Source organism: Mercenaria mercenaria, chromosome 8 (genome assembly GCF_021730395.1).
Source record: "Mercenaria mercenaria strain notata chromosome 8, MADL_Memer_1, whole genome shotgun sequence".
NCBI classification, from domain to species: Eukaryota; Metazoa; Mollusca; class Bivalvia; order Venerida; family Veneridae; genus Mercenaria; species Mercenaria mercenaria.
Genome location: NC_069368.1, coordinates 81,128,995 through 81,250,890, shown reverse-complemented (window position 1 = coordinate 81,250,890; position 121,896 = coordinate 81,128,995). Strand labels below are relative to the sequence as shown.

General features: G+C 35.0%; 2 protein-coding genes across 7 annotated transcripts; one reads left to right on the top strand and one right to left on the bottom strand.

The window, feature by feature from the left end:
- The first annotated feature begins 242 nt into the window (after positions 1-242).
- LOC123523252 (uncharacterized) lies at positions 243-98,484 on the top strand. 6 transcript variants are annotated; one of them, XM_053550269.1, is made up of 44 exons: positions 257-314; positions 1,714-1,789; positions 10,753-10,913; positions 12,907-12,960; positions 24,756-24,847; positions 25,222-28,668; positions 33,537-33,593; positions 39,292-39,366; positions 43,717-43,813; positions 44,718-44,905; positions 45,863-45,979; positions 46,835-47,005; positions 47,442-47,564; positions 48,042-48,245; positions 51,130-51,321; positions 56,716-56,822; positions 57,411-57,571; positions 57,996-58,135; positions 58,648-58,743; positions 59,138-59,293; positions 60,997-61,146; positions 63,723-63,869; positions 64,308-64,508; positions 65,016-65,162; positions 66,190-66,363; positions 67,199-67,278; positions 67,758-67,869; positions 68,425-68,580; positions 69,518-69,748; positions 70,421-70,561; positions 71,528-71,678; positions 72,423-72,588; positions 72,941-73,036; positions 73,800-74,088; positions 75,496-75,699; positions 77,036-77,215; positions 77,882-77,976; positions 80,013-80,124; positions 81,303-81,418; positions 81,870-81,890; positions 82,678-82,698; positions 85,892-85,981; positions 87,018-87,284; positions 95,327-98,484. In XM_053550269.1, the coding sequence occupies exons 4-44, from the start codon at positions 12,930-12,932 to the stop codon at positions 95,580-95,582; spliced, it is 9,057 nt and encodes a 3,018-aa protein (XP_053406244.1). In that variant the 5' UTR covers positions 257-314; positions 1,714-1,789; positions 10,753-10,913; positions 12,907-12,929; the 3' UTR covers positions 95,583-98,484. The 6 variants fall into 6 exon arrangements, with proteins under 6 accessions (XP_053406243.1, XP_053406244.1, XP_053406240.1 ...); XM_053550268.1 differs by lacking the exon at positions 1,714-1,789 and having other exon boundaries at positions 243-314; XM_053550265.1 differs by lacking the exons at positions 257-314; positions 1,714-1,789 and adding an exon at positions 4,982-5,809 and having other exon boundaries at positions 10,753-10,904.
- Positions 98,485-103,481: 4,997 nt separating this feature from the next.
- Positions 103,482-120,597, bottom strand: LOC123523253 (uncharacterized). Its single transcript, XM_053550263.1, has 2 exons — positions 120,496-120,597; positions 103,482-107,272 (listed from the first exon to the last, which is right to left on the bottom strand). Exon 2 carries the CDS (start codon positions 107,267-107,269, stop codon positions 105,077-105,079), a length of 2,193 nt encoding a protein of 730 aa, XP_053406238.1. The 5' UTR covers positions 107,270-107,272; positions 120,496-120,597; the 3' UTR covers positions 103,482-105,076.
- Between the last annotated feature and the right edge of the window lie 1,299 nt (positions 120,598-121,896).

Here is a 121,896-nt window from a genome sequence, read left to right as displayed (position 1 = left end):
CTGTGCTCACTAAGTGCTATTATTTACAAGTGCACATTACGTGTATATATACAAACGTCTGACAGGTGCAGACTTGTTGAAAAGACAAATATTCAGATACAGGGGAATCCGCGTACCAGACCCGAGCTCTTTTTAAATAGACCCCTTGGTTCTTTAACGTGCCCTGTGTTGCAGATTACGATCGTGGACTAAATGCCGGTAAAGGAACGTTCACCAGGTTGTATCCATGCTTGGAACGCCACTTTACGGCATTTGTTTACAAATGGCTGCCGGTTGACAAATTGGAATATTCCATTGTATTATAATTTCAACAGGTATACGCATGTTTTAATTGCACTAATCATTTCATGCATTTATGTAGCGTACCATTCCAGCAATAATGGTTAGATTTGTCTTTTTAAAAGCCGCAAGGACAGCACTTGTGTTGTGAAGTTCAGTTTGGCATTTTTATATTGACGAAAAGCTGAAATTTAATAGGGTCAGTTTCCCGTTCATCTATTTTATTTGATGTTTTTCTGATGACATGGTGTATTGTGAATCCAGTCTTCTATTCCAAAATAACAAGAAGTTTTGGTCAGTATAGTGCAAATAATAGGACGTTTCGGCACAACGTGATAACATTTGTCTGCATCATCATCATCTTCAGTAATTGCCGCACTATAGCAGAGTATACTTCACTGCGATTTGTTTAAAATACTGTACATGCACAGCCATAAGGGACAACTATTTACATATAAAAGACTAAAAGTCTTTCTTTGTACACATTTTAAAAAACCAATAAAACGAACACTGTCCCGACACGTCCAAACTTATTCTGCATATTTCTGTTAGGAAATCCCCAATGAAATCCATTGGGAATGTTTTCTGGTACATGTACATTGTATTTGTAATGATTACATCTCTGATAATGAATTTATGTTGACATTATAGCATGAAATTGCCTCGCTGATATTTTTTGCATACATGTACATTTTGTGTTTTGTTTCTGCAATTTAATGTCATCGGCAGTCTGCTGTGTATTAAAATTGGTGTCGGGGTAGATATGTCATTGAACCTGTTCACGTTTTAAGTCTGTAACATTACGAAAATTATGAGTTAAATTAGACCCATTTTGTGTTTCTACATGAATATTGATGTTTAATTATTGGATCAAGTAAGTCTGACCAGTATTTCATGAGTTTTTAGGATCATTCTTTAATGTCTCCATTTTCCTAACAGTAAAATGCAGATACAGGTAATGTTTAGAGGAGTGACAACTAAAAAATATCATATCATAAAATAAGTCATCCCGATAAGGCAAATGATTAAGGCTAGGGGCAGTGATAACATTTGGGCAATTTTGGCTTCACAGCACAGAGGGATGGCAACTATAAAATGTCAGATCATACTTAAAACAAGCCAACCTGATAAACAAAACCAGTGAGGCTACCAGTCTTCAAGAGGGGCTTAGTCTTGATAATAGGAGGTTATAATTGTGTTAACTTTTGACTTTCACGTCCAAATACAGTGTACGAAATTTGGATTTGAATTCACTAGCCTGTTCTAGCTACCAGATAGGAAATTTTCCGAGCCTGACACCAATTTCACTAGCCCAAACTTAAACACCATAAAATACCTTAATTTTTGTACCATAAAACCTGCCTGACTTATGTTTCAAACCTGGTTTCGCGGCCATCAAAATACTTCAAGAAATTTGCCATATTGTTTACTTAGGGCATGCTCGATTTGGAATTCCTAGGAGAACAGGAATCAAATGCATCGGAACAGTCTTCCGACAGTCTTCAAACAGGTAATGTGAGCAACATTGGTTTGCATTTGTGAAAGTTTTTTAGATCTACTGCATGATTGTGTTCTGACTAACTCTTAATCACTTGTTTGGAAGAATTTTATGGAACAGTTTGAATTCGATTCTCTCCTGATTCCTACCACCCAATAGAGCACGCTCATACAGTTCCAATAATTCAATAAGCATTATTCAATCTGGACGATTTGTCAATAATTCAATATGGACAATGCATGATGCATTCTTGAATAACAGGCGTTTATTAACGGAGACTGTATGAAATCACGATGCTATACGTGTTTAATTAGCACGTTTTTTTAAATCACATTAGGAAAACCGGTAGCCTGGTCGGGCTAAGCTTGTATCTGCAGAAAATTGGTAGTCTGAGCTGAAATTCGGTAGCCATGGGCTATCAGACTACCGCTAATTTAGAACACTACAAATATGTTCAAAATATTTCTATTAGGAAAAGCCCTATCCAAATTGATTGGTTGATACTTAGAGTTTTTCATGTAGATATTTTTGGCTGGAAAGAAGCAGGTGTGTTTTATGCACATGGACTAAGATTTTACAAGGATTGATCAACATTTTAGCTAAAATTGAAACTTATTTTTTCTTTTTCTATGTCAATTGACTGGGTCAAGTCCCATAACTCTGACATGTATTTTGGGCAAATAATGCCCCCTTTTGGACTTAGAAAAATCCTGGTTAAAGTTTTGTACTATCTCCAAGCAATTTACTATCTCCAAAACTAATGCAGATATTGAATTGAAACTTCACATATATATATATTGGGGTTATAAAGCTAGGTGATAGCATCAAGTCCCATAACTCCCCCTTTAGGACTTAGAAAATCCTGGTTAAAGTTTTGTCTGCAAGTACATATAGCTATTATTTAAAGGCATGTAGCTTTGAAACCTATTTTTTTCTTTTTCAATAACCAACCTCACTAGGTCAAATCCAATAACTCTTACAGTATTTTGGGTAAATTATGCCCCCTTTTGGACTTAGAAAATCCTGGTTAAAGTTTTGCATGCAAGTTATTACTGTCTCCAAAACTAATGCAGGTATTGAATTGAAACTTCACATGTGTCTTCAGGGTAATAAAACTAGGTGGTAGCATCAAGTCTCATAACTCTGACATTTATTTTGGCCAAATTATGCCCCCTTTTGGTAGATATGACAGTGACTCATCTATTATGAAATAAGGCCAAGATCCATTTCAGTATACCAGTTTTTGGTGGTGCTATGGCATATTTTTGACCTTAAATTTGGTTGTTCAGTAATACTTGAATGGATGGTTGATTGAGTTTATTATATCCCCCATAAACATTTTACACAGTCATATTATTCTAAAACTCTGTTTTACAGCAGTAAAGCCAGGGTTTTATTTTATATAGGAAGGCAGTCTTGTGAGGTTATTAATTATTAATTTTAGTCTGTTAAAAGGCCAGCAGTTTTTACGTTTTTCCTGATTGTTGCAGAAAACTTCACATGTTTAAAAAAAACATATATATTTTTAATTTTGGAATTATATTTCACAAATGGATAAATTTCAGACTGGGAAGCCACCAAATTTCGATGTCTGTAACAAAAAGAAGAAAGGCCCTATTTCAGTAAAGTGCCCTTTTTTCATAAATGGGCAGTTATCAAAGCCTCTTCCCAATGCTGGATGAAAAGTCTTGATTTACTAGTATCTAGCACAAATTGCTGTTTAAGGCTTGAACTAATACAGTTTGATATATGAGTAATTTGATGTATTAATGTATTTAAAGTTGGCTGATCAGTATTGTACAGTCTTTTACATAGTTGCAGAAATTAGTTTTGTCATATTTATGCTTCTTCAAATTAGGTAGAGGGCTAAGAAAGATGTACCTTCTGCTCTAAGTATGTAACAAACATGATATGAGTCGCACCATTAGAAAACCAACATAGTGCGTTTGCGACCAGCATGGATCCAGACCAGCCTGCGTATTTGCGCAGTCTGGTCAGGGTCCATGCTGTCCGCTAACGGTTTCGCAAATTAAAATAGGCTTTGAAAGTGAAAAGCTCTTTGAAGTATTTAACATAGAAATTTTGGTGAAAGTTTAGCATGTAAGCAGGTTTCTAAGAAACTACATGACTAATGCTTTAAAGCTCATCATAAGTCTTTGACATAATGACCTCACATGGCAGGTTTCATAAATTATGCCTTGTAGATTATGTCTCCTGTTTTTTCTTTTTAAGAAATTTTATGAAAGGATGGCATCTCAAAAGCCATTGAACTGAATGCTTTCAGATTGTTAAAAAGTTCTAACATCAGATACTCTGAGCCAGGTTTCATATCTCTGACTTACAGTTTACAAAACAATAACCATTTTTCACTGAGAAGAAATTTTATTGTGTTTTTTTTTTAAAGTATGTATTACCCGGTATGTATAAGGGTTTCAGTTAGTTGTGTGGGCTGTCTTTAGACACCTCTTGTTACTGTATATTGTCCATCTGAAAATATTAATTTACAAGCAGTCACTTTCACAAGAAAATTATGTCGTGGAATCTATTTTAAAGTCTCCCATAGCTTTCAGTCAATCAGAACTTGAGGCATTAATTTTGTCAACTGAAATGCTGGTAAATATATAAATCTTAAGTGTAAGAACAAAATTCATGGTATTTAAAGATTTCTGAATTTTATACCCTGTAATGATTTTAGCCCTTATCCTTCTAAATTTCTATAATGAACTTGTCCTTGATTTGGACAGTACCATTAACACTGTTAAAAGGGATGCTTGCCAAAAAGATACTGACTGTATGGCAAACAGTGCAGATCTTGATCAGCCTGCATGGTCCCAAGTGTCAAGCATGAGAAGGGTTAAAAACCTGATTATTTAATCATTTTGATTGCATAGTTATACATTTAACAATATATATATTTTTTTAAAAGAATACATGTTTGGATTGATCATTTAAAATGATGACAGAACAACTGGGGGGTATTCATCCGTTGGTGTGTATTGGAAGTCTCTGTCTGGAAGACCAGGTATAGATAGACAGTTGTAGATTATCACAGATTAACATAGATTTAAGACAGATTATGCTGTCATGTGTGTATGTGAAGTCATTAAAAAAAAACTAAAGATAAAATACCTGTTGAAGGGTCCATAAATAATGGTAGACTATTTTTAGAATGGAATTGAATATAAATCTACAAAAATGGACGATTAGCTGTAAAGAATAATAGTTTATTATTTTCATAATTTTCATATTTTGGAATATGACCAATTCTTGCTGAATTAGGAAATTTTGTGATATTTTACTCATATAAAGAAAGTAATATATTTTTATGCATAAAATAACACTAAATCAACAGAAAAGAGTTGAAGAAATAACTGGAAAATTACTGGAATTAAGTCTTTGCTGTGGTTACTTAGCTCCTATGGAAATATGAAACTTAATCATTTCCTAACTTGTTTTCTTAGTAAAAGGATTTTCAAGATAGTTAGCAGTTGTAGCAATAGAGGTGTGTGTGTTGACTTTTTGAACACTGGTTAGACACAGTCCCAGTTTGTAGTGGAACCAGTGCTTGATTGTTTCCTGTGTTAAGGTGTATGGACAAGAATCAGTTGTTTGTATCAACAGATCATTTCATTGACTGACATGTTACACACCATTGACAGGACCATCAGTTCCTCAACACAAACCCCGGAAGTGATTGTACTGCAGTCAAAGTATGCCATGATGTCTGTAGTCGGAATTTGCATCAGGACTTCGGGAAAAACAGTTTTCTAGTTTGAAATAGAACCCAAAAGCACAGGAAATAGAAACTAGTAGATGTAAATTGAAAGTTTTAGTAAATATAGACATTCAACCCCAGTGCAACAGTTTTGTACTTTTGGCAGTTTCTAGATGAACTATGTGAAAATTAATTTTTTCATTAAACTTATTTCATGTTATTTGTAGTCGAAATCTTTAACTAAAGAGTGTTGATCATTACATGGACTAAAGTCAGTTAAGAAATAAAATACTTATGGAAGGGAAATCAAAACATAGGTAATCAGTTTCCTTTTGAAATATCAGTTTTCTGGCTGTAATACATTTACAATTTACCATATGGAACATGTGTATATAAAAAGGTGTTTTAACAGCACATGAGCGTGAGAATCTCTGTTAACACACATATGTGACAAAAACAACAGTTTGATGCTAGAATATGGATAGCATCAATGCCAGTAATTTTTGAGGAAAGTTTGTTATTTTCCAAGTCATGATAAAATTAATAGCAGTACATCATCTTTGCAGACATGATTTCTATGAGGAGAGAACAAGATTTTACTGATAATACAATGAAATATACCACTGCTTTATCAAAACTGGATCAAAAATTAAGAATTATTAAGTATATCATAAATTTTGATAACATAGGTAAAAAAATTCTCAAAGCTTAAAATATAAATGTTTATTTCATCGTTTTCATGATCAAATGAAGATTTAAGAACTATGATAACATTCTGTAAATTCTGTACAAATCTATATAATTATGACATAAACAGCTGCTTTTAATTTACATTAAAGCCTCTGAGCATTAGTTACAAAGAATTAAATTCCTAGAAATAGATATAACTAAGAGCAAAATGTTCAGTAAATAACAAAACAAATTAAAATTTTGATGATGTCAACATGAAAAAAAGAACAAAGCAGACATAATTTCATGTGCATTTCATGGAAATTTATTGACATTTGACTCAAATTGAGGGACAATATATTTTTTCATTATTTTTACACATTTTATGCTAGAATATCTTTAGCACATGTTCATTTCTTGTTATAACATTTTCAGAATCCCTCGGGAATCGTTGGTACCCTCTCCTTACCTGGCCTGAGGCATCAACCAAACTAGATGTTGTAACTTATGAATAAACCTACAAATTTATCCCTACACAGATATGTTTTTAACAACTGCACATAGTCATTTAATCAGTTCTGTTTTATTGTATTTTTTTTAATCATTTCAAAACAAAGATCATTTGTCATTTATTCAGAGTATGTTATATTTCCTATTGAATAATCTAAGACTTCATGGTTTTAAAAATGTCCTTGAAACTATGATAAGCAGAGGTTTTAGTGTAAGACATTTCCTTTATATAAAGTTGGTCAGAAAAAAGGTTAATTTTTATTGAAATACATGTTTTTGAATTAGATTTTAATTTGAATTATATTAGAAGCAGTTACTACTTAACAAAAAAATGTTACAATGTAGATTCTAATGAAAAAATGTTCAGAATATACTAGGTAGATTTTAGAACGTTGATTTTAAACTTGAAAAGTTAAAATGTAAAGTTTTAATTGAAACATACAGGATATTGACATTATGGTTGTTTGAAGAAATTTTTTTTATAGGAGCAAGGTAACAAAATCCTATTGAAATAGAAGAAAAACTTGTGGAGTACATTCAATATATCTGTATAATACAATTTTGTGTAAGCCTTAGGGATGTTTCACATCTATTTACCCATCATGAGAAGTCTTGCTCATTCTGAGTTTGCTATTACTTTGCATGGTTTCAAAGGATCTGGTGTATATTTTATTGTAATCCCTTGCTATTTATTGTATTTGTATGTTGTTGTGTTGCATGACCTTCCAACTTTTCCAGGCTTTGTACTGTATTAGCTCATCTATTATTAATCAGGAGACACCTGTCACTGTGTGATACAGGGAGTAGTGATCAATGAAATACAAAAGTATTAATTATCTCTCTACAATACATAATGCATCCCTAATTAGTGAAGGCATCTGCAAATTTCATGGAAAGAAGTTCTTTAGTTTCTTAAGACATTCCTGGATGTGTTTTTTTTCTTTTGATAAATGGATATACGCACTGAGTCTGACTCAGTGATTTTTTGTAAGAATTTGAATTTTCTTTTCATATTGATGTGGTTTTTTTTAAATGGGGCAGTATTTTGTTAATAATCATTTCATTATAAACTGATTTAGTGCTTAAAATTAATATTTACATGTTTAATTACAAATGAAATAGGTAATGTAGGAGGGAAAATTTGGCGAGCATTATTACTTTGAAGTATTTAAAAATTACCAGTTTTTTATTAAAAAACTGAAAAAATGCAGAAGTTTATGGTAGGAAAGTAATAATTATGATATAAACTTCATATGGTGTTACTTCTTTATGTTACATTATTAAAGTGTTTAGACTTAAAACCAAATTACCTTTAACAGAATATTGATATAGGAATTGATAAAATGATAAATTCACAAACCATCTCAATAAATTGGGTAATCTTAAAGCCTTAATAGTGGTATTCATTTCAAATAAGATTTATATTTTGTTCAAAGTAACAGCCTAAACATTTTAGAAGGGAATTACTGCGTCAAATTTCCCAAATATTTTTATTGAAAAGGTCAGAGATAGTATGATGGTTTTACTTAATACAGCATAAGTAAGCAGGCGGGAAAAATATTGACTTAATATACATATTGAGATATTTGTAGTGTTTACAACTTCAAAGTAAGGTAATAACTAATACTTACTTATCAAAATTTATATTGTAGTGATAGCAGTTTACATGGAAAGTTAGTAATATGTAAATAGTGCACTATCTGAAAACAGGAATAATGTTATAGGTAACTTGGTACATTTTGTATATGATATTCTTAGTCTTCCTTTCAGAACCTCACTTAGCAACTTCAGCTTTATTCTGTGATCATTACTGATGTGTTTTTCTGTTTCAATGCAACCTTACATTAAGAATTTTGGATTGATGAAAATATGAGATTTTACTAAAAAGGGCTGGTTTTGATTGATATTGCCTCATTCAGGAGTTCCTTTCGTCATCTAAACTAACCGAACACTTGATTAAAGATTAACTGGATACAGATACATTGTACTTTTATTTCCTTCATAATTTGAAGAGTTTACTTAATATTCGATAGGTCTTTCTTGATATACATATGTCGTAAGAGATATATATCATATATTTAGGTTGAATTGCACCATTTTAAGTTAACTTGCCAAAATATTTCTAGGGATATAGATTTAATATCTGTGGTCCTCACTGGAAACTGCTCCTTTTTAAACTGAGATCATTGATCTGTCCTGAGATCTGACAAGAATTACTTTATGCAGGATAAAAACTGAATAAGATAGTTGCCTTACATGTATTCATATTGATGGAGCTGCATAAAACTAAATATATATTTATTAAATATTATTGTGGACAAACAAACTATAGGAATTTTAAAGCTTAATTTTTTGAAATTTTTCTGATAGTATAGCTGTTTTGCTACCTTTTTATCGGCCTCAGTGTCTGGAAACAAGGTTGCATGTAAGCTGATTCTCAAAACGCAATGTGTATTAGATGTTTGAATTATTTTTGTCCATGGCTTTGAATATTTTAAAATCATCGGGAAATTTTTGGTTTTAAGCTTAATTTTGAAATTTTCTGATAGTATAGCTGTTTTGCTACCTTTTTATCGGCCTCAGTGTCTGGAACACAAGGGTTTTGCATGTAAGCTGATTTCTCAAAAACTGCAATGTGTATTAGTGTTTGAAATTATTTTTTTGTCCAATGGCTTTGAATAATTTTAAAATCATCGGGAAATTTATTTTGGTTTTAAAGCTTAATTTTTGAATTTTCTGATAGTATAGCTGTTGCTACTTTATCGGCCTCAGTGCGACACAGGTTGCATGTAGCTGATTCTCAAACTGCAATGTGTATTAGTGTTTGAAAATTTTTTGTCCATGGCTTTGAATATTTTAAAATCATCGGAAATTATTTTGGAAATCAGCATTTACTTCCAGTCGTTTATTAACCTGGTAAGTCACATACTTATAAGTGAAACGATTAACAAGTGATGTATAGGAGGGGCGTGTTATTGATTTTACTCGCTGTCTATGTAACTCAACCTAATTTTAATCTGATTCCTCATAGGGGCCGTACATAAGTTACAATGTTCCGATGGCCTAATTCAAATATTACGTAGTTTGGGAAAATAGCTAAATCGTAAACTCGAATGTTTAGACAGAAATTAAAACGCTTTCCTAGTTTTGATGAAAAATGGTATCAATTAAAAAAAAAAGGAAACAAACTGAATGTCTACTTATGTGCCAGTAGATCTAGTTAAATTCCAAGAGAATAATCTCAGTCGGACAATTACAAATGAAAAACACTTGCTGTAGTCCAGAATCATGTTTAGTGTTACCTTCACAGCGCAACAGTTACAGAAACTATATAACTTTAAACATTTAACAGGTCAACTAAAATGTCAACTGTTAAAGAGTCTGCAATATTTATACTTCAAAGATCATTTTCTTCTCGTCATTTTTAATAATGACTAGATTCTTTACACAGTTAGAAACATTAATTACTAACGCATCATTCATGTAATTGTTACGTGACATACTTGGCCGATCCATTTCCAGCATCTCAGAGACTTATTCGGACTTTACGACGGGAACTTTATCATTGCCGTCGGCGCGGTTACTGGTAATTCAATTTCAGTTTTTTAATATCCGGCTCCAGAGCACCGCTGATATATCATTCAAAATCAAGCAGATCGTAGCTAACCTCCATGTCTTTCTCGTTTTCATTCATAATTATTGCAGTATTCCCGTTTCCTAGTGATTACATCAGCTGTTCTACATTACATGCATAACTAATTTGAATAAAGCTACCATCGCCTTGGAAGATAGGTGAGCGGGGCTTGTTTTAACTGGACACTTTGACTCTACTAGGTAATCAGGTACACAGCATGTATCTTTAGGTGGAGCTTAAATTTGTAAACAAAAAATAATTTAAAACATTAAACAGGTTTGTGTTTATTAGTAAGCATTTATCAAATTAAATTGGTCACGCGGCTGTGCCATGCCAGACCAATTTAATTTGATAAATGTTTACTAATAAACACTAACCTATACATAACTTCAAACGTCACACATATATTTGGTACCATGAGGACATATATTTATATTTTCATTTCAGAGTGCCAGGTATCCTTGTACAAGCAGATAGACCCACCGTAGGGCATGTTTCTAGCTTTGTAGACCTATTTCGACAAACTTTCGCTAGTGTCAAGTCTGTACCAAACACTGGATCAACATCTCCTCGCAGTCTACAAGTTCTGAATGGTGGAGGTTTGTTAGGTATTTGTTTTATATTAACCTAGGAAGAAATATTTTTTAAAATCTTACCACTAATCACACCATGAAAGTAAAAAAAAAATGACTTTGATGTTAGGGGGCGGGGAAATGAGGGAAACAGAAACTATAACTGTACTATAACTGGCAGCACTAGTTGGGGCAGCAGTTGTATACCTGGTGTTGATAGTGCTCATGTTTTGTGTAAGACTTATCAAATTAAAAGAATGTTTTTTTTTTTAAATCTCAAGATTGATCATAACTGTCCAAATGCGGACAGAAGTTAGATCCCTGAGAGCAAAGTGTATTAGCTGCTATTCAGTTCAATAAAATCTTAATTTGTCAGTTTTGACATACATGTATATATTTAAAATATACCAAAAACATGCATTCACATCACCGATATCCTAATATCATTCCGGCTTGTTTACCAAAAACTTACAAATGGTATCATAATATAAATGACTTAAGTTTTTATCATCAGTAGTGTCGTAAGGTATGACAATATTAGAATTACTTCATGAGTCTGCTGCTGGAAATATTCGATAGCAATGGAATATATTTTGATGAAGGTTCCTTTTAAAAGAAAGTGCTTATATTATGCTAATCAGATGCATTTGTCAAACATATGTCACTGTCTTTCATTTATTTTTTTCAACTGAATTTTGGGACTTTTTGCCTTCAATTTGATGAAAAGACATACTTTTTTCTGCTGGGGTCGACTGACTGAAAATCCTTTAGTCATTTTTTCCCATTTTGTCATCTTTAGTTTTGAAATAATAAAATACCATAATTACAGTATGCACACAAGGCTTATAGCAGATATTGTGATCAATTGAAATATAGTCTTATCATCATGATTTGTGTAATGTTGCTCAGGTTGACAGTATCAGGAATAACTGAAGGTAATGTGATAATTAGATATTACCGCATAGATATCACTGTTCCATGTTTTTCATCCTGGTTCAAAATTTAAAATTCTGCTTTCATTAACATTAAAATATTATATTTTGTAAAAAGTGTAGTAAAAGTGAAGTAATGCAATGACAATATGTGAAGCAGATGTATCGTTCTGAAATTTTGAGTTTTAGCCAGTGGCACTTTTTGTCTTTGTATATTTGTACTTGTGTATGTTTACCAGAAATATTACCACAATATGTTGTTTACACAATACTTGAGGCATTTTCTCAGAGTCTCTTGCTATAAAGATGAAATCAAAGCATACTAATTGAGCCGTGCCATGAGAAAATCAACATAGTGGGTTTGCGACCAGCATGGATCCAGACCAGCCTGCGCATCCGCGCAGTCTGGTCAGGCTCCATGCTGTTCGCTAACAGTTTCTCCAATTCCAATAGGCTTTAAAAGCGAACAGCATGGAGCCTGACCAGACTGCGCGGATGCGCAGGCTGGTCTGGATCCATGCTGGTCGCAAACCCACTATGTTGATTTTCCCATGGCACGGCTCATATATTGAAACATTCACATATAAAACTCACATTTTCTTTTAATCCCGTTACAGTGAAACTCTGTTTTAACTAGAGTCAGCAAAATTGAAATATCTTTTAAGTATTGCTGTTGCCTTGGTCTCACTGATTTCATTCTTTGAAAGAATCCACTTTACTTACCGCCATTTAGCTTTTCTTTTTTGGAAGCATTCAGTAAAGCTTTATAATTGACTATATTTGTCCATACATTCATATGCAAATTGGCTGTCCTCATATTGTACTCACTTATATAGATGAAACTACAGTCCATAAAATAAACAAACATGTTTGTAAACATAGACGGATCCAAACGGAAGGGGAAGAAGCATTTTATAGAAATATTTCGATGGCAAAATACAATACATATTGTAGCCCTGACCAACCTATAAACCGGGCCAGTCTGTTTAATAAGTACAACAACACGGTTGACCCATTTAAACGAGTTGTACTAATTCACTAGATGTCATTTATATGTCTGTTGTGATAAATATTATCATTTTGAATGTTAATTTCAGGTGATGAGATTGTGAACAATAGAATGAGTTCTCCTCCAAAACGACATCTTGCAGGTTTGTGAACAAGTATAATACTTAGATTCTAACAATTAAAGAGTGGAGAAAAAGTCTGTTTTATAGACAAGTTGTAGAAAGAGTAGCTGTTAATGAGAATAATTACGTTATTTCAAGAAGGTGTAAGAGAAATAAAGTAATTATATGAGTCAGCCCTTTCTATTTCCAATCTGTATCTGGCCCACCCAGTGTACACTGCCACTTCTATAAATTATCCCACCTCCCAGTGCTTGGAGAACACCATGATCTCAAGTCTTATATATAGTAAGTACACTCAAGGATTTAATCAAATTACAGGTAAACTGCTGAATTATGACAGTGGCTTGTAAAAAAGTAGACTTAATTAATTTTGATGCTTTGGACAGATAAGATGGATTATATTTTTTAAGTGTCAACATTTTTATGTTAGTGTAGCGTAGCCGCTCCTTAAGTCCACTGGAAAAATAACTCAATACACTGTTTTTGTTTCTATCTAGTTTTAATTTACCGTCAACAATAGTATACCTTCTAACTGACAGAGCTAACAAAATTCCATCTAGCACAAATAAGCCTTTAAGCATTTCATAACTCTCTGTCTCCGTCTTTATTCCTTCTCAGGCTGTGCACAGCACAAGGCCTTAGCCCTGGCCGGCTTCCGAGCCACCACGTGTTTGCTGTGTGAGAGGGTGTCCCTTTCAGTTTAGTCCGACAATACACAATTTGTCTCCATATTTATACAGATTGGTCAAATACATCATTTACATAAGCAAAATAAATGAAGTCAGGTACAAACTGCAAAAGTAATAAACAATAAAAATATTTCTCTTAAAATACACATAAATTGTCACTCAATGTTAAACCCAGTGTCAATCAATTTACCGCATTATAACATACGACCTGACTAATTGTTTAAGGGGCATTATATATGCACTTTGTGAGTAGAAGCGACATGTTTTTCTTTAGGGACGTGCTTATTTATTAACCTGTATTTTTTATGACACATATATGACCTGAACAACTGTTTAGGGGAATTTTATGTGCACTTCATGAGAAAAACATGTTTTTTCTGTAGTGACGAGTTTATTAATTAATCTCGATTTTTTCCTTATTTCGTCTCGCCTTTTTCTTATATATAAAATATACCCTTTCAATAGAAAGAAATTATATTATTTGTAATTACTCAAAATAAAAGACAAAAGCACATGCAGTCTTCACTCTATTTATTAAGCGCCTGAGCGGCGAATAATCAAACATTTAAATCAATCATCTAATACCGTTTACATTAAAATGAATGCTCAAACATTTATTAATATGAGTTGGGTAAAATGGCCGCTCTGAGTTCAGTATGTTAGGCGTTAAAGCTCGCTACCAAACTATTGAAAACTAATATCAAATGCAATAAGGAAGTTAACCGAAAGGAGACCGGACGTGTCATATAAAAGGCAACCAATTTTAAATGAATAAAACGTACTTGCATATATACACTCAGGTCACTGAGATATTAACTGTATCCATACACAGAACCTTTAGCCATAAGAGTCCTACCGACTGTGTAATCGTAAACCCCCAGTTCCCCAATGTAATGTACCCTCAACAGGTACCAGCTTAGGAAACTAAAAATGCACAACCACACATTCGGCGTTAGGGAATGCCATTGGCTAAATACATCTAAAACGGTAACCACATTAACTAGGTCTTACCAATACACAAAGGGCCAGACCTATAGACCCGAAGCAACATTCGAGTCAACAACAACAATAACAAAAGACCCAAAGCGACATTTGAGTCTACAGTCAAAGCTAGCCTAAGGACCCGAAGCGACATTCGAGTCGGCAACAAAATAACCAAGTGACCCAAAGCGACATTTGAGTCTACAGTCAAAGCTAGCATAAGGACCCAAAGTGACATTCGCGTCAACACAGTATAATAACCCGAAGCAACATTCGAGTCAGTAATAGCCCGGAACAACATCAAGGATACCATAACAATTATTTTACCACGTTACTAAGCTTGTGACCTGAGATAACCCAAAACAAAAGTAATTAAACAGTCTACGGACCCGAAACTGTCAACTCAATTAAGTCACAGATGCACAAGTCTCATCTGTAGCGCAAATAATGCCATCGACGAGAGTTGATACACCCGTAACCGGAAGTTTCGAAGGTAAAATTGTGAAGTATATGGTTCAATTTTCTTAGCTTAAACCACAGTGCCCGGTCACCTTCCGGTCAATTAACAATTTTTTCCGCCACAATAAATTTTAATTTATCCCCCAAAAATTATTATTGAACAGAGTTTTCCTGTATTGCAGTCTTCAAATGATCTAGATAAAATTCCAATCCCACATCATTTAAGTGTACACCGTCATCCCTAAAAAAGTTAGTTTCCGTATCAATGTCAGGGCTTATGAAATCTCCCCTGCCAGAACGGCATGTTGCTATACGGCCCAACCTATTGATACGCTTGCGCTTTGTCTCCAATGACTTTACGTTCGTGACCCCCCTCCAAACACGCCTGGGTAAAATGTCAACCCATATCAAAACAGTGTCGGGAAAAGCCTCACGGAGGTATTCGATTTCCCCTTTTAAACTTCTTCTCATTTTGATCAGAGATAATGAGGCAAGATCGTTACCACCTAAATGTATGATGATAATCTTGGGTGGAGGCGATAGCAGCACCTGGGTCTCTATGGAGTTGCGGAAAGAGGTCCAGCCGAGTCCCCTCACTCCCCACCAAGCATTATTGTTAAGTCAGGCAAGTGAAGGTTGACCATTTCCTGTGTCCGTCGCTCGGATGCCGGCCCAGTAAGGGATTGAATCCCCTAAAACCCATACATCTACAAGTATTGAGAAACAGAATTGGTAGTCAGAATTTGCCGCTAAAGCGAAAATGAAATAAGTACAGTGCAACCCTTATAAAGTAACACCGTTTGGGAAATACAAATATTGACTATTATGTAAAGGTTGTTGCCCTGAGGAAGTAATTTTGATGGTATGTTACAGCATGAGGAAGTTTGAATGTTGTTCTAAAGAGGTTTTTGCTTAATAGCAGGATAGCTTTAAAAAGATTGTACTGTATATTTCGTAAGTACACAAAGGCCACGCAAATGCCGTACTTGGGAAACAAGTATATTTATTGAATCAAGAGTGATAGAGTTGTGTGCCCTGACCTATTTCTGATAGCGAATATATAATTTATAACAGTTTGATGTCCATCTACCCATTTTCATAATAACTTCTGGTGGAAAACCTTGAGACGCTAAATCAGTAGCCCGGCCGGTTCTAAAACTATGTGATCGAAAAGTACCAGGAATTTGACACTTTCCAACGCATTTTGACAATACAGCGGAGAATTGTGACCTCGTAACGGGGATGCCGTCTTAAAGACAGTACAATATTCCAACCTGTTTTGGTCTCACTACTAAGAATTCAAGTAGTGATTGTACTGCGCAGACAGAACCTGATTCTCTGGGTATTTTTAATGTAACCACTTTACCTCTTTGATTTGTTTTAGAATGAAGAAGCTTAATTATAGCGTACTGACTTCCTATCCGGGACAAGTCAGATAACTGAAGTGAAACCTTTGATAATTCTTTACACGGAGAAACTAATTCGCTAACCCTAAAAAGGTCCAAAGTAGCCAGGGTAAATAATGAATTAAACAATTTGATTCATAATCACTAAAACAAATGTGAGGAGTTTTCTGCATATATCAATCAAGATTGGTAAAGTCAGAGGAGTTCGATATCTTGTTATCGGTTCCTATGGCAACCCTCCAACAGTTTGCTAATAGCAAAGACCCCAGATATATTATAATATCCGAACAGTTTATGAAATATTTAAACCTGCTTATACTCGTAATAGTTTTTGGGACAACTTCGAAACAGAATGCAGTAAATAACATATGTGTTCTTCAGGTAGAGGCAACACTTTGGAAGATTATAAGACTGCCTGAATTTCTGTCTAGAGTTTACTGCGTTCCTGAAAAAAGGAGCTGTTTAGCTCTAAACTGAAATGTCCAAAGGAAAATTGGTACCGGTGAGACACTGGTCTGCGTCTGGACTAGCTTCGAAACCTGTCCACTGAAAGCGAGACAAAGCATACAAACGTTGTATAGAATGACCTGGGACGTGAACTGCCTAATTACGATGTTAAGGTTAAAACATCTTAACGTTAAGATTCTTACAATGCACCTACTTTTTCCGACTTAGAAGATAATTGATCAAGATCTGAACTATGCCATATTAATCGCTTAAATTGATCTTCTTATTTGTTTAGATTTTTTCCCAAATAAATATGCAACCAAAGGGAACAACTCTAAAACTGTTATATCGGACGTAAGACCACGTGATTGGCCATTCGCATGACACCAGTGACCTTGAAAGTAAATCCCGAAATCCTAACTCCGTCCTGCTCGCGCTATCAGTACAATTGTGCGTCTTCATTTGTGACCCAATACTGATCATGAAAAATGGAAATGCCCGTTGAAATTCTGAAGCAGAGTTAACCACACCCTTACAGAAGCAAGCCTTTGTGGCGTACATGCTGCGTCTTTGCTGTGTATATGCCGCGAACACAGTAGTACGCCAGAGGAGTACATTTTAATACATCGCATGCCGCGTACATGCCGTGTACTATTCGATGAGTACACAGCATGTACGCAGAGGTCACTATACACTTCAAGTACGCAGCACAGACTCTGAAATTTAAGGAGTACACTGCAGTACGCAGGAGGGACTGTACAAGAAAATAGTACACTGCATGTACACCGCAATACTTTGAATTTGTGCAGTACACTTCATTCGCGGAAAGACTTACAGTTTCTTTGGCATTTATACTTAATTTTTTTTTATAAGTTAAAGTCTGAAGTAACTTCATATAGCGGAGGGACATGTTCATTTCTTTGGTTGTTAACTTTGAATTTTTTTAGTAAAGTCTGAAGTACACTTCAGCAGGAAGGATTGTACATTTTTTCTTTGTTGGAAGCAAGAACTTGATTTCCGAGTAACTTTATCTATACATAGAATAGTTCAATTACCATATTTGAACAATAACTTGCCAAACTATTGCAAGTTCTTTGAAGCTTACATCATAAGTGATCTGACTGACTTGCATGCAGTGTAAAAATAATTTCTTTGTCATTTTGAATTAATCCTGGAGCTTTCTAACTTGGATAATTGAAAAGCCTTATTTGAACTCATTGCATTACATTTTGTAAACATGAAATAATTATCAAGATAATGCCTCAACATACTACGCACACATCGTCTATAATTAAATCATAACACTATATTTAGTTGCATTAAAGTTGTTGTCCACTTGATGCAGTTATGCCATTTTCTTCAAAGTTAGACCAATGCTACAAAATTGAGTGATTATTTCTTGAAAAGTGGATGAAGAAAAGCATATAATTTATCTGATAACATCAATCTACATATTTTGGTAAGGTAAATACTTATTGATGCTGTCACTTATCTTTTTCTGTTTTTTTTCTGTCCAAATGACCAGCATTTGCATACAAAGTTGGGGGTAAGGAATTTACATTATCACAGCAGTTTCGCCACTAGAGTACACAGCAGGTATGCAGCAGGAGTCACAGCATGTACCCGCAGGATCGGGCCAGGAGTACACACATGTACGCCGCGAGTACACCGCATGTACGCTGCAGATAGTGCACGCATGACGCCGCAGGGTAGTACACCAGCAGGCTACATTTGCACGTGAAAGTGTATGTGCCACGTACATGCTGCGTACTATTTCCCGCATACTAAATTCCTCCAGCGTACATCCTGTGTACTATGTAGTCCACAGCATGTACGCAGCAAGTAGTACGCGGCAGAGCTCATTTGCATGTCAAAAGTGTACTACAAACATACTGTCGGTGTATGTGCGGTGTATATCCTGCGTATTATTTAAAGCCCTTGATTTCAGTACACATCATGTATGCATCATATACGCTGTACGTACACAGCAAGAGTATGCAGCAGGCCTTTTTCTTCTGTAAGGGCATTTTTAAGTCCAGTCTTATCTCTTCATTTACCCGGATATGATGATAAGGCTTTGTAAGGCCGCAAATAGAGTTTATTAGGCGGCGAATAAATGGCCTGCCAACAACTATTGCCCTGCAACAAAAATTCAGAGACCCTATGAGAGACTGCATTTTCTTAAGCGTTGTTTTTTTCCGTGAAAGTATTTCTTTAATTGTTTGAACAACCTTTTGAATTTTTGGCATTGGGATTCTCACCGTCATATTGATTGAATTGAGTTCTAATCCTAAGAATATTAAGACTTCTGTCGGGCCTTCCGTTTTTTTTTGAGAGCTAGAGGTACACCAAGTTCTGACATTGTGTTTTTGAAAATTTCTAATGCTCGAGTGCATGATTCTAACGACTTGTCTCCCCCCAAAAAATCATCAAGATAGTGAATTAAATTTCCGTTTTTAGCTCGACTATTCGAAGAATAGTCTAGCTATTCTACTCACCCTGGCGTCGGCGTCTGCGTCGGCGTCACACCTTGGTTAAGTTTTTGCATGCAAGTACATACAGCTATCATTTAAAGGCATATAGCTTTGAAACTTTTTTATTCTTTTTCTAGGTCAATTACCAACCTCACTGGGTCAAGTTCCATAACTCTAACATGTATTTTGAGCAAATTATGCCCCCTTTTGGACTTAGAAAATTCTGGTTAAAGTTTTACATGCAAGTTACTATCTCCAAAACTAATGCAGATATTGAATTGAAACTTCACATGTGTCTTCGGGGTTATAAAACTAGTTGATAGCACCAAGTCCCATAACTCTGACCTTCATTTTGGCCAAATTATGCCCCCTTTTGTACTTCTAAGAAAATTTTGGTTAAAGTTTTGCGTGCAAGTACATACAGCTATTACTAAAAGGCATATAGATTTGAAACTTATTTTTTCTTTTTCTAGATCAATTACCTACCTCACTGGGTCAAGTCCCATAACTCTGACATGACGTGTATTTTGGCCAAATTATGCCCCCTTTTGGACTTAGAAAATTCTGGTTAAAGTTTTGCATGCAAGTACATACAGCTATTACTAAAAGGCATATTGATTTGAAACTTATTTTTTCTTTTTCTAGATCAATTACCTACCTCACTGGGTCAAGTCCCATAACTCTGACATGTATTTTGAGCAAATTATGCCCCCTTTTGGACTTAGAAAATCCTGGTTAAAGTTTTTGCATGCAAGTACATACAGCTATTACTAAAAGGCATATTGATTTGAAACTTATTTTTTCTTTTTCTAGATCAATTACCTACCTCACTGGGTCAAGTCCCATAACTCTGACATGTATTTTGAGCAAATTATATCCCCTTTTGGACTTAGAAAATTCTGGTTAAAGTTTTACATGCAAGTTACTATCTCCAAAACTAATACAGATATTAAATTGAAACTTCACATGTGTCTTCGGGGTTATAAAACTAGTTGATAGAATCAAGTCCCATAACTCTGACATGTATTTTGGGCAAATTATGCCCCTTTTTGGACTTAGAAAATCCTGGTTAAAGTTTTGCGTGCAAGTACATACAGCTATTACCAAAAGGCATATAGCTTTGAAACTTATTTATTCTTTTTCTAGGTCAGTTACCAACCTCACTGGGTCAAGTTCCATAACTCTTAACATGTATTTTGAGCAAATTATGCCCCCTTTTGGACTTAGAAAATTCTGGTTAAAGTTTTACATGCAAGTTACTATCTCCAAAACTAATGCAGATATGGAATTGAAACTTAACATGTTTCTTCGGGGTTATTAAACTAGTTGATAGCATCAAGTCCAATAACTCTGATATGCATTTTGGTCAAATTATGTCCCGTTTCGAACTTAAAACTCTTTTGATATTTAACATTTTGGGTAATAATTTCCTGCTTCTGTGACAATATTTCGAATAGTCGAGCTTGGCTGTCTTACGGACAGCTCTTGTTTAACTTAAGCTTGACACAGAACTCCAGAAATATTATATTATATAGAAAACCTTTCCAATGTAATACAACTAATTGATGCTCCGAAAGGAAGGGCCTAATCAAAATAAGATAGCCATTATAGCAAACTCCTAGCAGTTCGAAATCTGATGGCCGGATTGGAATTAAGCGATATGCACTTTTTTGCAGTTTCGTCCTAAATTTTGAACCAGTTTAACCGCTTCATCAAAACTAGTGTATTGGACCGTGCATAAAGCCGGGTCAATATGATCATTGGTTGAACCGCCAGAGGGTACGACAAATGGTGAAACATGCGGAATTCCCCAGGAGCTTTTTTTGGAACAATGCCAATCGGTGACACGATTAGATTTTTAAGCGGGCGGTGAATGAATGGACTTGCAACCCTGCCTGCCTCTATTTCTTTATTAATTTGATTTTTTATGATATCTGGGTTTAATGACGTAGAACATCGATTGTTTGCATCTCATGCTAACCTGGGACCTGTATATTGGATTGGAAATCCTTGAGTAAAACCAGTTATTAAAAACTTTGATTTGTTGGTGTCGTACAGACGAGAATAGTGCCTAATAGCCTCAATTTTGACAGGGGATTTTGCTAAATTTACGACATCCAAGTTATGCGGCTGATCTGATGCATTAATCAAGGGCGTAATGACCTTAGGCCTATTGATTTCTCGGGTTACCTCCTCTTGGTCTTCTAAAGGGTCGGCGGAAGCCTCTGCCACGAAAATTAGGCTGAGATTTTGAGTGTTGACCTTGAACAAAGGATCTTGACTGAAAACAAGCAACCTCTGGGTGTCGTGCATGGCGTTTTGAGCATACATGTGCGTAGTTGCAGTTAGGCCAGTTGCAGTTACCCATATTGAAATCATTACAAGTGTACTTTCCAGGATTTAACCTAGTATTATTTGACGTCTGCTCATCCTTAACTTGTATGCAGCACCACCAGAGTTCATTATTCATTTGTGACCAGGAGCCGGGTGTTAAGGCTTGGCGGATTCGAAACTGCTAATCCTAATCTCTCCACCCATTTCCCCCCTGGCGCATAGCACAATCCCGAATATTGAACATGTAATGAAGTAATTCATGGACTTTGTCACTGTGTGTTTGTAAATAAATGGATGCGTAAATGATGAAAGCTTTCGTCCATTTTTCTATGGTCATTATTTTGTCTTTGCACACTTGCTGTGACACCTCAATATGACCGTCTGACGACAGTTTGAAAATGTTACCTGTGCAATAGTCAGACAATTCAACAGCCCCTTTTAAGAGTAAAGCAAGATTAATATATTCCCCTCGACAGATCTGTTGTTTAAGTGTAGAGGGTACGTGAAACGACAGGTTGTCTTTTGCCAAAGGACGAACGGAAAACTTCGCCTCGAATCTGACACATGCAAAGTTGACTCATTAGGTTGACTAGGAGGCAGGGAAACAAAATTATTGCGAGCGATGCCACACCCCGTACTCGCGTTTTTACTCAAACCTAACGGACTACATGGTTTTCTGCTGTTATCTGAAGGGAGAATACCTGAATCAAGTAAAATGCATTCAGAATCAATAACTGACTCACCTTTTTCTCCTTGCAGGAGCTGGTTGTCCCCTTCATCAAACTCTTCGTCCCCTAACGCCTGTGCCGTCGGACCACGTTGAGGGCTCCTATCCTCCTGACCAAGGTCATCAGCCCTCCTCTTCTGTCCGCGTGTATTCGGGCGGTTCTCCGGCTGATTTGCCACTGGTACCGGGTTGGCGTCATTGTCTTGGGGGTCTTGGCATATCCCTGCCATGCGCTCTACCTTGAGCCCTGCCTCCTCGTTGCCGCAGTCTTCCACGTGGCATCTTACTACCACTTAAATTACATACTATTTACTCTAAAGAATTTATCGGTGTGACTTGTCAAACGAAACAGTGTAAGTGAGACAAATTGCACGTGGTTTTCGGTTTTATACTGTTATTTTAGATGACTGGCTCTCGGTTGAATGGTTTAGTGCTATAAATAAAGGACTACAAAATCCGGAACCAGATTGACAGCTGATTGGATACGTTTCTATGACAACAAACAAAACATTTCTCGAAATAAATAAATCAAATTATTTTAAATTAAAAATGATTTTTATTAATTTCTTTACATCAGCAACAGTTTAATAAACTTACCTAAACAACTGGATTAACGCATTCATCCAGTTATCTTGCAGTTAGTCATTTTTAGGTCGACTATACAAAGTATATGGAGAGCTATCCTACTCACCCTGGTGTCGGTGTCTTTCCGCGTCCACACCTTGGTTAAAGCTTTTACACTTTCTCTTTTTTCTCCTTACCTCTGTAATTACTTGATGGATTTGCTTTAAACTTAGTAAATAGTTATTCCTCATCATTACCCACATCATATGGCACAAGGGCCACACCAATATTTCATGAATTATCCCCCCTTTTTACTTAGAATTTCAGGTTAAAGTTTTGATGCACTTTCACTCTGTCTCAGTTATTCCTAAATGGATTTGATTCAAACTGAGTGTAGTTGTTTCACATCATCTCCCACATCATATGAGACAAGGCCCATAACTCTAGTGCCAATGTTTAATGAATTATCCCCCCTTTTACTTAGAATTTAAGGTTAAAGTTTTGATGCACTTTCACTATATCTCAGTTATTACTAAATGGATTTGATTCAAACTTAAAACAGTTGTTCGACATCATTACATCGGACATAATAAAAGATATGCATAAAAAAGGCCTACAAGTTTTTGTCACATGTAATTCAGAAAGTTGGGCATTGTGCTCACTGCTACAAGTAGACACCATCGTTTATGACTGAAAAATTGTTGAAAAAGACGTTAAACCCGAACACACACACATACAGAGAAAGTACTTGGCCTAGGATTATGAAACATTACAAGAATATTATTAAGCCTGTGAAGTTCTTCACCTGAGATTTTGCTAGAGATTTCATTCAGCCAGACCAGAGTAATGGCCCTTTACTTAGTCATAAATAATGCTTAAAAGAGCATAAAAATTTGTGTTTCCCTTAATTATCTTAAGATGTATTTTACCAAGGGTCATGAAACATAGGAATATTATTCAGCATGTGAAATTGTGTACCTGGGGTTTCGTTTGGGATTTCTGTCAGTCAGACCAGAGTTATTGCCCTTAAGTCAAATATATGCATAAAGGGTATGCAAGTTTGTGTCGTTTGTATCTCAAAATATTCTTGAATTAGAGTCTTAAAACATTAGGGGATTTTAATATGTGAAGTTGTACAAGTGCTGTTCTCTTTGGGCTTCCACAGAGCTAGACCAGAGTTACGGTCCTTGACCTAGTGAAAAATACTCATTAAGTGCCTAAAAGTTTGTTTTGCGTATATCTTAAAAATGTTTCACCCATTGTCATGAAACAATGTTCAGTGACAGGAAGTGGAGGTGCCTTATGGATACACAGATAGTTTCTTTCTGTGTCTTTCTTGTTTTGAGATACAGATCCTTTAATTCTTATTTGAAATTTAAACACAAAAATGTTTTATTCAATTTCCACAATTCCATTCTTTAGACTAATGTTCATTTTTTAGCTGTAAAATAAGATACAGGCAGGTAGAAGTCAACTTTTTCAGAAGCACTAAATAGAAACATAAGGTTCTACAATGTAAGATACACTTGAAATTACAGTGAACTACAAATTATGATTGTGTGTGCCTTAATTGTATGTGCATTGAAGCAAAATATTGGACCATTTTAATTGCAGATTTATAATTACCACAACTGTGTCTGTTTCCCTAACAGTTAAACATTATTTAGTTCAAATCCAAAATTATAAAATTTTGTCCATTTTGAAAATTTTAACAGTATAGTTTATCATTTTTCAGACGTACGTTATTCTTCTCTGTCACCAAAGCAACATGGAAGACATGACAAGCAACACTACGGCTCAGCAGGAGATGTCACCTCTGTCTCCAGGGTAAGCTTTACTTCTCCTTACATCCCTTTTTCAGTAACTCTGGCAGCTTAACAAGAAGTTTCATTTGGCATTCATTTGTTGATCTGCTTTGACCAATTCATTGAATTTATTGTTCATTAATGATTGCAAAAACTATTGAAAAGACTAGCATTACTCCAAATCTTGACAGCTTGTAACATTTCCTCTTAGAGAGAATAGGCATGTCTGTATATTATCACCTTAACATACATATCAGTTCCCCTTATGCTTAAATGCACTTTGTAGTCATTAAGTTCTTTTCAGACATGATTTTGAAACTAAATATTTACACTATAGCCTGGTTTGTCTGTATAAGGTCAAATAGAATTGGTAAATGAACTTATTTTGTTACTAAGATGAATGAGAACAACAATGCTCCAAAGAAACTGAGAAAGGAAACAACCTTACCAGATAGTACATCCAACCTTGCCACTGACACTGTACCTCCCTCACTTGACAAAGTCTCACTTACACCTCCCTTTCCTTCTAACGAACACAGTAGACAATCTGCAGGTGCTGGTATAGAAATAAGCACAACATCAGGAGAGATACATGGAGAGAAAGTCAGTAAACTTAGAACCAAACCAAAAGAAGTAAGGGAAGATACAGCTTTCGCTGCTGGCACTGACCATGTCGAAAGTGATACAAGTAGTGTAAATGAGAATGATATGGTGGACTTGAAACATCTACTGGATGTTAAAACAGTTGTAGAAGCTTTTGAAAGGAAAAGAATTATGAACACAGTTGATTCAGATAACATTAATCTGGATGAATTTGGTGCTGTTGGTGGAGAGTCAGTTGAAGAAGTTCAAGGGATTTTACAAAAAAGCCCTTCTGATTCTCCACAGAAAAAGTCATCTTCAGTACAGTTTAATGATGAAGTGACTGTGGAAATGTTTTCACAAACTGATCCCACAGCTTCAAGCACCACCAAGGCAACATTAGCACAAGGTGATGGTCCTTCACCAATTGCAAGTCTGAGACTTTCTAGAGTCACAGCTCCCAGTGAGTCTGGTTTTGAAAGGGAAATAACCAGAAAACAAAATCAGCAATACTTGAATGAAGCAGAATCTTCTGCAGAGGTAAGTCCAGATTTTACAAAATTATCAGCCATGCAATCTGAAATGAAGAACAAAGAATCAAAGCTTGGCAGGAAAAATAGCGTGCCAAAACTTTTATCACCTGCTGAATTGCTACACAGAAAACAAAAAGCTGCTGCTTCTAATCAGATGCAAAGTGCAAGTATATTACCTTCAACTTCTACAGGAACAGACCAAAACATTCACCCAGTTTTGCAAGGATCTGAAACAACTGAAGACGGCAAAAAATCACAGCCAGTAGATCCTGGCAGTGTTGGAGGCAGATCTAGCCCTCCTAGTGATGACGAATTTCCTTTACCTTTTGATTCAGACATAACAATGCCTGGGAAAAGCAATGCATATGGCAAATCCATGGCACAGTCTGGCGCGAATAGCATTTCTGACGAAAAATGTATTGACAGTAAAATTACTGAGAATACTCATTTATCCATTACAAAATCTAATGAAGATAATTTCACATTGTCTGGGTATGAATTTACTGAGTATATGATTGAAACAGATACACATAAAGACAGAAAAGAATATGAACAAGGAAACGGTATTAGAAATACAAAACATATGCCCTTCCCTACATTACCAGAGCTCCAGCAGAAGATACTAAATGAAAATTTTAATGTTGCGCATACTTACCCTGCTACAGCTAATAGAGGTCATGGTCAATTTTCAGCAGAGAAAAAGTCTGTAGATACAAAAACAGTCAGTTCTGGTTTAAGTTATACACCACCCTCAAAACTACACCAGAAGGTTATGGACATGGTGAGATCAGGTATAATTACACCAGGAATAGGTGCATTTAGCTACATTGCCCAACCAGAATTATGCAAAGTGCAACAAGATATTGATAAAAGTACCATCAAAGCTGATTCAAGTAATGAATTACCTATTTCTGATGAACACTACATTGTACCTTCAAAGTCTAAACCTAAGGATGAAAATCAAGAAAAGCTTAATGTACTAAGCCCTAGACTTGGTGCCTTTAGCTATTTGTCTCCTCCAGAACCACTGAACAAACCTGAAGAATTAAGTAAAAATACTGCAAGAGATTCTGCAAGCAAAGAAGAGGTCAACACCAGTAACGTGGTAGATATAAAATTACCTGAAGAGAAAAGCATCCAAAATTTAAAAGGTCTGCCTTATAAAGCATTGTTGAAGGCAGAATTGAAGGAATTGGAGCAAACAAAAGAAAAGGCAAAACATTGGATGAAAAGAAATAAGAGGAAACAACATTTGGATAGCTTATGGAGATGGACACAAAATAATTCTCAGTCAGATGTCCTGCTTAAGAAGGCTTTGTCAAATGCATCCACTTATGGTTTGATGAGTAGTCAAGAAAGTTTGAACTCTGGTATAGATAGTGAATTCAAATGTGATAATGACCATGATGTTGACCGTGATGTTGACCATAAGTTGAGAGAAAAGGACATGCATTTATATTGGAAAGATTGGAGTGATGAGGAAAAAAAGGATGCTGTACCTAAAAAAATGTTCAAAGGAACTATAAGATACAATCCGCTAGAGCCACGAAAGGAAAATGTTGAACAGTGGCAAAAGAGATGCAAGAGAAAAGAAAGGTTGGACAACATACAGAGATGGACTCAAGATCATTCTCAGTCTGATATCCTGCTGAAGAAAACATTATCAAATGAATCAACAAGTAATGTCATAAGTAGTAAAGAATGTCTGAATTCTGACCTTTATGAGAGTACAAGGAGAGACGATGACGAATATATAAGAGAATCAGATGGAACTTGTCTGCATGAAACTCTTGCATACATCAACCATAGACTGATTAATTTCTTGTTACGTATCCAGGACAAGCATGTTAATGACATTCCAATAAGTGATGATGATTTTAAAGAGCTAATGCTCTTACAGTCATTAATCACTGAAGTATCAAACCAAATTGAAGAAGCAGAAAAGTCAGTAGATGAGGTAAAGTCAAATTTGACTGATGAAGAGGCTACTGTTACACAAGACGAAGAGAGGATCTTGTTGAATAAACTGATGCATCAGCTGGCATGGGCAAGATGCATGCTGTTTACTGCATGCAACAGCATGGCTGGTAAAATATCTGATCTTAGAGGAACATCTGTTGATTCAATTGAGAGTGGGTACTTAGCTGAGACTGATGCAGATGAAAATGAGACTGAATCATCTGTTGATGTTAGGATATTTCCACAAGGAAGTTTTAGTTTGTTCAAGAGTATATCAAGTGACACTGGCTATACTGGTGATGTAGATGATTCTGATAGCAGGACTGTTAATTCCAAAGAATTTGTAGATAAATGGTTGTATTCAAATAAGTTTTCAGATGAAACTGCAAAAACTATGTCAGAGAAGCAAGAAGTAAATGATACAAAGGTAAAAAGTAATACACATGACAAAAATGTTGATAGAAAGATGGAACAGATTCAGACTGAAAGCTGTAATCTGGATAAAGATGAAGCAGATAAAAGTGGAGATATATCTGTCACTGAAGATTCATTAGAAGTACATGTCCCAGAGAGTGAAGGGAGTTCAGTAGAATTTTCACCAAGAACAATCAAGATGATGACATGTTTGGAGTACCCTGAGGATACAAGGGAAGTGGAAGTGGATCTTGGCCCATCTTATGTAAGGCTAGATAGGGAGGGATGGTACAGTGTCGAAGATGAGGCAGAAGGGATAACTGCAGATGATTTACAACACCATTTGTTGCTCATGGTATTATCATGTTTCTAAAATGAATTTTGACTGTTATTGTTCTTTAAGAATTCCATTGTTTTGAATTTGCTGACTAATTTCTGTTTTTGATTTTTTATGATTTTTAGCTCACCAGAGCACAAAGTGCAGAGGGTGAGCTATTGTGATCGCTCACCGTCCGGCGTCCGGCCGTCGTCCATCCATCCGTCCGGCCGTCGTCCATCCGTCCGTCCACACTTTCCTTTAAACAACATCTCCTCCTAAACCAACAGGCCAATTTTGATGAAACTTCACAGGGATGTTCCTTAGATGGTCTTCTCTAAAAATTGTTCAAAGAATTGAATTCCATGCAGAACTCTGGTTGCCATGGCAACCGAAAGGAAAAACTTTAAAAATCTTCTTCTCAAAAACCAGAAGCCCTAGAGCTTAGATATTTGGTGTGAAGCATTGCCTAGTGGACCTCTACCAAATTTGTTCAAATCATGACCCCGGGGTCAAAATTGACCCCGCCCCAGGGGTCACTTGATTTTACATAGAAAAATCTTAAAAAATCTTCTTCTTGAAAACCAGAAGCCCTAGACCTTAGATATTTGACATGTAGCATTGCCTAATGGACCTCTACTAAAGTTGTTCAAATCATGACCCGAGGGTCAAAATTGACCCCGCCCCAGGGGTCACTTGATTTTACATAGGAAAATCTTCAAAAAATTTCTAAAAATAAAGCAGAAGGCCTAGGCCTTAGATATTTCACTTGTAGCATTGCCTAGTGGATCTCTACAAAATTTATTCAAATCAGACCCCCGGGGTCAAAATTGACCCCGTCCCAGGGGTCACTTGATTTTACATAGGAAAACCTTAAAAAATCTTCTTCTCAAAAAGCAGAAGCTCTAGAGCTTAGATATTTGACATGTAGCATTGCCTAGTGGACCTCTACTAAAGTTGTTCAAATCATGACCCCCGGGGTCAAAATTGACCCCGCCCTAGGGGTCGCTTGATTTTACATATGAAAATCTTCAAAAATTTTCTTAAAATAAACCAGAAGGCCTAGAGCTTAGATATTTCACATGTAGCATTGCGTAGTGGACCTCTACAACATTTGTTCAAATCATGACCCCAGGGTCAAAATTGACCCCGCCCCAGGGGTCACTTGATTGTACATAGGAAAATCTTCAAAAAATTTCTAAAAATAAACCAGAAGGCCTAGGTCTTAGATATTTGACATGTAGCATTGCCTAGTAGACCGCTACAAAATTTCTTCAAAACATGACCCCGGGGTCAAATTGGCCCCGCCCCATGGGGTTACTTGATTGTACATAGAAAAATCTTCAATATTTTCTAAAAATAAACCAGAAGGCCTAGAGCTTAGATATTCAACATGTAGCATTGCTTAGTGGACCTCTACAAAATTTGTTCAAATATTGACCCCCTCAGGGTCAAATTGACCCAGCCCCAGGGGTTACTTTATTGTACATAGGGAAATCTTCATAAATTTGCTTAAAATAAACCAGAAGGCCTAGATCTTAGATATTCGACATGTAACATTGCCTAGTCGACTTCTACAAACTTTGTTCAAATCATGACCCCCGGGGTAAAATTGGCCCCGCCCCAGTGGTTACTTGATTGTACATCGGAAAATTTTCCAAAAAATTTCTAAAAATCATCAGTTTGACATTTGAAACATATTACTCTGGTGAGCGATCCAGGGTCATCATGACCCTCTTGTTATTCCAGTTATAGATGCTTTGTGGAATTTACTTATTATTGATCCATAGATTGAATTGTTTTGTTTCTTCTTATGTTTGTTATCACTCTTTGTTTCACACAGAATGATTAGATTGTCAAGTGTGAAAATAACAAAGTTAAGATAAATAGTGTAAACATTTTATAAACAGTTTAACTTTATATTCTGACAAAAGAGGATGTCTGTTTTAATATAAAAGGGTTTTCACAGCTCTGCTTCTGAATCAGTTCTAGGCATAAATACCTTAAAATCTTATAGTGTTAGAAAATTGTTTTAAGTCTTTAAAATTGCGTTATATATACAGATTAAATAAAAAGTTTATTATATTTCTGAATCAAGTTTATTTTGTTGATCGCAGATTTTTCAGGGAAGCTTCTTCGATCATAAGAGTTAAGATCAAATTGACCTGCATTAAATGCATATTAATTAAGGAAACTATTTTCAAGGAGTAAGTTTTCATAACAGTGGATTTCTTAGGTTTCTTATGAAGAGTTCTGAAAAATACTTGGAAACCTAGGAAACTGTACAGCTTGGCATGTTTAATCTAAATGGATGCAGGATACAGCATATGTATTTTTTAAGTAAGAAAGTTTTTGTCAATCTGCACTTGTTGTTTAGTAAACATTCTCACAGGCAATAATGAGACATGCAACCATTGCACTAAGTTAACGAGTTACACACCATTTCTATGCCTGTTAACAAGTGCATTGAGTCAAACATACTGTGAATATATTGAAAAATGTGCTGTCCAAATAGGATATCAGTTGCTATGATACTTGCTGCCTTATTAACCCTTACCCTGCTAAATTTCTATAATGGACTCGTCCATCATTCATTTGGGCAGTACCATGTGTTTACTGAAAATTTACTGACTGAATAGCAAACAGTGCAGACCATGATCAGACTGCACGATCTTGGTCTGCACTGGTCGCAAAAGGCAGAATTACTTGCCGCCAGCAGGCTAAAGGTTAAACCATTATATCCCTTGTTCACTGGAAAAAGGCAACTGCAAAACATGTATGTAACACCTGTTATCTTTATACCTGTCCAGTAATTTTCAATTATTTTTCATTTGTCAGGACTTGTAAACTTAAGAGAGGAACTATATTGATAAGGGTATTATAATCTAGATTTACATTTAATGGTGTTGGGAGGTGAGAAAAGGAATGTGCTTAGAACAATTTGACCTGATCATTTAATTTTGTAGATGTTTTATATATCTTTAGTTAGGTAGACAAGAATTATTGAGAGCGAATGAAAATGTAAAATACCTTTTATTGTTTTAAAAATTTGAACGCTTTAATTCTGAATATGAAACTGGTACATTTTTAACATTTGATGTATTATTTTAATGGTATGTGTAATCAAAATTTCTTTGTCCCCTTGAAACATTTTAGGGGCCTCCGTGGCAGAGTGGTTAAGGTATCTGACTTCAAATCACTCTCCGATGTGGGTTTGAGCCTCACTTCAGGCTTTGAATTCTTCATGTGAGGAAGCCATCTAGCTGGCTTACGGAAGGTCGGTGGTTCTACTCACGTGCCTGTGATGGAATAATGTATGGAGGGCCACCTGGGGTCTTCCTCCACTATCAAAGCTGGAAAGTCACCATATGACCAATAATTGTGTCTGTGCGATGTTAAACGTAACAAAAATTTAAAACATTTTAGCACAATAAGTACCTTTGCAGACCTTATCTGTAAAATGGCTTTATAGGTTCAAGCTTTTGCAGATTAACACTTCTGACATGTAGGTGTAGGTAAATAAATAATTTTTCTGTGGAATCATATTTCTTAGAGATATGACACATTTCTTAATCAATCCGCCGTACAGGCTGTTATTATAAATTCTAACACAACCAGCGAATAACCTACATACATGTAGAGCAAAATCTATCTTGAGTTATTCTGCAACAAACCACTCGCGTGCAATGACGTCATCCGATCCAGGTGCGAAGCATAAAAAGTAGTTACTATTTTTTCTAACACTGTTGATACTATTATGTCCTGTTAGAATCGAAATAACAAGTTCCCAAGTGTGATTTATCATAAAAAAAACCCTAGTTTTTCATTCTTATGCGAAACAATATATCACTCAGGCCTTCAGCCTTCGTGATATATTCTTACACATAAGAACTCAAAACATGGGTTATTCCATGATAAACCAGACTTGGGAACTTGTTATTTCTTAAATGAAGTACTACTGTTTAGTGATAAAATATAAAGTGTCTGAGAAAACAACTTCATGTCAAAATCTGTTTTAAGTCCTATTTCTTTAGAAATAACTGTTTAGAATTAGAATGATCAGGTCATATTGTACAGATAGCAGTTGCTTGCAATCTCTTGACATGCTCATGCTTTGTCTATGTGTGGTTTAAAGCTGCATTTTGCATTTTTAAGCCTAATATATTACCATATTTGTCAGCTATAATTTTTGCACATTTAATATTTCTATATTACCATATTCATCATCTGTAATTTTATTGCAGAAGTCTGACACCAACCTTGTCTTTTATTATTTAGATATCATCATTGAAAACTGTTTTAAACAGATGTAATTTTCAAAATGAACTGGTGTACAAATGCCAATGTAAAATATGCATATTATTACTTTTGATGTTAAGGATAACTGAATATTTATATCATTTTTTTCAAAAAGAATTCAGTGAATTTGTAAATCAATCTAAGTTAACTAGAGAGAAGTTTATAAAATTAAAAAAAAAGCATTTTCTTAGCAGATCATATAGTCCTTAGGCTTTGATAACAAGACATTTTATTTTTAGCAATGTTTAAATATTATGGAATTTCTTTGCTCTTTTTGCAGTAGGCTTGACCAGTTTTCATTTGACAAAATATTGGAATAATTGATGTCAGACATTTGCAAGCTCATGAGGGTATAATTATGGTTATAATGAAACTATGTTTGAAGTCCAGTCTCAAACCACCTGTGTCAGACTGGTTGTTTTGGAGCACAGTTTTTTAAATTGACCAATCACACAGACTGGTTTTGAAACTCAGTGTTCATTCCAAGACTAGTATCCAAACTCTATGTTCATCATGAGACTGGTTTCCAGACTCCGTGTTTTAACCCTTCGAGTGTGTGTTCAATGTATTGCTTTGCAATGCTTTACCTTGTTGCACTTAAACTTCAGGAAGGGTCACCGGACAGGGGTCAAAGGTTGTTTGGGTCATCACAGAATCTTGACAGGGTAAGCGTGTAGAATTATGCATTTTCAATGCAGTTTTACCACATAAATAATCCTTTTTCTAGTTATTGATGGAGTAAACATGAGCAATTATACATTCTATTTGCATTTTTCTCTAAATTATGACTATTTGTAATAGTGCATGTTTTCCTGACAATGTTAAAGAATACTTTCTTGAGAATTCCTCTTGAAAGATTGTTATTGATACTTCAGGAACAATAGAAGATTTATGTACAAAGTGCATATTGCATATCAGTTAGTTTTGCAATTTTTGTCTACCTGAACAAGCAGATTAAATAATGAGAGTATCAGATTTCTAATGAAGTTTCAGGCTTGCTAAATGCATTTTCAGGGAGTGTTTCTGTCTACCAGAATTCTAGTCCAGGTCAATTTAGTATATTGAGAAATTGTTTGTAGTGCAAGTGAAATTGATGACTTAGCTAATTTTTGGTATTGAGGCACTGGCCATAATTATAAGATGTCACTTTTTTATTATACCCCGATGAAAGTTGGAGGGATATAGTTTTGGCGTTGTCCGTCCATCCTTCTGTCCAAGCTCACATTTGCATACTTAGGTGGTTATAGGAACAATAGGTAACTGTACTTTTTGTGCCCCCCATGAGTGGTGGGGGCATACAGATTTGCTCTTGTCCGTGCGTCCGTCCGAAGTTCGTGACACGCCAAGCTCAAAAAGTATTTGATATAGATTAATGAAACCTTGCATGAGTCTTTATCATGATATGAACTTGCGCACCTTCTATTTTTCGTCTGGCTCTGCCCCCTAATTTTAGAGTTATGGCCCCTGAAATAGTCAAAAATGCACATTTTCACCTTGTGACACGCCTAGCTCAAAAAGTATTTGATATAGATTCATGAAACCTTGCATGAGTCTTAATCATGATATGAACTTGGGCACCTCCTATTTTTCATCTTGGTCCGCCCCCTATTTCTAGAGTTATGGCCCCTGAAATATTCAAAAATGCACATTTTCACCTTGTGACACTGCTAGCTCAAAAAGTATTTGATATAAATTGATGAAATCTTGCATGAGTCTTTATCATGGTATGAACTTGCGCACCTCTTATTTTTGGTCTGGCTCCGTCCCCTATTTTTAGAGTTATGGCCCCTGAAATAGTCAAAAATGCACATTTGCACCTTGTGAAAGCCTAGCTCAAAAAGTATTTGTTATAGATTCATGAAACCTTGCATGAGTCTTAATCATGATATGAACTTGGGCACCTCCTATTTTTCATCTTGGTCCGCCCCCTATTTCTAGAGTTATGGCCCCTGAAATATTCAAAAATGCACATTTTCACCTTGTGACACGCCTAGCTCAAAAAGTATATGATATAAATTGATGAAACCTTGCTTGAGTCTTTACCATGGTATGAACTTGTGCACCTCCTATTTTTGGTCTGGCTGTGCCCCTATTTTTAGAGTTATGGCTCCTGAAATAGTCAAAAATGCACATTTTCACCTTGTGACACTGCTAGCTCAAAAAGTATTTGATATAAATTGATGAAATCTTGCATGAGTCTTTATCATGGTATGAACTTGCGCACCTCTTATTTTTGGTCTGGCTCCGTCCCCTATTTTTAGAGTTATGGCCCCTGAAATAGTCAAAAATGCACATTTTCACCTTGTGACACGCCTAGCTCAAAAAGTATTTGATATAGATTCATGAAACCTTGCATGAGTCTTAATCATGATGTGAACTTGGGCACCTTTTATTTTTCATCTTGGTCCGCCCCCTATTTCTAGAGTTATGGCCCCTGAAATATTCAAAAATGCACATTTTCACCTTGTGACACGCCTAGCTCAAAAAGTATTTGATATAAATTGATGAAACCTTGCATGAGTCTTTACCATGGTATGAACTTGTGCACCTCCTATTTTTGGTGTGGCTCTGCCCCTATTTTTAGAGTTATGGCCCCTGAAATAGTCAAAAATGCACATTTGCACCTTGTGACACACCTAGCTCAAAAAATATTTGATATAGATTCATGAAACCTTGTGTGAGTCCTAATCATGATATGAACTTGTGCACCTCCTTTTTTTTTTTTATCTGGGTCCACCCCCTATTTCTAGAGTTATGGCCCCTGAAATAGTCAAAAATGCACATTTTTACCTTGTGACACGCCTAGCTCAAAAAGTGTTTGATATAAATTGATGAAACCTTGCATGAATCTTTATCATGATATGAACTTGCCCACCTCCTATTTTTCATCAGGGACCGCACCCTATTTCCAGAGTTATGGCCCCTGAAATAGTCAAAAAATGCACATTTTCACCCAATTATGTGCTTCACTCAAAAAGTATTAAATGTAAATTCATGAAACCTTGCTTGAGTCTTTATCATAATGTGACCTTGCACACTTGGCATTCTTCTTGAGAATTTTAGCATTTATTACAGAGTTATAGCCCTTGAAATAGCCAAACTAGTGGATTTTTTGTTTGTGATGCTCATAGCTCAAACAGTATATGGTATAGAATAATGAATCCATTTCATCATTTTTTGTTTTGAGGCTACTAGTATACCCCATTAAGACTGCAAACATTTGAATGATTTCCCCTTATTTGTGACAAATATACCAGTGGGGGGCACACCCTGTGTCCTACAGACACATTCTAGTTCTTTGATGTCATTCGTTCAGTAAGGCTTTTATGTGGCTATTTTTCTCTTACGTGGCTAAAACAACAATAGAGAGAACAAAAGAGTAGCCACATAAGTATCCATATGAAGGAACGTCCGTCTTTCCGTCCGTCCTTCCATCCGTCTGTCCATCCAGAGCCATATCTAGGAAATGGTTGGGAATATTTATATAAAACTTCATATACATGTTCACCACTCTGAGTTTTTGTGGCCCGCCAAGTTTCAGTCAGATTGCCCTGGTAACACCAGAGTTATGGCCCTTAGAAGTTTCTAGTGTTAACTATATAGGGTACTGTAAATATGGCAATTGCTGCATCATAACTTTTGATATATTTGACCTAGAACTATGAAACTTAAACAGACTTTAGATCACTATAATGTGGTTGTGTACACACAATTTTGTTCAGATTTATTTTGTAAATTAAGAGTTATTGCCCTTTAATTGTATAAAAATCCACATATTTGTACATAACAAACTTACCATTTGGTAGAATTTCATTAAATTTCTTTCATTCTTTTCCATGAACATTTATTGTAAACATGTGAAGTTTTGATTACACCCCCCCCCCCCCCATAAAAAAATATTCCTTATTTTAGATTTTTTTTCAAACAAACGTCATACACATGTTCACCACTATGAGGTTATTGGGCCCATCAAGTTTCAGTCAGATTTCCCAAGTAACACCAGAGTTATGGCCCTTAGAAGTTTCTAGTGTTAACTATATAGGTAACATATTTGTACAAAACAAACTTACCATTTGGCGGAATTTCATTAAATTTCTTTCATTTCTTTTCCCTTAACATTTATTATTAACATATGAAGTTGTTCACCCACACCTGGTCACCCACTTGCCTTGGTCACACCCCCTCCCCCTCCCAACCCCGCTCCCCCCTAAAAAAAAATTATTTTTTTTCATGCCTTATTTTAGATTTTTTTCAAACCTTCCATGAATATTTATCAACATGCAAGTTGTACCATTCCCCCACCTCGCATTTCAATTAACTGCATTTAATTTTAAAAGCTTATTACAGTAAGCATGTCCCATTCAAAATAAATTCTTTAGTCAGGATCAAAGTATCATACATTTATTATGTACTCTTTAATTAAACATTTGTTTTCTGTTAAATTTATTTTGACTAATGAAATTATTTGCTTCTTATTAACATCCTTAACTTTTGCCAGATATATTTTTTTGCCATTCCTCACTTGAAACCCTTTCGGCGGGGAATACCAATTCATCGAATTTGCTTATTCAAAATGTATTATTAAAGAGGTGGGCAGTCTTAGATCATATATACATGTGTAATGAGATATTTTCATCACTTCTGTTGTCTAAAAACATTAAATTGGCTCACAGTGCTTTTTCATGCCAGTCTTTTCTAACAGAGGTGGTTGAGTTTTCTGCTGTATTTAAAAAATAAGTTTTAAATGAATAGATACAAGCAGTGATGTCGTTATATTTGTGCCTTATTGGTTTTTACGTGAGCACTAGGCGCTTGGGGTGAGCTTTTATGATCACTCACTGTCAGTTGTATGTCCGTCCATCTGTTTGTCCACTTTTCTTCAGATGACATCTTCTCTGAAATTACTTGTCAGAATTGCCCCAAACTTGTTTAGTAGCATTTTGGCATGTTCCTGTATCAAGTATGTACAACTGTTTCAGCTTGGCCTCTCTTGAGGGCAGCCAGAACTAAAAATAGAAAAACCTTTAAATGACTTCTTCCCATAAACTGCTTAATTGATCTTCATCAAACTTAGTCTATAGCATCATTATGAGGTTCTCTCCAAAGTTTGTTCAAACTGGGGACCTTGGCCTTTGTCAGGGGCTGCTAAAGCTTAACATAGAAATACCTGAACAGCTTCTCATGTACCACTGGATGGATCTTCATCAGACTGGATCTATAGCAACACTGTAAGGTCTTCTGTCAGTTTGATCAAACAGTGGCACTTGGCCCCTTTTAGGGGCTGCTAGGGCTAAAATAGGACCTTTAAATGACTTCTTCTCATGAACTGCTTGGTGGATCTTCATCAAACTTCACCTGAAAGGTCCACTCCAAAATGTCTTCAAGTGGGGGAGGTTGGCCTCTTTAGGGGCCACTAGAGCTTAGAATAGAAATACTGTAAATGTCTTTTTCTCATCAACAGCTTAAGGGATCTTCATCAAACTTGGTCTGAAGCATCATTGTAAGGTCCTCTCCCAATTTTGTTCAAATAGGGTTGCCTGGTTCCTTTTAAGGGCCTGTAGAGCACGAAATAGAAACACCTTTTAACAACTTCTCCTCATCAAACTTGGTATGTAGCATCATTGTTAGGTGTGCTCCCAAAATTCAATCAGGGCACCATCAGCCCTCTTGTAGGGGCCACTAGACTTAAATATATAGATACCATTAAACAACTTTTTCTCATGAACCACTGGATGCATCTTCATCAAACTTGGTCTGTAACATCATTATAAGGTTCTTGCCCAATTTCTTGCAAATTAGGGCACTTGGTCCCATATAGGGGCTGCTAAAGATAAAAATAGAAGCATTATAAAGAGACCTTCCAAAACACTCTCAGCCTGCTCCAATTGTCTATGTGTCCACCCAAGACCTAAGAAGCATATTGTGTATAAACTATGTCATCTGTCACACTGATTTATGTAACCAACTACTGCTGCCTCTGGAACTTTCCACACCTGGAGCATATTTATGGTCCACACTCTGTAAGCCTGTTTAAACTGTGAAACCCAGGTGAGCGATCTAGGGCCATCGTGGCCCTCTTGTTTTAAAAAGAAAAACGAAACACTTTTAAAACTAAGAAATGTCAAGTAAACTCCACAAGGAGTAAGGGAATGGTTCACCAGTGTGATGAGTACACATCTGTGCTTTATATTCAATATTTTAACTCTTTTATGGACATTATTTTTATGCCAGAACAGATACCTGTTTCTTTCCTCTTCTGCAGAAGTGGAGGAAAAAAATATTGTTCTTTTGTAACAATAAAACAAGTTGGTTTCATTAAAAAAATATCTGTTATGCTTGATATAGAGACTGTTTGTATTGTAGAGAGATGGTGGTGGGGGAAAGAGGAAACAGGCATCCCGAAGTATGACACCTGACTCGCGTTTCATGCTTGACAAGGTAACATTTACAACTTGATTCTGAAAATAGTGTCTTGTTCTGATAGTTGATTGACATGTATTGTTTACATCGCACACAGACTTTGAAAGTAGTAAAAAACTATATCACACTTGTTCAAGAATGATGCCAAAATAACTCTTTACTTCATTTCTGTCAGAATTAATTTAATTCAAAACTCTCCAGCTATTTATTCACAACTATGGTGAACAATATGGATCTATTCATTTACAAAGAATTTGATTATCAATTATAAATTTATAGTATGTGCTCATCCTAACTCCTATAAAATACAAAGGAACCTAAAACTTTTTTCTCCATATTCATGAGTAAATTTCATAAACATTAATGACGTAACTTGTTGTCAGGATAAAATGATTAATTATATACACTGACGAGATATGAAAACGCAACAAACATATGCCTGAATATATTTTGTACTACAAAAAACATCACCTTGAAATGTTAAACACATACACATTTCGATACTCTATACCCATTGTGTTAATTTTACGGTCTGTTGTGCTGATTATATTTGAACACATACACATCTCGATACTCTATACCCATTGTGTTAATTTTACGGTCTGTTGTGCTGATTATATTTGAACACAATAGGTATAGAGTATCGAGATGTGTATGTGTTCAACATTTCAAGGTGATGCTTTTTGTAGTACAAAATATATTCAGGCATATGATTGTTGCGTTTTCATATCTCGTCAGTGTACATATACATGTACAGGCAAAAGAACAAAATAATGTTTGCTGTAGAACTGTTTTCATATTTCTTGATACAAATCTTATTGTCTATAAATAACTGACGCTGATAAATGCAACTGAAAAAAGAACAGAAAACTGATAGGTATTTGTAAGAACCTGTAGAATATTGATATTTTGATATTGTACATCATTTAAAATCAGATGTCTGATTCCTTTCAGTTGTTTTTGTAAAAAAAATATCTTCTTTTCAGTAATACATAATTATGTCTCCCACCACACAGTGGTGTGGGAGACATATTGATTTACTCCAGTCTGTGTGTCTGTCACAAATCTTGTCCGCACTCTAAGTCGAACATTTCTCATCCAATCTTCACCAAACTTGAATAAAATGTGTTTGACCATAAGACCTCGGCCAAGTTCGATAACTAGCCAAATCCGCCTAGGCACTTTTGAATTATGGCCCGTTAATTACTGATTGGAACCAATCGTCTAGACCATCCAGACAAACCAGACATTCATGATAGGAACCATTCGTCTGAACAATCCAGACAAACAAGGCAGTTGTGGGATACATGCCCTTTTCTCAAAAGCATCTCTAGTTATGTCAATTATTTTATATCATGGGCTACTTTTACCATTTTTGTGTGTATTGATGCTTATAGAACAGAATGTCTATACACAAAGATCTAGGCATATTTTAGTTTAGTTTGAGAGGCCTGTATCTATAGGATCTCTCTCTGTGTTCTGGGGGGGCTCTCTGTCTGTTCTGGGGACTCTCTCTTGCTCTGTCCCTCTGGTCAGAGTGCTCTATGCCAGTACTAGCAGAGGATGAATTTGGCTCTCTAAGTCAATGTTCAGGCTTCTGTTGTATGTAAAGTGCCTTTTAGAAAGAGTGCTATATAAATCAGGTATAATACATACTATCTACAAAAAAAGTTAATACAGAATGCAATGTTCCTGGAATTGGCTATTTATAAAACAAATACAGCATTAATTATTAACTATGTTCACATGTAGCTTCAAAACAAAAGTTTATAATTAAAAATAATTTTTTGATGAAAAACTGTATAAGATATAAAATTTACATGATATGCATTCATACAAATATAATCGTTATTTGCATTGGAGATTGCTCTATCTTTAGTGCCATATTTCTTGCACAAAGACATAGATTTTACAGAAACATCACATGAAAAATTTAATAGCGAGTAATAAAAGTCATTAATTAAATAATATTTTTGGAAAAAATGTAATGAATTGATTTTATTAAAATATATGAACACATTACTTTAATGCAGATCAAACAAACATTACTGTATATTAATATTAATATATATTGGTAAAACATCAAGTTGTAAGGGTGTTAGAAAACTGTTTGTGTTAGCCAAGGTTTCGAGCAATCCAAACATAGATACTGTAAGGAAAACAGCCAGCGACCATTGAATAGCTCATCGTTAGCTCAACTATACAAAGTATATGGAGAGCTGTCCTACTTGACCTGGTGTTGGCATCAGCCTCATGTCAGCATCTGTTCAGTGTTTACACCTTGGTCAAAGTTTAAATGCATTGTCTCTTTATCTCTGTAATTACTTAATGTATTTGCTTCAAACTTATGTAGTTATTCCTCTTCATCACCTACATCGAATGGCACAAGGGACATAACTCTGGCACCAATGTTTCATTAATTATTCCCCTTCGTTACTTAGAATTTCAGGTTAAATTTTTGATGCACTGTAATACACTCTATCTCTGTCATTACTGAATGGATTTTATCTAAGTTTAAATTGTTTGTTTCTCATCATCATCCACATCATATGACACAGAACCATAACTCTGGCATTAATATTTTATGAATTATACTCCCCACCTTTACCTAACATTTTGGTTAAATTTGATGCAATTTCACTGTATCTTTGTTATTTCTGAATGGATTTGATTCAAACTTATAATAGTTATTCTTCTTCATCACTCACATCAAAGAGCACAAGGGTCATAACTCTGGCACCAGTATTTCACGAATAATTTCCCCTTTTTACTTTGAATATCAGGTTGAAGTTTAGATACACTCTCACTATTATTACTAAATGGAATTGATTCAGACTTAAAATAGTTGTTCCACATTACTAGCCAAATGATATGTCATTATTGTTGTAGAAATGATCCCTGAACTAAATCCAGTTTATTCTTAGTTAACGTTTCGATACCACTTCACTTTATTTCTGTTGTTTCTTAGTCTAGAAACATTTGCCTCTTGCTTAAACAATTGTCCAATAACATCATCCACATTGGATTCATTAAACACTTCAGTGATAGCTCAGGCTTCCTCAGATGTGCCATATTTCACTATTCAGTATTGAAATTGTCGAGCACGCTCTCTCCTGCAACAGCTCTTGTTTGCTGTACTTTGTAAAGTACATAGCTGATGGAGCCAATAATTTGTTGTAATTAAGAATTAGGTATGTGCTAAAACAATTATGACTGTACTAACTTGCACCATTGAAGTGTGTCCTATCGTTTACACCTCTCTTCAAAGATTAGAGGTATCAGTTCTATGATAAAATTGTTATATTATCTATAAAGCAAGACAAAAAGTTAGTGCATCAGTGATTATGTACAGTGAATTATATGCAGATGTTGATAATGGTGATGATAATGTCATTTTATTTGCACCAGTTTTTGTTGGCAGTCTTGTTGTTATCTTGCAGACATCAAGTTAAAAAATATGACTACTGAAGATACAGTTATATTCAAGATGGTTTTATTTTTTGCTGATAGTTATGAATGCAGATACACATTGATTCAAAATGCTCAGTATTAGCAGCAGTATAAACAGAAGTTTTAGATACTTGGAATTGCTAATTCCTGTTAATTGCCTGTTATCTAAAGAAAATTGCAAAATAAACATTACATGGAAATTATCCAGTCTAAGGTATGTACTTACATTTTAACAGCATTTATGATTTGATATCTGCAATATGGAGATATTGATCAGTTTTTATTCTACTGGTACTAGTTATCTTACTTAGGGAAAACATATCTCAATTGTTTGGTGATGTTTTGTGTCAAAATGTATTATTTGCATGTGGATATGATTTAGCCTGATCTCAACAAGCAATGCCAAGGCCAGTAATTTAGTTTGTATAGACAATCTTACAGCACCAGTGAATTAAGAATTTCCTGTGGAAGTTTTTATTTACTTCACTCTGTTTCTGCTATAACTGAATGGATTTGATTCAGACTTACTCCAGTGATTAGCTGTAGTTTCATTTCACAATGAAGCATCGAAATGTACAGCGGTGCATGTTGTCTCTGCTAGCAACTCTTGTTTAACATCAGATAGTTTATAGATCAATGATTTTTCACTCCAGCCCCCCCTCCAAGGAGAGCACACAAAAGTCCTCCTTTTGAATTTTCAGTTTTAGTTTGTATTAATTTTGTTTGTTAGTCAGTTTGATTTAAGATGAATTACAGCACAAGTTATCAGATTAGATCATTGAATGGTCAAGGAGATTTTTGTCCACCTATGGATGTAAAAAACGGCCTTTAATTTTAGTTGTTGGTTAAGTTATCATTCCTTTACCAGATATTTTGCAGAAAGACTTTTTCATTGACAGTACTGTGGTTTATTTTCAGGAAGTTACGGAGAGTCAGAATCGCAAGCTTCAGACAGAGATAGCGACGTTACAGACCGAGAATAAACTGCTGAAAGAGAAATACAACCGTGCTCAAGGTCTGGTTATACATTTTCCATGATACTTCAAAGTATCAGTTAAATTTGATAACAGCATAAAATTTTATACTACCAAATAAGGACCCTGACCCTAATACCCCATCCCCCTCTCTGCACACACATTATTTCCCCTAACATAGCACAAAATAAGCCCTTACAACTTTATATGATGACCCAAAATTTTTTCAGAGGTTTTAACTGAATATAACATCATGGGAAAGTGGCAAGGTATGACTGGAGTTTAGCATGCTTTTCCATGATATAGTCGACACACTTCAGGCAAATATTTGTCTTTATTACATCCTGTTGGGAAAAGTCAGCAATTTTGGATCACATCACATATATCACATGCCTACAGATCTCAACAAATATAATACTGTACACTTACTGAATGTCAGCCACTGTTATGGGCCAGATGAAACCTTAAGTGTCATGAGGGCATGACCTAAGGGGTGATTTAGATTTAGAGGTGGTGAAGGCAGACCATTGCTTTTTAATAAGTTGTTTATCATATACCTAAACATAATTCTGGTTACTGGAATGTCACACAGTGTACCATAAACTGGTTATTGTTCATGCTTCCAGTTACTGGTATGGGTTACTAGATTCTGTCCTGTACAATTTGTTACTATTTACCATAAGATATATGAGCCATGCCATGGGAAAACCAACATAGTGGGTGTGCGACCAGCATGGATCCAGACCAGCCTGCGCATCCGCGCAGTCTGGTCAGGATCCATGCTGTTCGCTAATAGTTTCTCCAATTCCAATAGGCTTTAAAAGCGAACAGCATGGAGCCTGACCAGACTGCGCGGATGCGCAGGCTGGTCTGGATCCATGCTGGTCGCAAAGCCACTATGTTGATTTTCTCATGGCGCGGCTCATATAATATTGTATTATACAGGAAGGATCTCAGACCTGGAGACCCAGCTGTCAGAAGCTCAGGAAGATCTCGGTAACCTACAGGAATCTCTGAACCAGGAAGTGTCCGATCTCTCAGCAAGGACTAAACAGGAAATCAGCAGAGACAGGGATGGTCTCGAGACAAAGATCTTGGCTCTGTCAAAAGAAAATGAGGCCTTCAAATCTGAGGTAGATATTGATGGTCTAGCTATAAATGGCCAGACTAGAAAAAATGCTGTTTGGGGGAATATTAACAAAACTTCAAAATTATAATAATCTTTGACCTTACTTATATTAATGTTGTAGATATGACCTTGTTACACAAAAAACTAGTGTTGACATTCCACTTTCTACCTTTTTAATAAAAAAAAAAGGGACTGTTGAAGACATTAGATAGTGAAATACACTCACAGTCTCATGTGAAAGGTTGTATTAACAAGTTTAAAGTCTTTTAAGAACTGTTAGACTAATATTATTATTTTTTTGCTCTTCATATGTAATATTACTCCTTTGAAATTCACACTGATGTTGCTACTTTTATAGCTATAAAAGCTGCATATGGTCTCAGTTACGAAGATAGATATACTGATACATTCAGTATTAACAGATGTTTTTGAGGCATGTTAATGCAATATAATTGAGCCGTGCCATGAGAAAACCAACATAGTGGGTTTGCGACCAGCATGGATCCAGACCAGCCTGCGCATCCGCGCAGTCTGGTCAGGATCCATGCTGTTCGCTAATAGTTTCTCCAATTCCAATAGGCTTTAAAAGCGAACAGCATGGAGCCTGACCAGACTGCGCGGATGCGCAGGCTGGTCTGGATCCATGCTGGTCGCAAACCCACTATGTTGGTTTTCTCATGGCACGGCTCATATATATTTCAGTCATGTGAATAGTTTCAACATTTGTTAGAAACATCTGTTCAGAAGTTAGAAAGAATATATAAAAGTTTAATTATTACATGCTTTAGGGAATTTATGCATAATTATATGCAGTCCTGAGTATTCCCACATTTTTCAAACTGTGATATTCCAGTATTTCAATGACTTTATGCATTCCATCCTTTACCGTAACGTAATTAAACTTTAAATTACGGTACATTAATCCTTGAAGTGTCTATTTTGAAATTGTTACTATTTTTAGATTTCGAGTCTAGAGAAGAAATTAGAGAGCTCACACAGGGCAACAGATATGGCAAGACACAACTCTGAGAAATCTCGCACGTTAGAGGCACAGAGATCAGAAATATCCTCTTTAAAGGTAGACTCTTCTCAATATTTATATACCGGTACTATAGAAGAGAAAGAATGGTCTCCAAGGAAAAATATAGACCAAAATTTTATTGAAAATGTAATTAAAAAAAGGTAAAGTTTTCCTTTCAGAGTTTTCGCACATGGTCATTACTGGATTAAAATTACATTTCAGTTCCTTAGACTTTAAAGGAGAAGCCAAATACAGGTCTGTCCATATTTTTGCATGTTAGTAAACCAAGCATGGACAGAAATTGCTACAATTGGGCTGATTTACTATCAACTATTAAAGTATTTTGTATATTTTGATCTCATGTTTTGTGTTTGTTTTGGCGGGGGTGGGGGGTGGGGATTTGAGAAATAAAGAATATCAAATTGATAGTAAAAGTTGTGTAGAGAAACTACCAGTTAAAAGCTTGAGTTTTAAGACTGGTCTCAATAGCTAAGTTTCATAAAGTAGCAACCAGTTATCATGTAGACATGTTGAAAATTGCTACAACTTTAGTGTTTAATAGGTGGATAACAGTTGATAAAGACATTTAACCAGGTTGTGAGCTTTCTTTGAATGTAGAGAAAATAATTAAAGAGAGGGTCTGTCTGAAGGTAATGACCTACTGTAAAATCATTTAAATTTGTGGGCATGAAATTTCATGGTTTTAGTCAAAACAGAAGTTTCGTGGGGATATGAATTCGTGGATTTCAATTTTTGAGCATAAAATGAATAGGAATTTTATTTGTTCGTTGGGAATAAATTTTAATGGATTGACTCAACCACGAAATCATCGAAAATTAGTCCCCCATGAATATTATTGATTCACAGTATTTTTTCAACATTTGGCAAGAATTTTGCTATGTATTGTAACAGGAAGAGTTGGGTAGAGTGAAGGCACTGCTAGAGCAGAGTGAGAGACATCTACATGATGAGGAGGAAAGACACAGTGCTGCAGGGAAAGAAATAGTCAAACTGACAGAACTGAAAAATGCTTTACAACAACAGTGTGACACTGGGGGAAGTGCTCAATATACTGATAAACAGGTATGTATGATAGTTACAAAACCTTAGATTAGCAATAATTTCCAAAGCTATAACCGCTAGTCAATACACAAGCATACCGGTACATTTTATTACTCACTGAATCTACAACTAAGCTGTTCTTAAAATTCATTAAAACACTGCCAGAATTTTGATTCACTGTCAATCAAAGTGTAAAGTGTACAACTCATTTGCAATTAAATGGGCAAGTAATAGAGTCCTGATAAATATATTTTTCTGTAAAATGGATTTATTTTTAGATAAAATAAGGTCTGATATGAGAATTAGCTAACAGAGTTGCTAATATCTTTTCTGCAGCTGCTGCAAATGTGACTCCTGATAGCAGTGGCACTACAATTATAGAACTTCCAGGAATAACTGTAGTATTGTAATTGGTCCTAACTATGAACTGTACACATTATTTTGGTATTAATAACAGCTAAAATCTCTGGAGAAGAGACTGAAGGTAACAGAGGATAGGTTACACCAGGAACGTGCTGACAGGGCTAACAATCTTTCTGCTGTAGAGGACAAACTGCTCACAGAAAATGCTAAACTCCAGGTATACTAACATAGAGATGTTTATAGTGACATATGATACTGTAGTTAACCTTTCTTTCAGAAATGTATGATATATTTGAAGAATCGCAATAGTAAGTGCATGTTGATTAAAGATCCCGTAATCATCACAGTTAAAGTATTTATGAAGAAACTGATGTTTTGCCTTTGAAACCTGATCCTAAAGGTGAAGTTTGTTTGAGCTACATACTGTGAAATCATTTATATGATTGTGGTGGGCTAATTCATGTTTGTCATGGCTGTCACAATCCATAAAATTGAATCCAACAAACACATAAAATCTCTATCTATTTTGTCTTTAAAATTTGAAATCCATGGATTCATGTCCACAAGAAATGACCTTTCAACCAAGATCACAAGATTTTATTCTATTGGTATCACAGTAATTCACTGTATGGACTAGATTATTTTATGCTAGTAATATAAATGATGTCACTGTTTGGAATATTTTATGCTGTAGGCTTCAGAGAAGGAATTAAGTCGGCAGCTGCATCGCGAGAAGGAAAAGAACCGTAATTTCGAACAACGAGTCAAACAGTTACGTGAAGAAAATGAGAAATTACGATTAGCTATGCCATTTGATGATGCGGCACTTCTATCAAATAAGGGAAATTATGATATACCATACAGTAGTCATAGTAACCAGAGAGCTGAAACTATGAAGGTAATAATGCTGTAGTTTTTCATGTAGTCTGTTCTAAATTTTGGGTTACATGATCGTCTGTTCTGTATCACTGTAAATGTTAAATTTTCACAACAGTGATGTATTTTTGCTTAATTGGCTAACTGGTCTTATTTGAAAAAATAAATACTTTCAAAAGTTTTATATTTGTTACAGATTCTATGTGTCTCACAAGTTCAGCATGTATAATGAGTATTCTAACATGCAAACCAGCTCCAAGTACCAGATTTTACTGTAACACATTTATAAGTATGAAGGCAAAGATGTCTGATGAATGGTTTACAGTTTAAATACCTCTGGAAATAGTCCTGAATCCACTTGAACTAGGCAAGTCTCATTGTAAAATGAGAAAGAATGACAACATAGAATTTTTGTTTAAGGTGATGTAAAATAGAAACAAAGTCTTCAGACATGTTGCATCCTTGACAACTTCCTCAATGATCAGCTGCAAACCATACATTACTTTGCCTTGACCATAAAATATAACCTCATAGTTGAATAAATACAAATCTGTTTTATTGTTTCTTCTAGGAGTAAAATGTAAAGAAACATACTTAAATGTTGACATTTCTCCTCAGTCCTCAACATCATCTGTCCAGTTTAATTTGTGAATGATTGCACTTTTGAATGCACATACAGTGAAACACCGCTCGCTCGAGGTCGCAATGGGATCAACAAAATGCTCGAGTTATCCATGGTTTCGAGCGACCCGAACATTGACAAACATAAGAATAAAATTGAATTTTGTTTTACCAGTTGTCATCGGGACCATTTGCAGAGTAAACGGTTATGCGTAATGATAACATACTTGGGACATTTAAAAAAAACAAGAAGTATTACAAACATTATCTATGATAATGTGGGAATACTCAGGACTGCATATAATTATGCATAAATTCCCTAAAGCATGTAATAATTAAACTTTTATATATTCTTTCTAACTTCTGAACAGATGTTTCTAACAAATGTTGAAACTATTCACATGACTGAAATATATATGAGCCGTGCCATGGGAAAACCAACATAGTGGGTTTGCGACCAGCATGGATCCAGACCAGCCTGTGCATCCGCGCAGTCTGGTCAGGATCCATGCTGTTTGCTAACGGTTTCTCCAATCCCAATAGGCTTTAAAAGCGAACAGCATGGATCCTGACCTGTCTCGGAATTCAATCTTGCCATTGGTCAATTTTAATCAATCAAATGCCATAGCTTTCAACCCAACCCCTGAACTAAAATAAAATTTTACAGGCTGGACTGCACACTACTTAACCCTTAGCCTGCTGCAGGCGAATTTAACAGCCTTTGCAAACAGCTTGGAACCAGATCAGACGCCGATTAAATCGGCATCTGATCAGGTTCCAAGCTGTTTGCTACTCTGACAATATTTCTTCCAATTTTGGAGCAAATTGAATGAACTTTACAATTTTAGCAGACGACATTTCCAGCAGACGACAATTTATCTAGTGTGCTAAAGGTTAAGCATACTTAGTCTAATTTCTTTGTATTATTAGGTGTCCAACAAAATAGTATTCTCTTGAATTCTTTCTTAACAAGAGGACCATGATGGTCCTGAATCGCTCACCTCTTCCCACATGACCCAGTTTTGAGTATGACGTTGTTTTTTCTATTATTTGACATAGTGACCTAGTTTTTGAGCTCATGTGACCCAGTTTTAAACTTGACCTAGATATTATCAAGATAAAAATTCTGACCAATTTTCATGAAGATCCATTAAAAAATATGGTCTCTAGAGAGGTCACAAGGTTTTTCTATTATTTGACCTGTTGACCTAGTTTTCGAAGGTACGTGACCCTGTTTTGAACTTTACCTAGATATCATCAAGGTGAACATTCTCACTAATTTTCATGAAGATCACATGAAAAATATGGCCTCTAGAGAGGTCACAAGGTTTTTCTATTTTTATACCTACTGGCCTAGTTTTTGATCGCACGTGACCCAGTTTTGAAACTGACCTAGATATCATCAAGGTGAACATTCTGACCAATTTTCATGAAGATCCATTGAAAAATATGGCCTCTAGAGAGGTCAAAAGATTTTAATAATTTTAGACCTACTGACCTAGTTTTTGATCGCAGTTGACCCAGTTTCAAACTTGACCTAGATATCATCAAGCCGAACACTCAGACCAACTTTCATACAGATCCCATGAAAAGTATGGCCTCTAGAGAGGTCACAAGGTTTTTTTATTATTTGACCTACTGACCTAGTTTTTTAAGGCACGTGACCCAGTTTCAAACTTGACCTAGCTGTCATCAAGGTGAACACTCTGACCAATTTTTATGGAGATCCATTCACAAGTATTTCAATACATAATTTGTAAATGGCACAGGTGAAGAAAAAGCTAGGACTTTTTACTTTTATTTATCAACAAGTGCATATCAAAATTATCGTCTCAATTTTATGAAAAGTCTGTATCATTTCCTTTGCGTGCAAACAACTGCTGATTAAAATACTAATACTTTTTTATTTAACCGATACATTCTAACCACCGAAGGTGTGAAAAATTTTGACACCTCTGCTCGAGTTTGCCAAAACTAACAAATAGTAAATTAATACACAGGGACAAGGTGTCATGCTCGAGCGATCGAGTTATCGATGCTCGACCCAGCCATGGTAATTTAACATAGAAAATAGAAAGAAATTGGCCGGGACCACATTGATTGCTCGAGCGAGTCCAGGTACTCGAGTTATCGATGCTCAAGGGAGCGGTGTTTCACTGTATTTTGTATGAAAAAAGTGCTATATAAGTACGGTATAATAATAATGTAATGTATAGATCAGAAAAATTTATATTTGTCACGAGCATGTTCACTTGTTATTGATGTTGTAATGTATATCACTTCAGCACATTTCTGATGATATGAATTATATACTGTCACAAATTGAGAAACAAGATGGCCTCCAATCCTGCGTTGATGAGGAAATTATACGTACACTCTGGAACAAACGGGAACTGGCATATAGACAGTTGCGGGAATATGATCTTCAGTTTCAGGAGTTACACATTACTGATAATAACATTGCTGATGGCCTCAAGGTGATTCAAATTTCAATTTTCAGATTTGCAACTTAGTCCATGTTAGTGCCGCTGTGCAAAAACCAACATTAGGGCTGTGCAATCAGCAAAGATCCACACAGTGCTCATCCATACTATTTGTTTATCTCTACATCCATACTGTTTGTTTATCTCCACATCCATACTGTTTGTTTATCTCCACATCCCTATACTGTTTGTTTATCTCCACATCCATACAGTTTGTTTATCTCTACATCCATACTGTTTGTTTATCTCCACATCCATACTGTTTGTTTATCTCCACAGCAATACTGTTTGTTTCTCTCCACATCCATACTGTTTGTTTCTCTCCACATCCATACTGTTTGTTTATCTCCACATCCATACAGATTGTTTCTCTCTTCATCCATACAGTTTGTTTATTTCCACATCCTAACAGTTTGTTTATCTCCACATCCATACTGTTTGTTTATCTCCACAGCCATACTGTATGTTATCTCCACAGCCATACTGTTTGTTTATTTCTACATCCATACTGTTTGTTTATCTCCACTTCCATACTGTTTTTTTATCTCCACACCCATACTGTTTGTTTATCCCCACATCCATACTGTTTTTTTTATCTCCACATCCATACTGTTTGTTTATCCCCACATCCATCTCCACATCCATACTGTTTGTTTATCTCCACAGCCATACTGTTTGTTTATCACCACATCCATAATGTTTGTTTATCTCCACATCCATACTGTTTGTTTATCTCCACAGCCATACTGTTTGTTTATCTCCACAGCCATACTGTTTGTTTATCCCCACAGCCATACTGTTTATCTCCACATCCATACTGTTTGTTTATCTCCACATCCATACTGTCTGTTTATCTCCACAGCCATACTGTTTGTTTATCTCCACATCCATACTGTTTGTTTATCTCCACAGCCATACTGTTTGTTTATCCCCACAGCCATACTGTTTATCTCCACATCCATACTGTTTGTTTATCTCCACATCCATACTGTTTGTTTATCTTCACATCCATACTGTTTGTTTATCTCCACATCCATACTATTTGTTTATCCCCACAGTCATACTGTTTGTTTATCTCCACAGCCATACTGTTTGTTTATCTCCACAGCCATACTGTTTGTTTATCTCCACAGCCAAACTGTTTGTTTATCTCCACATCCATACTGTTTGTTTATCTCCACAGCCATACTGTTTGTTTATCTCCACAGCCAAACTGTTTGTTTATCTCCACATCCATACTGTTTGTTTATCCCCACATCCATACTGTTTGTTTATCTCCACATCCATACTGTTTGTTTATCTCCACATCCATACTGTTCGTTTATCCCCACAGCCATACAGTTTGCTTATCCCCAGATCCATACAGTTTGTTTATCTCCACAGCCAAACTGTTTGTTTATCTCCACATCCATACTGTTTGTTTATCTCCACAGCCATTATGTTTGTTTATCTCCACAGCCATACTGTTCATTTATCTCCACATCAATACTGTTTGTTTGTCCCCACATCCATACAGTTTGTTTATCTCCACAGCCATACTGTTTGTTTCTCTCCACAGCCATACTGTTGGTTTCTCTCCACATCCATACTGTTCGTTTATCTCCACAGCCATACTGTTTGTTTCTCTCCACATCCATACTGTTTGTTTTTCTCCACATCCATACTGTTCGTTTATCTCCACAGCCATACTGTTTGTTTATCTCCACATCCATACAGTTTGTTTATCTCTACATCCATACTGTTTGTTTATCCCCACATCCATACTGTTTGTTTATCTCCACATCCATACAGTTTGTTTATCTCGACATCCATACTGTTTGTTTATCCCCACAGCCATACTGTTTGTTTATCTCCACATCCATACTGTTTGTTTATCTCCACAGCCATACTGTTTGTTTATCCCCACAGCCATACTGTTTGTTTATCCCCACATCTATACTGTTTGTTTATCCCCACATCCATACTGTTTGTTTATCTCCACAGCCATACTGTTTGTTTATCCCCACATCCATACTGTTTGTTTATCGCCACAGCCATACTGTTTGTTTATCTCCACAGCCATACTGTTTGTTTATCTCCACATCCATACTGTTTGTTTATCTCCACATCCATACAGTTTGTTTATCTCCACATCCATACTGTTTGTTTATCCCCACATCCATACTGTTTGTTTATCTCCACATCCATACTGTTTGTTTATCTCCACATCCATACTGTTTGTTTATCCCCACATCCATACTGTTTGTTTATCTCCACAGCCATACTGTTTGTTTATCTCCACAGCCATACTGTTTAAACATCAAGACCTAGCACTTGTTTGCAAGAATGGGCAAACAGTATGGATCCAGATCAGGCTGCATGAATATGCAGGCTTAGGCCACACCAAATTGATAAGTTGTTCATCGGATTTTTTTCTGAAAAATTTGAGGCGGCGAGCGAAAAAATAATTTAAATATTTTTTTAGGTTTTTGGGAAAATCAGGAGCGAGCCAAGAGCGAAGAAATATATTTGGCTTCATTTGGCTCCCGACTGACTAATAAAAACCTTAAAATAGAATGTATAGCCCTTTTAAATTAAAAAGTAAGTCCCCAGGGATTGAGAAAATCTAACCCACAGACGTACAACAAAGCGAACTCGTGAAAAAAGGTAATAACATTGTCATACAGTACACTGTAATCAAATATCGAATCGAATATTTACTGCTGTGAAAATGTAGCATTCTTAGCTGACTTTACAAAGTTTTTGATACATCAAATATCTATGTGAGTGTTGCTAGATCTATTAAAGCTTCTGATTTGAAACTTAGAACAGTTATTTACTGTCAAAGTCTACACCAGGAGAAACAATACTCTTAAGTCTGAATCTAGGCAGAGTTATGCCCCTTTTTAACATAAAATATTTTTAATTAAGTTTTATATAATGACCAATAGCTATGTACTTTGATAGCTTCTGACTATTATGCCCCTTTTACTGGCAAAGCTCTGATTGAGAAAAGTCGAGCATGATGTCTTATGTACAGCTCTTTTTTCTAACTTTAAAACTTTCATAACATATTAAATTTGTTGAAACAAAGTCTCAATTAAAGTCTGAAATGGAGATTAACGTGCATTAACATTAGTCTACTAAATGATTGGAAAATTTGAAAATCAAAACTGTCCTGAAAACAACTCGTAATGTAAATTCCTTACCCCACCAACTTTCGTATGCAAATGCTGATCATTTGGGCAGGAAAAAACAGAAAACAGATAAGTGACATGCATCAATAAGTATTTACCCTTACCAAAATAATGTAGATTGATGTTATCAAACAAATTAGTATGTTTTTCTTCATTCAGTTTTCAATGAAATAAATCGATTTTTGTAGTATGTAATTTGGTAAACATTTGAAGAAAATGGCGTAACTGCATAAAGGGGAAATAACTTTAATGCAACTAAATATAAGTTTTATGATTTATTATAGACGATGTGTGCATAGTATGTATTCATTTTGATTAAAATCCATTTGAGAACAATCTGGGACTGGAAGTATAAGCATTTATACACTTTTACGTCCGTAAAAAGTAGCGCACCAAAACATTTTGGATTGATTTTTTTCAGTGGGGCAAGCGCAAGCCAAAAACAAAACAAAATATTTTTTTGTGTTTCTGAAAATATACGAGCGGCAAATCCGATGAACAACTTTTTAATTTGGTGAGGCCTTATGTAGATGATATATTCATACACCTGTTACATACAAGGCCCATCATTTAATGAATAAACATGCTTCATTTGCATGGGAGAAGGTTTTTAAATTGCCACGAAATCGGACCTCAGTTCAAGGTTTCATGCTACAAATTTGTTTATTAGTTTCTTGTTATAGTTTTTTTTTCAAAGAAATGATTCATTTTGGTTAAAATCCTGAAATGCCTTTGGCTGTTGGTAGCCATGCAAGAATGTTCCATTGAAAAAGGAAATATGCTAATAAAAAAATTTTGTCAACTTATATCAGCCTCAGTTGAGACATTGGTTGGCAAATTGACATGCACTGGAAAAAAGGCAAAACAACACCAGAGAAAAAAAACATGTTTGGATTGCGTTAATGCAGTTGTCAATCAACTGCTTCATTTAAAATAATCATAGAAGTATACAGACTAATTGAAGAGAAGCTGGCATTTTTGTGCTCGAAATGGTCCAGCAAATTGATCAAAATTTTAGTTCTTGGCAGTAAACTGAAAATATCTCCCTTTTACAGACAGTATCAGAGGTAGTATGTTCTGTTGTAGCATTCCTGAGTGCCAGTTATGATATTGTGTTATATTATTCTCCTGTCTAGGATGAAATTGCTGATTTAAAGATCATTTTCAGATCTTTCTAATATACAATCCACCATATACTTACAGAATTACCTTATAAAGAACTCTCACTGAGCCCTTATCTTGATCAACTTTACTTTCTTCATTTCTTGAGGAATGCAAAATGTTTTAATTGAAATATTAAAGACAAGACTTTCCTTTGTAACTCTTTTGCTTGCCACATAAACATAAAATGTGAACTAAAATGAAACTATCAGGGACAGTTTATTTAATTGTTAATTGTAAAACAAAGAATGCCAAAAGTTATAAACGGAGCATTTTAATTTGAATTATCCTTAATCTGTGTATTTGGCATCAAAACTAAAAAGAAAGTTGGCATCACATAAATTATTTTAATTACACCATATAATTAATAGTTATTGCATGTTTTCTGATATGGTGCTAAGTGTATCGAATCATGAGGATTTTTAATGATATTTAATTACTGCCTTAAGTTATATTTGGATCTAAAATTTATCAACTTGAAAGTTATATAGATAAAAAGTATTTTAATCAGATTGTGGTTAGATCTTAAACTAGCAGAGCATCATAGAAAAGATGTTTTGAATCATAAAACTTTATTAGGCATATTAAAAGGTAAGAAATGGTGTGAAATGATGCAAAATATGTATGCACTCAGTACCACAAAAACAAGCTGCTTCAATAAGAATTCCAAATGATGTTTTGCCTGTTCAGGTTACCAAGTAGAAACTCTAATTTACATACAGTTAAACGTTAAAGATGATGTTTGCCATTATTTCAGCTTGTAAGCTTAATGAACAACACAACATTACCTCTGTTGAAAATGTTTCTTTTCTAAAGTTTGATTTGTTGAATATCTTCTTATCTTTGGGTTAGAAATTTTGTCTTGTCAGCAAATTTTAACTTCCAAACTTGTTTTGTTTCTGAACTTTTTAAATAAAAAAACACAGAATTTCCGTCATTACCTGTTGTTGCTTTTATTGTACTTGTTATAAATGACATAAACTATGAGTGTTTTACCACTGCTGTCAAAGATTTCCAAACCCTCATTACCATTCTAATTCTGACTTTATAGAACTTGAGAGATACGTACGGTCAAGCAGAGTCAAAGTTACGAGAGATGGAGGAGCAAGTAGAGGATGCTAAGGCTCATGTGTCAACCTTAGATGCTACATATCAACAGTAAGTTGGTGTTACTTTGTCAGTCTGTCTTGCAGCTAATATTCTGTGGTGACTGCAGTATTAATTGTAGATGAATACCCCATACACAGGTTGGCATCTTGGTAGAACTGTATGCTTAATGTAAAAAATGCAGTGTTGGAAAACATAACCAAGTCAACAAAATTAATTTTTTAATACTTGTACTGATACCTAATTTACAAAGCCATAAGAAACTGGAATTGTTTTTAAGTCAGCCTGAGCCAGTTTTAGGGTCTGCATGGCAAAGTGGTTGAGTTTGCTGACTTGTTTTTCTTGTATACCCCCTCCTGTCTTCCCCTATCTCTGGTTTCAAGTCTTCATCTGGTCATGTAAGGAAGCCATACTCTACCCAGTTACCTGATTTTGCCTAAAGTAATTCTCTGAAGGCCACCTTAGGCCTTCCTCTATCATTTGAAGCTGGAAAGTTGCCGTATTAACTGGTTTAGTGTAACTTAAAATGTAACAAAACAAATTGAACCCAGTATCAATTTTGTTGTAAAGTTTAAAGTCTGTTCAATGTTCTGAGAGAAATGCCTTTAATTTCTAAAAAATATTATTATTTTTTCTTAGGCAACTCACTGTGTTAGTTAATGAAAGACATGAAGCATTTGCAAGATTGAAAACAGCAGAAGATCTGCTGGAGGCAGTAAGGGCCGAGAACGAAATGTTACATTGTAATTTGTCAGTTGGTCAGTCAAGTCTGGGACACAGGCAACCAGGTGGACATACTGGTATGTATAGAAACACTAAATGGTGAATTCTTGACAGTGGTAATCTGTTGATTTAGATACTCATTTTTGAGACCAGTCTCAAAATTTTAGAACCTGATTTGTTAAACCTGAGCAGTTTTAAAATTAACCAGTGGTTAGGTGAAATTATTATGTTTCAGTCTTGAAGCTTTGAAATGCATTAAGTACAACACAGACAGACAGAATGATAGACAGATGGGTTTGAAGACGACAAGTCACATATCTGCAAAGTCTGATTGGTTGTTTCTTAGCACAATGTTTAATGGACCAGTCAAGAGACTGGTCTCCAAATTCAGTTTTATAACGGGTTACCATAGATCTAGTCTCCATATGAGATAGAAGAAACGCTAAATTATAAATGTATATTATTTTATTTACATTATATAATTTTGTGTGTTTGTTTCAGGAAAGAATGCTGAGGCTTTACAAGCTGAGGTTACAAACCTGGAAAGTAAGGTATCACAACTGACAAGAGCCAGTCAGCTGATGGAGGCGGAGCAAAAAACTATACATGTTCAACTTGATGCAAGAGATCAAGCATTAAAGGTAAGATATAACTTGACAATCTTGTATGGAGGTAGCTAGCACATTTCTTGATTTCAGTTGAGACTGTCATGTAAATTAATGTCTATAATTCCCTCCATTCTTTGTTTTTAATGTTGCAGTAGGATGTCTATTAAGTGTTTTCAAGACCATTTTTATTGACTCTGGTCTAATTTTCTCTCATATTTTGTATAAAAAGTCCCCTGTGTTCCTTGGAATAATGTCTTTGGAACAAGAGCATCAGTACATATTTCAGGATGTATAGACAGTTAGCCTTGGAGAATGTGTGATTTGAGTGTTATATATTTCAAGATGTAAGAGTTAGGTCTGGCCTATATTAGACTAAATAGAGATATGTATGATTGATAGGTATGTATTTCAGGATGTACTTCTATATTAGACTAATTGGAGACTATGTATGATTGAGTGTTATGTATTTCAAGATTTACAGAGTTAAATCTGACCCATAATAGACTCAAGGAAGACTATGTAGGATTAATTGTTATGTATTTCAGGATGTACAGACAGAGTTAGATCTGGCCTATAGTAGGCTCAAGGGAGATGACACAGAGGACAGGAAACAAGAGAAAATAGACAAACTCTCTGCTCAGGTAAAACTAAAAATGTGTTTTGGGTTGTTGTGTTTTTAATAAAAAGAAAGAAACATCTGGCAGTGCTGTTTCAATGAGAAATTTGTTTAAAAGTACATTTACTTTTACAGAATTTACTTCAGTTTCATGGAAGTTGAATTCTTAAGTACATACCCAGATCCTTGCTGTTTTAAATACAAAGGAGAAAGATTAAGAATCTACAAAAAAAGTAGAATTAAGGACAATTAAACCAGGTATCCCAGATCAAGTACAGAGTCCTAACATAAACTGCATTGATTTTTTTGTTAGATAAGTCAAAAAGTACTGTTAAATTCATGTAGAACACTTTAACCTTCATGCAGGAAGAATAATAAACAGACAAACACTCTGACTTATCTTTATCTTAACATTGTAGGTGAACAGTCTTCAGGTTGAACTGAGACTTATAACAGACAAATGTAACAGTATATCCTCGGAAAATACAAAACTAGAGTCTGATATCACCAGTCTGAGGAAACAAGCTGGTTCACACAAAACCCAGCAACATAAATCAGAACAAAGTGACAGCAAGGTCAGTAAACATTTATTTATGTTTGGTTATTGTTTATTTTACATTGATATACAGTCTAACCTGTCTTAAGCAGCCAGCCAGGGGAAGCAGACAGGTGACCGCTGATCGGAGGTGCAGCCAGTACATGTATTTTTCAGACTTTCAACCAGTTTAGCCTTTAGGCCCATTTTTTTTTCGGTTTTCTATTATTATTTTACCAGTATACAATGACGTGCATTTGCCTTTGCAATACGAATGGTCTTCTTAGCAATCTAAAACTTCAGTGGGTTTTATTTACAACAAAAATTGTTACAGACAATTTTCCAACTTCAAAACAAGTTTGTTTACAATTTTTGCCATTTTGGTAAGGGAAGCTACTCTCCGCGCTTATTGTCTACGCTAAAATCTAAGATTGCCGTTACGTTCCATAAAAGATAGAGTGGTTTATATCTTTTTCAAACACAATTAATTTCATATAAATTTAATAGTATTTTGATGACAGAAATATAAAAAAAAATCACAAATATTATGCTACTAATTAGTTATCGAGTATTATCTTTAACCGAAATCAAACTGTGAACAACAAAATTGACAGGAGGTGACACGCTAATTGCCGATAATTACTGGCCATTTGATCATAACAAAAGGGGATTACACCTTTGGTTATCAGTTTTAATTGAGAAGCTCATGTCATTTTGTCGTTCTTGTGATGAAGAAACTTAGCAATCACGTGCTTCTCAAAAATCAGGTATCTTCGGCGATTATCGCCTAAAAATAATTGGTTTTGGAAGAAAAATGGCCACTGAACGGGGTCAAATAGGGTGGTCGGGAGACAATTTCGGTGGCTGCTGGCCTAGGACAGCAGGTGGCCGCTGAATAAAGTGATAAAATAGAGGAAAATCCGTCGGGGGCGTCATAAAATGACCGCTGAACGGAGGTGACCGCTGATCAGAGGTGACCGTTAGTACAGGTTAGACTGTAATGTAGATTTCGGCACAAAATGATAAAACAATGTTGAGAGTCTCAGAACTTCATCATCTGATATATTGTTTCTGGGCACAATTTTGATATTGACTGATGGCAAGATTGCATTCTTTGATTTGTCTTTAGTAAGTTTACGCTGTTTATGTAATATAGCACACATTCCACTGACAGAACCCCTCTAAACCTAAAACCTGTTCAGAAAGATTTTAAGATATATCTACTTTTGACAAGAATAAAAGTATATAGTGATCTTAATAAATAGACCATAAATTTCAGAACATTTGGGCAGGCTGTTGGTAGGGTAGTATGGATTTCAACATTTTATGATCATTTATGATGTGAATTTTGTATGACACATGTTACAGCACAAGCGCAATATGCTCAGGGTTCCAGCAATCAGGTTTCAAGAAATGCAAAAGAAATCACCGTATTATATCAGATTTAATAATAGTCATAAGTGAACATACGTGAATGTAAAATGATTTGATACAAATTGCCAGAAAGAAATATTTGACTGATATGAATATTGCTTTTTTAGTTCATATCAGTGTTAACCTACTTGGCCAGTCAACGTTGTGACCTCACGAATATTCTGCCTTTCAGGTCAAAACATTACTACAGAATCAGAATACAATAGTTTTATATAGTGCCATCAAAAAGAAACACATTTGGCCTTTAAATGTTTGCAATTACCTGCAATGACTATATGACTATATAATAAATTAAGGTAATTATTTCAGACTATACACCAGTTGAAGGATGATATTGAGGAGAGAGACAGTAAGCTAACCAGTCTAACTAAACAACTAGATGACCTGGAAAACCAGCTACAGAAAACCAGACAAGATCTGTATATAGAACAAATGCATACTGCAGAATTAGAATCAGAGGTACTTTAATGCAGAAAAAGATTTTATTTTGAATACTTGTGTTTCCGTTCCTTTTAAATGAGAGTTTGAGAGGTAGACCTTAATAAACAGTTGATAATTTTTGTTTGTGAATGCTTCAGTTTCTGTTCCTGTATATTAAGTGAATGTTATGAGTTGGAAGATCAGACTTGTATTGCCCCCAACGTCCCCCCTTCCTGTTCTTTTTTTAAGCATGTTATAAAGCATTCTTACGACAATATTATAAATGTAAACAAGAAAGTGGTATAGTATTTCTTTCCTTGAAATGGCGTTTTTTGTAATAAGAAGTAATTCAGTTAATAAAAATAATGTTATTGCCACATACTTTTTCACTGAGTATTTAAAAAAATTTCAAAGGCATAATCTGGTAAGAATATAGGGCAGTTACCAAGAATGGGCAGTCTTTGTACTACATAACATTATACAAAAGCTATCTAATTATGCCTTTATTGTTTTTGGTTCATTTCATATCTACATATCCACAAGAACAATATATGTAGTGTCTCAATTATTTTTTCTCTGTTATTAGCTCACCTGTCACAAAGTGACAAGGTGAGCTTTTGTGATCGCGCGTTGTCCGTCGTCCGTCCGTGCGTCCGTAAACTTTTGCTTGTGACCACTCTAGAGGTCACATTTTTCATGGGATCTTTATGAAAGTTGGTCAGAATGCTCATCTTGATGATATCTAGGTCAAGTTTGAAACTGGGTCACGTGCCTTCAAAAACTAGGTCAGTAGATCTAAAAATAGAAAAACCTTGTGACCTCTCTAGAGGCCATATATTTCATAAGATCTTCATGAAAATTGGTCAGAATGTTCACCTTGATGATATCTAGGTCAAGTTCGAAACTGGGTCACGTGGGTTCAAAAACTAGGTCAGTAGTTCTAAAAATAGAAAAACCTTGTGACCTCTCTAGAGGCCATATTTTTCATGAGATCTTCATGAATATTGGTCAGAATGTTTACCTTGATGATATCTAGGTCAAGTTCGAAACTGGGTCACGTAGGGTCAAAAACTAGGTCATTAGGTCTAAAAATAGAAAAACCTTGTGACCTCTCTAGAGGCCATATTTCTCAATGGATCTTCATGAAAATTGGTCAGAATGTTCACCTTGATGATATCTAGGTCAAGTTCGAAACTGGGTCACGTGGGGTTAAAAACTAGGTCAGTAGATCTAAAAATAGAAAAACCTTGTGACCTCTCTAGAGGCCATATTTTTCATGAGATCTTCATGAATATTTGTCAGAATGTTCACCTTGATGATATCTAGGTCAAGTTCGAAACTGGGTCATGTGGGGTCAAAAACTAGGTCAGTAGATCTAAAAATAGAAAAACCTTGTGACCTCTCTAGAGGCCATATTTCTCAATGGATCTCCATGAAAATTGGTCAGGATGTTCATCTTGATGATATCTAGGTCAAGTTCGAAACTGAGTCACGTGCGGTCAAAAACTAGGTCAGTAGGTCTAAAAATAGGAAAACCTTGTGACCTCTCTAGAGGCGATATTTTTCAATGGATCTTCATGAAAATTGGTCAGAGTGTTTACCTTGAAGATATCTAGGTCAAGGTCGAAACTGGGTCACGTGGGGTTAAAAACTAGGTCAGAAGATCTAAAAATAGAAAAACCTTGTGACCTCTCTAGAGGCCATATTTTTCATGAGATCTTCATGATTATTGGTCAGAATGTTCACCTTGATGATTTCTAAGTCAAGTTCGAAACTGAGTCACATGGGGTTAAAAACTAGGTCAGTAGGTCTAAAAATAGAAAAAACCTTGTGACCTCTCTAGAGGCCATATTTCTCAACGGATCTTCATGAAAATTGGTGAGAATGTTCAGCTTGATGATATCTAGGTCAGGTTTGTAACTGGGTCATGTGCGGTCAAAAACTAGGTCAGTAGGTTGAAAAATAGAAAAACCTTGTGACCTCCCTAGAGGCCATATTTTTCACGAGATCTTCATGAAAATTGGTGAGAATGTTCACCTTGATGATATCTAGGTCAAGTTTAAAAGTGGGTCACATGCCTTCAAAAACTAGGCCATTAGGTCAAATAATAGAAAAACCTTATGACCTCTCTAGAGGCCATATTTTTCAATGGATCTTCATGAATATTGGTCAGAATTTTTTATCTTGATGATATCTAGGTCACATGTGCTCAAAAACTAGGTCACTATGTCAAATAATAGAAATAATGACGTCATACTCAGTTCAACACTGGGTCATGTGGGGATAGGTGAGCGATTCAGGACCATCATGGTCCTCTTGTATTAATAAGCCACACCATGAGAAAACCAACATAGTGCGTTTGCAACCAGCATGGATCCAGACCAGCCTGCGCATCCGTGCAGTCTGGTCAGGATCCATGCTGTTCGCTTTCAAAGCCTATTGCAATTAGAGAAACCATTAGCAAACAGCATGGACCCTGACCAGACTGCGCAGATGCGCAGGCTGGTCTGGATCCATACTGGTCGCAAACGCACTGTTGGTTTTCCCATGGCGCAGCTCAAATGTGTGACTGTGTAAGTATTGCTTTACAAATGTTTAGTATTGTTTGGTTGTAGAATGAAAATCTGCAGCAGACAGTAAGTCAGAGGGCCCAGATGTTTGAGTCTCTGAGTGGCAGTGAGAGAGAGCAGCTGGCACAGTACCAGATACTCAAAGAAACACTGGATAGTGTCAGTCAGGAGCTCGCACAAAAACATGCACAGGTTAGATATACACCAGCCAGCAGTTTATGTTTTGAAAGCATTCTGTACCACCATCTTCTCCTAAATTAGTTTTCACTTTGGCTACTTTTAACTGGAAAATTTAATTGTCAGATATGCATTTCTACAAAGTTTCAAAAGAGAAGTAGATGTTGGAAAAAATTGAAAATGCAGTTTAAAGTGAAAATCAAAGAATAAGAAATGTGTAATGGACCATATTTAGATTTCTTATTTGTAATATTATTCTATAAAATGTATTATGTGTCTGGTTACTTACAAACTTTCACATTTTCCTATTATTTCTGTGTCATTTAAATTGATAAAGAAAACACTGTATTTCTGCAGTACTAGCTTACCAAAACATCCATGTTTATTTTAATGTGACTGATTATTGTTTGTTTTCTCCATCCGCTGTATATCATCATTCCCGTTTTATCACAGATAATATCCCTGGATGTGAACCTCAGCGGAGCACGAGATCAGTGTGCAGAGTTGGAGGAGGAGGTTAGAAGACTACGCAAAGTTCAGTCTGGAGGTGACGAGGAACAGGAGGGGTTCACAGAAGACGAGCAGAGCTCTGCCCACCAACTCAAGATCAAAGAGTTAGAGAAAGAAAGATCTCTTCTCAAGCAAGAATTAGAGGTAAATTGTTCTAATTTTGTGTAGGGAAATTTATGCAGAGAATTTTTTTTCAGTTAAAGAATTTAAAGAATTTAAATGAGGTGTAGTCATTTTCTAATGAGGAAAAGAATTTGAACTGGTGACATTCCATTTTTGTTCTGGAAAAGATTTAAAATAAAATACTTCTGTTTCTTGTTATTGAAATAATTTTATACATATTTACAGCGTGACATTTATTTTATTACGGATATGCATTTTTAAGAAAGAATTCAAGAGAATACTATTTTGTTGGAGACCTAATAATACAAAGAAATTAGACTAAGTATGCTTAAGCAGTGTGCAGTCCAGCCTGTAAAATTTTATTTTAGTTCAGGGGTTGGGTTGAAAGCTATGGCATTTGATTGATTAAAATTGACCAATGGCAAGATTGAATTCCGAGACTCTATCCAGACCATGGATTAAGATGAAAATTACTTTACAATGAAAAGGTAAAAAAACAGTCAGTTGACAGTTATTTCTGGTTTTCAGCAAGCATACAGTGCAATACAAGCATCAGAGGAACAGTACCGTACACTACAGACTGAGAGTGCTCAGTTAGAACAAGAATTAGTCAAAGAAAAAACAGTTATTCTACAAATAACTGCAGAAAAAGGCGAAATAGAGCAACATTTAGAGGTATGTCTATGGATCGGAGCAAAAAAAAGTAGATAGTATATACTGTGTAAGTGCAGTATATGCCATATATCTTTCCTGTGCCACTGCCATGATAATGGCTGTAAGGCATATAGTGTTTGTGTGTGCATGTGTGCATGGTTGAATTTCTAAAATACTTTGCTTATATGACCAGTGCGCCATAACAAGACTATGTATACCATGTTAAAACCTTGAAGGTCAAGGTTTTGTGATATGAACTGTAATGACAACAGTTGTTTATGCCTGGCCTAGAACTGTGTATTGCATGTTTAGCTTTTTGAATAACTTTGCATAAATGGTCAACATAACAAAATGATGTCAGAGTGCCGTTAGTTACAGTACACACACTTTTATGTCTTTACAACACATGGAGTATTAGTGATGTATTCATGTCCTATCGACACATTTTTAGTTGTTTAATGATACACATCTGGTAGAGTAAACATGTCTGTCAGGATGCTAGAAAATAAGGGTGCCTAGCCAAGCTCTCCAAAATTGGTAAAAGCAGCATTTTTCGATCAGTCAAATTCATAGTGAATTATGTTGCACATGATGTATACTGATTCACTGAAGAAAATTAAAAATGCTACATCTCTTGGTCAGTGGAATTCATAGTGAGTTACTATTGATGTATACAGGTTTATTGAAGAATAATGTATTTTAATGATTATTATCACATGTTTGACGTTGCGGGAGTGTAATAAAGCCATTAAATAAAAATGATAATACACTAGTGTAATAAAGCTTTGACGTCGACGTCATTTATAGTGTAGGCGACGTCGGTCAGATTGTCTTGTTTATATAGTAAAAGAAAGTCGATTTTTTGATGTTTGACAAGAAAGGCTAACATGTGATAAAAAGAATATTACATTTGTGACTTAAACTCGTTGAATAAAAATGATAAAATGCTCGGCATTGTCTTATCAATCTTATTCAACTGGTTTAATAAATTCAATATGAAAACACACTCATGTAATATCCTCTAAATATTTATTACTTGTATATACAGGAATTAGCAGAAGAGCATGAATCTTTGATACAAGAGAAGACACAGGCTGAGGAAGATCTGATAAAGTTAGAGACAAAACTGCAGGAAATATTACAGAAATACGAGACCCAGGCCAGGAAACAACACAACAACTTTGAACAGGAATACCCGGGACTTCCCCCAGAGGCACGGCAGGTAACCTGTGTGCTGATTCTATTTCAGTGAAATATGTTGACTTGGTTATGCAGGCTGTTGATTCGTTTAAATATCCTTGTAAAATCTGAGTTTTTTTGTAGAATAACATTTTGCAGTTGTGTTTAGTTTATGGAATTATCAGAAATGAGTAGCAATATAAATCATATGGTCTACCTCTACTGTTTTTACCATTCTTCAAGAAAACTAAATTCACTAGAACTGTCTTGTGTTTGGACATGATATGGATGTTACCTAAGCTTCTTGATGTTAACTAGAAGATGTGTATATGGTGGACGGATAGCTCAGTGGTTTGCACACTGGCCTTCAAATCCTGAGGTCGGGGGTTCGATCCCCGGCAGCTACTCGGGAATTTTCAGAAACGCTTTTCAGTGTTTCCCACCCAACTAGAGGTGTACTGGTCAGGAACCCAGGCAATCCTTGCATGCATCTGTGCTATACACTGGGCACGTTAAAGAACTAGGCTGTCTATTCGCAACGAGCTAGGCTAAGTTAGCCGGACAAGCCTGTATCTGATTTCTGATCTCTCTGTTGTGGAGCTTTGTCTCACTCTGTCCCTCTGGTCAGATCGCTCTGTGTCTGTACTAGTAGAGGATGAATTATGCGCCCTGTGTGGCTTCATTTGAACTATGTAAAGCGCCTTTAAACGTGAAATTGATCATGAAAAGGGCGCTATATAAATCTGGTATAATAATAATAATAATAATGAAGTTTAGTGTAACATATGGTAATATCTTTGTGGAACAGAAAAATTAACATCATCAATTTTAAGCCTTTAATATTGTAAATCAAATACGACATTCCATGTTTATTGCAGCTTATATCAGAACTGGAAGCTTTGACACTGATAGTAGAGGGTAAAGAAAGAGAGATCAGTATCTTCACTGATAAACTCAAGTAAGTCAAACACAAGTCCTTACAGCAGATTTTGGTCAAGCTCATAATTACCAGTTAATGTTACTTATCATAAGATTTGTGTCTGAATTGGAATTTGGAATTTATTTAAGAGAAGTTATGCATGTTTTGTAACCTTGAAGTGATGATGTGACGTCTTTTGTCCAAGTAGCATAAAAAAAACTGGATCTAGAATGTGAACACATAAATCATGCCATGAATAAATGGCAACCTGTATTGTTTATTTTATTTTTTTTATTGATTCCATCATGAAAGCTTACTAAATTTTTCGTATCAGTCAAGCACACATTCCAATGTTGTCAAATTCACAATTGATCCTGAAGCTTTGAATAATAAGGGTTTAATCAAGTTCAGGATTGAAGAAATTTGTTGTATCCTAACATGAAGAACTACCTTAAGTAATGGTACTTTTGCTTCTATCAGATGTTTAAAACATTTAAGAAGAACTGTTTTATTTTTAGCCGTCAGAATATAGAGATAGATTTCTTGCATCGTAAAGTGGAGTTGGTGCACAATGACAGTATAGCAAACAGAGAGGATATAGCTAGAATGATCTCAGAGCTCACACTTAAGGTAATGAGCTAACTTCACAGTTGTCCATCTTAGATCTGGAATGTAGTGAAGTGGTTACAATTTCTGACTTCAAATTCCTTGCTTTTCACCACTTTGACCTCTGTCAAGAATAAGATTCTTTTGTATAAAAAGGCCATGCAGCGGGCTTTCATCTTTAGGAAGAAACTTAAAAAATTACAATGGCAGGGGCATTGGGAAATGGGTTGGGGCAGTTTTAGGCCAGCTGTGATTTCTTTATGTCTAAGTTACCTCAGTTGTAACAAAAACTGAACTTGGTTTTCTAACATATGAGAAACAGAATTGTTTCTGTATTAATGGAAAGAGTTGTCACACTTCCAGGGTCCACTCCATGTTCATTTATATGAGCAACAACCTCCTATGTCAAAGCATAAGTATTAGAATTCCTTGTGTATTTCCAAAACATTGATGTGTTTATGCAAACAACAGAGATTTTGGTGTTTTCTAATTACACAGTAAATTAGCATATTCATACAGAATTCATACATGGTTGGTAATTGCAATGACTTGCTTACATTGTGTATCTTACATCACCAGATGAAAGAGGCAGTATCAACAAGGGAGGTAAATCAGTTCCTGGTAGGGGAGAGAACCAAGCTACAGAATGAGAAAACTCACCTGGAGAAGGAACTTGACATTGAGAGGAAGAACAATGATGAAAGGAAGAAAGAGATCCAGGATGTTATAAGAAAAGTAAGTTAGATGTATCACCACTTGGTAGTTTTCATTTGGATGTAAATTTCATTGGTAATGTGTGAACTTGGAATTGTAAGAGGACATAGACAAAACCAGTGTATTTCATACTTGAAGGGAAAATACTTGAACCATGAGTTTTGTTTTCTTATTCTTTTATAGTGTCTTATTTCAATTACAGTGTCATTTTTCTATAGCTAATATCTTTAAAAATACAGTATGGTTCAGAAGTAGCAGCTTTTGGAATAAAAAAAGATAGTAATGTACACATTTTATGTGCAAAATATGGTGAAATGTTAGATGAAAATGATTTACATACACGTCATATTAACTTGTTTCCATTATTATGCATATGGTGTTGTAACAATTTAAAATTTTAAAATCATACTTAATGCTTCTCAGTCACAGTTAGAGTCAAATTTTTAATTATCTTTATTGATGTCGTTTTTAATATCATTATTGTAATGATAAAGTGTATAACTGACATTGAGAAGTAACAAAATATGTTAACTAAATATTTGTAAAGAACCCATGAAGAATTGTTTAAATCATAATTTCAAAAGTGTCTAATACACTTTGCTCAAATTTAAACAGTGATGAAATTTCTTGTTTAGTTTCTCATATTAGAATTGATGAGATTCTTTGTTTAATATAAATGAGCCACGCCATGAGAAAACCAACATAGTGCGTTTGTGACCAGCATGGATCCATGTTGTTCGCTTTCAAAGCCTATTGGAATTACAGAAACTGTTAGCAAACAGCATGGATCCTGGCCAGACTGCGCGGATGCACAGGCTGGTCTGGATCCATGCCGGCTGCAAACGCGCTATGTTGGTTTTCTTATGGCACGGCTCAAATGAGATTTCTTGCATCAAACGTGACTATATTTCTTATTTAGTTTCTCAGATTAATTGTCCTAATATTTCTTGTTATTCAGATTGAGAGGACTGAAACCAGTCAGAAATCAACTGAAAAAGATTCTCGTAATAAAGACAATGCTATTATCTCCCTTGAATCAGAATTACGCAATACAAAACATAACTTAACAGGAATGGAAACAGAAGTTGCTCAGCTGAGGAATAAATTAGATCATTTGAACGAAGACCTTAAAAACTTAACGGGTATTAATGGATCTTTGGAGAAACGTCTAGAAACGGAAAAGAATTCTGTAAGTGTCCTAATTTAGTTACACTTATTTCACTGTTTCCCTGTTCAGAGTTGAGGAAAAAATTAAAGTTTGGAATGGAAAACATTAAAATATGATTTTAATCTGGTGAGCACTTTCTAAAATCATGATTTGATTGCCTCTGTTTCGTGTGGCTGTATTGTTTGTTTCTTCACATGGCAGGTAGGTACTGGTAAACAGTCTGCTTGGTGAACAAACTGCCATTACTATACAAATTCCAGAACAAGTACCTGACTGAAATGGTAGAAACAGTTCTTTTATACCTAAAATATGAAAAATATTTTTGTGTCAGATCTTTTGCTAGTTTAAGTTCTGTTTTTAACTTGTTTTTTTGTCTTTTGGATTCTGTAATGTTTAGTGTTCTGTTCTTCACAATTGATTGGATCTTTTCCTAGTTTAAAGTTACCTCAGGTCTTTATGGTTTGTTTATGTTTTATAGTTCTGTTCTTTACACTTTGTTCAGATCTTTTCTTTAAGAACTGTTCTTTACAGATTGTTCAGATATTTTCCTAGTTTAAAATATTGTTATAACAGTTAACAGTATTACAGCATACAGTTACCCTGATGTTTTTGGTGGCATTATTATTTGTTACCATGGTTAACAGATTTATAGTGATGTTGTTATGTTTTTGTTATTTGATGTTCTTATTTCAGCTAATGGAGGAGAAAAATGCCGTTTCCAAATGGAAAGAGGAATATAAGACATTATCTCATGACTTCGAAGTTTTACAGCATGACCATACCCTGCTGTGTGATAAATACCAGACGGAATTAGAAACTGTTGATAAATTAAAAGTTTGTATTTATTTCTTGTTTTCTTGAAGTTTAGTCATTTTCTGATTAAGTGTAGAAAAAAACTTCTGTATTTTCTGGACAATATGCCACTACCAGTACTCTGAATTGGCCAGATTTATAAAAAAATTCTGAAATGAGAAGAATGTCCACTGCTTTTTATAGACCATGGTCAATATTCTAGAATGCCGAGGATTTGTCAGTATAGACCATGGCTTAAGCCTCACAGTGTTTTGGTTTTGTCAGTATAGACCATGGAGATGCCACAGAATATGGTTGATTTGTCAATTTAGACCATGGCCAAAACTCTGGAATGCAGTAGATTTGTCAGTATAGCCTATGGCTGATAACCAGAATGCAGTGGTTCTGTCAGTATAGACTAAGGCAGATACCCCAGAATGTGGTTGATTTGTCAATATAGACCTAGGCTGATTCCCCAGAATGCAGTGGATTCTTCAATATAGAATTTAGCTGATACCATAGAATGCAGTGGATTTGTCAGATTTTTATGCTGAATGTCCTTTAGCAGTAAGGCATTTAAAAGGAGTTAAATGAATCACTCCCGCTAATTTATTTATGCAGTTAGTGATGAGCAGATTTGCAATAAAAATTTCTACCTTCATATTTTGTTTGGCATGATCTAAATTAAATAAAAATATTTTGTAAGCCACTTGCATCCTAAGCAAATTGACTTTACATACAACGGATGTGGCCAATTGTTTAGAAAATATAGCTGTATGAGATTCCTTCAACTATATCAAATTTTGCTAAAAAAGCATGTTGACATGTAGGCAAATTTAGGCTTTAAAACATTAAACCGCAAGTAGCATGTTTCATGTGAAATCAATCAGTATCTCTAACAGAATAAATTACTTTTATAAGATGTAAATTGAGATTTTTAAAAAAAAAAAAACAATAATTCTTTTCTAGAATTTTTGAGTGATGTTTTACTGTTATTTTATTTGCTAGAGAGAGCTGGAGGTGAGAGAGGAGGAGGTATCAACAATGAGGGAAGATCTCAGCAACACTAAAGTAGAGTTAGACAGTAACAAAGGCCAGCTCCTCATCACCAAGGACACTGTACAGAAATTAACTCAGGATAAAAGCACCATTTATCAAGGTAAATGTTTGTTTGTCCTGGAGGTCAACCTTGACCTTGATATTTAGAGCCTCAGCTTTGACCTTTAGAGCCTCAACCTTGACCTTGATATTCAACCTTGACCTTTACAGCCTCAACATTGACCTTGATCTTTAGAGCCTGTTGTTCACAGAATTTTGGTGATAATGAATTTACTGTGTCAGACAGTTCATATGTATTTTTCTAATGCTGGTTTCAGGTTATAATCTTATTGAAAAAAAAATGCATTTTGACAAATTATTCTTCTAATTCTGTGGTTTAAAGTTCTCAACTTTGTTGAAATGGATGTGAATTATGGGAAAATCAGCATCCTACTTTTGTAAACATATTTGTTTGGTTATTCCCCCATTCCAAGAATAAGAATAGGCTGTAGTAAATTTCAGACTCAAAATGTTTTGCAACTCAGATAACTGGAGAATGCTTTGGTCTACAATAGTGAAACATTATAGGATGATTGTTTATGGTCAGCTTTCCATTTTTGGGCTAGTAGATTAAAGGTCAAGGTTACATTGTCCTTCGGACTGAAAATGGTTTCTACTAAAGGATTGGAGAAAAGGTTAATTTTCTTAGCATGACTGCCTGTGGTCATAAATAGTTTTTTCTCAGTCTATAGGTCAAAGGCTAAGGTCACAGTGACCTTCAGACAAAAGCCTGTTTTGATTGATTAAAAAAATAACAACGTAAAACTGAATAGTTTTGTTCAAGCATTGATTGTTGCTATTTCAGACTATGAGGGTATGTGCCGCTCACTTACAGAGAAGGAACGACAGTTAACTGAGCTAAAAGAGAGAACAAGTGAGAAAATAGAGCATCTGAAAAAAGAACATATGCAAGAAAAGCTTCGATTGGAGCAAGATAGGGCAGCGGCAGTACAAGAGAAAGATATGGCCAAGTATGTTCATTTTTGCCTTTTAAATCTTGCCATAAAATGCTGTTTTGTAAATTTGCTGTGTATGTTGATGCAGCTGTGATAAGATAATAATCTCACTCCATACTAAGGAGCCAATAGGTAGGTTTGATTGGATGAACTGAAATTTACTAAGAAAATAAGTAACTGTTCTGATATATCAAACTTGTCTTTTTGGTGTAGATATTTACTCTGTGTGTAGCATTTTAGTCAAAACTTTTGCACAAAAAGTCAAGTGTCAGAGACCAGACACTTTCAGAGCAGATAGTTACAGTTGTACTGATAAATAAATGTATACCCACAGCAAATCAATGTTATATTATTTTACATATTGTAGAAAAGAGATGGACAATATAAATGAACAGCTGAGACAGAAAGAGATACAGCTCAACACGTTTGGTAAAACTTTACAGGAGTTGGAATCAGTTACAAGGTAAGTCAGGGTCCACACAAAGTCATCTAAACATTGTTCTGAGACTAATCTCACAACTCCAGGATCTGCCAGTAGCTGGAGACAGTCTGCTACATCTGTCTTTTATCATGATACTTTAAACAGGATACTAGACCCATTAAGTTTCTATTATATTTTTATATTAAGTTTCTTAATATTCCGTACATAAATGAGTATAAATTCTATCCATTTTGCTTTGATATGTATCCCCATCATTATGCATTTAGTATGGATGAATAAATATCCAGTATCAAATAACTGTGAATGTTACTTAATTTGAGGTCTCTGTAGCTGAGTGGTTAAGTTCCTCCTCATTGTATTACATGTGCCATTGTGCTGTGGGTCTGAGTCTGTAAAAGTTGGATTTTGAATACAAGAAAGCCAGTGTGCATGCTAAACAGAAGGCCAATAATTCTACCCTGATGCCTGCATTTACCTGAAATGCCCTGATGGACACTCTCGGTATTCCTGAACAATTAAACTCAAAGTCAACATAGATCTGTCATTGCTGGCATGATATTAAAATTAAGAAACTGTAAAACATTCTTTTATCTTCTTTAATTTTAAACATTAAGTTGACATCACATGATGAAAACCATTTTCCATATGAATATGCCCTTCCATATTAGGTTTTCACAAGAGTAACTTCCCTTGTTACTATTTTTAACAAAGTTTCATCAAGACATTTTGATGGAATACAAATCAAAGATTCGAAAGTGATTATTATTTGCTTAATTCCATTTAGAGAGAAGAAACGACTAGAGGCTCATCTCCAGAATCTGGAGTCTTCTTCAGGGGACTCCAAAGTGCTACTTGATGGACAGAGAAAGGAGTTGATGGCCCTTAATGAAGCCCTTGCCAAACTGCAGGAGAGAAATACACGTTTGGAAGCTGAGAACCACACCGTTCATGCTGATCTCAAGGCCCAGAAGGAATCTGGGAACAGGGAGGCTCATGAACTGAGTATTGCAATAAATGAACTGAAATCTCAGCATGAGAATGAGCGACACTACCTCAATGATAATCTTAGTCAGGTACTGGTGAATTATGTCTGTATTGTGTATTCAAATGTTTGTGTAATTTTTCATTAATCTTTTGGTTTGGAGACCAGTCTGGACAGTCCAACACATTGCATTGAAACTAAAATATTAAGGTAGTAGATGTGTAATAGAGTACCTCCTTTTTGAAGAGTATTCAATTCCTACCATAAACCCACATTTACTGCAATTCTCAGGGGGGCGTAGGTTCAAGCCCTACTGGGACCAAATTTTTTTCCCCCTTATTTTCGATTTTTTCTAGTAAGTTTTTACTTCTTTCAAGACTTATGATAGATTTATTGTACAAAAATGAAAAAAAAAACATTTGCTAAGCGATTTCTTGCTGTTCAAAGTGAATTTACTACTTAAACAGAAGGGGTAGAGTTACACATCTGTAAAAATATTGAGTTACATGTGGTAAAAGTTCTCTATTTTGCTTCCATTCTTTAGATTACATATTGTGGAAGAAATTTAGGTAGGTTTTACATCTGTCCCAAGGTAATTTTGAATGAAGTAAGCAAAATTCAAAACAGAAACAAGGATTCGACCTTATTTTTTCAGCGTTGAAATAAGAATTCTGTATCATTAAATCCGTTTACTTGAGGAACACTATATAAAATGATATCCACATTTTTATTTTGTGTTTAATAATTGTTTAACAATAGTTTGATGATTCTTTTATTAAAATTAATGGTAAAATGAGTTCTCTGCAAACATTTTATATAGCGGCCATCACTTTGAAATTTTTCTCTTCTTGAGCTAGAGGAGATACCACAAGTTATACAAAATTTAGAAAAAACGGCATGGTAAAAGTTGTTTAAAATTTGCAATACAGTGCAAAACACGGTCATCTTTAAGAATATACCAAGCAAATGCCATTTTGTAAACATTGCTATTACACCTCTACTACCTTAATAGCCAGATTTGCATACTGTGCACATGCCACTATACTCGGGCTTAGTAGTTAATATTTTTACCAAAAATAAACATAGTGTTTTGTATCCTTAGATAAGTGCTGCTGTAAGTGCATTTTCACAAGAATTTCCCGTTCTTCTTTAAACAGATACACCTCTATACATGATTGAGAATTTAGTGCTCAGCCATATACACATGTGTAGTAAATTTCTATAGGAATTAATAAATAGCATGTGCAAAGTTTGTTCACTGAATTGATTAAGTCGTAATCAGTGATATTTTAAAATTTGAAGTGGAATTTACTTTTAAACATGTTTTCTGAACGTGTGCAGTTAGATTTTGTTCAAATTTCTATGTTATGAAATTTTTTGACACTTAATTTTCTTACTGAAATGTAATTCATAATAACAGTTTTTGCATGACTGGATAACATTGATAGAATTTAAACCTCTTGTCATTTAATAATTCACATTTAAACTGTGTATTTAGACTCAGACAAGATTACGTTCAGTGGAAGCAAGTCTGGCCTCGGCAGCCAGTGATCGAGATTCCCTGCAGGCAAAAGCACGTCTACATGAAAACACGATAGAAGAACTTCAGTCAAAGATGTCTGACGAGAGTACAGGACGTAGGTTGGCAGAACAGTCTGTAGGAACACTGAGGCTTCAGCTAGAGGATATGAAAAATGACAAGGTTTTAATGCTGTCTGGTTAATGAGAATAGACTTGTGTTTAGACCATTATGTAGATTATTTTACCTGCCTGATACTGTTTGTTTTGTCAGTGTGCTATTATATTATTACAATGGGCCAGTCTGAATCAGTTTTTGTTGAGCCTGTTAGCGGTGAGCTCGACTTAGTCGCCACTTTGGCAGTTCAGTGTATGTGTGTGCGTGCAAACCCCATGTTCCTATCTCAAAGGTCAAGGTCACAGTCGGAGGTCAAAGGTCAAATTGAGGTTTGTCTGGAACATTTCTTCTTAATGCATGGTGGGATTTTGATGTAACTTGGCTTGAATGTTCACCATTATAAGACAGAGTGTCATGCACAAGAACCAGGTCCCTAGGTCTAAGGTTAAGGTCACACTTAGAGGTCAAAGGTCAGATACAATAATGACTGTCCAGAGCATTTCTTTTTCATGCATATAGGGATTTTGATGTAACTTGGCACAATTTTTTACCATCATGAGACAGAGTGTCATGTGCAAGAACCTAGAAAAACTTCCCTTTGTTGTTAATATAAATAGCTTAATATATTGTAACTTTTTTATGACTGGTCATAGGGAGAAATCAAGACCACTTTGCTGCAGTACAACATGCATGTTACATCCAATTTTGAGGTTTATTATGACCTACCTCTACTGGTAAGGATTTTTGTTTGGATTTAAAGTGTCGTGAGCAACTCATAGTTCTTATGACAGCTGGCAGGCTCGACATGTTGTCCATTGGTATCTTGTTAAGTCAGTCTGTTATTGAATTCTTTGCAGGCAGTGCTATTGTCTAGTCAGATGAGTGTCTTTGAGTATATAATGCATATATTAAACATTTTCTACAAATATTATCTTTTAGCATTTGCCATAAACTTACTTATAGCAAACTATTTTAATGTTGAGACACAGCACATACTTTCTATGAGTAACATCTGGTTCAGTACACAGATTTCATTTGACGATATGATGTATGTAAAACAAATTTGACCATTATCTGACTCTACGACCTTAGGAGAAACACTGCCTTTGAAGTCAGCTTAGTTCATCAAAAGTTGAAATACTGTTGTTGTATGTGGGACATACATTTGTACTGTAAACATATGAGCCGCACCATGAGAAAACTAACATAGTGCATTTGCGACCAGCATGGATCCAGACCAGCCTGCGCATCCGCAGTCTAGTCAAGATCCATGCTGTTCGTGAACGGTTTCTCTTATTGCAGTAGGCTTTGTCTGGATCCATGATGGTCGCAAATGCACCATGTTGGTTTTCTCATGGTGCAGCTCAAATGGTGTCACTCATATACTTTTACTGTTTTATAGAATGTAGCTGAAGCGAGGTTTGTGGAAATGCAGAACCAGCTGATGAAGGCAGAGGATAAATTAAAGAGAGAGGAGGAGAAGTGTATGACTCTGTCTGCACAGCTTCAAGAAGTGAATGCTGTCTCTCATACCACCAGAAGTAACATAAAAGCCAAGTCAGAACAAGTGGATATGCTGCAGGTATTACTTAAAACTCAGAAACATTACTAGTCAAAACTTTACACATAGACTAAGAACTGATAGATTTAAAATTATTGTATAAACATGTTCAAGAATTTTGTTCCTAGACTGATCATGGAATAACAATAGTGTACATGGATTATTTTCTCTGTTGTTATTCTGGGGACCTGCTGTATGGGTAGAGATTAATATTCATTGTTTACTTGGGCTCTAAATACAAAGCACCAAGGTTTAAGTGTTGCTACGGAATTACTTGTTGACCTGGAGCATTAATTTGGTTGTTTAAGAAGTAAATGTGTTTTGATGAAGAATTTATAAATTAATATGGAGCTGATTGCAATTTATGTGTCTCTAACAAATTATTGGGAAAAAAATACTAAATTAAATGCTGTACCTTTACATTAGGAGCAGGAAATTTGTTGGTTATGGTCTTTGTCAATTTCCATAATCAACATTTGGCATAGAGGTATAAATTACATGATTTAGCTCATAAGTATATTATCAGATACTATTAGGTTTAGAAAAAAAAATGTTGTCAATAGCTGGAAATAAATGTTTATCTGCTAAAAACCCAAGTCCATCTTGTATCTAAATTTTGGATGTGAAAATTGCTTTATTTTTCTCTCGAAAAGTTTAAAATGTGTTTGTTTTTGTGAACATTTTCAGAAAGAGATCTGTAACTTGAAGCAAATGATAGAAACGCAGAAGCAGAATCTAAATGGTAAAATGAAGAAATCAACATTAGAATATAAACAACAGATGTAAGTATACATTACTGATATAAGTTTCTACATGATGTAAGATTATATTGCGATAATGAAATGCATGTGATAATTTACAGTAAATGAGTATATAGGGAGTAGGTCAAAATTCTTTTGTGAATAAATTGTGTCAGAAAAAGGTGTTATACTGACGTATCTTGAAACATTTTAAAATCTGCTGGTATTATTTTATTTTTGTTTTTCTGTCTGAAACTACAACCACATGTACCAGCCACACGCTTTGTATTTGTTAAATGGAAAGGCAACATTTCTGCATGTTCATATGGTCTGCTTAGACATTTTGTTTCCATTACAACATAAACAAGAGCACCGCCTTGCGGGTGCTGACGCTCATCTGATTTTTTTTGTATAATAGAAATATTGTCCTACCCATGATTTTCTAAGTCTAAAAAGGGCCATCATTCTTGCAAAAAGCAGGATAGAGTTATGTTTCTTGATGTACAGTGTCCACTTATGATTGTGAAAAACTGTTGCAAGTTTTAAAGCAATAGCTTTGATAGTTTATGAGAAAAATTGCCTTAAACATAATACTCAACCAAGAAAATGATTTCTAAGTCCAAAAGGGGCAATAATTTTTGCAAAAAGCAGGATGGAGTTATGTTGCTTGCTGTACAGGGTCAGTTTATGATGGTGAACAAGTGTTGCAAGTTTCAAAGCAATAGCTTTGACAGTTTAAGAGAAAAAGTTGACCTAAACATAAAACTTAACCAAGAAATCTGATATTTTCTAAGTCCAAAAGGGGCCATAAATCTTGCAAAAAGCAGGATGGAGTTATGTTTCTTGCTGTACAGGGTCAGCTTATGATGGTGAACAAGTGTTGCAAGTTTTAAAGCAATAGCTTTGATAGTTTAGCATTAAAGCTGACCTAAACATAAAACTTAACCAAGAAAACTGATTTTCTAAGTCCAAAAGGGGCAATAATTCTTGCAAAAAGCAAGATGGAGTTATGTTTCTTGATGTACAGGGTCTGCTTATGATGGTGAACAAGTATTCCAAGTTTCAAAGCAATAGCTTTGATAGTTTAGGAGAAAAGTTGACCTAAACATAAAACTTAACCAAGAAATCTGATATTTTCTAAGTACAAAAGGGGCCATAAATCTTGCAAAAAGCAAGATGGAGTTATGTTTCTTGCTATACAGGGTCAGCTTATGACGGTGAACAAGTCTTCCAAGTTTCAAAGCAATAGCTTTGATAGTTTAGGAGAAAAGCTGACCTAAACATAAAACTTAACCAGGCAACGCCGACGCAGACGCCGACGCCGACACCGACGCCGACGCCGACGCCGACAACCGCTCTAGTGATGACAATAACTCATCATTTTTTTTCAAAAAATCAGATGAGCTAAAAATGGCAGATGTGTATGATGTTTAGACATTTATTTGTTTTGAATTTCTCTAATTCAGAAAGTACATCCTCCGTGGCAGAGTGGTTAAGGTTGCTGACTTCAAATCATTTGCCCCTCATCGATGTGGGTTTCAGCCTCACTTGAGGTGTTGAATTCAGTCTTCCTCCACCATCAAAGCTTGAAAGCCGCCATATGACCTATAATTGTGTTGGTGCAATGTTAAACCAAACAAAATGAAATAAAATTAATCTAATTCAGAAAATAATTTCTCTACTTTCTCAGCAAAAGCAAAATAAGATATCATATGTTACATCTTAAACTCGTATAGCATCTTGATTAAAAGAAATCAGCTTTATGGATGACTGGACTGTGGCTTTCTATAAATCAACTAATGGTTAGGCACTCCCTCCCTGTAAAGCCATTTATTTTTACATTTAAAATCAGCCTGCAGTTTATTGGGATCATATGTTATTAGAGACTGGCTACTGGAACAGTTTTTTTCAGCTTTTAAATTAATAGATATAAGTTGCAATTATTCTACACTTAAACTTTCATATATAAATCTGTGATAGCAAAGGTATTTGCCAAGCCTTAAGCCCTATATGGAATTTATAGAACTAATTTGTTAAATGTTTAATGCTTGACAGACATTTTGCTCCGTATATTTCAGTGAAAATATAGAGGAGGAGAAAGATAAGTTACAGTTACAGAATCAACAGTTATCATCAGATCTCGACTCCTGTAGGGAACATATTGCTAGTAAAAATAAAGAAAATCTTAAGGTAAATACAAACCACAAATTGTTTGACTATGTCTTTGTATTGTAAACTTACAGATTGCCATTTCTAAACAGTATTGCAGTTGTTTTTAGATGTAAGTTAATCTAACCATATTTCTGGATTTCACAGTAGATTATACTGGGTATACCAATTACCGGGATATACATATTACCGTGAATGTCCTGTTTTGACACTGAACATGAAAATTGCTTTACATTTTTTCTCTCATCATTCATGCTCAATGTGCTCAGATTTTTAGCAAAACTATTTTTGAAAATTGGAGTGTCTTTCTTTTTATTTCACACTGATCACAGAAATTAGGGAATTTAGCTAAGTTACTGGTCATTATGGTTAATCTTTGCAATTTTTCTCCGCAAGTTTTCAATGAAGTTGCTTATTTCTGCCATATCTGTTTCATATTTAGTTTGGCCCCTTGTAAAATAGAAATGCTTTCTTTGTCTTAGATCAATTTAATAACTTATTTAGATTGAAAGTTGAAATTCATGGTAATAGGTATATGCCAGAAAATGCTAAAATTCCCCACCTCTATTCTTTGAAAGACAACATTGGAACTTTTACCTAGCATTTTGATGATTTTTTGCCAAAATTCTAAAGCTAAAATATAAATTAATGAAACAGAATAAAATTTATTCTTTCATACAGTCATTTTGTTATAAATAAAGTCCACTGAATATAAGACTCACGGTAATTGGTATACCCAGTATAACATATGTAAGAAGTTTTCTTTTGCAGTGTCTGGAATCACATTTCATTTTATCATTCACCACAACATAAACTGAAATGCTGCTTTTACATGATGCAAAAGAAATAAAAAAACTAAAATTTCTGTTTGAAATGGCATAGAAACTAAAGTTTACGTTTGAAATAGAATATGAATATGTCAAGTTTAAGATATGCTAATTTCAGACACTTTCATTTAGAAAAGAAAATGTTCTTCTATTTTAATAGTATGTTTATGAACCTAATGAAGGAAGAGGATTTTTATATTTCCCTATTGCCCTAGTTAGGAGTTCCCTTTTTATTTATTTTTTGAACATGTGTTTTTAACTTAAACATATGTTTAATATGTAGCAAATAAGACAATTTTGATGTGTGCAGCAGTTTCATTGTTAATGTTGTTCATTCTAAAAATTTAACAAAAAATGATATTATTAATTTAGCTACAAGAAGAGATATTGGTGCTGGAAGACAGTGTGAGGGAGTGCAAGGTGAAACAGAAACATGCTGAGGACACACTACGTGTTGAGGCAGACAAACAAGCAGAACTTAATGCCAGGTACCACATTGTTTATTTCGTTTAATGCCATTCTTCAACTGTATTATTGTTATTGCTTTTTTAAACTGTCACAGTTGCTTAATAGTTGATCAGTCCACTCAATATATGTAGAATTGACTGAAGATAAATGTATCACTGAACATGTAATTATGCATGTGGCAATTTATTGTAATGACTTAGAAGAATTAATAAGGAAAGTGAATTTACCATTTGCATTAAATATTGAAAAACACATTAGTCCACATTGATTACATCGCGTATACTTAAAACTGAGCTAAGAATACATTTATATTAGCATCTGTGCATACTGGTCAGTCATGAAACTTCTGTGAATGAGAGACTTTTCCACACCTGACAAATTTCCAGGTTTAGAGCTTACTAAGGTTAGGGAGTTGCCACTGTGTATATGAAATTTAGAATGTATTTTAATCTATTGTGATTATAAATCTAGCTTGGAAATGGAGGAGAAATGGTAAGAAATTATCAACTGGGATTGGCACTGCAGTTTCTTTCTCAATACAACTGTTTTTATTTGTTTCGAGCTTAATATCAGAATACATGAAAGAATAAATGATTTTTATAAGTGAGATAGCAAAGCCTTATACTGTTTTATATTGAAAGTTTGATATTAGTCAGATCATAAAAACATATATAACTTCTAAGAGGCCACTGTATCAAAACCTGATGAGAGTAGACTTTGACTGTCGTCACATAGGTTTTTTCATATGGAAAGTTTGACCATATTCATATGATACAGACATACTATATGCAGGTTCTGGTGAGAACAGAATTTAACCAGGATTTCCAGAACATATGGGTTTAGTGAGAGTACTGGTTAAAATTCCCAGAAGCAGTCAAAGTTAACAGAAGTTTTAAGAACTTTGTCTACAATCTGTCTAACGACAAATAAATGTATACTAAAAGAATAACCTTACACAGTTAATTATTTTCATGCATATGCTATGATAGCCTTAAAAACAAGTTATTGATTTTTTTTACTTACACATGATATTTAAAACTGTCTAAGTAACATAAAAATTCATAAATGTTAATGATTTTCTATTCTCGTGTTTGCTTTAATACTGTAACAATGACATCTATAGATCAGCTAAAATAGCCTTTCTTGTTGTTTTATTCAAAAAGCTATTTTCATTTATTTTCTCTTTTTACTGTAGATGATTTTATTTTCATAAAGTAGCAATTACCAATATGACATTGTATGAAAGATCTAATTTGCATTGAAATTTAATATAATATAGGCTTCAGCTTGAAGATAAATGGTGAGGTTGCAAAGATAGTGTTTGTGGGACTTGACTTAGCACAGTTTTATGAAGTCTTAGATTCACAGGAACTAACTTGCACATTTGTACATCTGAGTGTGAAACCATACTGTTACCTTTTATGCAAGACAGTTTTTGCAGTTTATACACATTGTACACTTAACATTTATATTTTTGCGAAAATGAATAATTTACTTGGCAAGGGATAGAATATGGCATATACAGTAGATGTTAATATTTTGCTGGTCAGGGTTACAGATATCATCACTGTATACTTCCTTTGTCATTTCTTTATTCGTAACATTTATTAGAAGAATGAAATGCAGTATATTTTAATTAGTAAATGGACAGTAATTCTAAATGCAAATGATTCCTATTTTTGTGATTAAATACTGCTGAAAGAATTTCCTGAATGAAAGTTTTATTTCAGATTTAAGGCTTTGCAGTTTGCAGTTGCTGTGTGATCCACATTTTCTGTCTCAAAGCTTTTCTCTGATTTCTCTTTAAATATCAGACAGTACCGTTTAAATTATACATCCTTTTAAAGATCTCTGTGGGTGGTAATAGGAACTGGTTAAATTTTAAAATCTCTTGATAAGGTCAGAATTTTTTTTTGATGGGGTAGAACTTGTTAAATTTTAAAATCTCTTGATAAGGTCAGAATACTATTTTGATGGGGTAGAACTTGTTAAATTTTAAAATCTCTTGATAAGGTCAGAATACTATTTTGATAGGGTAGAACTTGTTAAATTTCAAAATCTCTTGATAAGGTCAGAATACTATTTTGATGAGGTCAGAATACTATTTTGATGGGGTAGAACTTGTTAAATTTCAAAATCTCTTGATAAGGTCAGAATACTATTTTGATGAGGTCAGAATACTATTTTGATGGGGTAGAACTTGTTAAATTTTAAAATCTCTTGATAAGGTCAGAATACTATTTTGATGAGGTCAGAATACTATTTTGATGGGGTAGAACTTGTTAAATTTCAAAATCTCTTGATAAGGTCAAAATACTATTTTGATAGGGTAGAACTTGTTAAATTTTAAAATCTCTTGATAAGGTCAGAATACTATTTTGATGAGGTCAGAATACTATTTTGATGGGGTAGAACTTGTTAAATTTTAAAATCTCTTGATAAGGTCAGAATACTATTTTGATGAGATAGAACTTGTTAAATTTTAAAATCTCTTGATAAGGTCAAAAAACTATTTTGATTGATAGGGTAGAACTAATATAAATTTCAGCCATTTTCGCCACCGAAACTTTTTTAAAGTTCAGTTTTGACTTTATTTGTGAATGGATTCTTATTAACTCTCGAGATATCGTACTTATTCCATGCAGAATTTTTGTAATATTTTTTTTTTTTTTTAGCTCACCTGTCACATAGTGACAGGGTGAGCTTTTGTGATCGCCCTTCGTCCGTCGTCTGTCTGTCCGTCATCCGTCCACAATTTCTTGTGAACAAGATAGAGACAACATTTTGCAAGCAATTTTGATTAAACTTGTACAAAACTTGTATTTGCATGATATCTCAGTTCCTTTCAAAAACTGGCCAGATCTCATCATGGGTTCTAGAGTTATTGCCCCTTAAAGGGACAGAATTTGCTATTTTTGTGCGTCAACAATTTCTTGTCTGCACGATAGTGGTTTCATTTATGATCTTATTTTAACCAAATTTGCACACAACTTGTATCACCATAAGATCACGGTTCCTTTCTTGAACTGGCCAGATCCCATTATGGGTTCCAGAGTTATGGCCCCTGAAAGGGCCAAAATTAGCTATTTTGACCTTGTCTGCACAATAGCAGCTGTATTTATGATTTGACTTTTACCAAACTGGCACACAACTTGTATCACCATAAGATCTTAGTTCCTTTCTTGAACTGGCCAGATTCCGTCATACGTTCCAGAGTTATGGCCCCTGAAAGGGCCAAAATTAGCTATTTTGACCTTGTCTGCACAATAGCAGCTTCATTTATGATTTTATTTTAACCAAACTTGCACACAATTTGTATCACAATAAGACCTCGGTTCCTTTCTTCAACTGGCGAGATTCCATCATGGGTTCCAGAGTGATGGCCCCTGAAAGAGCCAGAATTAGCTTTTTTGACCTTCAGCTTCATTTATGATTTGAATTTAATCAAACTTGCACAAAACTTGTGTCACCATAAGATCTTGGTTCTTTTCTTGAACCGGCCAGATCCCGTAATGGGTTCCAGAGATATGGCCCCTGAAAGGGCCAAAATTAGCTATTTTGACCTTGTCTGCACAATAGCAGCTTCATTTATGATTTGATTTAACCAAACTTGCACACAACTTGTATCACCACAAGATCTTACTTCCTTTCTTCAACTGGCCAGATTCCATCATGGGTTCCAGAGTTATGGCCCCTTGAAGGTCCAAAATTGGCTATTTTGGCTTTTGCAGTCATATAGAGACTTCATTTATGGTTTTATTTGATACAAACTTCCAAAATACCATCAACAACAATAATTCTTGGATTCCATGACAAATCAGATCCAATCATAGGTTCCTTAGTTATTTTATATCTGATTACCTCCCCTGATCAAAATGGATTTATATCAGTAAGTACTTATTGGACTTATTTGAAATTTCATTATTGTTATAAGTTGGACTGAGACAATTAGGGTAGATAACTATGGACTGATTTTATGTCAAATTACCTCCCTTTATTTCAAATTAAATTTGTTATATCTCCATAACTAATGAAGATACTGTTTCATTTATGTCAACAGATTTATTTGGCAGATCCTTTTTTTGTCCACTTACAATATTCATTTTTTTAATTACTTCCCTTTTACGTTACTATAAATAGCTTATTTTTAGTAACTTTTTTTATTTTTGACCGTAGGGAAAACACGAGACCAGTTTTCTGTGGTACAACATGGATGGTACCTCCAATGTTTAGGTGTATTTTAACATATCTATACCTTGTAAGATTTTTTTCTTTTTGGTTAAATTTCTTCCCTTTGTTGTTCCTGTCCTTTGGACTTAGATATTTTTTCTGAGGACCTTCTTGTCCTCAAGTGCAATGATAACAGGTGAGCGATATAGGGCCATCATGGCCCTCTTGTTTTTTTTTGGATATTGTGATTTTGCCAAGAGCATTTTTTAGAGCATTTTATTAAAGTTGTTTGATGAGTGTTACTATTTGACATATATATTCAGGTTTGAGGCACAAGAGGAAGAACTGAAGAGACTACGCAACTTCCTTGCCAAGAAAGTGGAGCAGTCTGGTGACTCAGATAAAACCATGTGGTAAGTTAGAATTAGAGTCGGTGCAGTCTAGGTGCTCGCATAATACCATGTGGCAGGTTGATAAAGCATGTAGTAACTAAGGGTTAACAGTAGCAGTCTGTGGACTGGATAAAACCGTGTGGTGAGTTAGAATGGGAGTTGAAACAAATAAAATAATGTAGTATGTTGAAATATGAGTCAGAGCTGCCCTTGAGACTGAAGTAGAAACAAAGTCAAAAATATTACTTGTCATGTTAATAGGTAATTTCTGGTTACATATTCCAAATGTTGTTTTAACAGACTGGTAATTTTGTCTTACAGACATATGAAAAAATGCAATGTAATTTTTTTTTTTAAACATTTCTCAATGAAACATTATTGGTATTAACTATGCTAGATCATACATTCTTTAAGATTTCCATCTTGATGACGTACAAATTGTGCATTCCATTACCTCATCATTGCACTCCTGTGTCAGGTCACAGACAGTTAAGAATTGAGATGAGAAGTTATGAAATTTGCATCATCCCTGCTAACACGTACAGGCTTAAGCAGACGTTTATTACAGACTGACATTGAATGGTCTCCTTGACTGCAATAACAACAATACTGAGTCTAGTAATGGACGTACAAACCTCACAAACTAGTACTGGATGTACAAACCTCACAAACCAAGGACATTCACTATGAATAAAGGAAACTTCAAAACAAAGAGGCCTCTGTGGCCGAGTGGTTATAGTTGCTGACTTTGAATCACTTGCCTCTCACAGATGTGGGTTCAAACCTCACTCGGGGCATTGAATTCTTCATGTGAGGAAGCGGTACAGCTGGCTTATGGAAGGTCGATGGTTCTACCCAGGTGCCCGCTTGTGATGAAATGGTGCACGGAGGGGCACCTGGGGTCTTCCTTCACAGTCAAAGTTGCCATATGACTTATAATTATGTTCGTGCAGTGTGAAACCCAACAGAAACAAAATCTTCAAAACAAATTTACATTCCCTTAAATTTTTACCAAAAGCTGTTAACAGAGTACTTTTGAATGTGATTATTTTTATAGGCAGGAGATGAATCGTGTGATTCAAGATTTGAGTAGACAGATGACCAGTCACTTGGACTCTACAAGAGGTGGAGACAAGGACAAAAGTCCAGAGTCATTGGTATCTAGATTACGAAAACAGCTTGCAGATACACAAGGTGAACTGAGCACGGAGAAATCGCTCCACCAGATCACGAAGACATCATTGGTGGCACTAGAGGAGGACTGTCAGAGACTGAGGAAACAGCTACATCAGCACAGGAGACGGGATCCACCTTCAGGAGAAAAGTAAATCAATTTAGTAATGATTATTACTTTATATAAATTGTTGATTTACAGTGTTTGTTGATGCTTTGATGGAAAACTGTTTTTAGCTCAACTATTCGAAGATTAAGTAGAGCTATCCTACTCACCACGGCTTCGGCATCAGCATTGGTGTCACGCCTAGGATAAGTTTTTCGTATCAGTCAACATTTTGACAAAGTCTTTTGAGATATTTTGTCTTATCTATTCATTTTCTTTTGTCTGAAATTCTCTGGTAATAATTTGACCTCATACTTCCATCAATTCCTCTAATAGTTGAGCACGTTGTCAACAGACAGCACTTGTTTCTTATGGGTTATCTCTCTTGAATATTGGTACCTCAAAAGTTTGCACTGCAGCTTGTCATTTTGATTGTTACTTTCATGTGTATTCAGGAAAAGTAGAAAAATAGAAGAAAATCTCTCTGTTAGAAAGAAACAACAAGATGTGCTTTTAAAATATTCAACATTTTTGTTTCTCTGTTATGTTGAAGGTTACAAACTGTACCAGTGGTAGCAGGAAGGTAAAGGAATGTAATAATAAGTCATTTTTCACATGTGTTATATGAAAAACACAGTAATAAATTGTTGTTTACCTATGTTTATTAGCTCACCTGAGCAATGCTCAGGTGAGTTTTTCTGATCGCTCGATGTCCGGCGTCCGTCGTCCGTCGTCTGTCGTCTGTCGTCCGTCGTCTGTCAACATTTAGCTTGTGTATGCGATAGAGGCTGTATTTTTCAATTAATCTTCATGAATATTGGTTAGAATGATAACCTTGATGAAATCTAGGCCGAGTTCGAAAGTGGGTCATCTCGGGTCAAAAACTAGGTCACTAGGTCAAATCAAAGAAAAACCTTGTGTATGCGATAGAGGCTGTATTTTTCAATTGATCTTCATGAATTTTAGTCAGAATGATTGCCTTGATGAAATCTAGGCCGAATTCGAAAATGGGTCATCTCGGATCAAAAACTAGGTCACTAGGTCAAATCAAAGAAAAACCTTGTGTATGCGATAGAGGCGGTATTTTTCAATTGATCTTCATGAATTTTGGTCAGAATGATTACCTTGATAAAATCTAGGCCGAGTTTGAAAATGGGTCATCTGGGGTCAAAAAATAGGTCACTAGGTCATATCACGTAAAAACCTTGTGTATGCGATAGAGGCTGTATTTTTCAATTGATCTTCATGAATTTTGGTCAGAATGATTGCCTTGATGAAATTTAGACCAAGTTCGAAAATGGGTCATCTGGGGTCAAAAACTAGGTCACTAGGTCAAATCAAAGAAAAACCTTGTGTATGCAGTAGAGGCTGTATTTTTCAACTGATCTTCATGAAATTTAGCCAGAATGATTACCTTGATAAAATCCAGGCTGATTTCGAAAATGGGTCATCTGGGGTCAAAAACTAGGTCACTAGGTCAAATCGAAGAAAAACACTGTGTATGCATTAGAGGATGTAGTTTTCAATTGATCTTCATGAAATTTGGTCAGAGTGATTGCCTTGATGAAAACTAGGTCGGTTTTGAATATGGGTTATCTGAGGTCAAAAACTAGGTCACTAGGTCAAATTAAAGAAAAATCTTGTGTATGCGATAGAGACAGTTTTTTTTCAGTTGATATTTATGAAATTTGGTCAGGTTGATTGCCTTCATGAAATCTAGGTCGAATTTGAATATGGGTCATCTGAGGTCAAAAACTAGGTCACTTGGTCAAATCAAAGAAAAAACTTCTGTATGTGATAGAGGCTGTATTTTTCAGTTGATCTTCATGAATTTTGGTCAGAATGATTGCCTTGATAAAATCTAGGTCGAGTTTGAACAGGGGTCATCTAGGGTCAAAAACTAGGTCATATCTAAGAAAATGCTTGTTTTATTGCAAGAGACCAATTTTTTGGTCCAATCTTAATGAATATTGGTCAGAATATTTGTTTCCATGAAATCACTAGGTCAAACATGTTTTACACTGTTATGAAGTGTTTCTTAGGTGAGCGACCTAGGGCCATCTTGGCCCTCTTGTTATAATATATTTTTCTGTAGTTTATTGAAATGTAATGATGGATTATATAATATATATGACTTCCACATTTTCAAACAGTGGGATTTGCATTTCATAACATTCAGTGTTACCAAATTACATTTGAAAGAAAAAGAACATGAATTATAATCAGAAATTCTGTCCAAAATGTACACAGGTACATAGAAGTACATAGAAACCTAAAAAAACAATAAAAGATGTTAGTCTAGTCCAAATTTCAATAAATGTGAGAGGTACAGGCATTTTGTTAGTATTTGGTCCCATATACTTTTTTAGTATAATTTGGGTATGCTGAATTCAAAAATATATGTTGGCCATCTGACAAATGATTTTTTATAGGTCAAAATGGCGGAAAACAAAATGGCCGCCAAATTATGATATTTCTAATAGAAATGGGTAATATTATTACAATTATCCAGAAATATGTGGGTTTCTTTGTTAGTATTTGGTCCCATATACTTTTTTAGTATAACTTGGGTATGCTGAATTCAAAAATTTATATTGGCCAGCTGACAAATGATTTTTTATAGGTTAAAATGGCGGAAAACAAAATGGCCGCCAAATTATGATATTTCTAATAGAAATGGGTAATATTATTACAATTATCCAGAAATATGTGGGTCTCTTTATCAAAGTGATGTGTAACATAGTAACAAATGAAAGAAACAACACTCTTGTTCAAAAATAAATACTTTTTAATCCAAATGTGTGCTCTGTTCAGAGAAAAAAAAGCTTAAAAAAAAACTTTTAACTTGATTATTTTTATATTATTCAACTCAAATTGGTTATATTTGCAAAGCTATTTTTGATACAGTACACTAATTTTTAATGTTTTGAATCAGTTTACAGTTTAACTGTTTATCATATAATTATTTCAAAATCATATAGATTGAAATATTTGAACCTTAAGGTATGCGTTCACAGTCCCATTTCATATGTTAATTTACTGCCTCGAGTTCATACAGCTGGTAATGCTTTTATCGCATTAACATATATCTGTGCATAAAAGCCCAGTCTTTTTACATCTACATCTGAGAGTCCTACATCCAGATGCACACTTGAAAGCAATGAACTCCATACATGCTTGAGGAATCGGATCACAGGTAAGAAGAACTGGCTTAAGTGTGTCATCTGCCACCTACCATCCCGTGTCAGTAGGTGCAGGCAGATCTGGATTAGGAACAGTTGCTTGGTTCCATACCAGAGCTTGATAATGAGCTCTTTTAATGTGAAATGAGCAAGCATCACTGGTTGGGGGCATGTGTTCAGGACTTGTAGACCTGCCAAACATAACATTTCGAGCACTGTCAGTACTAACAGTATCTTGGCCACACATCTTGCAAATAAAGTATTCACAGTTTTTTATTACTTCATCAGACAGTTGTCCATATCCGAGACATTCTATCAGTTTTACATTGCCTATAATGACCTTAAATGCAGATCTTTTAGAGATTCCACACACATACGATGTTGTGTCACAGCCAATGAGTGCATGGAAGGCAAGTAAATTTCTACGTAACTCTTCTGTTATTGATAATTTATCTAACACTGTGTTGACTTGAATGTATTTTCGTTTTTTTGCTGTTCCATCCATCATCCATACTGTTGCATTTATTTCCTGCAGATGGCACAGTAAGAGCAAAAACACATCAGTGTCTCTGGCAGAAACAACAACAGTGTTGAAACTTGATCGTTTACTGCAGTGAACAGCATGAAGAATGATTCTTGTGTCAGCTTCCTCATGTTTAGCCTTTAATTCATCCAAATTTAGGTCACTGACATTGCTTTCAACAATGTCTTCTTCCTGAAAGCCACCACCAACAACCAATGTCTTTTCAGTAGGGGCTTGCATGATCAGCTCCTCTGATAAAAATCTAGCCAGGTCAATTTTATTTGCAGGAAGTGCTAAAAAGTTACTCCAGACTTTTGGTAACGGTACATCCCTACTTTCAATTACTCTCCTCACTGGTTGATATGTCCTTGTGCGTTGTTTCCTGGTGTTTGATTTTATTGAGTGATGCCTATATCGGTCAAACACTACATCTATTCTTTCATACTTTTTTCCTTTGTTTAAAACTGCAGCAACAAATAAATCAGCATACTGACCAAATGTTGTTTCTCCTTCTATTTTCAGACTTTGTACTAAAGCTTGGCCATCGACAATATATGCAGACTTTCCTTGTATGTTTATTCGGTCACTCATCTCAATATCCTTGACAAGCTCATCCAGCAATATGGATTGTTTGCCCGTTTTGAGAGTTCCATTGGTTTCGGAAATGGAAACTGGAACTGGCAACAGTTCATGTTTTAGTATTTCCTCCATATTAACATCTCTGCCTGCCTTATATGCTGTCACTAAACGATGTAGTGTATTTTGATCTGCTCTTAATATTTTGCCCTTTTCAACTGTTGACTTCGATGCTTTATCACTGATGTACAAAGAAGCAAATGTAGATGGATTATTCTTTTTGACTGTATCACGTAGCTGAAATTTTGATACATTATCACTGTTTTCAAACTGTAGTCTCTCTCTTACAAAACAATCAAGTTTTTCCTGGCCAAATTGCAGGGCAGACAGTAGAGACTTTTCTATGGTATCAGTTACTATGTCTTTAGTTGCTACATTCAGCAAACTTTCACCTTGCAGATGTGGATCAGCCACATTATATCTTTGTAATACATTTAGAACTGCTTCTTCAGCTTGCTGGTCCACAGCTTGCCTGCTCTTTGATTTTTCCTTATGCACAAGTATGTCTTCGTCATTGACTTTTTACATACACTTGGTAAGAAGGCTTATATGAGACTTCAGGTTGTACGATAAAGACCATCTAGTCAAAGCTGTAGGGGTTCTTGATATACCAATTATTCCTCCACCTTTCTTCCCAGTTGAATTCAGCCATTCTTGACTTTGATCAGGATCCACCTGATTGAATTTTAAGTTTGACCTCTTAACAACAAAGTTGCCATTTCTGAACTCTTGCAACACTTCTTGAGGAAGCTGATGTGCATCTGCCAGATAGACAGTTCCCCAACGTGCATAATTCGTATGATCATACCTATGAAATAAAGGGAGCATGCACCGAAACGCATATAGGTATAGATCCCAAAGACCATCCCTTACAGCTCGCGTGAACATCAGAAGCACTGAAACCATTTCCAGGTATGCCCACCAAAACTGGAAGTTAGGATTTTGATCATTCTTTACAAAATCGTCAAGGTGGCTTCTGAAGTTGTCATTTTGCAATTCAGCTACAAGCTTTTCTACGCTCCCAGAATACTTCACTTCCATTAATTTCCCATGCAAGTTAATGTCTCTTTCTTCAATGTAATTCAGTAATTGTGGAAGAAACAATGTCCAGAGAGCCTGTGTTGTTATCTTGTGAGCCACCATTGTAGTGCTTTTCTGCCAAGACCTGATATGCGGCTATAGGACCCAGAACATTGGATTCAACCCATATTTCATGTAAACCTGACCCTTTCATATGGTCACCTATTACTTTCAGATAGTTCATTGATATATGCAAACCACCCATTCTAGGTATAAGCTTGTCCCTGTATGCAGGCACTGCCCATTTCAAATCCATTAGCTTAAAGTAAAGAGCCTGGTCTACAGTTATAACTGTATGTGACTGCCCCAGCCTTTCTGATATATGCATACACTTCTGAACAACAGTGTTTAATGTGTCGATATCATGGGCTGGTGCTTGTATAATCGGCATGTATCCAACTTTTGTCATATTTGAGTCAGTTCTACAGATAGACTGGTTGAAAGATGACCAGGTTGGACGAGTATCTGCATTATTCCGAAATAGATGGAATGCCATATCAAGGGCTCTTGCTTGTATATAAAGCTAGCTTTAACAGATACTTTTTACTAAACGTATCACAAATATTAAAAGTTAAAATAAATGCAATTTCACCAAATATTAAAATTTAACGATGTATATGAAACAAAGCATTTCTAAAATTTTATAGAAAAAAATACATATAAATTTTTCCTACCTGCAAACTATCCTGCAAAACGCAGTGATTCCATGAAGTATTCTTGACACCTCTAAAACCGTAATGACCACAAAAGAGTGTGTCCTTGTCAGAATTAATGTGGATTAATTAACAGGTAAAGCATTCCAGAGTGTTTAGATAAGGACTTTACAATAACATGATCAGACTCAGATCATTATTGTAATTGTTTATATAAATTAAGTTCACATTAGCCATAATCTTAATCCCTGTCACACTTAATTTTCACCAATTATTATGATGCTTAGGTATTAAAAAGTTTATTGTTCAATAAAATCTTACAAGGATTACATAATGTTATACATGTTATTTTTTTCTCTATTAAAGACAATGTTATGTTAATTTTTAAAAGTTTTAATTTCTCCATTATTTTTGTCTTAAATGATTTTTCTAAAAAATGCATTTCATCAAAAGTATTATTTTCTTTTTGACAAAATTCCAGCAGAAGCTTTTAATCTTTTAATCTTATACTTATTCTCATTTTTTTTCTATTCTATGAATGACGTTGAATATTTCTAAAAAATTAAAATGTCTTCAAATTCCCCTTTTTGAGCCCCTGAAGTACAAATTTTTAACTTGTAAAATAGTTTACTGATAAATATTAACTCAATTATACTAAAATATGAAACAATATTTTCAAACATATCTAAAGATAAACATTTGTATCATAAAATAATATCAATGGAAATAAAAATTGTAAAAACAGTGGTCATTTTTGCCCCTATTTTTAACCCTTTCAGAGGCATTTGCCAGATGGCCAACATATATTTTTGGATTCAGCATACCCAAAATATGTTAAAAAAGTATGTTGGACCAAATACTAACAAAATGCTCGTAACTTCTTAAATAAGCATATATCTGCAAAATCGGACTAGACTATGTGAGCTTCACCATTTTAGAATTTAAGAGAAGTCTGAACTTTTCAAGGAATTAATTTACATTTTTATACCAGTATTGATATTGTGATGTCAGAATTTTACATATGATGTTGCCCAATGCACATGACTTTGTGCAGGTAAAACTTGTATTTTTTTTTCATAAAAAGACATGAAATAAAAAGAAAATTTGTTTTTTTTCACATGTATGATTGAAATATCTTTCACTTGTGAACACCAGTTTTTAAATTGTCACTCATGGTTTTGCCATTTGTAAAAATGTTTCATCAGGAGTATCACTCCATGAAAGATATATTGGTTTTACATTGGAATAAACAATAAATTATATCCGCTATGTAGACATTATAGCAGGTATACTAAATGGGTTGGCTTCAAAAATGGATTGGAAAATAAATTTGATCACATATAATTCACATATTATCAGAAATATCACATATAACATTAAATACTTACAATAGTTTTGTTGGTGTCATTATGTCAAAGATTAATCATGAAATGAGCCACGCCATGAGAAAACCAACATAGTGGCTTTGCGACCAGCATGGATCCATGCTGTTCGCTTTCAAAGCCTATTGCAATTAGAGAAACCGTTAGCGAACAGCATGGATCCTGACCAGACTGTGCGGATGCACAGGCTGGTCTGGATCCATGGTGGTTGCAAAGCCACTATGTTGGTTTTCTTATGGCATGGCTCATATGTCAGAATTTTGTTTGTTTGTTGTAAAGTTTTATGTCATTGCCAAAATAAAATTTAAAGTTTTAACAAAATGTTATAAAATAACTCAGTATCCAAGCTATAGCAACACTTTCGAATTGCCAAGCGCACCGTTTTATTAACAGCACTTGTTTAAATTTGACGTCTTTTGTAATTTGAAAACTTAATAGACTATGTATGTCTTTTAATCTGGTAATCTGATAGATACTCATTTTCTTGGTTTACTGCAGATATTGGTACAAGACTAAGAGTTTCGTGTTTGAGAATCATAACAGTATGCCTCTTATTATAGTGGTAAAGAGCTACAAAACAGAAACCTGAGGCAATTTATGAAGTAATGAAAAGATTTCAATATCTTTTCAGGAAACATAAGAACCGCATGGAGGCCATCAATGCCATAATTGCTCGATCACAGTCACAGGCACAAGCTCTTCTAGCTTCTGGTGGTTACTTCGATGACAGCATGGTCAGCCCACGAGTCCGCTCACACCAGCCCAGTCCCAGAGTTGGCTTCCACAGTCCACGTCATGCAGAATCCCCCGACAACTCCTACAGTGAAGATTTGTCTGTTGCCAGTCTACCTCCAATGCATTATGGTTTACCAGCCTCTAAATCATAGTATAGCTTGTACAAACTGTACTGTACATTAAATTATAGTTACTGTACAGTTTGTGCGTACTCTTCTGTTCAGTAAATCATAGTTATTGTTTATTTGCATACTGTACTCAGTAACTGGCTATAGAGATTAGTCGTCATGAATTATTTGTCAAACGGATAAAACTGCCAGTTTCCTAAAGAAGATATTGTCAGTAACAGTGATATTAGATCATCTGTAGAAATATTTTAATAAATAGTTATTTATTAATTTTGACGATATATTTGTTGTCTGTATTTATAGGCCTAATATTTTATATGTTTATATGAATTTCTGTAGAATTTAAGTCAATAGTTATCCGTCCACTGTGTTTACATATTCTCTTTATATAAAAAAAAACTTTTGTATTATATCAGTCAAAACCATTTAGTGGTATGTATGATTGTTTACTATATGAACTACTAGTTACTTAGTATTGGAATTTAAGTTTAGCTTCCGTCCACTTTATTTAAAAAATTTACATACTATATAGTTATCCTGATTATATTTCTGTTCATTTCCATTGCACATTTTTAGTTATTGTACAAAATTGTCTTGAAAGTGTTAAAATTAATTACTTAATATATGGTGTGTTTCCTGTAAAATGTTTTAAGCTACAAAACTTCTGAGATTAATATTTGTGATTTATTATTATTGTACCTGCAATATCAGATGTGTAAACGTTGGAAATGTAAAGGGCATTCCTTGCAATATATTGGTATAAAGCAGTAACGGTAATGTGTTCATAGCCATTAAAACAATGTGTCTCATATATCCTGGCAGAATTTTGGGTCTTCACTGTTTTTATCTCATATTTCATCATTTATTCAGAAATAGGTTTAGAGCCATTCTGCAAAACCATGATATTAATTTCAAGATACTAGTACTTGGTTCTTCATGAAATATTTTTTGTGCCCACGTTGCTCTTGTTGGTCTGTCTGTTCTGATCAATAACTAGATAATGCTTTGACCTGCTGTTATCATAAGTTGGATCACAGTGGTCATTGGTAAATCCTAAGCTTTTTATGTCAGCTGGTCAAAGGTCACAGTGATATTGAAGCTGGAAACAATTTCCACTCCATAACTAATATTTAGGCCTACATTCCTACACAAGTGGATAGTCTGTAGACAGTAGATGACCCAAAATGTTTTTTGAATCATTGAAAATGGTTGCCATCCAATATCTGAAGCACTCATAGGTTCAAAGCCTCCAGGTTTTATAGTGTGATTCATATCGTTTTAGGGTCAGTGCATTAAAGGTCAAGTCAACAGTGACCCTCAGGTCTGTTCAGTACCAGAAAATATTACATACACAGTTTCCTCTGATATGTGTTTACCAATCTTACTTCATAACTGGTAGCAAAACCTTAAACCTGAAACAACTTTTTGTTGCAGTCAAATCATTTTGGCAATCATTTCAAGGTACTCAATTACAGGAACATGTGTATATATATATGTAAATGTATATCAACATTTCAGGTTATTCGCTGCAACGACTGCCCCTTGTTTAACAATATGTTTATCATCATATTATTAGGCTCATCTTGCATACCGTAATAATGTTCCATTGGTAGATATACAGTGTTAAAATACATTGACATCATGACTCATTCATTTAAAAGGATATTATTCATACTGGACTACATGAGGGAAATTGAGCTATCTAAATTAAAATTAAGTGTATATATAACTTCTGAGTAAAACCCACCATTGTATTGTCTGTTATATGTATGTTCAATGTTTACACATGTCTGTGATACACACTAAAGCACACACCAAAAATGCATTTGGAATCTTAATATATTTTAAAGATATTCATTTAGTTTTATTGCATGTGATATTAATTTTTTTCTGTGATGTGTAATGTATCTGTCTGTATTATTTTTATCTTACTTACATTCCAAATTAAAGTTGTATACATTATATATCAGTAAATGTGCTGTAATAAATAATACCTATTTTTGCTAGAAGCTAGTATAGACACTGTTATACAATATTTTAGTGTTTGGAATAAGTAATTGTTCCTTCCGACTTAAAGAAACTGTAAAAGAAAAAACAGAATTTTTATCCTGGATGTAGAAATGTAGTATTTTTTTTTTTGCAGTAAATCATAGAAGAAAATATTTAGTCAAGCAATATGCATAATGTAGAAAAAAATGTTGATAAACTTTTGTGTCAAATTTTTTCAAGTCATATATTCTTTCTGCATCCATGGTGCAGATGCAATAAAGACAAAATGCAACTTTCAGCTTGACTGTTGGAAGAATAGGTAGAGCTATTGAACTCACCCATTCATCTGCATCAGCTTTCCAATTTGATTAGGTTATATAAGTAAACTGTTATCTCAGTATCCACTTGAAACTTTTTAAAGTTTTTCACTGCTGCAGTGAGTTCACAGGTTTTATAACTCTGTTTTGCTTTTTTACAGTATGCCCCCTTTTTGACTAAACATTTTTTGGTGTACCCGGTAATCTGTTGTCTCAGGAAGCATAAGATGGGAAAGTTCTGTAACTCAGAATTGTTTCCCCTATGTCTATGTATTCATTATTTTAACTTTTTTAAGTGACGTTTTTGATAGTCCAGAGTTCCAATACTTTCACATTGAATGAATATTAAGCTGCAGTTGTAATATATTGATGATATTGTATTGTATTCCAGCATTAAACATTTAGGAATTCTTGCCAGTACAAACTGTTTGGTATTGTATGTTTGTTTGTTTTTACATTGATTGTGTTATCAAACTTGTGAATCATTCCGTCTTCAATACCATTACCATAGGTTTATAATCAAATGTACTTTAAATTAGTATTATATCTAATCAATCATATTTTGTACCACTATTTAATGTTAATTCTATTATGCAAACCTGAATAAAAGCATTAATTCAGTAGAACTGTGTTGGTTCGTGTATATTAAGTGAGAGCATAGCTTGGTTTAAATTTATGCAGAGAGATTTTGTATGAAGTGGTGGAGATGCATATTGTTTGTTTTGCTTTGTTCTGTGCTGCACTAAAGGAAGGGACATTATCTCTGCTATCTAAAGAAGCAAGAAATATATAGGTAAGTTCCTGATCTGTGTTAACTGGAAAATATCATAAAAGTGAAACATTAATTGCCTATGACTATTGGACAAGGGCTAATATGACCGACCTAACATCACGACCATTTATAATAACACAATAATTTAGCATGAAGTATGCTCTTGTCACAGTTTCTGTCTCACCAGAATTCTTTAGAAACAAAAATGTTACACAAAACTGTAGTTTTCATGAGAATAAAAAGCTTTCACTTTTCTTTTTTTAGACGTAAGGTTAAAGGCAGACTTCCCAGATTGCGTGGTTTTATTCTGCACACTGTTTTGATGAGATTAATAATTGATGCCAGTTTGATGCAAATTGTGATGATATAAATTGTTGCCTCAAAGCTATGGTATTAAACTGTTAATAGATAAACAGATACAAGAAGTTTGCACTGTGAATATGGAATGTATATTGATAAAGTTTGTATTAAAGCTCTATAGTCATTGCTCTTTCAATCTAAAAGAAAATACTGTTAAGTTTTATAAGCAAGTTTTATTTATTTAAAATGAACTGCAAACATAAACAATCCGAGAATACAAAATCATTCAGTATCATAAATAAATACAAAACATCTGGTAATGCTAAAAGTAGCTATATCACAAGTAAGCTTCTATTAAAAAAAACAGTAGCAAAAATATCAATATAATTATATACACACTGAAAAATGGAGTGTCTAAATGTATTATTACTATAAATTCATAAACAAAATGCTCAAATACTTTACTCCTTCCCAAACCTGTAAGTGTCCAGACATTTGCTTGCAACACACTTCAATTCAAAATGCACCAATGAATATTTGTCCCCTACCTGGGACTCCCCATTCCATTTTGGTCAAAGTCCTTGGGACAATTTTTTAAACAATATTTTACAGACAAAAACTAAAGAGACATGAAAAAGATCCTTTTGAAAAACAAATAACGAAAAACAGCTCAAATTTATATGCAGACACTTGTCAATTTTTTGCAATTTCATGTAATTCAAGGGCCCTAACTTGAGTGACTGGGATTATCTGACTGGTTTTATAAAAAATTTATGCACATAAACACTGTGACTAAGTTTGGTGGACACTGGGTAAGACTTCCATGTACTCAAGCTTAGAGAGTGGATACAGACAATTTTTGCAAAATTTAGTATTTCAAGAGCCACTGAGACAATCTGGATGGTATTCACACTCAGCCAACATAGTACACCCATAAACATTGGCACCCTATTTGGTGAACATTGGATAAGAACTACTTGAGTCAGAGAGAAGACACTGCCAATTTTAGCAATATTGAGTAATTCAAGGGCCGTAACTCCAAAAAGATTGAGAATTCAGCTGGTTATCAAACTTAGCCAAGGCATCATGCCCATCAACATTCTGACCAAGTTAAGTGAACACTGAATATGAAGTCTGAGAGTGGACAACTTTAGAGAACGCTGTTAAACAACCCACCATTGCAGGTGCTCTCATAGTATGTCTCATTTCATAAGCCCATGTAGGCGAAAGAGAATTGAAATAAGAAATGGGGAGAAAATATCCAATCATTTTAAAAGGTGAATTTTATGCCAAGTTCAAGAACTTTGGAAAAGGAGTGGGAGCAAATGCCTTGGATCTCAGAACCTTTGCAAATATGGCTACATTTCAAAAACATCAAATTATTTCAGCACTGGAATGACTGGCAAACTAAATAAATATATACATGTCAGAACCATAAATATATGAAAATAAAATGTTATGGCAAACATTTATAAGTTACTTTTATTATCATTTATCCACTGTAAGATAATGTAACATATCCATTCAGATTCTATATACCTTCACCACAAGACTGATCAAACATCACCAGTCACTTAACACTTGCCAGAGGAAACTGAATAGTATTACTGAAGTTTTTCTATTGTTTTCAAAAACAATATCCTAAGATATCAATTTTGTAACATATAAACATGATAGGCTCACATTCTGGTTGATGTCACCTATTTTCATATCAAGGCAGAATTTTATGCATATTTTACAGTGCATTATGGTAATACAGCAGTGAAACATACCTGGTAATTTCATGGTGAAAAATGTTACATATACTGGTATGGAACTATAAAATGGGTACAATTTAGCTGAAACCATCAAAAAGACATGTAATGTTATCAAAAACAATATCCTAAGGTATCAATTTTTTAACATGAAAACATATAAATATGCTCATGTCCTGGTTGACATCACCTGTTTTTCTATAGAGGCAGAATTCTCATTACATGCATATTTTTCAGTGAATTATTGAAATACTGCAGTGAAACATATCTGGTAATTTCAAAGTGTAAAATACAAAATACACTGACACTGAACTCTAAACTTGATATAATTCAGCTGAAACCATTTAAAAGAATATGAAAAAGTGATTGTTTTAAATGAAAGATCAAAATGTTTTTACTTGTGAACTTCAGATCTTATTTTTTCACTCCTAGCTACTACACTCATAAAAAGGCTGCATCTAGTGTTCACCAAGTGAACTGAAACAAGAAAAATCAACAAGTAAACACACCTCAAAATGTCTGATTGGTCACCTTGTATTTACAGACATATTTTATTCCAGATACCAGATTTCCAAATGTCCTTTTTAATAAACTTAGAGCGATACGATCTCTGTAAGCTCACTGTAAAATACTAACTATTAACAAAGTTACATACTTATCACCCTGAAAACCCAATTAAAGAAGTTTTAATCATGAATTTCTGGCTTCACATACACTGAGAGGATGTAAACGAGCATTTGGGACTTTATTAGACATATACCAGACTATAACCTTCAAAATACTTGTGGTTCAAAACAGAAAATGGCAGATGCATAAAATGCCTTTTAAGTAATTTTCAGACCAGAAAATGGAATGATGTATTACTTTACCACTTCAAATACCAACAGCTGTAATGATGGAAATAAAACATTCAATGATAAGCTTCTTTATTATATACCTAAATAAATTCTGTCAAGTAAATATGAACAGGCAAAATAATTCTGTATTGTACCTTTTGTATTGTATGTTGCCCGACTACTTTCATTTAATATGACCATACACAGGTATATAGATAGCGCACACAAAAACTTCACTCATTTCTATTTTAACATTTACAAATATCTAAGATTTTGTTCAATAACAAATCAGCAAACAAAAAGATGTAGGTATATATAACAAGTGAATGAAGTATTGCCATGCAATACAAAGTCCCCTACTGGAAGGCACCTAATTTTTTCTACTGCAGTATAACATAATGAACTGATATCTGTCAATGATGTATAAACAATATTGTACTACATATACAATATGTTATAACATTATAACAACACACTTGGATTAAAATGTGCATATATAAAAACCCACAGTTGTTTTCATATTGAATTTTTTTGGCTGATTATAAAAATGTTATCATGTAAGTTATTTATAGTAACAACAAAGGGAAATTAATCTTTAAAAAAAAAAAAAAAAAAAAAAAAAAAAAAAAAAAAAAAAAAATTAATAATATAAGTCCACAAGAAACTCTTTACCAGGTAGAGATAGGTCAAAATACACCTAAAAATTGGATGTAACATGCATGCTGTACCACAGAAAAGTGGTCCCGATTTTTCTCTACTGCCAGTAATAAAAAAGTTACAATAATATCTATTTATAGTAACAACAAAGGGATGTAATTCTAAAAACAAGGGTGCCTCATGATGGTGAACATTTGGTCCAAGCTACATCAAAATCCCTCCATGCATGAAGAAGAAATGTTCCATACAAAGTCATTCTTGAATTTGACCTTTGACTTCTAAATATGACCTTGACCTTAGACCTAGGGACCTGGTTCTTGCGCATGACATGTTGTCTCATCCAGGGGAATATTTGTGCCAACTGATATCTAAATCCTGCTTTGCATGACAAAGTTATAGACCAGACAGGAAAAAAATCCTCTTGACCTTTGATCTCAAAGTGTGACCTTGACCTTTAAGCTAGGGTACTGGGTTGTTGCGCATGACATGTTGTCTCATCATCGGAAACATTTGTGCCAGTAATATTAAAATCCCTTCATGGATGGCAGAGTTATGGACAGGACAGGAAAAAAACTCTGTTGACCTTTGACCCCAATTGTGACCTTGACCTTTGAGCTAGGGGTCCGGGATTTGCGCATGACACGTCGTCTCATCATGGGGAACACTTGTGCTAAGTAATATTAAAATCCCTTAATGAATGTCAGAGTTATGGACCGGACACGAAACAGACCCTGTTCATGCTATGTTAACATTTGACTGCTAAGTGTGACCTTGACCTTTGAGCTAGGGGTCTGAAAGTTGTGCATGACATATCGTCTTATTATGAGGTACATTTGTGCCAAGTAATATTAAAATCCCTTCATAGATGGGAGAGTTATGGACCGGACAGGAAAAAAACCTTGTTGACCTTTGACCTCCAATTGTGACCTTGACCTTTAAGCTAGGGGTCCAGGTTTTGCGCATGACACGTCGTCTCCTCATGGGGAACATTTGTACCAAGTAATATTAAAATCTCTTCATGGATGGGAGAGTTATGGACCGGACAGGAAAAAAGCCCTGTTGACCTTTGACCTCCATTGTGACCTTGACCTTTGAGCTAGGGGTCCGGGATTTGCGCACGACACATCATCTCATCATGGGGAACTTTGTGCCAAGTAATATAAACCCCTTCAAGGATGGGAGAGTTGGGGACCGGACAGGAAAAACCCTGTTGACCTTTGACCCCTATTGTGGCCTTGACCTTTGAGCTAGGGGTCTGGGTTTTGCGCATGACACGTCGTCTCATCATGGGGAACATTTGTGCCAAGTATTATTAAAATCCCTTCATGGATGACAGAGTTATGGACCGGACACGAAATTGCGGACGGACGGAATGACGGAATGACGGAAAAGAGCATTCCTATAATCCCCAAAACTGGTTTTCAACCAGTAGGGGACTAATAAAAGGGTCATTACAACAGTTGCTAGATCTGGGATTTTGTATTCCGCTCTCATGGATTTTGCAAGGATGGATCACACTCTGCACTGGCAATATCCACTTGAGCCAAATACAGCATCCCAAATCGAGCTACTATTATAATAACCCTAGGCCTATTATCTCATTCACAAAGTAACTAGCACAGATTTAGTTCTAACAGAAAACCATTTTAAAATTCAGTTTTAGCAGTACATCACTGAAATTTCATTCTAAAGTTTCATTTTACAAAAAATATAGGTCACTATAAGTCTTGAAAATTTAGCATTTCAAAATAAACCTGTTAAATTCATTTGTAATGTTGTAAATTAAAACAGTTTGTATTTACAATCTGATAACAGATTTTCTTTACATCATAATGGAAACCTGCATTATTACACACCAGCTATTTTATTTTTAAAATTATCCGTGGACAATTTACAGGAATATGGAAGATCTTAAATTATTTGGACCTAAAAATGACCATTTAGGAAATTTTAAGTGTATATAGATGTGTAATAAATACATAAACAAATATGGGAAACTATGTGATTCTGCGTGCTGTAGGCAATGTTAATACAAAATAAACTCTCTACTGGTTCATAAAATAAACTGAAAAAACTACCGGTATCAGGAGCATAACTCTAGATGCCCATCAGAATATCTATTCAATAAGGGTTTCTATAAAATACTAAAAAGAATGAGTTTAGGAATATTCAAACTGATACTGCATGAATATGACACAAGTATAGTACAATCAAAGTCCAAACACAGTAAAACTTGCTCGGGATGATGCCTAATCAGAGACCACTTGCATTAAAAGGTATTTTCTTCAGTTCCTTTTATGTGTCGTTAAAGAATAAATTATGTTGTTTTAAGAGACCGCTTTGATGAAGCTGTGTTGTATTTTACACCAAACTTCTTACTGAGTGACTTGTACTTCTCAAACTTTTCCTCTTTATTTTTTAACTACCCGAGTGCATGTATAAATGCTGCATAAACCAACTGAGACTGGTCTTGTCTTTTTACTAACCGTTACATGTATTTGCAATGAAAGCACTTGAATTTGAAAATCTCGAAAAAGTATAAATCTTTCATATTTTATAAGCATTTCTATTGGATTAATGACAAGACCAACAGAGCCTAAAACATTATACTTGCATGGAAATACTTGGGCAAACTTCCCAAAAATAATCTTGTTAATACTGAAATCATATCTGAATATAGATCCGCTAAACCTTGCTAGCCTTTCTACATGTAAAAATTGATGTATATGACTCAAATCAATGAACACAATTTGAACTGTTATGCTTGTAATATGCGTTACACTGAACCCCTGATCCCTATTCCTCACTGCAACATTGTCAAAAGCCATCCTATATATCTGATAAAACACAAAGCCAATACAAAAGCTATGCATAAAAACATTGTCCATTAATATCAATTAAAAAGAAAAAACTCAAATTCCCACATATCATTTGAAAACTCCTCTTTTACACAGTCTGTGAGTCCCGTCTCACGTAAACATGTTTCTAAATATTCCAAACGTTTCTCAACACTTTCTGACTTGACATCTGCCAACAAATTTCTCTGTCTTGTCTGGGTCAGAACTTTATTTTCTGCAACAGCCGGCATTTTGCTGATCAGATGTGGATTGTTCACAAAGAAATGCGGCAGCCGATTACAGCTATAGGCCGATTTCAGGAAATGTATGGCATCTGAAAATCTGTCTCCGAGTTTGTCAAAAGTCCACTGACATGGTGCACTTTCCAACAGAAGGAAATTTATGACAGTTGAAATATGGTTTGAAGGAAAGATGCCACGATCAAGGAGATTGCTTTTACTGCATCCTGTAAGCAAGGATTTCAGAATCATTAAGCAGACAACATGGCATGAATTCACTCTAGCGTGTTTCATCATGGAATCGACTCCAAGATTAAACACAGTATCGAAGTCGCCTGTCCTGATTTGCCAGAGTAACTGAGGATTAACAGCTCCTCTCAAGTCAGATCTTTGTTTATACTCGTAATCTGCATCCGGTGGTGTTGCATATAACATTGGCATCTGGTACCAGCCGTTCATCGGCAATGGGAGCACAGGAATGATGCGCACTTTGATTTCGGGATCGCCAAAACCTACAAGGGCTCTAGTATTTATGTTCAAAGTCAACGTCGCTGTTGGTGCACCTTTAACTTGAAATGGCAATCTATCCATAGCCGACCTTGATTTTGTGTATAATGAATGCAAACATTCTTCAATCAATGACTCAGAGGCTAGAGCAAGGTCTTTTGCAGACAGACATGACTTGTAAGATCCATCAATTTCAAGATTTGAGATAATCTTTTTATCATAAGCCGAATGTTTAGCAGCGTTAACACTGACGGCAACCATTCCCGGAGGTATACCACTCTCTGAACTTCCGTAGACTAAATCGGGTACAAGAGGTGGCTGTACAACCATTAACACATCAATATGATTAGGTCTTGCAACCTTTGTACCATCTCTACATGATCCTGTACCCATGAACTGAATAAACCTGTAACCTGCTTTGCTTTCAATGGCAGATAATTCTTGTGAAATCAAGTACAGCACATAGTTGGTCACTAAACACGACGTTTTCCACATGTTGTTTTGGACTGGACAAACTCTTTGATAGTAATGTAGCAATTTCTGTGAGGATCTGCTCAAGTTAGATGATTCAGTTAAAGTCACAAAGGGAAATTTCCACTGTAAACTCTCAGAAAAGCTCTTAAAACCCTCCCAAGCATGTTCTTGTTCTTCAGTTTCTTTATTTTCTGAACTATCCATCCCCGTATCTGTGAGAGACTGAAGCATTGGTGAACTGCCAATTCTTTGTCGCCGAGTCAAATTTCGTCGTGCCAGCCTTGGTGTAGCTGGACAGGTCTGAGGAAGACTCTGTCCCTCTGCTAACCCTCTAAGCAGATGCTTATCAAGTTTTTTAAACAATTTGTCTGAAGTTTGTTCTAGGAACGTTATCACATTTGAACTACCAACACCTGCATCTTTGAAAACAAGGCACTGATAACTTAGATGAATACCGTTACTTTCTGGTTTCTTCTTCTCTTCTCCCACAACAATCTTTTCATCAGCAGAATTTTCAACCTCGCAACCAGATTCATCATTTCTCTTGACAGTTTCTTTTTCCTTTTTCTGTGTCTTAGTCTGAAACCTTAAATTCAGTCTGTACCATACCATCCCAATACATTTTCTTACTATAACAATGATACTAGCAAGTGATATGATGGCCACTAATACAACTAGGAGCCAAAGACTTAAGTTTACAATCGAGACTGGAAATTCAACACTTCTTATCACGTGGCATGGATTCTCTGCCTCTAAATCAGTTGAAGAGTCAGCAATTTCATTTTTACTTTGAACAAACAGTCCCTGAATACTAGAGAATAAACTTTCTCCCAGAACATTCTTCAGGAGTGGTGGTTTAACGGTTGAGGTATGTGTCCATGTGGCATGGTCCTCATCATGTTGATGCAAACTCTGTGCGGCTTCATTGTATTTTGATGATCCCTCATATACAGAGCATTTATACACCGACACATTAACCTTGAGATATTCATCTTCCTGGAGAGTGAACACTTCATTCCAGTTTTCCATTTCCTGAAAAAATTCAGAAGAAATTCCAATGTTAGATTAATATGTAGCCAATGTTACAGATTTTCAAATATATGGAATTTTGACCTAGCGCTTCAAGCCCTTTAATGAATTATATTTGGAATTCAGCAGGAAAAACACAAATAAATTTACAATAACAAGCTACAATATGAGAATGCACATGCAACAATTTATGTTGTTATTTAAAAATAAATTGATCAGCATGGAACAATTAGTTTTTATAATCAATTAACCAACAGAATTGTGAAATTTTCCCTTGTATCTCATAAAGGTAATCAAACAATTGGAAAATAAAGACCCCGATCTTTCAGTCTAAATTTATGCCCTCAATAAATTAGGAAAAAAAACATTTGTTACAACATTATAATCTAACATCATTTTATCTGATTTATTTTCACAAGTTCGATTCCTCATGATTTGTCTGGTGTTCCTTGATCATTTATGGTAAACAATCAAGTGAACTCGGTATCTTTGAACCATATAGCTTCAAGGTTTAGGTGAGTATTGATTTAATCTTATTTAATATTTCATTTGCAATAAAATTAAAGATGAAAATAATTCACAATATCTGAACAAGAGGGCCATGATGGCCCTATATCGCTCACCTGTTATCTTTGCACTTGGGAACTAGAAGGTCCTCAGAAAAATATCTAAGTCCAAAGGACAGGAACAAAAAAGGGAAAAAATTTTTAAACCAAAAGAAAAAAAAATTTACAAGGTATGATATGTTAAAATACACCTAAAAATTGGAGGTACCATCCATGTTGTACCACAGAAAATGGTCTCGGTTTTCCCTACGGCCAATAATTAAAGTTACAAAATAAGTTTTATAGTAACGTAAAGGGAGAAATTAAAAAAAAAAATATTGTAAGTGGACAAAAGAAGGATCTGCCAAATAAATCTGTTGACATAAAGGGAATTTTTCAGTTCAGTATCTTCATTAGTTATGGAGATAAAACAATTTTAATTTGAAATAAAGGGAGGTTTTGACACAAAATCAGTCCATATTTTATCTACCCTGATTGTCTCAGTCCAACTAATAAATTTTTTGAATTTTCAAATTTAATCCTGTAGTCTTCTGATATAAATCCATTTTGATTACAATCAGGGGAGGTAATCAGATATAAATAACTCTGGAACCTATGATTGGACTGATTTGTATGGATCCAAGATTTCTTGTTGTTGAAGGTATTTTTGGAAGTTTGTTTTCAAATAAACCAAAATGAAGTCTCTTTATGGCTGCAAAAGCCAAAAAAGCCAATTTTGGACCTTCAAGGGGCCATAACTCTGGAACCCATGATGGAATCTGGCCAGTTGAAGAAAGGAAGCAGATCTTGTGGTGAACAAGTTGTGGCAAATTTGGTTTAAAAACAAGTCTTTAAAAGAAGCTGCTATTGTGCAGACTTAGGTCAAAATAGCTAATTTTGGCCCTTTCAGGGTCCAAAAACTCTGGAACCATCATTGGGGTCTGGCCCCGGGTTTTTAAAAAAGGAACCGGATCTTATGGGGACACAATTTTGTGCAAGTTTGATTAAATTCAATTTATAAAAGAAGCTGCTATTGTGCAGACAAGGTCAAAATAGCTTAAATTTTGGCCCTTTCAGGGGCCATCACTCTGGAACCCATAATGGAATCTCGCCAGTTCAAGAAAGGAACCCAGATCTTATGGTGATACAAGTTGTGTGCAAGTTTGGTTAAAATAATAGCATAAATGAAGCTGCTATTGTGCAGACAAGGTCAAAATAGCTAGGGCCATAACTCTGGAACCCATTTAAAGGAATCTCGCCATTCAAGAAAGGAACTAAGATCTTATGGTGATACAAGTTGTGTGCCAGTTTGGTAAAAATCAAATCATAAATAAAGCTGCTATTGTGCAGGGCAAGGTCAAAATAGTAATTTGGCCCTTTCAGGGGCCATAACTCTGGAACCCATAATGGGATCTGGCCAGTTCAAGAAAGGAACCGTGATTTATGGTGATACAAGTTGTGTGCAAGTTTGGTTAAAATAAATCATAATGAACCACTATCGTGCAGACAAGAAATTGTTGAGGATGGGGCGGACGGACACACGATGGACGACGGACGAAGGGTGATCACAAAAGCTCACCTTGTTACTATGTGACAGGTGAGCTAAAAACAGAGGTCCGTTCTCCTAGAAATCTCTAACAGGCTTGTCTATAGATACGGATCCGTACCAGTAGATGATCAGATTCTAGAGGTACAGATTTGTACCAATAGGAACCTCCTATTCAACAAGAGCTCCAAATTGACCTAAGTCGCTCACCTAAAGAAAACCTTAACCATCTGACTTTGCTTTTAACTAGGTTTGGTGGAGATCCTTTAAGCCGTTCATTAAAACAGATGTTATTGATTTTTTTTTATATATTTTGCTGTTGCGCACCAAAAACATATATATAACCATCAAAGAAATCATTTAAAAGGTACAAAAATGTATTCCTTTTTTAACTCTAGTGGCCCCTAAAAGAGCCCAAGTGCCCCCATTTGAATAAATTTGACATAAAACCTTATGATGTTACAGGCTAAGTTTGATGAAGATCCATCATGCAGTTTATAAGAAGAAGTACTTTAAAGGCATTTCTATTTTAAGCTAAAGTGACAACTGAACCTGCATAGTAAAGGACCTTGATGAAGACCCATCCAGGAGTTAATGAGAAGAAGTTAGTTAAAGGTACTTCTATTTTTAACTCTAGCAGCCCCTAAAAGGGGCCAAGTGTTTTCAATTGAATAAATTTGTTAAAGGAACTTATAATGATGCTACAAATCAAGTGTGATGAAGATCTATCAAGCATTTCATGAGTATTCAACTAAATGTATTTCTATTTTTAGCTTTTAAATTACTTGCATATTAAATAAAATGTTAGTATGTTAAAACATTCAAATTACGAACACATCAGATAATTTTTTTCTAAATTTAATGTTTTTGCCATTATTTAATTTGTCACACTTCCGATTTTACATTTTGAGAAAAAGTAATTAAACACAACGTGTTTGTAAAACACGCATGCACCCCATAATGGCCTCCTGTGATCACTAAATGGCCATTTTCCTTTTACCACCTGACCCCCAAAACAATAGGGGTTATCTACTGGCCACAGGCAATCACCTAGGAAACCCATTGTCGACAGACAGACAGCTTTGACTAGTGTTCTTCAGTAATAGATGGAAACTTATTTCCAGGTCAAGGTCACCATGACCTTGCCCATTATTTTTTAACCAACCTTGAAATGGATAGGGGTTATCTGCCAACTAAGTTGGACATTTGTGTGCCAAAGTGTTCTTCAGTTATGGTTTTCAGTCTCAAGGTCACTGTGACCTTCAACTTTGACCTACTGACCCTTAAAACTGTAAGGGGTCCTCTAATTACCACAGGCAATCGATTCCTATGAAGCTTGACAATTTCAAAATTTTTCTTTTTTTTTGTGGATTTTAATATATTGCAAGTGAAACACTAGTTACTTATAGTCCTTTAAAGGCTCATAATGCCTTTGTTGATAATATGGCAGCCACAAGTTTTGTTATGAACAGGTAATAAATTAATTTTTTGATAAATCCTATTTTTGGTAGTTGTTTTTTGCAATATACAAAAAGGTTTGAAATTGAAACAGAATATTGATAAAAACAGTAGAAAGTTTTATCGAACCCACTGTTTTGATTACCTCCCTTTATATCTCTAACTCCTTAAGTTCATGTGCAATTATCAGGGCCTCCACTGGGCCTCAGAAAGTTGTAGCCACTTTTTGAGAGAAACTGTCAAACTGAAGCTGAACTGCTGAAATTTGGCCACATTTTAATAAAATTCTTGTAGCCACTTTCAAAAATCTGTAGCTAGTTTTTTTGAATTTGTAGCATTTGGCTACATTGGCAAATGGCAGAGGAGGCCCTGATTATGAAAGTAGTGCTTTCCTAACCATGTAATTATGCATAACATCTATTTGGACAGCTGTTTCATTTGTTTTTAACAAAAAAATCTAAAGTCTTGTGGAACTTCAATCCTGAGAAAAACATGTTGTGAATGCAATTTATTATTATAAATTATTAATAGAATTTTAAATTAACAACTTGTTTGCTGTAATGAAAGTTTTTTTATTTTAATTAAACTTGTATTTTTCTCAAGATTGACATGATTGACAGACTGAAATAATAAACATACTGTTTTCTTTAGTATTTAAGATATGGATTGTGCTCATGAAATGTTGAATTTGTTTTACTGCTTGAGTAAATGAATAACGATGTCTACCAGAAATTGCTGTTAAAATTCCATATTCAATATGCCTAGAACCTGAGTGTGAGCTATTTAGTCTAGAGGTCCAGTTGACGAACCCCTTGCCACTTGGAACCTTACAAAAAACATTTTATAATGAACACTTTATGACAACTGTCATAACTTTTCCTAGTAAATACCATATACACCACAGGGTTTCCTCTGGGTCAATTTCACTTTGCGCCAACAAATTCAGTAATCAGAAAAAAGATTGCGCCAGTGGCTCCAATGTTGAACCCAATAGTCTGCAGATTCCGGAAATTTGGGAAAAATGGCCAGACATTCGGTCCGGCAATGTCTAAAAATCTGCCAGACAGAAAAACAATCCACCGGACCGAAAATGAACTTGTAATGCAGAACCAAAAAAAGCCTCTGTAAACTACTAGTTTAACACGCTGTTTTACAAGCTAGGCACAAATCTTCGCCATTTATCATTTAAGATAGAATCTCTTCATTTCGTACTCATTTTTGATTTCTGTATGTTCAGCAGCCATGTATTTTCATTAATTTCTGGATCCTGCACCAGTATTTTTTTTATTGACGCTATTTTGTCCAAGATGTTGCAGTTCTCAGGATACGATAAATGTCAGTCAGTTTGACCGCATTTGGGTTAAAAAACGGTGGACCATGTCAAAATATTGCTTTCATGTCCGTTGGACCGACGACTTTCAGGAAGTCTGGTTTGTAAGAGGCGAAAAACCACTTTTGTTAGATACAGTAATTACAGGCATTCAGTAACAAACACGTACATAGTTATCAAAATTTATTTCAATCATTTAGATACCGGCCAGTTAACAACGTCGGCAACATCACGAGCGATATTTCTTTTCACTGTTTTAAATTTGCTACAAACAACATTAAACAATGCGTGTGTAATTATCTAATCTGCTGGGTAATTAAACTCGTCAGTTAATCCAATTATGAAATATCTGACCCCCAAAATGTCACTAGCTACTCAAAACACTCATCTCAAAGTGTCATACAGGTGAAATAAACAACGTATCATGTATAATCGATCCATTAACGTTAAAGGCAGTTAGGATTTCAGGGTTAGTCAGAGCTCCAGATAAGCTTTTGGTGCAATTGGGTATTTACCCATTACTTTTTGTCTGAATTGGGTATTGGAGAACTGAACTGGGTAAAAATAATACCATTACCCAGCCTTTTCAGATGCAATTGGGTATTTGCTAAAACCAATTGGGTATTTCACCAATCTCGCACAAACAATTGAGTATTTTTTGCTTACAGTATACATTGTCGTGCAAATTCATCATACTATTCCAAATTATTCGCTTATATCTTCTTTAAAGGATATTTACGGCAAAACAAGTGGTTTAAACTTTTTTTAACCAATCCAAGCTTTCCCAATTTGTCACCCAAGTTCTTAAGTATGTTTAACCAAGCGACGTCGCTATTAATTACGTCTTAAAAAGCACCGGGGCATTTAATTAGCATGCATTAATTACATCTGGGACCAATATGAATATATGACAATTATCAACAGACAATAGAAATTCATGCAAAGTATAATATATTGAATAGCATACAATAAGAACATATCATCGATCGTTATTTAAAAAAATCATAGCCGAGTACTCCACATGTTTCGGTAACAAAAACCCTTCTATCAGATTAAAATGTTGAGACAAATTCATGTGAATGTTGCAGCTTTCTCTCCGTCAAACTTGACCCCGTGTTCAGATGGTAGAAAAAGGTACCATATCAAAAAAGAAGGCGCAGCGAATTAAATAATAACATCATTAATGACTCTTATGAGGCTATATTTATTGTTTCCCGAAACATTAGCCGGCGTTTGTATCATCTACTGAACAATAAGATTATTTTTTGTTTTTCTTTTTATAGTCGAGTTATGAAATCTGAAAATTAGAGCCCACTCGTCAGCATAAACCAGGTGTTGTCTGTTGCGAATTGCGTTTTAAAGAGGGGGTTTTAAAAAAAAATTGGGGATTAATGTTACTTTTTATTTTAAATCTCGGGTGGCCGAATTTGCCCGAAAGATGTCGAACTTACCCTGACGACCACATCAGAAAAAATCTATCATATTGACGAATTGGTTAGGATGCAAACACCCGGGCAGCCATTTTATACTGAAGACGCAGAAAAGGTCTACTTTCGTTTTCATGAAATGTTTGCATCGGTCATTCTGAATCGAAAATTGCTTCACCGTTTTTATGCTTAAGGTGTCGAATATACCCGAAGTTACTCTACAAAAGATATTTTTTTCTCCAATCATTTAATGTATTCTGAGATAGTTTTGTTTCATACTGTTGCTTTCTTTTTCACTTTTAATGCAATCGGAGATCAATTCATCAATATCCCAAACGATGAGTTTACCGCAGTATGCGTTCTTTCATAAGATGTAATCCAGTATCAGTGACACTACATCGTCACAAAGAGATAACTGTCTGCCATTGTTGAACAGCAAAAATACTCACTAATTTGTTTGTTTGTGTTGCGACAATGTTTTTTCTGCCCTTTTTACAAAGCGTCCAAATAACACTGATCAGTTGATTGAATGGTCCTGTGATTTTTCCAATAAATTGCAACCTGTTTTGCGGTGACGTATAACCAGTCAGTTGTCTAGCGTTAAAGTCTCGTACCCACTCTAGTAATAAGGAAAATGCATACCAGGGTTAGATGCTTACTTTTTTTCTAACAATCCTGGTGGGATTCCTCCTTACAAATTCAGCTGTCCCTCGCTGATTTCAGGAATCCCTCCCATTTCAGTGATTTTATCGATTGTTAACACTATTTAAAAAGATTCAAAAAACATATATAACCAAAGCAAATACATCTTTCTTTTATTTACAAACTTTAGTGACAACTTAAATACATTTCCTGTTTATTCGTCGTGTGAGAGCCCTTTTTCAGTCCTTCAGCCATGACTTTGAAAATCACGCTTACGTTGTTTTTTTTTCGTAATCACGTTGTGTTTCCAAACGCCCGATCTTTTGTTTTTGGCTTTTAATGGCTGGTTCTGTAACGCCACGAAAATTTCCACATGACTTTTTTAAACAAATAATCGCGAAAATATAGGACAACCGAAAGCGAGGCTACATGGTAAAACCCCGGGGCCGTACCCTTTCATGTTAGACTGGTACCCCGCTGTCTCTTCTATGATTTCAACTATATATTTTAAGGACGCGGAACCCGTCTACGTACATGTATGTATTCGAGAGTAAACATCCGGACTGTGTTAGAACAGATGTCGACTTCGAAAATCGTTTCAAAGCAAGGTTTTCTGTCATTTTGGTATTTTTGATAAGTTTTTTAGCTATATTTAACTGAAAACTTACTGTCCCAACGGGACAGCCAGCTTCCAAGTTCAGGAGGCCCTCCACTAAAATAGGTGTCCTCGGGATAGCGGGACTGCGTTAAGATCGAACCCTGGATACGCAAGCGATTTTTTATGAAACAGGTATTAGGAATTTTAATTGCTTTTTAGTACGCACACTATATGACTTCAACTGGGTTTTCTGCAATTTTAATTGCGTAAATCGCAAATACGCAGCTTATCTGGAGCTCTGGTAAGTGGTCTACAACTGCCGCTGTGTGTTAAGTACTGCCTTTAGTCAAGTGTTGAACATCGCGACTGCCTTTATTAAGTTTAATGCTAACCTAATCAATAACGCGCGATCTTTACCTTGCATCGATTTCCGGTGCAGTGTAAGAAATTTATGTCTGTGAGAAAGTTTAGATCGCTGCTTTGTTTTTTTTCAATGCATTTTTTTGTTGGCGCCACTGGGTTTCTATCTATCTATCTATCTCTGGATACTGCCAACCCCTCTCCTGAGTGTTATAGGCAGGAAATAAGTGAACGTCAGATTGTTAGTAAATAAGTGAGAGAGAGATAAAACCTGACAGTGAAAGTGTAATGTAATGGCCATTCAGGACATAGTTATAAAGTAATATAGAAACAGTTCAGTATTCTAAAATATTGCTTCTCCGAAATATTATACATGTATAATTGTATATTGCTATCCTAAGGTTAACAAAGTACAGTTCTTCTCTGTACCAGGCTTACAGGTAGCCAACTGGACGCTGGCATATTTCCATTATACATTGCAGTTTCATGCAGATTCAGCAGTCTGCAGAATGTTGTATCACCATATTTGTAATAACGCTCGGACATGATAGCTAATTACCAACAATGCTCTTGGGTATATTTCCTATATAACTCTGATTAACGAGAGAGAAAGAAGAACCGTTGAGAACGGCACGGGGAACCGAACTGGATAGACTATTAGTTATGGGTTAGCTATCATTGTCAGTGCGTCTCACTTATCCATAAGAACCTGGGTTGAACTTTAAATAAAAACTGTTGACTTTCAAAGTGTTGTTTACTATTCCTTTGTCACCGGAGTTTATTACGTGACAATTGTTTGGCGCCGTGACCAAGGATAAGTTGGACCAAAATGAACTTTTTAAAATGGATTGTCGCTGTAATGATCTGTGAATACTGCCACTACGATCACATAGACTATGAAGAAAACAACATGCCAGAAACTGTAAGTTACTTTTCCTCAATCTTCTCAGACAATTTTGCAAGCTGGAAACGTTTTCCTATTTCTATTTTGTACAGATTAACAAGAACAAAATTACTTTTTGGATATTTTTCATCGGCAAAACATAAAAAAATATTTTCAAACAGTCTTTTTATATCTATGGTCAGAAAATAGAAAGATAGTAACAAAAAAAAAGAGAAAAGAAATAAAAAAAAAATGAAAAAGTTAGAAAATAGTAAAACTAAAAGAACAGAAATAAATGGAATTGTGTACTGTATGTTCTGTATGGCTATGGTATTGGAATTATTAAAGGTTATCTCCTGTCTGTAGCATTGATTTAGAATGATTAAGGTTATCTCTTATTTATGAAAAAATCTTGGTTTGGGCATTGGTAAACTTGATATGTTTTTATCGGATTCAGTGCAAAATGTGTTACTTAGAAATGTATTTGTTAATATATGTACCGGTTTTACCGCATGTCATTTCATTTTTTGGTCATTCGTGAACAAAGTTTCATTTCGTCAGAGGTCAAATGTACATACAGTTGTCTGTTTTAATAAAAATAAGGATACTTGGTACAATATTTGAATTGCAAACTGGAAAACGAAGTGTATAGTCTATTTTTAGGACAGCTGGTTATCTGCATAGGAATGTTGTGTTTTGGTGCATTGGGTTTTGGAATGCATATCATTTTGTGCATTCTCTTGGTTTGTTAATGTGAAAAAATGACAGCTTGTTGATTTTGATCATCAGTGGACAAAGGGTTACATTAGTATCTATCTGAAGGCTTCCTGAGGCAGGACGGTCTATTTTGCTGAAAATATAAGGACACCCATACAGGGGTGTGGAGTAAACAAACTGTTTTACTCCCTCAGTATATTTTTTATTTTTTTTATGACTTATGAATTCTGGAATAGGGGACTCCAGTGTAGTAGAATGGCAAATCGGCCATGTATAGTGACCAAAGTATTTGGTGTGCGCGAGTGACGCATCCGACAGTGTTTACGTCGGCACTCAATCTGAGAAATAGACGCATTGATAGCGTTGTGTATATAGAGGCATAGAGGTATACTCTTAGACTAGTATATGTTGTATTTGAGCAAAATAGATCTGTTTTCGTTTCTCAAGTTACGCCATAGGCACCTTGTCAACTCATCCAGGCTTGTCATTTTTCAATTACTTTTGGTTAACCATCATTTGTAAGCAGTGGATGTAAGACCGTTTTCCTATCTAAATGTTAATTGACTCCAGTCTTGTATTTTGATATAATACAGAACACATATTTATAAATGCTAGGTACATCCTTTCTATCATTTTGTTTTGGAAAAATTGAAAATTTAAGTAAGTCATGCTTGCAAAATACATGGAGATTTAGGCTAGGTAACGTAAGCAGTACACTCTAAGAACTGAGATAGTGTGTATTATAAACTGTTGTCAGAATGTTGCCAAAGGAGATATTACATGTAAACTCGCAAGAAATATGTATTGTGACAGTCATAATTTACCCTAATGACACAACATAAGATTACATATATTGTAATATTCTGGTGAAACACAGTGAAGAAGAAATAACTTGCTAAATACGATGTTTTGGACATTTTATAAATTTTTAGCTCCAGTGATACAGTTTTTACAGATGATAACTTCATACGTTCGAAAATGAATGTGATGAGAAATTTGTTCCTCAGTGACAATAACCTCTTTTAAAAACTGTTTTAATGAAGGTGACATCTTGGAACCCTTTTTTAACTTATTGCATCCAAACTTGAATAGTATGGACATCAAACTTTTATTTCTCCGATGATATTGATACAAATCCTGCCAGTACGTATACTTTGATACTGTGAAAATCAGACAGTCCCAAGCAAAATGTATACTTTGATACCATGGAAATCGCACAGTTAAAAGCAAAAACGGTAGAAGAAGCGTGCATATATAGAACTTTTCATACATAAATCCTACAGAACTTTTGTGAAATCATATTACATAAATTACATACACTAATCATGCAGAACTTTTATGACTTCTATCTGGAGGCAGTTGACTCTTTGTGTTATGATACATAGTGTGTTTACCACTTCATACAAAGAGTACAAATATGTGATATGGAGAAGACAGGGGCGTAGACCTACACACTCTGTATGCTACAACCAACCTCGACGCTAAACACGTAATATTGAACAACCCTAACACAGAAGAAAGTTTTTTTAAACAGCTGGCAGCTGAAGCCAGTAACACGCATACATCCAGTACATGTGAACTACACCCCTGGATAACTTGCCAAGGGGGCGTGAGGGAACTACATGACTGTACTGTTCATCCTTGGAGCTACGCACGTGAACCTCAAGCTCGTGGTAGTCCAAGTCTGGATTTAAACGCATTGGATTAATTAAATCTACGTGCCGTTTTATTGGCATACACATGTTACACTGCTTTTTTATTGAATCAACACTATCGAACATTCATTACCTACAATACGGGAGATGTTACGTAAACAAAATTTACATTTAATTATTACAAGTCAGTTGTACAATACTAGAATCATCGTGAACGCGGGATTAACATTTACTTTTTAGAAGTGCGTTTGATGTCATATATATTTATTCTCCAGGCATAGTGACATGTTTTGGTTTTTTTTCTCCATAAAAACATGCAGTCGTTGTGTAAACGAAATTACAGTTATTTTTTTAGAAGTGCGTTGCCTTACAGTCCTGGAATCATCACGGAATTAACATTTACTTTTTTTTAGAAGTGCATTTTACTTTTCATACAAACATACAGTCGTTGTGTAGACGAACTTACATTTACTTTTTTAGAAGTGCGTTTTAATTGTGACAAACACCTACATATATATATATATTTTTTTTTTTCGTGAACTAGTGACTTTGATTTCTCCATACAGGAGATGTTGTGTATAAAAAACTAACAACATCAAAGATACCGAATGTATAAAGACATTATTTTTTCATGTTATCAAAACGTATTCTGTCATTAATTAACTGCAATTACCAGGTATGCATTTCGCATTAATTCACAGACGTTCATCCGGAGATTATCTTTAGAAGTGTTATTATCTATGTATTTTCTTCATGATGCTTACAAATATGCGTAATCACAATTCCTATACGATCGTGGTGTGGTATTTCAGACATAATATTGCTGATACCATCTTTTTCTGCTCTGTTAAATATAGAAGAAAGAAAGGAGTCAAGATAAGAGAATAGATTAAGAAATTAGGATATAATAAAGAAGTATTTTATAAGTGATTTTTTTTTTGGTAAACCAGATCATATTCTCTATAAGTATTTTTTTTTATATACATCATAAGTACGTAGTCTAAATTGAAATCGTTACAAGATCCTTTTGAATTTTTTTTCGGAAGAAAGAAAGGAAATTGTAATGTAATGGCCTACTATTATTATGACATGTTCATACTTAAATTATTATTTTATTTTAAAGAGAAGAAAGAAAGGAAATTGTAATGTAATGGCCAGTTAAGCTTTACTTTATTATAATGACATATTCATATTTAAATTATTATTTTATTTTCAAGAGAAGAAAGAAAGGAAATTGTAATGTAATGGCCATTCAGGACATAGTTATAAAATAATATAGAAATAGTTCAGTATTCTAAAATACTGCTTCTCCGAAATATTGATCTTTCTGTTTCATACATGTGTATAATTGTATATTTCTTATCCTAAGGTTAACAGAGTACAGTTCTTCTCTGTACCAGGCATACAGGTAGCCAACTGGACGCTGGCATATTTCCATTATACATTGCAGTTTCATGCAGATTCAGCAGTCTGCAGAATGTTGTATCACCATATTTGTAATAACGCTCGGACATGATAGCTAATTACCAACAATGCTCTTGGGTATATTTCCTATATAACTCTGATTAATGAGAGAGAAAGGAGGACCGCGGAGAACGGCACGGGGAACCGAACTGAATAGACTCTATTAGTTATGGGTTAGCTATCATTGTCAGTGCGTCTCACTTTTCCTTAAGAACCTGGGTTGAACTTTAAATAAAAACTGTTGACTTTCAAAGTGTCGTTTACTATTCCCTTGTCATCGGAGTTTATTACGTGACAAAAGCATGTCAGGATTAGTGTGGAAAATTGAAGAATTTTAGCGCCAGAATTCATTTTTTGTCGCATTTGGCGCCATTGGCGACCGACAGCGGGACCCTGCGTCACCAGTAATACAGTAATAGTACATGTATATTAATTACAGGACCCCAAGCCATTTCTTAAAATTATGAACTTGCAAAAATCAAGAGGAAATGTATCGAGAAAGGTGACTCTTGCCAAGAGTCTTAGTCAGGTAAAAAGTTTGTAAATGTCTTCTTGCGTCTTGCAGACTTACAGATCCAACATTAAACAAAAGCATATTTACCTTTTTTGTTAATGCACTGATGTAACTGAATCACTCATATTCATATTTCATAACGAGGAAAAATATTTTTGTACCTAGGATAATTTATCGTGGAGATATTTGAATTTACACCGTCTTAACTGCGGTATTACTAGATACCAGAAAGGGCACTTTCCGCGGAAAGGGCTTAAAGGCGTACGCTAGAATTCCCTGTATATGAGATGGGCGAAAATTTTCCCAATAACAGAATTTCTTTAAACTTCGGATATAGAAGGACAATCATCTAAGAAACAAAAAAATGCAATAAAAATCATAGGTCACCGGATTCGAAAAAGAGTTATCTGCCCTTGAAAACGTCATTTTTGAGGGAAATGCCGTTTTCAAGGGCAGATAACTCTTTTTCGATACCGGTGACCTATGATTTTATTGCATTTTTTTTGTTTCTTAGATGATTGTCCTTCAATATCCAAAGTTTGAAGAAATTCTGTTATTGGGAAAATTTTCGCACCAAATTCTAGCATACGTCCTTAATGATTTACCTTGATTTACCTTGATGTTGATAGCCGTCTTCTGAGTTGAAACTCGTGTTGGCCCAATTCAAATCATACATTCACAATAAATAAGTTATGTTACACATGTACGCACACATTAAGGACGGTGAAATATTTTCATAGTCTACTGAAGGGTGAACTTATTATCTTTATTTTTCCATTCTGTGTTTAGTGCACTCTTAAAGGCATTCACGTTTTCTGCTACTACTGTATGTTGGGACATATTGTTCCAATTATTTACGACTCTGTTGGAAAACCTATGTTGACTCACTAGACTGTTTACGTGATTTTTAGATAGTTTGTAACAGTGTCCTCTTGTAGACGTAGATGTTGAAAACTTTATGTTAGGAATATAGGCTTTGTCATATCCATGCATTATCTTAAAAAGTTGTATAACATCAGCTCGTTCACGTCGATAATACAAGGTGGGCAGGCCTAATTTCTTAAGTCTCTCTTCATATGTAAATTCCTTCATTTCGCTCACAAGTTTTGGGGTCCACACTACACTTGCGTATTCAAGATGAGGTCTGACAAAAAGGAAGAAAAATATCAGCATCCAATGAAGTAAAGGTGGTACCTCTGGACAGACCTGTTAGGGGTTTTCTAGAGGTAAGGATCTCCATGTTTCTAGAGATTAAGGGCCATTTACAGTTCAAATTTGGTAAAAATGAAATAACAAATAAGACTTCTAAATAATTAAAAACAACTTGTTGCAATGATGCTGAGGCAGTATGTAAACTGTTGTATCATATCAAGAAATACTTTACCTTTCCAGATAAATAATTCTTTACCAGCTTTCTTCCTATATTGGCTATAATTGTCGATAAAACGCACAGACACTTGGGGGTCAGCACCCCTCCCCCGCCGAATC

Excerpts from the sequence above, each read along its gene's own strand:
- LOC123523252 (XM_053550264.1), top strand. The coding sequence starts at position 5,787 with ATGGAAGGGAAATCAAAACATAG. Across the intron at positions 12,961-24,755 it reads TCCAAAACGACATCTTGCAG|ACGTACGTTATTCTTCTCTG; the intron begins GTTTGTGAACAA and ends ATCATTTTTCAG. Across the intron at positions 33,594-39,291 it reads CATCACAGAATCTTGACAGG|AGAGATGGTGGTGGGGGAAA; the intron begins GTAAGCGTGTAG and ends TTTGTATTGTAG.
- LOC123523253 (XM_053550263.1), bottom strand. The coding sequence starts at position 107,269 with ATGGAAAACTGGAATGAAGTGTTCACTCTCCAGGAAGATGAATATCTC.